General features: G+C 39.5%; 4 protein-coding genes and 1 long non-coding RNA gene across 11 annotated transcripts; 3 read left to right on the top strand and 2 right to left on the bottom strand.

The window, feature by feature from the left end:
- The first annotated feature begins 35,597 nt into the window (after positions 1 to 35,597).
- On the top strand, positions 35,598 to 49,400 carry TRHR (thyrotropin releasing hormone receptor). Its single transcript, XM_032674625.1, has 3 exons — positions 35,598 to 36,728; positions 43,375 to 43,761; positions 44,590 to 49,400. The coding sequence occupies exons 1-3, from the start codon at positions 35,934 to 35,936 to the stop codon at positions 44,593 to 44,595; spliced, it is 1,188 nt and encodes a 395-aa protein (XP_032530516.1). The 5' UTR covers positions 35,598 to 35,933; the 3' UTR covers positions 44,596 to 49,400.
- A 19,421-nt stretch (positions 49,401 to 68,821) lies between these two features.
- NUDCD1 (NudC domain containing 1) lies at positions 68,822 to 105,127 on the bottom strand. Of its 3 annotated transcripts, XM_032697731.1 has the most exons (11): positions 104,914 to 105,016; positions 99,201 to 99,291; positions 95,223 to 95,377; positions 86,918 to 87,103; positions 84,490 to 84,673; positions 80,093 to 80,278; positions 78,568 to 78,775; positions 76,394 to 76,538; positions 74,989 to 75,114; positions 72,679 to 72,838; positions 68,834 to 71,546 (listed from the first exon to the last, which is right to left on the bottom strand). In XM_032697731.1, exons 3-11 carry the CDS (start codon positions 95,328 to 95,330, stop codon positions 71,254 to 71,256), a joined length of 1,596 nt encoding a protein of 531 aa, XP_032553622.1. In that variant the 5' UTR covers positions 95,331 to 95,377; positions 99,201 to 99,291; positions 104,914 to 105,016; the 3' UTR covers positions 68,834 to 71,253. The 3 variants fall into 3 exon arrangements, with proteins under 3 accessions (XP_032553613.1, XP_032553622.1, XP_032553630.1); XM_032697722.1 differs by lacking the exon at positions 99,201 to 99,291 and having other exon boundaries at positions 68,822 to 71,546; positions 104,914 to 105,127; XM_032697739.1 differs by lacking the exons at positions 99,201 to 99,291; positions 104,914 to 105,016 and adding an exon at positions 91,241 to 91,458 and having other exon boundaries at positions 95,223 to 95,328.
- Positions 105,128 to 105,219: 92 nt separating this feature from the next.
- Positions 105,220 to 111,115, top strand: ENY2 (ENY2 transcription and export complex 2 subunit). Its single transcript, XM_032697874.1, has 5 exons — positions 105,220 to 105,325; positions 105,658 to 105,751; positions 107,422 to 107,492; positions 109,873 to 109,947; positions 110,850 to 111,115. The coding sequence occupies exons 2-5, from the start codon at positions 105,684 to 105,686 to the stop codon at positions 110,924 to 110,926; spliced, it is 291 nt and encodes a 96-aa protein (XP_032553765.1). The 5' UTR covers positions 105,220 to 105,325; positions 105,658 to 105,683; the 3' UTR covers positions 110,927 to 111,115.
- A 360-nt stretch (positions 111,116 to 111,475) lies between these two features.
- On the bottom strand, positions 111,476 to 121,138 carry LOC116791697. 2 transcript variants are annotated; one of them, XR_004358841.1, is made up of 4 exons: positions 120,671 to 121,138; positions 116,234 to 116,490; positions 114,356 to 114,445; positions 111,476 to 114,164 (listed from the first exon to the last, which is right to left on the bottom strand). It is a non-coding gene; the product is annotated as an uncharacterized LOC116791697 (long non-coding RNA). The 2 variants fall into 2 exon arrangements; XR_004358832.1 differs by lacking the exons at positions 111,476 to 114,164; positions 114,356 to 114,445 and having other exon boundaries at positions 116,193 to 116,490.
- Positions 120,959 to 140,662, top strand: EBAG9 (estrogen receptor binding site associated antigen 9). Of its 4 annotated transcripts, none has more exons than XM_032697757.1 (8): positions 120,987 to 121,122; positions 127,037 to 127,212; positions 128,134 to 128,231; positions 131,520 to 131,644; positions 131,851 to 132,009; positions 134,416 to 134,523; positions 135,537 to 135,628; positions 140,115 to 140,662. In XM_032697757.1, exons 4-8 carry the CDS (start codon positions 131,525 to 131,527, stop codon positions 140,233 to 140,235), a joined length of 600 nt encoding a protein of 199 aa, XP_032553648.1. In that variant the 5' UTR covers positions 120,987 to 121,122; positions 127,037 to 127,212; positions 128,134 to 128,231; positions 131,520 to 131,524; the 3' UTR covers positions 140,236 to 140,662. The 4 variants fall into 4 exon arrangements, with proteins under 4 accessions (XP_032553560.1, XP_032553648.1, XP_032553397.1 ...); XM_032697506.1 differs by having other exon boundaries at positions 121,018 to 121,122; positions 131,566 to 131,644; XM_032697586.1 differs by lacking the exon at positions 120,987 to 121,122 and adding an exon at positions 121,392 to 121,517 and having other exon boundaries at positions 131,566 to 131,644.
- The last annotated feature ends 3,517 nt before the right edge of the window (positions 140,663 to 144,179 follow it).

The raw sequence follows: 144,179 nt of genomic DNA, 5'->3' as shown, positions 1-144,179 counted from the left end.
GAATCAACATTTCTGTGGAGAGTGATGCTTTTATCCATTTTTTCAGTTCCCTTAGTGTTATTATCACTGTATTGATCCAAACATTGGATTTTGTATCAATTTACATCACCTGATATCATATGATCAGGATAAGAGCAAATGTAATCTTTCTCCAAGAAAGATGCAATTTTAATAAGCCTTCTGGAGAAAACAGCTGTGGCAATTTTCATGGAAAAATAGAGGTCAAACCATTGTTTACATACATATTTAGATCCCATAAAAGCATTATTCTGCATACACATTTCTGCTACATTACCTTTAAAAACATTTTGTTCCTTGCTGCTTATGAAGGTATCAGTGATCCATAATGCAGAACCTCCTGCTTTGAGCACCACTGTACTGAATAGTATTAAGCAGGCTGCTGCTAGCCCTGTTTTACAATTTTTCAAAAAGAAAGTATTTTAGGGTTTGGAGATTTTTTTCATCATCACAACGAGTTGTTCATATTTTTTTGAATCAGCAACTTCTAAGATACAAAATGTTCCAGCTGCGTTTTTGTGACCAAGTTTACTGCTCAGGTGAGTGTTAATCTCTACCCTTTCCTGCTTTGGTGCTCATGAGTAAAAAAGAACAAAAAGGGGGTTTTAATTTTCCTCCACATTGTGTATCTGGGCTCTGTGGCACTACAGACCACCTGTGTAAAACAGGAGTTATGGATGCATGTGGCAGATGGTGGCAGTACACCTGCATCAGTTGCTCCTCTTGGCCATGCCTAAAACAAGCATTGCTCTCAGCAAGACAGAGACATGGCTGTGATCTGTGAGATGGTCTGTGAAGGTGGCCAAGTTACAGCAAACTTTGATATTTATTCAGTGTGTTTAACTGCAATATTTACCTTATTATATCTCTCCACCACAGGCATGATGGTTCCCAGTGTGGGCTGGTCCGTGAGGCAGTCCAGGCAGGGAACTTCAGAGACTTTGGTTTTCTCCTACTTGCATTCTCTCTTCATATTTCCTTTTTTGCAAATTGTTTTTGATCAGAAAGGCGAAAAGGGGATGCCAGAGTACATCATGGTAATTGCAGTGAACTGCAATTCACCCCCGGAGCTTTCACCGGGATGTAAGGAGAGCAGGGCATACACATGCACTACTTTAGTTTTATGTCCACACCTTTGTGTGCTCAACTGCTTCCATTTGGTATAGTCTCATTTCATAAAACAAAATAAAAAAACCCAACAATTTTAAGAATAAGTAACTCTCCTTTACTCTGGCTTTTTAGTAGAATATTGAAGATAGTCTAGAATACAGGTCCTTTGCTTTCAAGGCATCCAACCACTTGAACTATTTAAAATATCAAAAGTTGCAGGAAAAGTAAGATATTCTTAAAGCATACTGGAAGTAGAGTTTTATGTGCAGTTCTTGCAACAGGCTGTTGCAGATGCTAAGAATTTATATGCATTAAGGGTTGATTTGACAAATTAATGGAAGAAAAATTCTCTGGGGTTTCCTAAAATGCACACAGATCATGGGACTTGTGAAGCTCATGAGCTGCAAATGATTGGAGAAGACCCCTAGGTTGTGTTCTTGTGCTTTTGCCTACATATCCAGTTCTGGCTTTAGATTGATTCAGTATATTTGCTCTTGTGTTCTGACACAAAAAACTTTCTGAAGAGCCACACCAAAACAGAGGAAGAACTTTTGACTGGAGCATGAAGCACAGTGTCATACAACATCCTGAGGGAGTGAGTGGTAGGAAACAGTTTTATAGACTCAGAATTTGTTTGTGCTGCAAAGGATTTTAGAGATCATCTAGTTCCAATCCCCCTGCCATGCAGGGAGAACTTCCATGAAACCAGGTTGATCAAAGCCCCATCCGGCCTGGCCTTGAATACTTCCAGAGATGGGGCATCTACAACTTCTCTGAGCAACCTGTTCCAGTCCCTCATCACCCTCACAGCAAAGAATTTCTTTCTTATACCTAAGCTAAACCAACCCTCTTCAAGTTTAAAACCATTACTTCTTGTCCTATCACTACACCCCGCAATGAAGAGTTCCTCCCAATCTTTCCCATAGGCTCCCTTTAAGTACTGAAAGGCTGCTTTAAGGTTTACCTGCAGCCTTTTCTTCTCCAGTCTGAATGACCCCAACTCTCTCACCTGTCTTCATAGGAGAGGTGTTCCAGCCCTCTGATCATCTTTGTGACCCTCCTCTGGACTTGCTCCAGCAGGTCCACATCTTCTTGTGCTGAGGACCCCATAACTGGACACAGCACTCCAGGTGGGGTTTCAAGAGGAACGTAGAGAGGAAGAATCACCTGCCTCGACCTACTTTTGACCACGTGCTTTTGATGCATCCAAGATTACCTATGGCTTTCTGGCTGCAGCACACATTTATAAGTCATGTTGAGCTTCCCATCAATCAACACTCCAAAGTCTGTCTCCTCAGAGCTGCTCCCAATCAATGAATCCCTCAGTTTGTATTGATATCGGGGACTATTCCCACCAAGGTGCAGGGCCTTGCACTCAGCCTTGTCAAACTTTATGAGCTTCACCCAGGCCCACCTCTCAAGCCTGTCAAGATCCCTCTGAATGGCATCCTCTCCCTCTAGAGTATCAACCACACCTCACAGGTTGGTGTCATCCACAAACTTGCTGAGTGTCTACTAAATCCCTGACAAAGAGGTTAAATAATACTGGTCCCAATACCAACCCCTGAGGTGCACCACTCATCACTGGTTTCCACCCAGATCATGAGCCATTGACTGCCACCCTATGAGTGTGACCTCCCACCAGTTCCTTATCTACCACCTGGTCCATCTGTCAAATCTAATTATCTACAGTTTAGAGACAAGGATACTGTGCAGGACAGCATCAAATGCTTTGCAGAAGTCCAAGTTTCCAGGCACTATGTGGTTTGGTTCGAATTAAGAAGTTGCTGTCACCTGTGTTGCTGGTGGTGGTGTTCAACACACACACTAAAAAGAAAAAAAATCCCAGGAAATTGTTGCTCAAATCCAAACCTAGCAGTGGTCTGCTAAAGAAGAGCAATTTTACACATTCCCAAATTAAGACATTTTCAGGTAAAACAAACATTTGTCTCTGTCCTACGCTTCAGAAAATATGGAGTGACAGATTTTGGTTGTGTCACTTAACAAGCTATTGAAAGCAAATCTCCTAAGTATATGAGTGATGAGATAGTGCTAGAACTGTTGTTTATACAACAGACCATGTCTCTGCTTTGACTAAAATTTCCTGAATTGAAACTCAAGAAAAACAATTAGGAGTTATTTAAAAGTGACTGTTCCTCTAGAAAGAGTTTCCTGAGAAATGATCCCAACTTCACACACAATCAAAATAATGGCAACGAAGATTCCCTCCTCCTTATCACTTTATCTTTACTTTTGCTTTTTAGCCTTGCAAATATAATGTTGAAAAATTACTGAATACAGCAATTACTATGTTTAATCAATAATGCTTCTCTCAATTGAAAAAGAAAATATCTCTCTCCTTTGTTTTGGGATGTAAGCATTAGAGTCACTAGGGGACTGAGAAAGGTCCTGCTTTCTCAGAAAGTGCTGCACTGGAGAAGCGGGATTAGTCATAAACTCAGTGAGATTTCTCAGTGGTCATGCCCTGTTAGGGCTGAGCAGCATTACTGCTGTTATTAAAACATGAAGTTCCAGTGGTATACAGCAAGATGAAGTGACACACTTGGGCACTGGGGTCATCCTCATCCACTACCCCAGTACAGGTAAGGCTCCCATTAACCTCCCACCCTCTCCAGGCTTTCCTATTAGTGCCACTGTCCTATAGCCCCTCTTTGTGGGTGATGGCAGTAGCTGCTGGCAGGGGGATGCAGAGGCACAACACATATTTGGAGCCCCTGAAACCCTCAGAGGTTACCTGAAGCAGATATCCCTTTCACCCTGCCCTTGCTGCAACTCTTAGTGTGCAGCTAGCAAAGTCTACATTTCAGGAGACGATATCCCAGGTTGCTGTGGATAGTGTTGTCTCCTGGCGGTGAATATGTACTGCAACCTAAATTTCATGTTAAGGTTGCTAGCAGAGGAATTCTGGATTTGAGTTGATCCAAGACAGGATTTTGAGTGAAAATATCCAGAGTAAAACTCTGCACCTCTAGCATCTGCTGAACGGGGGCTGGAACAGCTCAGTTCTGCCCCCAGCTGAGATTCATGTACTTTTACTATCAAGTATGTCTTTTTAATAGATCATGAGGATGTAAATCCTTGCACCAACAAGGTCAGATTTTGTACTGGTGATGTTTGATCACCAGTTCATTGTCCCTGTGGGAAGGGGTTTGGGTACTGGGAGAGTAGGACAGAAAGCAGCAGGCCGTGACAGGAAGTGCAGGAGCAAAAGCATAATTGTGTTTAAAAGTCTGAACAGTGGTTGATTCCTCTTGCAACTGCTTCTTCCTGAGGCAACCTTTACCTACCTGGACCTAAGTCTTTCACTCACAGGACAGAATCTGGACTCTTTTGTGTACAAGGAAAGAGCAGAGAATAATATGAGGGTGGCCCTTCAGCTAGTGATCAGTGCTGCCAACTGTAAAAAAATGACAGGCTAGGGACAGATCAGCACTACTTCAAGGGCAAAATGCTGCTCCTTTGAAAGCAAGGATAAAAATCTCTTTAACTCAGGTCTGGGACCTGCTGATTTGTAGGCAAAGCCACTTAACTATTGCACTTACGGCATAACGTATTTTAGCTACTTTTTCATTATATTTTCTTTCCTTTTCAGTTCTCCCAAATAATAGGTTGTTTTCCTTTTCTTTCCTCTCTAAAAGAAGAATTTATTTTCTACCTTCACTAATAACCATTATTAGCATTTAGATGATTTATTTTTCCTGGTAGTTTTTCTTTGCTTGTAATTTTTCATAGTAAACAGAAAATTTTCAAGATTCAGAAAGCATTTAGTTATCATGTTCTTCCTCTGGCCAATAGATGGGACTCTTACCTCTGATATCCCTTCTCTCTTTGATCTTATCGCATAGGTAATAGTGCAAAAGCCATTCTTGAAATCTGAAACGTGAGGGATACATGTTACCCCACATCTCTGAAAAACATATAAACAAGGGACCTCTGGAGCTGTTAACATCTCAAATAAGCCAGATATGCAGTAGGTTGGAGACAGGAGAACTTGGGTTTAGAACAGGTTTATCTTTCAGACAGTGTTTCACGAACAAATTAAAAATACTTGTCATCTGTTTTTTTTCCTCCCAGAAAGGATGCATATTATAAGAGTCAGTTAATATAATAAATAAAAATAAATTACCAAACAGGTCCAGTTGATTACGGAAATTAATCATGACTTTGTTCCTGTTGCCTTTTGCTCTCAGATACAAGACTGACACACACATTGCTAAAGCATATTAGGAGTTCACCTGCATTGGAATAGAAACAGTGAATTTTGTTGGGAAGTACTTGTTTTGGATGAGACATAGTTCCAAGGTGAAGTGGTTCGTGGATATATCTGTTTCCTAATATTTCTGGTGAAATGTTGGTGGGACATCAGTGGATTTCAGCCTAATTGAAAATGCACCAGCTCCTGGGGTAGACCTGAGAACTCCTGTTTTCCAGCTTTCCTGGCTGAGAAGTTGTTGGAAATACTTGCAGTCAGTGCCCTGAACTCAATGGTAGGAAGGCTGGGACCTCTCTGCTGGCTGTTGTGGCTTGGGGATAGCCCTTTTGCAGACAGTCAGGGAGCTGAATAACTGGAAGACCTACTACAGTTAATGTGGTGTTCAGAAGGTCACCCTCCAGGTTTAATTTCCATTGCTTTTCCTTTTCCCAGTGAAATGCTTTGATTACTTTAATTTGTCTTTCCAGGTTTCGGAATAGAAAGGAGAATAGGAAATCCTACAGCAGAACTGCAGCACCCCACAGTGCAATACATTTTATTTTCTAGCCTTTGAGATGGCTGCAAAATAGTGGGCAGTTTTGTCTTCAAAGGTGCATTGCTTTCTATATCTCTTGTTGCAGGGTTTTACTTGCACATTTCCTTTTACAATGTTCCCATGTTTTTGGTCCACCTGTGTATTGTGCCTTGTGCCTATTACCTGAGCGCCTTGGGGGATGCTCAGCAATGGTCTGGAAAACACCACGCATTAAGATACAAATGTGAGTGTGTATGTACAACAAATACACAATACTGCCTCAGAGGCATTTGTCCACATTGATCATTTCAAAGAGGATGATGCCATCAGGCCCCAGCTGATGGTGTTGAAGTGGTAGATGACCATCAGTCAGATTACGCAGCAACCATGCATGACTTCTGATATGAAGGAGTCGCACAGAAAAGAGATATATGAAAAGCACATGAAAAATTGTGACACGGCTGGGTTTGACACAATTAGAAGCTGCCCCACCAGCATCACCACCTCTGCCCAGGCCAGACAAAGCACCATTCCTGAGAGCATTGGGGGGTGCTGGGGAGTGCCCGTTGGCGAGGGAGAGGACAGTAGCACTCTGGGGGACCCATACCTGTAGCGTGCAGGACTGAAAACACAGGGTGCTGACATTTACATATGTATTAACATTTCATTAAGCGCCTAGCATTGATATATTACTGGCATCATCTTAATTTTACAGAAGACTGTCAGGAGGCTTTGCCTCTATGTGTGCCTAGCTGGACCTTGTGCCCTGAATGCCCATGGGCATTTGGAGAGCAGTAGCTGCACTCCTGGAGCGTGTCTCAGCTCTAAATTCATCCAGATGAAATAAGTTTCACACACATAGAACTCAGCACTCCAAAACCATTCCGAAAGCATGGAAAACAGGGGCAAATGGGAGTGTTGCTAAATCACCCAGCAGAGCAGCTAGTGCAGATGTGCCCTCAGCTGAGTTGGGGTATGTTCCCATCACATGGATGTCTCAGCCAGCAGGTAGGAGGCAAGAATGACCCACAGCAGAGGGGCACTGAAAACCTGAATGCTGAGCTGCCTGCAACCAGCACAGCTTTGCAGGTGGCATCTGCCTCTCCCACCCATGTTTCACTAGCAAAATGAACAGTGGTGGCATCATGGCCTCATGCCTTTCTGTAATAAAAATCCAAAATAAGCTAGATTAGTGTTCTAATTCTTTTTAAGTTAAAAGCAGTCCTATTTTTATTCCAGATAATTCAAATCCTAGATGACAAGGAGAAGAATGTGAAACAACACGTTGGCTACAAAACACAGCAATCTCTTACTGAGTCATTATCACCTGTGACTGACTACTGTAGACCCCTAAGATACCTTCTTTATGGTTTTTTTAATAACTAGTATTTCACCTTATCCCATCTTTGTGCAATAAATGAGCTAATGAAATTCCATACTACAGGCAAACCTGGCAGCTGGTAAAATGAAATATTAATATTTTTTTGTTTTACAGTCTCAAGAGACTTTCCTTACTTTGAAGCAAGCAAACTCCATCAGCTGCAAGCTAACTCTCAGGTGAGCTGGATGTACATTAGTCAAAGGGCTTTTGGCAAGTGTTCAAGCATCCCTCTCATGGCACATGAAAAGGGGTGGAGGCTTTGATCATCCATTGATTAAAAAAGGAAAATAGGAAAGGAAGAAGGGAATTTCTTGATCATGTTGAAGTTCTGCAGACAAAATGTATCATTCTCTTTAACAAGGCTTTCACTTGTCCCCAGGCCGTCAGCAGGCTGGCCAGACTGCTTAGTCAGATCAAACATCACGTCAAATGATCAAAAGTTCTGTTTGTTTGCCCTCTCTGCTCTCGGCTTCACTTTGCAATGCTCTCTAACTGTTGTTTGCATAAAGGCTTTGCTCAGGACTTGCTTTAGTGAGAAAATGTGAAAGTGTTATGTTCTTTACAGGGCAGCTCAATGTCCAGCATGTAAGTATAGCAGAGCATGTTTAGGCAGCATATGTGTCTCAGTTGTTCCCTGGAAAGAGCACGCTTTGGCCCACAGAAACAGCTCCTATTGCCACATTTTGTCTGAAGTTACTTCCTTTGTTTTCTGAACTAAGGCAGCAGGGTTACAGAATACTGGGTTTTCCTGACTCTAAGCTCTTAAATATTTTTCTCATGTCCTAAATGATGTATTTGTTTCCCTCCTCCTATTTGCCTACCCTGCACTCCCCAAAACATGATGAAATTGATGACCTGTGCATTTAGAGAGATGAGAGGAAATATCTCCTCCTGTTGGACATGATGAACCTCTAACTTCACCAGTGGAATAGAAAATTACTTCAACCCTGCAGGTGTACTTTGAAATGGGTAGAACAATTTAAATGCTTAGTAACTTTATGGACAAATTTAATTTATTAAGAGTAATCTGTCATTCTACTTTTAAATGCTGCATTGCTGTACTGGAAGACAAGAAGCAATATAGTTTTCCTCCAAAAACTGTCCAACATATTAACTGTTTTTCCATTATACTTTCTCCAAAGTATAATTGTCAGTGTTGATGGTCTGAAGCTGAATTTATTGAAAGAATAACCTGAAATGTAAAGGCAAACAATTCTGCTTTTCATTGCAACTCGAAACCATAATGAGATGCTGCTGACTTATGATGCACCTGTGTATAGTTTTCCTGGCCCTTATGCTTGAGAATGATGAGTAAGAGCCTCATTAAACCGCTTGGAGGCTGTGGCTGTTTGGGTGAGAGGTTAATTCTATATTGTATCTGTGATGGGGGCTGGAGTCTGGCAGCCCAGGATTCAGGCAGGCTGCAGTGCTCCTCTTGTCTCTGTGCCCTTTACTTTCCTCCAAGGGCTCCACACGTCATCCTCAGTGCACAGAATGTGAGGGCATTTTACAGTGTTTTGTGTTCCTGGGGAAATGTGAGTGCTGGGTCTAATGATACTTTCAGCTCCCTCTGGATAGATATATTGATTTAAGTGTAGTCCATTAATGTAATAATTATGAATTCATGACACAGTGTTTTGTTCTCCTGTACAGAACAGTTATGGTCTCATAATGGCTTTCCTTGTTTTCCAAGTATACTTGAAACCCTTGGCACTATCTACTAGAATGATTGACCTTCTTTGACTCCAAGTTCAGGTAAATTACATAACCAAACATTTCTACCCCAATTCTCAAAAAAAGATAAAAGCTGAGTCAAGCAAACAATGACAACAGAAGTGCCAAATAAACTAAGGACCCAGGATGGCCTCACACAAAACTGAAGCTGATCAGTTTAATCCAGGAAAGGGAGCAGTTCTCTCAACACTACCTGTATTTAAAAATGAGTGTATTAATGAAATATTATAATTTTTTTTCTTTTACTACTGGGAAACTGGGAGACAAGGAAACTAATGCATAACAATACTAGCAATTTGTAAAAGTATCTGTTTTGCAAGGATATCTGGCTCCTTACATCTTGCACGTTCATGTTTCCCTCCTCTTCTTCTTTGCTCCTTGCAGTGGAAGAAGAGCATCCATCACAGACATAAGCATTGCACAGCTCAGAGCACAGTTTCTCACTCTGAATTGACTTTTTAAGTAATGCACAAAGGCACAGACAAAAAAGTCAGTCTGCTTCCCTTCTGTGCAACTTTCAGACTCTTCACAGGGAAATCCCAAAAGGTCCCAGGATGTTTCACCTTTCATAAGAACCACTGCTGTAGAGACCTAGGACTTGGTTGACAGCCGTCACTTTTGGGCATTTGCTGTACTTTGCAGTTATTATTCCTTTCCTTTTGGTGGTTGGACTTACCAGTCATTTCTTTTTGCTTTTTACCCCCAGGAAAAAGGAGTTGTCCCATCTTCACTTCCAATCTCAGTTGTAGGAATACTGAGGGGCAATTTGGGAGCTGGTAGAGACTTCTGTTTCACCATGCTGTGGTGGTAAGGTATGCAAGAGAATGACCATATTCTCTAGGAAAAGAGGGCTGAATTGCCCATGTCTACTGGCCGCGACAGCTGGTGATAACTTGTCCAAGAAAATGGAAATTGGAAAATATGAACATTGCCCTTCTGAAGATTAAGACCCACTGGTCAGGTCAGACTGTTTGCAGGGATCTGGTCTTTGCCAAGACAAAGCAACCCACCCTCCCAGGTTCCCTTGTCTTTAGCAATCTAGTGCAAAGGAGGGGCAGGTGGACTTCTGCCTGCCCTGGCAGCCAGGAGGGAGGAGCACCCGTTGAGTGAAAGCCACCTGGTACAGCTGAGCCTCCTCTTCAGCTGGGAGATCTAGCACTGGGAAGCACTTGTGGAGCAGGATGGCACCTAAGCACCTTGCTTGCCACATTCTTGCAGCTCAAGAGGGAAAGGTATGATGAAGGGCACAGGGTGGGAATCAGAGTTGCCCATCTCCATGCAGAAGAACAGTAGAGAAAGCAGTTTCCAGAACCACCCAGTCAGCTTCCCTTCAGACAGTGGGAACAGCAGATTGCTTAACCTGCAGATTACTGTACCTGACATGTGCCTAGTGTGTACTATAACCTGCATGGTTTGCTGCACCCTAAGGGGCCACTGGAATGAAGGTGAGACTCAACAACACTAATAATTCTGCAGACAAATGAACAAACAAGCATTTGCTCCATCTGAAATGCACAAATGGGTTTTTCCTTCTCTCCCCCCCCAAACAAGCCAGCAGTATAAAATTATTGTGGCAGAATGTTTTGTTATCAGTTCCACAAAGCTGCACCTTAAAGGAGAGAAAACTCCCTGAAGCATTCAAAACTGGCAGTGCAATGACTGTGGTAGAGGTACCTGTCTGCAGAAGGTGTACATCCTTGTGTGTGTCTCTACCTTGACCTCATGAAAAATCCTTTCATTGCAAGTGAATCCATGAGCTGACAACAGTTTCACTGAGCTGGACTGGAAAGGACTGCCTGTTTCACAATAGCTGCTATGCAAATTACTTACATTAATAACAGTACTTACATTACAGGTCCTTGGGATAGAAAGAACTGACTTTTTTTCAAGAGAGGGGAACAAAATAGCTTTAGTCAACACTTTTGTATTTTTAAGATGGAGAAAAAGTTGTAGTCTTTTCCACTCCCAAAATAGAGTTAGTTTAATTAGAAAATGCAAAATGTGGTAACAGCTTGAATTTCTTGCACTTCTATTTTCCATTCATTGGATTAACTCTGAGAGCAACCCCTCTTAGTTCTTGGTGCTATACAAACATACAATAAGGGTCAATACCTGCCTGATGGTCATCTAAAGAGACAACAGAGACCAAAAGTAGGATATAATATCCTCAGTTACAGCTGTGTACCAAGGCACAGAACAGCTAAATCATTTTTCTTAGGTCACAGATGGTATGAGTAAACATTTCTTGATCTGATTTAAGTCCAGTGATTGATACATAAGCATTATGTACAAGTTGGCATAAATGCTCTTTTTAGATTAATCTAGTCTGATGAACAAGTGAGATTAAATTATAAGATTTTGGACTGGAAGGATCATTGTTACCAGATCATTTTTTTCTGTTGGCATGTCGTAATGGGACATAGTCCTGGGCAGTCATACATTTGTCAGACATTATCATAAATGCTAAAAAAGTATTTCGGCCACAGCTATTCTTTTCTGGGAAGCAGAACATTATAATGAATGTGTTGGTCTTATCCTTCTGAGAAAAAATCGGTGGTATATAGAACAGAGACATCTATAAAAAAAGTAGTACTTTATAGAAAAAAGAAACTATTACTTCGCTGTATTTTCAGAAGTATCTTACTAAGGCAAAAGAAAATTAGAATAGCCAAAGCTATTTAAAGGTTCAAAACCAGTGTTCACAGTCTCTTTTGATTCATATGAGAGCACAGTAAGAGAGAAAGGAAAGCACAATTTATTTGAGAAAATGGGGCGTTTTGGCCATTTTTTTTCTCCTACTTTTTCCTCCTTGCCAATGTCTTTTTCAGTGCTTCCTGTGATACTGACTTGAATGCTAATGAGTTAGTATTTTAATATATGCGACCAAGCTGAGGTACTTGACATTTGTCACCACAGGAGACGTCTGACTTTTCTGACTGGAATCTGAGAAGTTTAGCAAGCCCTGTGTTTTTTTGGTGAATTTTAAAAAATGAAGGACGAGTGAAGGAGTTGGTGAAATTTTTTTTAAAAATGAAATGAAAATGAAATATTTTTTCTTGAAATTACAATAAAGAAAGGAAACAACAAAAGTGAGAATGTGATAACTATCAACCAAGGTGGGGGAGACTTCATAAACTGAGCAGTGTTGACAAGTCAAATCAGTGACAGAGACTTGCACTGGAGTGCTGTATCTAAAAGGGAGTAAGTACACCACACCAAACCCCTGTGCCACTGTCCTGGTTCACATGCATGGAGGAAGGACCAGACAGAGTGACCCACCCGGGGATGAAGGACCCCTGGTCCATTGAGAAATCAGTTCACTGTCCTCATCAGCCAAGCTCCAAGGTAAGCAGGGACACATCTGTGTTAGATCCCCTCTTCAGGGACCCAGAAACATGTGCAGCTTTGATATACCTTTGTCTTCTTTTATGATTCCATTTTTCACTGGTGATTTTCTCCTCTCTGCATCGTTTTTGATTCCACTTGATTTTGCAGCACTCCTAGCAGACAGGGCTAGGGAAGGGTGCTGGGTTTTGTACAAACCTGTCACTCAGCTCAAGGTCTCTGAGGTGAAAGTGAACTATCTGAGAGCCCTGGGAACCACATATTAGTATTTTCTCACCAGAACATGCACATATTCTCTGTCAGTAAATCTGCTGAACCAGAGTTGCTACGATATCATCACTTTTAACAACAAAAGCAGAATAATTTAACCCTTTACAAAGAATTAAAGTAACCTCAAGGTACCTGGACTGAAGTTAAGCAAGAAAAACATGAAATATTGCTGGGGAAGAAAAAAGGGAAGTAAGATCAAACTTCTTGGTTTGGTTTGGTTTTGTTTGTGTGTTTGATTGGTTGTTTGTTTGTCCTCAGCCTGAGGACTACTTTATGTAAGGAGATGTGAACCAGCAGAGAGCAATTTTTAATTTCCTGTTAAACCAGCCAACATCTTGGGATCCTGCAGGTTTATTCTGTCAGAGGAAGAAACCAATTCTGGAGCCTAGTTCACCTTTGGTATGATGCCTCTTGTGCACCAAAAGTGTAAAGAAAGTCTTGTTTGCTTGAGCACAAAAGGATCAGGTAAAAGTAAGAATTTTCTCCTGGGTTTGGGTTTATTTTTTGTCCTCTTTTTAGTCACCACTTTACCAAAGTTTACATTTCCTTCAGGAGCAACTAACTACCATAGCTGAGCCCACAGCATTGCTCTGCCCCCAACCCTGCACTCCAACCTCTTCTACTGTGGTGCATCTGCCTTCCTTTGACTGCATAAGCCACTCTGACTCACCCAACAGGACACTAATTCAGATTAAATCAACAACAGAAAAAATACTTTAGGCAGTACAACTTATTTGGAGATGAGGCAAGTTTCCAAGTTGGCTGGGCTGGGCCAGGCTGCAGGGTAGGGGGAGAAGCAGCAGCACACAAGAGAGGCCCTTTGAGGGCCACAGAGGTGGTGAAAGGAAGGAGGCACTCCTTTTGCCATCACTATCTCCTGAGTAGCTACAATAATACAGTGTCATACTTCTTTTAGTGGTGCTAAAGTATTCTGTAGTAGCATCCCAAAAATAGCAAAAGACACATAGAAACAAAGACTCAGAAGATCAATGTTGAAACTTTATTAAGAAGAGCATCGGGGAGGTAACAGATGACAAAAGTCTTTTTCTTCATGATCATTTACTCCTCAGGTGAAATTCAGTCCCATGTCCCAGCCATGTCACAGATGCTGTGTGAAGCAGAGTGAAGGACAAAGTGGCTGAAGTGCAAGAAACCTGATTGCCAAAGGTCTATTTTGCACATTTTGCTGTGTCTTGTGCTTTGTGCTTCAGAAGAGATGAAGACCAGGAATAAGTCAAATGTCTTTTTGCTCTTTTTCTGCCTAACAGAATTCCCAGAATCACAGAATCATTAAGATTCAAAGAGACCTCTGGACATCATTCAGTCCAGCCCCTCTGACAAGGTAGGGTCACCTAGAGTAGGTTACAGAGGAATGCACCCGGGGGGGGGGGTTGAATGTCTGCAGAGAGGGAGACTCCATGACTTCCCTGGGCTACCTGTTCGAGTGCTCTGCCAGGTTCAATGTAAAGAAGTTCTTCCTCATGTTGAGGTGAAATTTCATGTGTTTTAACTTATGGCCTTTGCTGATTGTCCTGTCACTGGGCACTACCACAAAGAGATGCCAACCTCTTGACAGCCACCTTTGAGATATTTATATGCATTAATGAGAGAGATGCCAACCTCTTGACAGCCACCTTTGAGATATTTATATGCATTAATGAGATACTCCCTCAGTCTTTTCTCTTCTCTAGACTAAAAAGGCCCAGCTCCCACAGTTTCTCCTCATAAGAGAGATGCCCCTAATCATCTTTGTGGCCTTTGCTGGACCCTCTCCAGTAGCTCCTTGTCTTTCTTGTAATGAGGAATCCAGAACTGGACACAGCACTCCAGATGTGGCCTCACTACTCCCTACTGAGGGAGGATCACCTCCCTCAACCTGCCGACCACACTCTTCCCAATGAACCTCAGGATACCATTGGCCCTCTTGGCCACAAGGACACACTGCTGCCTCATGGTCAGCTTGTCATCCACCCAGGCTCCTGGGTCAGTCTCAACACAACTGCTCTCAAGTAGCTCAGCCTCCAACTTGTACTGGTACTTGGGGTTATTGACCCCTAGATGCAGGATCCTACACTTGCCCTTGTTGAACCTCATTAGGTTTCTCTCTGCCCAACTTACCAGTCTATCAAGGTCCCACTGAATGGGAGCACAACCCTCAGGTGTATCAGCCAGTACCCTCAGTTTCATATAATCAGCAAACTTGCTGAGGTACATTCTATCTGCTTGACTCTCTTGTATATTCATAAGTTAAAAATAAAAACACCAACTCAGAAAAAATATCTCTCTAAAATCATAACATTGACAGTGGAGCCAGAGGCAGGTGAAATACCTTAAATGAGTTCTAACTTAGTTAATGTCAAATTTTCTCTCTACTTCCATGGTAGACAACTAAATAAATTATGCATATGTAGATGCAGACATGAACTTTTTTTCATGCATGGGTCATTAAATAATTGAGGTCTGTCATAAGAAAGAAAAAAGTAATTATATGTTCTTTCAGCCTGTTCTCAAATAAGAACATTATCAAGTTAGCAGGAAGGGAATCCAAGTTTGAAGGCTCTGAACTGGCTACTCATAATTATGAGGCAGATTTGAGAATTATAGATAATTTTATGTTTAGTTTCAGTGGTCAGGAAGAGTTAATTGTCACTATGCCACTACTTAAATGGATATTTAAGCCTTCACACACTTTGAAGGCTGTGTACAATCATGATGTTTTGATTTCAAAAAAGACTAGGTAAAACAACAAAAAAAAAAAGTCTAGAGAACTGATGAAAGGAAGATGTAAAATACAAGGAGCCATTAAATAGAATAATATATTTCAAGAAGAGAAAAAGGAGTTGAAGTGGTGGAACAGTGGAACAGGGTACCCACAGAGGTGGTGGATGCCCCATCCTTGGAAACATTCAAGGTCAAGTGGAACAGGGCTCTGAGTAATCTGATCTAGTTGAAGATGTTCCTGCTCACTGCAGAGAGGTTGGACTAGATGACCTTTAAAGGTCTCTTTCAACCCAAACTATTCTGTTTGATGCTTGTTTTATAATTCTTGGAGAAAATTATGTACATAGAAAGGGAGGAAGAATCAAACAAATGATTGCATAAAAAACCAACCAACCAACAAACCAACCAACCATTCTCATTTTCATGAAATATATTGACTTCATGAAAAACATGAAGTTACAATGTAGCAATGTGTTTACAACCACAAAGGCTGTATCCCTTTGCCAACTTCAGGTCACACAAGAGGAGTGATTTCCCTTGTTATAGGAACTGTTGCTAGTGGGACCATTCTTTCCATTTCTTTCAAACCTGTCTTATATATGATTTTTTAATACTGTTCAGTTTAAAGAAGAAATCCTGGAGTTCGGTTTTCTAAAAAATAAAGAAAAACAACAGCAAAACACAACGAAAGAGATCTAGTTCACAGTATTTGAGTAAATTTCAAATCTTCCTCAAGACGTTGCAAAACCTACATGTAAAACTGTTTTGTTTCTGCAAATGGTTGAAAAGTCATTGCTTCAATTCTGGCATCAAACTGACACATCATGTGGGAAAATATCAACATTAGCTTAAAACCAGGTGTTATTTCTTATTCTCCTTTGAATATTTTGTGTCATTCACGTTTTCTTTGAGAAATATTTTATTTATCTGAGGTTTTTGGATGCATAAACTACAACTCTGGCGTTATTGCACTTTTAGCCCCAAAAAAATCTTTATTCTTTTTTAGGAAAATAACAAACTAAGAACTGTCAGCACTGACTGTGCTTAAAGGTCATGATCCTTATGAGATTGGGATCAATGTATTTCATCAATAGCTCATGACAGCTGAATACCATTGGGTTTGGATATAGAAATTACATCTTCCCCTAGAGCAAGAAGAAGCTGTTTTCCGTTGTTAAGAGGCAATATATGATAGGACTACACAAAAAATATTGTTTAAGTAGAGTAAAAAATTTAGAGATTCCTCTTCTTACTTCCTCTTTTTACTGGTTACTATTTCACCTCATAAGTAGACTTTTGACTGTGAAACCCACTTCTCAAAGTCAAGCAGAGGAGGGACTAAAATCTTTGGGTTTTGGGGAAATAGCAGGACCTAGTGTTATAGTTAGTGAGCTAGGAAGAGGCAGTAAGCAGAAAGCTGGTGGGTCAGTCTCCTTGGGGCTATTTTTTAAGTAAGAACTTCTGCAGCCCACCTGAATAGAAGGCACATGGAGAAGGCTGAGTCCAGCTCTCCAGCATGACCCTTGGCCACTACCTTCTGGTACATTTTTCACATTATTTTTTTGTTTAGAAGAAATAAGCCTTTTTTTGACTGATAGATGTGTCACTGAAGTGTTTCCAAACACCTTTAATACAAAGGAAAAAAAATCACAACAGTTACCAATGATATTTTCATAGGTTTCTTATTTTTCTGGCAGGCTGTGCTTCTCCCATAAAAGAAGAGGCATTTTAGAAGATCTCTTCATTTGTGACTCATTCTGCACAGTAACATCTTCATTGACTTGAGGTTGATAAAACATTTCTGTTTTCCTTTCCTATAAATGCATGGCTTTTGAACTTGACTCCAGGGCTTTCTTCCTTTTCAGAACTGTTTTTCTTCCATAATACCATGAAACTTTGGTTTTTTGTTTGGGGGGGGGGGTTTTCCTTGGTGTGGGAACTGTTGTCTGTTCAACAGCTCTGCCCCTTTCCTCTCCTGCATTTTTGACTGAAACCTTGAGTTCAAAGTCATGGAGGATGTCTGCCTTTACTTTTCCTTGACCCTGATTTTTGTCTTTTCTTTATTTGCTTTGAGTGAATCACAAGTACCCACATCTCCTAGGTATGAGATGCTGATAAAGACAGATTAGAGAACATATGCAAATTATATTCTGGAGACTTCTCTGGAGTTACTTTCAATTTATTCTAATACCTCAATTTTGTATCCAAACAAAGCACTATCCTAATCCACTTATTGCTGCATGATAAGAAGTGTGAAATAGACTTTGCTCAGGATTTTTAGTAGCCATTTAAATTCCTCTGAAATAATTTTATCACTTCTGTCTAAAATTACCCTTCTCAGATCATTTATTCTGTGAAATGAATGATGTGTGTACTGTAACTGGCTTTTTATAAATACCAAGTTTTGAGCACCCTATGATTAATGTGTTTATTCTTGTCGGCAAAATGAAGCTGCAGCCTATGCAAGTATCTCAGAATTGCCATGGAGCAATTTCTAGAACATTCTGGAAATGCCTTTGATGCAGCCATGACCCACTGAGAAATAAAGTGATGCAACAGTAACTGACAGAGAGGAGTGAGAATACCTGAGAGAAAGAGCCCTGTGGACACGTGGTTCAGGGAAGAAGAAGGTGGAGGGGGCGTTTCAGGTGCTGGAGCAGAGATTCCTCTGCAACTGCTGGTGAAGACCATGGTGAGACAGCTGTGCCCCTGCTGCCCATGGAGGTCCACGGTAGAGCCGATATCCACCTGCAGTCTGTGGAGGATTCCCATGCTGGAGCATGTGAAGAAGGCTAAAGATATCTGATGGAGGCTGTGACCCTGTGGGAAGCTTATGCTGGAGCAAACTCCTGCCAGGACCTCTAGGCGCATGGAGGCAGGAGCCCACGCTGGAGCAACTTTGCTGGCAGGACCTGTGACCCTGTGGGAGACCCACATTGTTTCTGAAGGACTGTACCCCATGGAAGGGACTCAGGCTGGAGCAGGTTGTGAAGAACTGCAGCCTATGGGAAGGACTCAGATTGGAAATGTTTGTGGTGGACACACTCCTGTGAGAGAAATCCCATGCTGGAGCAGGGTAAGAAAGTGAGGGGTCTTGTGCCGGGATCAATGGTCTCTTCAGGTCCCATGTCTCTACTGCCAAGATTGGTCTCAGGGTATTCACCATGGTTTTGGGACAAGGACTTCTAGAAGAGTGCAGTTGCTGAAAGGGACTTGCACAGGCTGCTAGAGCCTTCACAATGCCAGCCTGCCTGTTCACCACAAGATCACCATATTTTGGAACAACCCTGCATAGAGATGTGACAAGGAAAAAAAACCTGAGCCCTTTGCTGCTTCATCACTATGGACTCTCAGCAATGCTGAAGATTCACAGAAATTCAGATGTATGAGGGTTGCTGGCTTTGTTCCAGCTCCAAGCAGCTTTTCAAACAGTCATGTCATGGCAGCACCATGCCCACTGTACACATCCACACAGAGTTCATCTTTATTTTGAATCCTTTTGGTAGCTCCCATAGATTTTAGCTGCTGTTTTTCTGGTGTTCGAACAATGGTTAAATAGGAATGCTTCGAGTTTTTGTTATAACTTCAAACATTATAAAATCTTGATGTAAAGAAAAATGGCTGTTTCTTTTGACTGAGGACTCAGAAAACTGAATGACACTTCCTGAAAGAGACAATGCCTTTTCCAAACAGATTACTCATTGTAAGTCAGGGGATCTTCCCAGTTTTGCAGGGCCAAGTGGGATGTCCTTGATCTGTATCACCATCAGAAGGGAGAAAGGAGGTCTGACAGATAGCTGCTGCACTTTTATTTTTAAAAGATAAGAGATGTGATACCTAAAACTATTTTATCTCTGTTTACATTCAGTTCTGTCTCAGCCTTGAATATGCTGCCTCAAAGGCCCTGCATTTTGTGGGTCTGCTGTTATGAAGATATCTTGTGAACCAAGATTAAATCTTCTGGAACCTGCTGTCTTCATGCCCCTACAAATTGCAGAGGATGCATATTTCAATGTGCTACAGGTATTTAGAAAATCCACAGAGCCTCCATGAGCCTTAGGTGTATGTATTTCACTATTTCACATAATTTCATCTGTGATAAAATGATCTGACCACTAATGCTATGTTGTCAAGGAGATCATTTGACCCCTCTGAGAGTGAGTTCACTATGTGGAAAGCAAAAAACTCAGAATAAGCAATTCATTTTAAAAGACCATCCATGCATAATCATTGATACTGTACAAAAAGCAATATACAATAATTCCTTCTTTCTGTCTTCATGAAAATTGGATAACCTAGTCAGCATTCAAACTGGATGGGGTTTGACCTCTTAGAGAACATCTCTGACAAAGTGTTATAGGTTTTTTATGCCTGTCAGGGAGCAAAGATAGGGAAACAAGCTGTAACTGCTTATTATATAGTGGCAACATAAGAGAATTTATGAGAATGATGTGTTATAAGAGCAGTCAAACTAGAAAGAAAATACATCTGATGCCCAAGAATAACAGGATAAGAAGTCTTTCTTTGTTTCTTTGCACAGCCAGGATCTGATCTGCTGTCTGCTTGAATCAATGAGAAAAACTCCCTCATACTTTTCATTTTGGGTCCAGTCTGTGTAGAAACAGGATCATGACCAAAAATAACAACAAAGAAGAGCCAGTCATGAAGAAATGTCTTTAAAATCTGTAAAAACAACAGGTTGTGCATGCTCTCAGAACAACTTGTCCATTTTGAAGTTTTGTACCAACTTGTGGAAAGGACAGGTAGCGCGAGGTTTGGATTACCTCAGCTCTGCCCTGCAGCAGCCACTGTTTTGACATGATTAGCCACTGCGTGCTTCTTCTGATGCATAAAGAAATGCAAAACCAGCTTGAGATACCAGTTGCTCTTTCTACAGAAATTGTGGACTGACATATCCATATCGCATAGATTAAAAAAAAAAAGTATTTTTGTGTTCATGTTTTGTGTTGTCCGGTTTTGTGAGTGTGAAGTGACAATAAGGTTCACAAAAGCTGTCTGAAATTGGCTAAAGCAGCTCTGTTTCTTGCAGTGTTAAATGAAGATGTAAATGTACACAAACCACATTCCACCTCAACATTCTTGGTACCGCTTCATCTCAAGGTTGCCCATGCAAGGAATGGTTGTTGGGGCCTGGAGCCACAAATTCTCACCTTCTCATAGCAGTGCTTATTTTCAGACATATTTTGTTTAGTTTAAGTCCTGGGGTTTCTAAACTGTTTCTTTGTATGAACTATATTTCACATTTTGTGGTATGTATTAGGTAAAGGTAGCTTTTCTTTGTTGAATGTAATTTTCCATGGCCCTTGCATCTACAGTGTGTGTGGGAACAGGGGTGTCACTTAACCAACTTGCTAAGGTAGCATGTCACCAAGCCTTGTCACCAAGCTATAACTTAATTGTTTCTTGGCAATTACATGAAAAATAATAAGTGCTTGACAAAACCCCAGAATTTTATCCATCTGACAAAATATATAAGAAAAGCTAACCTTACTACTCTGCTTGTGCTGCTCTGCTATGTTTGGCTTCCCGCCGTACGTGTGCTGGTGTCAGATCCTTCACTGATCCAATCTGCTCTGCACCCAAACACAGGTCCTGGCACAGCCTCCTGGTCTGAGTCCCAGGAATACACTAGAGTCTTTTCCAACATCTCCCTTTAGAGTCATGGAAGCAAGCAGTTGGGAAGACATATCTGGAGATCATCTAGTCCAATTCCCTGTGCAAAGCATTCACAGGTGCATCAGACTGCTCAGGGTCTTGCCTAGACAAGTTCTGAAAACCTCCAAGTTTAAAGTCTCAAAATCAGTCATCCAAACAGTTTCCCATGGAACCTGCAGTGCAGTGTTACTGTGGCTACAAAGCCCAACCCCACCCAGCACCACTAACTCACTATTGATTTCCAGGAGGAAAAGCTGCGTCTTCCATCCCTTCATCCCAGGTGGCAGGCAGAGGACTGAGCACCATGTGGCAGCGGGCTGTGTTTCTCAAAGCTGAGCAGCCTTCCAGGTCTTCTCCATCGCCCTCTGTGGTGGGGCTGGGCCTGCAAATGTGGATGAGGTGAATGGGGGAGAAGGAAACCAACCCCAGACCCTGGGAGACACTTGGCTGGTTTTGCTGGCTTTGTTCTGCACAGATGCTCTCTCCTTCAGTTCACCCACAGCTCAGTCTTCTCCCTCCAGTGCTGCTGTCAAGACCCACTCGCAAGCCAAGTTAGCCTTTTGTCCTTTTGTTGGTGTTTGTTTGTATTGTGGTTTGGGGGAGGGAGTGGGGGTTTTTTGTTTGTTTGTTTGTTTGGGGTTTTTTGTGGTTTTGTTGTTGTTGTTTTTCTTTTCCCAGTTTCTTTATTTTCTGGCTTATGTGGCTTTCTTAACCCTCCTGTTTCTCTAAAAAATGGTCATCAACTGTATTTCCTTCCCTGCTGCTTGTCCCCAAATCTTTTCCTCTAAGGATTCCTAGGCAGTTATTTATCATCCCCTTCTGCTGCCAGTTTAAAGTCTTTTGCAGAAGCAGGGAAGATCCCTCTGAACAGCCAGGCTGTCTCTTAAAGCTGCCTTAGTGGCAGATATCAAATTGACAATGTCTGTGGGTGAGCCAGGTCACAGGGTGCTGCTGGTCTCACCCCTGGGACAGCTGCACTCTCACAGCATGCAGCCTGGAGCAGGCAGGCAGGAGCAGGGTATGGAGCAGAGCCTTTACTTCTGCAGTCCTTTCCCCTCTGTAAAACATTTCCAGATTTCCTCATGGGTCAGTAAGAGGAAGGGAAGGAGGAGCTGAAGTGCTGGATTATATATAAGCACAAGAGAACAGGACCCTGTCATGACGGGGAGTGCGGGATCCTTCACAGACCTTCTCCAAGGGTGCTACTGGGCTTCACATGGGGCTCACCACTAAAACTCTGTGCTGGTGCTCTGCCAGCAACTTATGGGAGGCTGATGCTCAGCCAGGCACAGGATTAACATTTCTTTCAGACTATTGTCTGAAAGGCATTGTCATGGTACATCCATTGTCAATGGTACCCATGTCCTCACTCACAATTTCTTGTCTCCTTCCTTGTTTTACTCCACTGCGATGGATGAAAAGACAGAATGGGAGAGATATGTTGCCTGGAGAAGCATAAATGGAATCTAAATGGACTTGTTACTGACTGGACAATCCACCCAGCAGACTGACAGTTTTTTCCCCAGTTTATTGTTGTGTACTTATGAATTCTTATGCACCCCAGTTTATTGTCAAAATTTTATGAATTCTGTTGTACCTCCATATTGTCCCCATTTCTCCCTCCTTAAACCCCGAACCAAATTTACCTAAGACCCTATGCCGGAGGTGTGGGAAAGGCGGTCATTGGTCCTCTAGTTGTAGGTCCATTACCAACCTCAATGGCCAGCCTCTTCCCCCCAGGAGATCCCCAGGGCCAAGGAAAAAAGTCACATTTCAATCCTTGCCTGACCTTCGCCCTTGCTCCTGTGAGCATCAGGGAAACGGGGAGCAGAGCGCCCGGGGGGGTGCGATGACACAAATCACCCCTGCTCTCCACTCAGTCCTGCGCCCCACACCTCACCCTGTTACCCTGTAAGCCCAAAGCCTCCGGCAGATCCTATTCCCCTGAATCAAGCAGACCCTATTCCTGTCCCGTGTGTTTCCCCTAATTTAGCAGACCCTGTTCCCGTTCAAAATCAATGTGTTCCCCTCAATTGGACCATTCTCTCTGTTGTTCACCCTTCAACACACCTAAGCTCCTATGAGCAGTTAGCCAGAGTCAGGCCATCTGCCCCAGTAGATCCTGACAAAACCTACCTAATGATATCACATCTCAACAGTGGCTAAGGGAATCGTTGTGCCCACCCTCCTGACAGGACTTACAAATACCAATATTGCTATATGCCTAACTGTGCATCTCCCTCCTGTGCAGCTAGATGAACGCTTCCCTGTGGCAAAGACGGTCTCCACAGACAACCTGCTCTGCGTGAAATCCTCAGATGAAGAGCAGAGGGAGGAAGCACCGAGGGAAGTCCTCTGGACGACCTCAGTGAAAACCTCCCGCCCACTTCTAACATGTCTGGTTTATTTTTCACAACCTAGGCACCCGCAGAAGGTCAAAGTGGAGGGCTTACTGGATACGGCGCGGATATAACTATCTTTGCCTCCAAGGACTGGCCGTACAGCTGGCCAGCCCAGACTGCTAACGTCAGAGTCAGTGGGGCAACAACGGACCAAAGTGGGTCCCCACAAGAAGAGTGAAGATACACCAGGACTGAGACGAAGGATGCACACTCTCCAGGCCTACGCTATCCTGATCTGTCTTCTCAGATTTGTCACCAACGTCACTGTGTCTCCTCTGAGGGATTGGATGAACCAGCCCTCCGAGAACCTCTGGGTAACCCTGGCCAAGGCCACAGGCACTGACACCTTGTGCCTGGCCTTGTCCAGTGCTAGTAATCCATTCAAGACCTGCCTTGTAGGGATTCCCGTGACTCCGGGCAAGGACTGGGACACATTCGTGGAACAAACCCGGAGTCTAAGTCTAACTTACAGCTAAGTTCAGTCACTGTGGCACAAATGGTGCCAGGCAGGCGTTTACCACCATCCCTCCACAAGAAATAGATTTGCTCGGTTCGTTACCCACTGGCAATTGTGTTATGTTCCATTGGTACACAGAACCCCACCTATTTACCCCCCACAATGTCACCGCCAATAAATTAATTTACAGAGGGACTACTTTGCCGTGGTGCAACAATTCAATTGCCACCACAGTGCCAACAGAGCATGTTCCTAGGAACATGAAGCTCCCCGAAGGGTTTTTCCTCCTGTGCAGGGATCGGGCATGGCAGGGTATTCCTGCCTACCCGGAAGGGGGTCCCTGCACGGTAGAAAGTTGGCACTGTATAACCTGGCGAAGTTTCAATTAGCAGATCAATCGATTGTTCCCAAAAATCAAGTTAAAAGGTCCCTCCGTATAAAAAGAGGATGGTTCCCCAACATTCAGAAAAATTTAGAAGATTGGAGACTCCCTAAATCTGAACCTGAAATCATTCCAAAAACACCCAAAATTGCCCCAAAGAACCCAATCATTCCTCCCCTTAGTGCAGCACCACGTGTGATGGATGCAATCATTACCTCGACCACCGCCCCTACCCTTCCCAGCAGACTGTGATTCCAACATTCACATTTGGTCCCGCACGAAAAACTTTTGGGCTTCCTTCCCTATCCCTGGGATAGGAACTGCCCATGCCCTTTCCTTGCTTTCCCACCTTGGTTGCTGGTTAACTAAGGAAGCGAATGCAACCACAAAAGCGATTGAGACAGACACTCAAAAGCTGAAAGAAATTAGTCTCCAAAATTGTGCAGCCATTGACTTCCTACTCCTGGCACATGGTCATGGGTGCCAGGAGTTCGAAGGAATGTGCTGTATGAATTTTTCAGATCATTCGCAATCAATTTATGAAAGTATACATAAATTAAAAAATCTTGTAAAAGATATCCACCAGTCCCATGATGAGGGACTGGATGGACTTTTTGACTGGATAAAACTCCCCTCTTTACCCAATTGGTTCCGCAAAATTATAATTATGCTAGTGATTTCCCTATTTGCCCTTGTGTTCTTGTGTACCTGTTTGCCGTGCTTTGTCATTTGTGTTCACCAGATGATCATCTGCAGTGTCACCGTGAATGTCACCACGATTAAAAACAGAGAAGGGGGAGATGTGATGGATGAAAAGACAGAATGGGAGAGATATGTTGCCTGGAGAAGCATAAATGGAATCTGAATGGACTTTTTACTTACTGGACAATCCGCCCAGCAGACTGACAGTTTTTCCCCAGTTTATTGTTGTGTACTTATGAATTCTTATGCACCCCAGTTTATTGTCAAAATTTTATGAATTCTGTTGTACCTCCATATTGTCCCCATTTCTCCCTCAGATTTTCCCTTCGAAAGTTTGGCTCTTTGTTCTCCCCTGTTTTCCTGCTCCTCTGCCACTGATTGGTTGTAAGTTACCACAGTGCAGGGAGAGCTACCACTGGCCAGTTCCCTCAGAGACCCGGGATTTCCACCCACCTTTCCCCTGTCCCCCTATCACATTTCTCCCTGAGCTGTCAATCTCTTGCGCCTCCCCGGTTTGGAATCCACCCCTCAAACCTTGTTTATTTCAACCCTTGTACCCCCTGAATAAACTGGCATTGCTGCAGACTCTCCAACTGGGCCAAGAACCCTTTTTGCAGTGCCCGGTCCCATCCCCCTTACCACGCGGACCGTGGTACTCCACTCTTATTTTTTTGTCCCTGTCCTCAGGAACAGCGTTAATCCCTTTAGATTCCATATGCGAAGTAGGAATCTGAAGTGTGAAACATTCCTTCTGTGATATGTCATACATTTTGAACTGTTCTTAATGGTTGCTTTTTCTCAGTAAAGCCATTTGTTCCCCCCTGATATTGGCAAATAACAGGAACTGCTGTTTACATGCTCTCATGACCTCATTCATCATACATGTACACTGTGTAAGTACAAAGCAACATCAGGGAGAGAGTCTATGGTTCCCTGTTATGGCTCTGTTGGTGTTTATGGAGAATTGATTTTAGCCTGTGGTGCTAACATAAATTTTTCTGGTAACAACTCATTACTAACACATGACAGCTGAGTCTGACAGTTCACCTTAAAGATACAACCAAAAGATAAAAACAGATGAATGAGGAGCAGCTCCACTGAACTCTTAAATCTTCATACATCATAAAATTACTGAAACAGCTGTTAGGGATTGCAGTGATGCTCATTCATTTCAGTGACTGAGCTCTGGATCATACAACCATACTTCAGTTTCTGTCCCATTTAAAGTGTTTTACTGTCTTTTACTTACCTTTTCTGTTGGCAGGTTAAGAGGAAGATACACCTGAGCCACCAACACCCCACTGTGCTACTGATCACTTTGGAAACAAAAGGTAGAGCACTGTAATCAGCTAAACCTCCACAGCATGTAATACCAGGCTGAAGTCAACTCAGCAGGTATTTTTACCCACTGTTTTCACTGTCTTTAGCTTTGCAACTGAATGGGCAAGAACCCCACGTGCCTGTAACAGTAACAGGGTTTATGGGGTTGGAGGGGCGGGGGTGGGAGCATGACAGACTTCTTTCCTGCTGCAACCTCCTGTGCTGAGAGCAGCCAGGGGAGAGGATAAAGGTCTCTAGCTGTGAATGCATCTCTGACAGTAGAGCCTCTGATCCTCCCTGCTAAAGTGGTTATGAAAAATATCCACAAAACATATGAGGAGCAGCTGAGGTCACTTGGTCTGTTCAGCCTGGAAAAGAGGAAACTGAGGGGAGACCTCCTTGCAGTCTACAGCTTCCTCACGAGAGGAAGAAGAGGGGCAGGCACTGATCTCTTCTCTGTGGTGAGCAGTGACAGGACCCAAGGGAATGCTCTGAAGTTGTGTCAGGGAAGGTTTAGGTTGGATATCAGAAAAAGGTTGAAAAAGATTCTTCATGCAGAGGGTGGTTGGGCACTGGAACAGGCTCCCCAGGGAAGTGGTCACAGCACCAAGCCTGACAGAGTTCAAGAAGCTTTTGGATGATACCCTCAGGCACATGATGTGACTCTTGGGGATGGTCCTGTGCAGGGCCAGGAGGTGGACTCAATGATCCTTGTGGGTCTCTTCCAACTCAGCACATTCTGTGATTCTGTGAGATTGTGTTTTAAACCATGCAATCCTTTAACAAGTCTGGTAAAAATAAAGCATCAACTCTTAATTATTAATTTCATTATAACATTTATAAATACATCTAACACGCTCAGAAAGTGTGATGTTGCCTATCTCGTAATGAAGATATTTACTTTGCCTAAAGGTTATTAATATAGCTGTGTGTTATACAACAAATTAAAGATATTTTCAGATGCTAGCTACGTACTCACAGCTCATTCCCAATACAATTGTAAGAGAAATGAAAGAAGCTCAAAAGGAACAAACTTACCACTTTTTGCACTGCTGCACTCTAAGCAATAAAAGATTATAAGAAAACAAAATCAACATTTGTTCAGCTTTATCTCACAGGATTACTGCTTGAGTAGATTTTATTTGATTCAGACCTATTTGCTCATCTCTAATTAATAACATAAGTCATTTATTTGTTCCTCTGATTGTCTGTTATCATAGTGGGGTTTTTAATTAGCAGTTTCACATGGATAAGTCACTGCATGGCCTTTAAGATTGCACGTCTCATTGTATTTATCAAATCTACACTTACAAAATCAAGGCAGCAGTTGTCAGAACAGCAGAAAAAAAGTAGCTGTTTTTTTGGTTAAATGCATATTTTACTTTAATTCTCTGGTGTCGAACAACTCACAAATTCTGGCCCAAGTTTCTCCCCTATGTTATGGTATGTGTATGACTCTCTCCTGCATTTGTTTTCTGATACCCGTGTTCCAAACTTGCTCCGTTTCAGATACTTCCATTCCTTTCTGTCCTTTATGTACCCAATTGTTCTGATATTTGTCAGCTTTAATGTATTTGAGACTGATAACCTGTCTGTGAAATGTATCTGAAGTTCATTAAAGCCTCTAAGAATTACTGAGGTTGAACAAATGGACAAATGAAGAGGCACATTCTCAGTCCTTTCTCATATCAGAATGAAAATCAGTGGGCTAGATTCTAATTTGGTATGGGCCCAAAAGAAGGCAAAAAAAAGCATCATGCTGTCATTTCTGCTTCTTTTGCTAAGGACTCATCCTAATTCAAAAAACAACCACTCTTTGACTCTACTGCATTTCCAAATCTACTGTTTGTTCTACTTTTAAATATAAATGAGTAAGTGATTTTGTGATTCACTGTTTGCATTAAAGAGCAAGCATGCTCAGAGAGATTAACTGAAGTGAAATCAAAAAAGTTATTTTCAAAACTTTTATGAAGCTCAGAAGATACAAACAAATAGGTTTATATTTTCAACCATGGAACATGATTCTTTTTTGAATTATTAAAAATACTTGAACATTTTGAAATGACAAAATGCAACTGCTATTTTTATTTCCCAACAAAAGTACTTTACTAGAATTGAAAATATTTGAAAGTTGTTTCGGTCATCCTGGCTGCATTTGTTTCTACACAAAACCTATTTTGAGATCCCTTTACTCATTTATACCAGTAGCTCTGTCCCCTTCCAGAAATGCTACCATCTAATGATGGGAGTGGTGTGAGAAGTCATGGTATAAACCAGTTTTCCACTGCCTTTGCATTGTAGAGCATATAACATGAAGGCAAGGATGTAGAACGAGATATTGTTTTCATATGCTTGTACTAACAGATTTCAGTGTTGTATTTGAACAACCAGCCACCCACAACCAACCATCTCAGACTGACAGAAGTCTTTTCCTAAGGTTTTTCACCATGCTTTGGTAAAGATACCACTGGGGTCACAAACTCCCATCTTCCACATGAATGTCTTATGCTGTGGCTACAGTGATAACAGGAAATAGCTGAGCACACCTGGTTAGTCAAACACCACATTTACCTGCCTTTTGGTATAATTCAGTTTTACACTGCTGGTTAGTAAGAAGTTACCAAGCTTTACATTAATTTGGGATCTGGACCCATAAGCCTCAAACAAGTCCGAAGTTCTCACTCCGTACTTGGGCAGCTGATGGACTGTCCTTCACCTGAACCCAGCCTGATGCTACACAAGCTGAGAGTTGCTCTCTCAGACACTTTTTCTATTACCTTTTTCTAAGATTTTATTGAGCTATATATTCATCAAGGAAAAAAGTGCTTAGCTGTCAATTGCTTTCCAAGACCAAATGACTCAATCTCCTTCCCAACTGCTGGGTTAGCATGTTGAACCCACTGAGCACCTCATTATGGATGTGCCAAACTGCCTGTTGGTAATCAAGGTACTCAGGTGAGATGAGTAATTTTCACAGCTAGAAAGAACTTGCATTAAACATTATCAAAAATATATTATCTTAATGACTGGTTTAGTATCCTTGTGTTGCATTTCTTTTGAACATAAAAAGCTGATATTGTGCTGCATTATGACAAGTCTTTCTACTATGAATTTAAATTAATGTCCTCAAATTCTGTCTGATCATTCATTACTTTACCATCTAGAATAATATACAGGCAACTATAGTCTTAATGACACAGCTCTATGCAGAGTCATGGTAGAATTAGTATTTATTCTCCTGACTTGAGGTTCTTTAGAGACACAAGACAAATGGTATAAAATTGGTTTAACACAAAAACTAGGAAATTGTGTCCTTGAAGTAAAACTATGGGATCTGTGAGATCTAAAACTCATAATCACCAAAGAGAAGATCTCTACTTTGATCTTTCAGGCAGTTATGTTTTCTGGTTGTTTCAAATATTGGATCTCTTATATAGGCAGTTGATTTTAATGCCTATAACATACATGTTTGCTCATAGAATCTAAACCTTATAGAATGAGATTCCAGCATAATTTCAAAATAATTTTATTTTTATTAAGATTTTGGGATTATAGTCTACATTTTGCCCATAATCACAGAAGACTTTCCATGGTGTTTTTTAAAATAGGGTCAGCAATTTTAATTTAAAGTACATATATGAAATAAAGCAGACTTTGAGAGTATATATTTTCTTCTTTGAAATTATGCATTATCAAATAGCATTAATAGATGTGTTTAAAGGATGAAAAGACATCATATAAACCAGAAAAATGCCCAGCTTCTGCAGCAATAATTTGCCAAGGTTGGCAGAGTTTAGGCATTTCTCCTTGCTCTGAACAACAAGGCACAAATGTTATGACTGGACTATTCATCAGATACCATGGACCTTTTCCCCATTTATTGGAGTCCAGGGGGTAGTTTAGTCTTTCCCAACGTTCACCTGAGGGTCTTCCAAAACCCATTAAAATATGAGTTCCTGTGTCCCACTTTTCTTCTTAGGAAGGCACAAGACAAATGAACACAGGCACGTACAGGGGTTACAATGACAGAATCAGAGGGCACTCAGCCCATCCTACTGTTCCCAGAAAGAATCAACCATGTCTATTACAAGTAGTTTTTTGCTCATTCCTAATACAGAAACCTCTAGCTTCCCCCCATAGTCTATTCCAAATCCTCTTTACTGGTAAATTCCTCAGTCTTTACAATGATTTTTCCAATGCAGGTCTTCCCTGTTGCTGTTTCAGATTATTATTTCCATCATGGATGTGGAAAGCAGATAAGTCATTTTTATTTTGCAGCCTTTTCTTGGGAAGGGTAGATGACATACATTTGTTCATTGTTTTCCTATGGGTCTTGCTGTCATAGATCATAGAATCATAGAATCATAGAATCATAGAATCATAGAATCATAGAATCATAGAATCAGATGGGTTGGAAAGGACCTCTGAGATCATGAGGTCCAACCCTTGATCCACTACCACCACAGTTGCTAGACCATGGCACTGAGTGCCACGTCCAGCCTCATCTTAAAAACCTCCAGGGACGGAGAATCCACCACTTCCCTGGGCAGCCCATTCCAGTGGCTGATTACCCTCTCTGTAAAGAATTTCTTCCTAATGTCTAACCTAAACCTCCCCTGGTGCAGCTTAAGGCCATGCCCTCTTGTCCTAGATAGATCTTTCCTCTCTCTCTTCTGAGTTGTATCCACATCTCAAAAGGTGCCACCCAAAACTGGACACAGGGATGAGCTCATACATCATGTTGGAGATGCTCCTGCTGATACACTCCAGATGAAAGTTTGATTTCACACCAGCTTTTTGTCAGCCCTTCATTCTGATGGATGCATGGTTTGGGATCAGATGAGCTGTTTCTATAGAATTGTTCCTCTTCCAGTTATTCCCCATCAGTTTTGTGTACCTGCTTGCCCCCACCAAAGTGTACCACTTTGTGTTTGTCCCTATTGAACTACACCCCTTCTTTCTTCAGATCACTTTTCCATGGTGATTTTGACTTAGCTGATCATGCTTTAAGAGGCAAATCCAAGTGAATGCAAATAATTCACCAAATAATAAAATCATAAAAGCAGTTTTCCTCTCTAAATGTTTTTTGAGTGATCTTTCTATATTTATTCCGGCAAAGTTCCTGCTCCTTCATCAGGCTCTTGTACAGTTTATCTCCACCTGAGTTGGTAGAAGAAAAGTATAGACCTCAAAGTCCTTCCAGCCACCTTTGCTACATGATCCCAGTTCTGTCTCAACAAATCAGTGGTTTGGTTCAGTGACCTTGCTGACAGGCAAGAGATGAACCAAATTTCCCATGTGAGCCAACTGATTGCTTAAATCCATTTTTTGTAATTTTCTTGTTTTTTCAGAACAATTAAGTTACAATTCCTTATTATTTGTCTTGAGCCAACACTAGTCCAAGATGAAGATTGAAAGAAAATAAATATAACACAGTAAAACTCACCTTTGGAACAGGATTTGCACTCTCGTGGAGATTAAAAGCCCCTAAATCAATAGAATTTGTTGAGTATACGTAAGAGTGCAAGTCTCCAACTCATAATAAGTCCTAAACCACTTATGCATTTTTGGAAAATCCACTCATGATTTTAGCAGCACTTCAGTGTTCTCCAGTGACAGGCAACAAAAAAATATTTAAAAAGAAAGATCACTGTCTTGGGTAATGAGATTTATCTTGCAGAAAAGGTGTCTGGTCTCCTCACAATCTTTACTCGTGAAAGGCTTTTCCAGGTCCTGATTTCTCCCACAAACCAAACACTTATCCACTGGCTCACTGCATCAGCACAGAAACACAGCCATGTGGTGCAGCAGATGTAGGAGGATAAATTCTAGTTCACCACAGTTGCTACGTTATTTAACCATCCAGTGTAAATCCAAAACACATTTGGAGCTGATCATGCCAGTAGCTCCATACAATCTCTAAAAGCCAGCCTTTGGATGATACTGAAACAATTACTGATGGTGGCTTTTGTTCTCTACAAACTGCAGCCGTGGAAACATTTGTACAGCACTAAGTGCTCAGCAATTCATCGGAGGTGGACGCAGAGTAAAGAATCCAACTTCACTGTGATTTTTCATGAACCCTGAGTACAGGCAGGTAACAGAGTATGAAATTGCAGAGTCGTTTTTTGAAACAGAAAATGCCAGCTGGGGAAGCGATCTGAGTTAGAGAAACAGAATTAAGAATAATTTGTAACTGTCGGGTAAACTGTTTACAGTGATTCAATGTTCCATCTCAGTTTGTGCTTAGGGTTATGAGACAGTTTGTTATGTGTTTGTTGTGAGTATGTCTGCTCAAGTGAGCAGAGATACATTTTAATTGAGACAAATGGGAAAAAAAATTGGGCACAAATATTGTTGGCTAAATGGTACACAGCACAGGTAGTGTCAACATGATGCCTTCCCCTCTCCCTCCTACCAAAGGAGCTGTACCAATAAAAATGCACTAGCAAAAGCCAGCACATTTCCAGGTCTTGTTTTTCTAGTTATTGTTGTTGACTTGCTGACTGCATCTGTCCTCATTAGTACATGCAATGTCAACTGATGCCTGGACCAACAGGTATGGGTATAAAATGGGGTAACAGATACGCAGTAAAAGCTTCACAGTGATCTACAGTCCATCTGCTGTCAAAATTTCCCTGGCAGAGCTGCTGGGCTTGCATGTATTCAGCATGTATTCAGCATGTATTCATGCTGAACTGCTTTTGAAACTAGCTGGTATATTTTGACTGTTGCATTAACACAGCGTTAATGGGGAGAAAAAGTTGATTCCAAGATTCAGTATCTGACCTCTGACTGATGATCACTTTATATAATTTGAATGTATCAGGCAACTTGCATCATAAAATGTTTCAGTGAAGTACACAGCACCAGATGTTTTTATTACACAGAACACATCTATCCAGTCTTGAAATTCCTTCTGCAATTACTGCAGGTTTTACAGAAACATTAAAGGTTGGGGAAGTACTGCATGGAAAGAAAAGGGAAATATTTCATATAGGATGTTAATACTGTCACAGTCCTCTGAATGCCTCCTATAGATTTACTCCCCTATAGCCATACAGTGACAACTCTATACTTTTTTCACTACCAGAGTGCAACACTTGATAAAAAGACATAAAAAGTGACTGAGACAAGATGGTCTATCCCATCTCTGACACAGACCAGTAGCAGGTGCAGAGGAATGAGGCAAGCATCAGATACTATGTTCTTGCACATCTTCCAGACCTCTGATATTCACTTCAGTCACATGGCCTGTTAAATATTCCACAGCTTCTCTGCATTCCATGCCCTCAGCCATGTCTTCGTGCACTGCAAATGCTTACATACTCCCAGATGTGTTAGTTTTTAGCCTCAACTTAGGTTATCCATATTGACTACAAAAGTTAGCAGAATATGCAGAAGCATGAGGAACAAGCATTCGTGATAAGACAGTGTGGCAAAAAGGTGTCAGTCACCCCTGAAAGGGAAATCAGTCTAAGGAGGTGTCAGAACTTTCCAATTCAGCTGAGGTCCCTGAGGATTAAGGGGTTTATTCAGGGTGCCATTTAACTCAGTTTCTTGTTTTGAACTTTGGTTCAGTGTCCTGATGGGTTTGATCCCTGCAGGGTCCCTGAATGCTGACACTAACTCTGTGATCTTTCACTACTGGGCTACCTTGTGGTGTATTTTATTCTATGGGGTTGAACATCTGTAGCTATTCCCACTGTAGTCACACAGCTTTAAAAGCATGGATTGCTAAGGGGTAATCTGTCCAGTTTGAAGGATAAAATGTTGTGCAGCTTGAAGGGGCTGGGAGGAATCCTTTTTATGACATCCAGGCATTACAGCAGTGCTGATCTTCTTTCTCTTTCAGCTGTGTGCAAAATAACAGGTTCTGAAGATCATATAGAGGAGAATCAAGATGAGACCCATGTCACATTTCTGCTGATATACTGTTGGTCAAGCAAGCAGCATCCTGTGTTTTCCCTTAGGCCACTGCAAGGCCAAAAAATCTGATTATTTTCACCCATGTTTCTTCATCTGTTAAACAGGAATAACGATATTTGCTTTACTTCGCTAAATACTCTTGGGTCTACAGATAAGCATATGATTATGACTGTAATGTGAAAAGGCAAATGGAAAAAAAAAGACTAGAAAACTTTACCGAGTGGCTTCAAACCTCTGGAATTGTTTGAGTCTGTTTTCCTTCTCTGTTTCGGGTGATACTGTCTTTTTGTCACCACCTGTCGTTTCAGTCTATTTAAAAATCCTAATTTTGCATCAGCTGCCTCTGCTAATCCTTCTCTCTTAACGCTAAAAACCGTTCTGAAATCCAAGTTGTCCTTCCTCAGTTGTGCAACACTGTATTTTGTTGAACCCTTCCCGAGCAAAGAGCAAAAGCACTTGCCCTAACTGGAAAAAAAAGGTGGATTTTAAGGCAAATTTACTCTTTAACCTTTTAATGCAATACCATAAGAAGAAACTACGAGTTGAGGGGCTACGGTGGGGAGTTGACAAGGGCACTTTCACAGAAAGTTTGCTATTGTTTCATTCACTGAGGCATTTAGGTTGCCAGCAAATGAGACAGTAAAGACCTGCATTCATCTCCAGGTGCAGCTGGGTTACTGCATCGGTAAAGCTTCATTTGCATGGCTCAAAGCAGTTATTTCCACCAGTCTTTGATTCTTGTGTGGTTTTTCACAACCTGACTTATCATGGAGGAGTTTATTCAACCAGGGGAGACTCTTCCTTAAGGAGATGGTGGGGAGCATGTGTGTGTGTGCACACGCACATGTGTGTGACTGATCCATTAAGAAGCAATTTGTGCTGTGATAGTTTTATTGTTGCTTTGCTACAATTCAGAAAAGAGCGGAAAGGGCTTGGGAGTGATGACAGCAATAGCAATAGAGGTTCTGAAGAGAACTGTCTATAAACCACATTTTTTTCCCTGTAATTTTCAAAAACTGGGATGTGTTTCTTTCTAAGCCCTGAAGTGACTCTTACAGACCCCTGCAAAGTAGGAGGCAAATGTAAATTACCATTACTTTCACAAAGACAGGGACACGGGGAAGTCAGAATTTTAGAAACTGGTGTAATTTTATTGCCTGTCATCTCTCCTTTGTCTGCCAGTGTGGATCAATATGATCAATATGTGAGATAGCCATCTGAGAACAGAGGGGAAAGCGGTGTGAAGCAGAAAACCTTTACAAATCCCTCTCTTTTCACGTCCTGCTGCTGTCTCCACCCTCGGCGCTTTATGACTCCTCCTGGCAAGCGGTGATGCTGGTCTGCCCGGGCTGGATCAGCTCAACCCCGTGCGGTGCTCAGCAGCTGGCGGTGCAGGAGGGCTCTGCTTTCCCTGCCGCTGCAGGGAGGAAACTCCCACCTCCACACGCTCGATTTCATGAATGCCTCAAATCGGCTATGAGAAGACATCCTTTTAACCTGTGCAAATGAGCTGGAGTCTTAGAGGGATTAACCTGCCTGGTAGTTGAATTTACAAAGACTGAAAGTCGGTGCTTTCGGGAGAGTGGAGGATGATACAGGAATGGGACTGTGACTACATGGAGAATGTGCTTTGGAGCTGCAGATCACCCACACTCTGCTCCACTCACCCTTTTGCATGACCATGGAGAACAGGTGCTGAGATCGAGTGCTGGGCAGAAGCAGCAGTGGGCTGGTGAAGATGGAGAATGGCACAGGGGACAAGCAGAACCAAACTGTGCTGCCACTATCAAGCCAGGAGATCATTACAGTTGAATACCAAGTGGTTACCATCCTCTTGGTCCTCCTCATCTGTGGACTGGGCATTGTGGGCAACATCATGGTGGTTTTGGTGGTCCTCAGAACCAAGCACATGAGAACTCCCACTAACTGCTACCTGGTGAGTCTGGCTGTGGCAGATCTCATGGTGCTTGTGGCTGCAGGACTACCCAACATCACAGAAAGCCTGTATAGATCCTGGGTGTATGGCTACGTGGGGTGTCTCTGCATCACTTATTTCCAGTATCTAGGCATCAATGCTTCTTCTTTTTCCATTGCTGCCTTCACCATTGAGAGATACATAGCCATCTGCCACCCAATCAAAGCCCAATTCCTGTGCACTTTTTCAAGAGCCAAAAAGATCATTATTTTTGTCTGGGCTTTCACCTCCATATACTGTATGCTCTGGTTTTTCTTGCTGGACATTAATACAGTAGCCTACAAAGAGACTACTGTTGTGTCCTGTGGCTACAAGGTGTCCAGGAGCTATTACTCTCCTATCTACATGATGGACTTTGGTATATTTTATGTTGTGCCAATGGTATTGGCAACTGTGCTCTATGGCCTGATTGCTAGAATACTGTTCCTGAACCCCATGCCTTCGGACCCAAAAGAAAACTCTAAGACATGGAGGAATGATGTGGCTCACCAAAGCAAGCCTGTGAATTCCAAGATGACTAACAGAAGTTTCAATAGCACTGTTGCCTCTCGAAGGCAGGTAGGAACAGCAGTTTGAAATGTCTTTCTGAAATGTAAAGCATACTTGTTTTAGAGTTCACTATTCTGAAGCTATGGAAAGAGGTAAAATGTATTCTCCCTTTTTGCTAACTAGTCAAGTTGAAACTCTGTGATATGTATACACATACATATAAATATGTATTTTTTTCTTGCCTGTTCATTATTACCTACAGCAAGGACCAAAAAAGAAATAGTATTTTATTTCCCATATTAAAAAGCATTTAGGAAACATCAATTATGAATGAAATATTTTTAAGTATAGTTTCTTTATTAACAGCCTGTTAGTAATCTTGCCAAATATAGAGTGACTTTTGAGTAATTTTTGGGATCTGAAGAGTAGGATCTAGCCTGGGAGTTTGGGAGACTTGAGGTTTGGTCCCAGCTAAGGTAGCATGTCACTCAGCAAAACACAATCATGTTGCCACTTTTCCTGTCTCTAACTCTCCTGCAAAAAGTCTATTTAAGGAAATCTGTATATAAAAGTGCTTTGTAAATGCTAAATATCTTTGTTACTCTGTCTCTCTTTTTATGTATTGATGGCTCAAAACTGGTGTATAGGTTTGACTAGTTTCTTTTTATATTGTTAAATATGTATGCTGAACTGTGTCATAATACCAGTAGAATATAGTTAGTAGATTGATGCTATTTGCAGTAAATCACACTGCCTCATACTCGCACAGCATGCAGCAAGAAGCACAGCTGCTGCAATGCTGAGAAACACAGGGTGCATCCTTCACAGCTGGTTCTTGGAAGCAGGCAGCCTGATGTGAGTGTTGGCAAGCAGTGCTCTGTGCTGAGTGGCTTGGCTCTTGCCCCTATATAGTACCCCAGTGGGTTGCTTCCCCAAGCTTCTGCTTCCCTACACTGTACAGCTCCCTCAGGAAGCAAAACTGAGCTGTGCACCTGCTCAGACAACCTGAATGCCCCCCTTGGGTGATGGATTGAATTATAAATTCTTCTTATTTTATGTAGATTGCTACTGTTTAATGAGAGGGTCCACATTTTCTTATTATAGAGATAGCAGGGACCTCAAAAGTTAACTGAGCTCCTGCTAGAGCACTGAGCACTTGCAGAGCACTAGAGCCTTATTTTGAAATGCACAGCAGAAACTTGTGGGCTAGGTTATATTTAATTATGTTGCCAATTATAGTTAATAGTCAGATAAGAACTGTTTAATGTTGTTTTTCTTTAATTAATTAGTAGAAGAAGATAATCTGATCTTGAAGTTCTCAACATCACTTGAGTACACATGCTTGATTACATGTGCTTAGCATCACTTGAAAAACAGACAAATCTTTTACGTTGAACACTGCCGAATATGGATGCTGCTTTATTATGAAACCAAAAGGTGAAGATTATAATGTGATATCTTTTATGTCTTGTAAAGACAGCAAGACTTTTTCTAAAAGCCTAAGTAACCTGATTGCTTAAAGTAGCCTCATTATGAGTAAAGCCTGCATTTACATTCAGTACAACATGGGAAGCAAAGCAAGGATAGTGTGGCATTATTAGTAATATTTTTTTATATAATAGCAGGATGAAAAAGACAGCTAGTGGTGTAAAATGAGAAAACACAAGTCCACATTGAAAAAAAATTAACACCTCAAGAGTTAGTAAGACACACAAGTAAAAATTTCCTGCTGCGCTGGCAAAGGCAGGTGTAGCTGACAGTATAGTTTGGCTTCGCAGTGAGTCCTGCTGTCATGTGAAACTATCTGTCTTTTCAGAACTATCCTTGCGTTACAGGGATTGAGTTGTATACAATGCCCAGCATATGATCTGGAGAAAATGTGACTGAAAATGTGGTGTACACTTTCTACTTCTGTGGCAGTTCTCATATTTATCCAAGAACATTTCTACAGGCATACAAACTATCAGTTATTGTCATAGGCAATGTAGAGTTGACTTGGGGAAAATGAATATTGCCAATTTATTGCCCACTGTTAGTCACAAGTTACACTCAGTCCCTTCCCTGAAGCAACCAGCAGTGTGGGACCAGGGAGTATTACAGTCAGGTTGCAGAGGTTGGTCTCTTGTCACTCTTACCTTCTCACTCTTTTACTGTTTCAGTGTGGTTCCTCCACTGGCTACAGTCCCTTCGGGTAGTACCAGCCTTGTCAAAGGGCACCTCCTCCTCTGACTTTGGTGTTCCCCTGCTGTTTCTCATTCCTTTGTTCTCTTATTCCCTCTTTCTCTCTTTCTAGCATTTTTGCCATTCCTTAAACATGTTTTTGCAGAGGCACCACCAGCTTTGCTGATGGGCTCAGCTGCATCCTGATGGATCTGTTGGAGCTGGATGGAACTGTTTGTGTCCAGCTCGGGGCAGTCTCCGTCTTCTTATCAGAGAGGCCACCCCTCCAACCTCCTACTGTAAAACTTGGACATGGAAATTCAGTGCAGTTCCATTGAATGCTTATAATTACTACTACTACTACTTATTATTATTAGTAGTATTGTTATAATTATAATTATAATTAACCTACTATGAACTTACACATATAATACAACAGAATTAAACAGTAAGTTAGATAGGTTTCTTCAATCCTCATGAAGGTTTAATTAAGGAGTTTCATAACCATTTTTCATGATGATTAATCCAACATGGCAGTATGTAAAGTCATTTCCCCCCTTAGTCTTACCTGGATTGCTTGACTAATCTGGATTAAGCATGACCCAACTGCCAAGTCATATAATTTTCTTTAATTTTCATGGCACTTTCCACTGTATCATCTATGTTTGGAAAGTGGTCCATTGTTAAAAAAGGTCAAAACTTTTTGACCAGGGTAGGAAAGCATTTTCTCCTTGTCATACAGTGTTTTAGTTGAAGAGCACTATCTGGAGCTCTTTCCAACTCATGACAGAGATAGACTCTATTGTCCAGTTGTTTTTTAGACCTTTTTCTTTTTAACCTTTTAACTTTTTATTGTGTTAGCATATAGCTAACATATATAGCATATAGCATATATATACATATATATAGCATATAGCATATTTGTGTTTCTATATCTGCTTCCAAGGATTAGACAGTCAGTACTTTCTGTTGTGAGTCATATTGTTGTGCAATTTCATTTGTTTTCTCCAAAAATGACAATACCTTACTTTTGTTGCTAGTATGAGAGTTAGTCCAGAATTAGGAGCTGATGGACTAAAAATGCAAACTCCAATTTGGAAAACATCCTGAATTCAATACCTAGGATGCTTCCTCACACAAAGCACCAATGTAAAGAGCAGGTCAACGGAGGAACAACCCTGATATGGCACCTAGAATAGCTCTATGCTCAAGGAAGAAGAAAACATAGAATAAAATAACCATTTCCTTACAACTGTGGAGGGCAGCTACCTAAGCTGAGGCAAGGAGAAGTGGGAAGCTCGGCATATGTATAAAATATTATATACACACACACACATATATATATATACATGAAAAGTGGGGAGTGAGGTTCTATTCCTGAAGGTGAATGGATGGACCATGTTCAATTTCATTAGAAAGGATATTTTCAGTCTCTGATGTAAACAGACATAATTCCAGCACTGAATAGGAGTCAAGAGGGAAAGCAAGGTGTCAGTTCATTAATAGAAAATGTGTTATTCAGAGCAAATTTTGCAATAAAAAGGTTCTCTAACAAGTAACAGCAACCAATATTAAATGGTTTTTTACAGCATAGAGTACGAGGGACAAAAGCTATGTTTTTAGGGGGGGTGCTTAAATTTGCTAACAGTGCTTCTTTTCTTCTAGCAGCACAAGTACTAGGATCTCTCAGCATTTCTAAAATTTTCGTGTTTTTTCTTCTGAAAATCTGAATAATTTTGTTCTGCTCAGAATCAAGAAAGTGTCCTGAAGACCCAGGTATTGTCACAAGGAAGACAAGAGAGAGAGAACATAAAACTGAAGGGTATAAAAAGGATTTTACTGACACACAAGAAAACTTTGAAAATGTGAGGAAAATTAAATCCTTTTTTTTCTAAGAGTATCTGTTCTTGAACTACCTTGGCAAGCAGCTCATTATCTTTTAAAAGAGAGCAAGAGGACATGGGAAGCCGGTGGGAAGACAAGGAAGGGACCTCTTTTTATAGCAGCTAAGAGTCCATACATTCTCTGGCTGATGTGCTCAAGGAATCACAATATGAGCTGTGTGCTTCCTTTTCCCTTTTGCACATGCTCCTCATCTGCCTGGTCCTCCAGATCGGATCTTGGTGCTGGCTGTGTTGAGCTCTCCCACACTTCCACTTTATCCCACATAGCTCAGCCCACAGATCCCAAATGTTTTTCTTGTGTGGTCATAATATGAACACTGAATTACATATTTGCAGGTAGATTTCATACTGTCCCCAAAAGAATTCCTAGTTTCCTCAGGTATCAAGGAGACTGTGAAAAATAAATACAGCCTTAGATAGCAAACATGTTGTTTATACTTAAGGTGGGATCCAGCTCACTTAACATTATGCGTGTCTTACAAAGTTAGTTGCTTAGTCCAATCAAATCATCTAAGGTCATCCTGGCCATCATGGTCAGTTATAACAGGCAGATTACTCTCTAGAGAAAGTCCTGTCTTAGACAGTGGTGCAGTCTGCAATGACTGCTCCCCTGAGAAATCTCTCTGTTCTGTCACAGCAGAGTAAGCACAGATTTCAGCTTGCAATGCAAGGTAAGTTTTGTAAGGCTTACATGAAATCCTCAGTCTTATAATTTGGTTTCACTTGTGGTGTTAGTCTATCAAGACCTTAATCCTTCTTTTTATTTAATCCTTCTCTTCGTTGCATAACTTCCTTTTTATTACAAAACCATGGACTGGGATATACAATCTCTGTGCATTGCAAGGAACACCACCAAGCACAAGAAAGATATTAGTACATGCCTTTAAAACACCAGAGTGATTATCACTTTTACCTATCAATGTAAGAAAGATTAGTGTTCAAAGCAGAAGGAAACAACTACCAAACTCTGAGTACCAGTAATGAAAATGTCTAATAAAAACACTTCCTTAGAATGACAAGGTTTTGGAGCAGGAAAGAAAAGGAAATACTAGTTCAGAATTAAAATATTGGGAATCTATTTAGTAAAATACATTTTAAATATTTTTAGAACATTCTCAGAAATAAAAAGATAGGGTTTGAAGAATGTATGCAACCAGCACCATATTCAGTCTCAAACACTTCGTTGCCATTCAAAATATACTTGAAATTTGCACTAAGCTAAATTTGCTCAAAGCCTTTTAATCATGTTTTCAATCTCCCTAACTAGGAATAATTTGTACTCTGCGTGTAGGATATGCAGCGCACATCCACAAGAAAAGAGCAATCAGTGTATCCTTGCCTTCATCTGAGCAATGAATGAGGATGCTAATACTGCTGCTTTCAGAGAGCTTTGGTGTATACACTTATGGGTAATAAAAAGTATGTTCTTTAAAAGTTTGTCCTCTTAGAACTCCACGATGTCAAACAATTAGCCCCCTCCCAAATGACATTTAGTTCTATTTCATATGAAGTGATTTGAAAAAAGATATGGCAGTTTACCTAAACAAAGTGGACCAAAATTTCCTCTAGTCTAGTTCTGTGTAGCCTCATCCATATCAATAAAGATTTTTGGTGTGGACAAGAAAGCAGCAATTTTTCCTTAAAGACATGCTCAGGAGAAATGTAAATTGTAACAAAGTGCCCTGCAGAGCTTCTGGTAGTAAAATACTCTGATGCTTGTGTAGACTATTATCTACTGAATGACCTACCTGCTGCAACACATCTGTTAGTTGGGTTCAGTCCAATTATTCATCCGAGCTCCACAAATAGTTACTTTCTTCCTTTAGATGTGAATTATTTTCCATGATGAATGATTATTCTCCATTGAATAGATTTGCTCAGTTTGGAGGCACAGGCTGAAGCTGAGCCGGGGTGAGGTGAGGAGTCCTGAGACTTCTTGAGCCAGAGCAAGTCAATACTGAGTCACCTCACTGCTTACTGCAATTTTCACAGGAATTGCTCTTTTAGAAGTGATTTGTAGGTAAGGAAAGATCATCCTTTGAGCTACCTAGGACATTCACATTTGCATTTTTTTCTATTACAATGTGCAATAGAAAATTAGAAAAAACAGTCTATAAGTCATGATTAAATGTATCAAGTGACAAGAAAAGGAGATAGTATTTCTGTCTCTTTTTTTACTTCTACTGAACACAGCTGTAATGAAATCAAAAGTGAGGGTGAAGGGAGTAGAATTATAAGATAAAATTGTAGCCTTTAAATATGTACATTTGAAGACAAATAGATAGATATGTCAATTTGTAGAGTAACTTTGCTCTTCATCACATTCTTTATCATAATACCTATAACAAAACCAACAAATTGACTTCTATACATATGTGTGAGAAGTTGAAAAATCTAAGGTCTACAGCAATTATCTGGCTCTGATATCACCTGGAAAGAGTAATTTAACAAAAACTAGGAAGAATTGGGAACCCAGTTTTTTGTCCTTCTTACTTTAGAAAAACTTTCTGAATCAAATATTCATCAGAAATTCCCACTGAAAGGCCTGTCCATAGTTTTGCTTTGGCTCTAGAGGTGTAGGAATGCACATGTTCATTTCAAGGTGAGTACTAACCCTCTGCCCTCTTCTGCCTACCTCTGTGTTCCCCCAGGTTACCAAGATGCTGGCTGTGGTTGTGATCCTATTTGCATTCCTATGGATGCCCTACCGCACACTAGTTGTGGTCAATTCCTTTCTCTCCAGGCCTTTCCAAGAAAACTGGTTCCTGCTATTTTGCAGAATCTGTATTTATTTAAATAGTGCCATCAATCCTGTAATTTACAATCTCATGTCCCAGAAATTCAGAGCAGCCTTCAGGAAACTCTGCAACTACCAGCAGAAACAGGAGAAGAAGCCTGCCAGTTACAGTGTTGCCCTAAATTATAACGTCATCAAAGATTCGGATCACTTCAGCACTGAGCTGGAAGATATTACTGTTACCAATACCTACCTGGCCTCTGCAAAATTGTCCCTTGGTGATACATGTTTGTCATCTGAGGTAACAGTTAATACATTTCAGTGTTTTGTGTGGAGTCCTCCTGAGCTGGAGCATGTTGCTGGGTGTGTGGGTGTGCTGGGATTGCTTTCAGCTGGGGCAGCACCACAGAGGGCTGGGAAAGGCTGAGGGTAGCAGGTGATGCACCAAACAGGGCATGGCAGGGAGGGAGTACTGCCCAGGTCTGGAAAGTAATGCTTTCAAAGGACTGTGTGCCAAGCATGATAGGAAGTGGAGGATCTGCAGCATGGGGAAGGATAAGGACAAACACACAAGTTAAGCCTTATTTTCTGAGGAGCAGAGGGCAATAGTGGAGAATCAGAAAGTGGTGCTCGGGCATGGTGCCTCACATATACCTCTGGTAGGAGGGTGATGTGGATGTCTGAGCTCAGTGATTCCTCTGGGCGTGCTCTGGTTGCCTGCAGGGAGGGAAACGGGGCATTTTCTGGGGTCTCACCCCCTGGCTCCAGCTGGGAGTTAACTAGCCCAGTGCCACCATGCAGCTGGTACTAAGAGAAGACAGGGTTCTCCTGCACACCAGCACTCTGGTCCTGAGAGTGCTGAAAGCGCCACCCACTTCCGTGCCAGCAGCAACATCCCCATGTGTAGCACTTCTCTCTAATCCAGCTCTTTTCTACATCATGATGCATGTTACTGATTTCATGATGCTTTTTTTACACAGTACTACTTAAATGCTGTTTGTAGACCTGTATACTTTAGGACTTATAAATATAGATGATCTATAGAGAGGATTAGTTTTTATTTGTTTTTGCAGATGGTATGAGAATGAAAATATTTTTTTCAGTTTACTTCTTCTCTCCTCATTTTCAGACCTGAGACACACCACCTTCTGTTGTACACAGCCGTATAAGACCTTTGGATGCTTTGTTCCTAATGAACTGTATGAAATGTAAAGACATTTCTGCTCACAGAATTGCAGGGTTACTATATATCTCTACACATCTGCCTGTGCCCTACAAGAAAAAACAGCCTCTTGGGGAATGAAAAAATATACAGCTGAGACTAACTGAACAAAGCACTTAATACAATATAACTTCAGGAAGGTGAGTTGGCTTCCATGGAATACCCAAATGCTTTGTCTCTTTAACTGGCCAAAGAGTGGTCTGCATTCTCAGGAAGAGCAAGACTTCCTCGGACACATCCATGGATGCAGAGTGGCGCAGTGGTTGATGCTCCCAGTGAATCTGGGAGTCAAGGAGAGGAGCTGCCCTTCTGTGTGGCTGCACTGGGCAGTACCAGCAGGGCCTGCCCAACAGCAGCCAGAACCACTGATAACAGTAATTACCTGCCAGTGACTCCCTCATCCCATATCAGAGCAAATCCAATTGTGGGCATCATAGCACACTTCAATAACAGCTATCTGATTGCAAGGAGTGAAAAATCTTTCTCTTCTTGAGTTTATTTTCACCTTGAGCAGCATGAAATAGGAAGATCATTGAATGAATTTGCAGCAGGGAATAAACAAAAAGTTATTAAGAAGCTTTTAAAATATCTTGGGTTTTTTTCAGCAATCTAGTTTACAGATGTACCACTTTAAATGTAAGTCTCAGCTACTATTGAATTCTGTCAGAACTTGACACATATTAAAGAGTATTGGACAGGCTTTCACCAGTTCCTCTTACCTTGGTTCAATAGCAATTTTGCCTAAGAGCGCTGCAGGGCAGTTATAGCTTCAATATAGGTAATGTCTAGGGAAAAGAGGAAAATGCAGTGAAAAATGACAACTTTAAATTTTTTGTCTCAAAGTTTATCTATTAGAATACTTTAGGACATAAAGTATTGTCAGAACAGAAGTCACCATGGCTTCTCACTTGCCAGCATAGTCGTTTCCATGCTCTTCCCACACAGAACCATGATAAGCAGCCTGAGGCCACAGTCTCTCTGTTGGAGCTGCAGACAAAACAGCATGTACTGCTTTGGCTTTGCTCCAGACCAGCTCTTGTTCTTGCCAGAATTATATTTTCCCATTTCTGTGCAGCAGAAACAGAAACTGAGAAAGGTGCCTCGTTTTTCATGAACATTTTGCGCAGCTCTTGTACACGACATTTAGAAACTTGAAAAAAACCTTTCTGTTCTAGTAAAAAACCTATCCAGAGTGGGATGAAAGAGCCCCTCCAGTATTGTAAGGCTTTCCTGTCCAGTATTACTTTGCACACCCTGCCAGTTCCCCATCACTTTCATTTACATTCAGCCATATTTGCAAACTTAGAGATCTAAAAATACCCTGATAGGCCTCCGATTTAAATGTTAAACTTGTGAATTGTGAACCTGTGTCTGCTGCATCCAAAAGATTCTATTCAACACTCTCTGTATGGGAAGAAGAAAGTGAATAGATTGCCCAGAGACGTTGTGGAGTCTCTCTCACTGGAAATATTCCAGAACCATCCAGACGCAATCCTGTGCTATGTGATCTAGGATGACCCTGCTTGAGCAGGGAGGTTGGACAAAATGATCCACTGTAGTCCCTTCCAACATCAACCATTCTGTGATTCTGTGATTCTGTGAACAGTCTGTATCCTGCTCTGTCTGCACCCTTGTTTTAACTCCTGTTTTAACTTTGCAGAGCTCCACAGGGACTTTCTAGCTTGGTAGAGTGATGGCAAGGACAAGGGAGGGACCAACAGTAGGAGGTTTTAACCAGCAGTATAGGTCTGACCAACTTCTAGAAGCTGGCAGAGATTTGGTTGGAGCAGACCTAGCTGCAGAACCCATGCAGGCTGTGTTGCAATCTTTCCTAAATCCTCTGCATTGTGACTCTTCCTTATTTATGGGGGCTGAGGCTTGCCAGCTTGTCTGCCTCAGCAGCATAGACCACCAGGCACATCCGGTGGGGTCTGTCTCTGTGCAGATGCTCCAGCACTGTGGCACCTGAACACCCACATGACTGGAAGGGGGCCATCCAGACTACTTTTGAAATAATAAGGAAAAACTAAAATGACAGAGTAAGGCACATGGCAGCCAAGCGAGCAAAGTTGGCTGGGGTTCAAGAATCAGAGAGAAGGATACCAATGTATTCTTGAGTTAGCACCTAGCAGTTGTCTCATAAACAGAATTCTATAGCTGTGACATACACTTTGAATAAACTTTTGCTTCGTAGAGCTTGATGTGGAATGACAGGGTTCTATGACACTTTACTGCTCACACGTGCTTAAAGCTACAGTTTGCCACCACAAGTGCAAGTCAAGGAGAGGTACCACCACCTGTGTAACATTTCCTCCAAAGCACCTGTCAGAGAGAAATTAAATTATCTGGGAACCTTACACAGGAATTTATGTCTGCTTAACCAAGAGACATATTCAAAGCAAGTTCCTGTATCTGACTGAGCAAAGGCTTTGTGTCAGTGAGCCAGTACCACTTGGAGCTGATGAGAGAAAATCCCTGGATCTGAACTGGAGGCAGAAGGTGTAGAAGTGGCCACAGCTGGCACCGGTGTTGGAAAATCCTTTTGCTCTTCACATGCTGTTTTCAGTCAGGCACCTTTCAGAGTAGGCTCTGCTTTCCAGACTTTTTAAAGAGGTAGTAGAACTAGTTCCCTTTCTTAAAAGGTGAGCAGATGGGCAGGACTCACATCAGGCAAAGCGTGCATTACACAGAATCCTGACTGTCCAGAAAGGAGCGAAACTGCCAGGATAAGGACTGAGCTCAGTATTCATGTAATGACAGTAATACAAACACTTTTATCTCAACACTTTTCAGAGCACAGACTGAGCTACAGCTTTTATAGACTGACAATATCAGAAGTCAATTCTGCTTTCTCGGCCTCTCTTCCATAATTGTTTTTTCTTGTTTCAGATGTTCAAGTGAGGTATTTAAGTCCATATTCTTAGTGAGGTTTCATCAAGGGCTAAAATCTATGTAGATGGTTTTGTATGCACCATCACTTGGAATAACAAATGAAATCGAATTTTTCTGGTATTTATTTGTGCAAACAGAAATAATGATGCTTGCAAAATTGTGTGCAAAAATGCAATATTTAAAATTGCAGATTTTAGTTAAGGTGTGATTTGAACTCATAACATGCTGTGACTGTGTCTTTATAGATGTTAATTATGAAATCCATGCTAATTATATACTGATTCCCACAGCTAACACTATGAAACTTTGTCAGGTACGCTAATGTGATTTTAGATCTATTTCTGTGTTTGCCCTTCTGTTTATAACAGCAATCAACCTTTTTTCTTGTATCTAGATGTTGTAAATTAGACATGTGGGCATGTGTCTATTTAAAAATTTGCGTGGTTTTAAATTTATTGATAATTATATCAAACTTGTTTTACTAGAAGTTAAAGTGACTCAATGTCAACTACTGACTGCAGTAATATAACCATTTATCTACTATTTATAAGTATATTTATATACTTATTTTGTGGATAGTAAATTCCTCTGCCACATTTAGTTTGAAAAAATTGTCTGATTGGTACCAGTATTGAAATCCATGCCTATATCCTTACTTAATGTCTTTGATGCGAGAGATTGCATTCTTATTGCACTTTTATTTGGAACTTTACCCAGAATGTAACAGAAGAGATAATGCTGTAGCATCTGGCTTCTGGAGCTATGCTGCTTCCTTTGTGAAATACTGAGATTTCAGAAGCTTCTGTGTTGGTAAATTGTCCAGATGAGAAAGGTCAGGTGTATTTAAAACACACTTTGGTTCGAATTATCATGTGACCTCTTCGAGGTCAAGGTTAAGGATATATCAAAGATATTGAAGCAGCTCCAATGTACTGTGAAGGTGTTTATGACACTCCTGTGGAAGTAAATGGCATAAATCAAATGATTCAGGTCTCATTAGCATCCCTTCAAAAACAACTATCTAAAAAAGTGTCCCAGAGGAATGATCCTACTTCAGGAGCTGCTGCTGTAACTCCCCAGCTACACAGTAAAGGCTCAGATTAGTCACTTAGCCTTTGGAAGTAGACAAATTTTTCTTCATTGTTTTTTATAAAGCTATTTAAAAAATATCAAAACAACCAACCAAAAAAACCCAGATCTGAACATTGTCACCATGGAAAAAAATATATATGATTTCAAGAATGTGTAAAGCTAAATTGTTCTTTCAACAATGCTGCATGTGCTTATTCATTTCTTAACTATGTGTTTGTACAGTTGTTTCATTTGGTACAAACTGCAGTGAAATTTAAAAATGACCTTTCAGTATTTTGTAGTCTCTTCGTCAGACAGAATTGTTTATTTGACGTTTTCTTCTTTTCAGTAAGAGTTTGTTTTCTCCTGAATCTTTTGTTACTACTGAGATAAAGTGATACTTCAAATAGCAGTGAATTGGCCCAACCAAAGTGATTTAAATTCCAGAATTCCTTAATTTGGGAGCTGAGTCCTGGAAATCTGAATTCCCACAAACCATGTAAGAGCAACTGGTTTAGAAGGAATTTCTTTTTCACCTAGGCAGAATAATTCTGGTTTCATTCTGACACTGCATGTGGTTTATATATTTGTTTATTAAAATGACTGTGAAATTGTGCAGAGAAATGTACTATTGATAAATGTAGAACAATTTTTGTTCAAAAGAAGCGTTTTGTAATTCTTTGGTGCATTCCACTGCTGAGATTAATCTGTGATGGATTTTTGTTGCTACCCTAATAAAATGTTGAACAAGATAATTATACTGTAAGTCTAATTTTTTGAACAACCACTTGAATACATACCTTTTGTCTTGCTGTCCTTGGCAATGGACAGATACTATAACAGCATCCTTTGTCATCTGTAGGGGAATGAGCATCCTGAAAAAAGCAAGCTTTGTTTCCTGAAGAAAGTGTAGTTTGCCAGTAGCATAGTAGTAGTTACAGTGCTTAAATGGGTGAATCCTTGGCCCTGCTACAAGGATTATTTGTGCATTTTGTTGGACAATATTAAACAAAATAAAACAAAAAAGACCCAAACAGACCAAAAAAACCCAAACCGCTAAGCCAAAAAAAAGCCAAAACACCAGATCATTGGAGTAGGGACAGAGATCAAAAGCCACTTTTTTCTTTGATGACCACTGTCAGTGTAGTTGATTCCTGTACTTGATGGGTATTGCCTTGCTTTTCTGGTGATGTCAGCCACTTGTGCTTGGACCCAGCCTCAAGAGAATGAGTAGAATTACGTGGTCTGCTCTGATTTTCCTCAATGTAATGCATAGGAAACTCAGTTTCCTGGGAATTGGGATATACACAAAGTCTGAGTTCCCTAGAGGCTAGACTAAAGCCTAATGCATGTCTCTCATTTTTTGGGTAAATGTTCTATGCCTAGTAAAATAAAGACAGAGGGCTCCATCTCCATCTTGCTGATTTTTGTGAATCCCAGCTAGCAGGTTTCTTAGTCTTTTCATTTGTACCCAACTCCAGCTATCTACATGGGACTGGATAACCCATACATTATTGCATGGTGGGGGTTGACCAGATGGAGAGCAGCTGTGCAGATAGGAGGCACTGTGGATCCTGGTGAACAGACTGAGCTTGAGGCAGGAAAAGGCCTCTGCCATGAACCTCCTGGGCTGCACTAGACAGAGCGTTGCCAGCAGGTCAGGGGAGATGATCCTTCCCCTCTGTTCAGCCCTGGTGAGATACATGTGGGGTGCTGTGCTGTGCCTCTCAGTACGCGAGAGACATGGACCTACTGGGATGAGTCCCGTGCAGGTCCACAGAGGTGATGAAGCAATTGGAGCATCTGACATATGAGGAGAGGCTAACAGAGCTGGGATTGTTCAACCTGCATAGGAGCAGGCTCAGGGGGATCTTGCCAGCAGGTATATTTATACCTGATGGGGAGAAACTCCAAGGCTCTTTTCAGCAATGTTAAGTGACAGGGCAGGAAGCAATAGCTTCAAATTAAAATACATCAAATTCCACTTAAAAATTGGGAAAAAGCTTTTATTGTGAATGTGGTCAAACACTGGAGCAGATGTCCCAGAAATGTTAAGTCAAGCTTAAGTTCTGCCCTATAAACTTCACTGTCTAGCTTTCCCTAACTGCTCTAGATTGTTTAAACTGAGTGTTTATTTGTTACCACTCAGACAAACTTTTTTGGTTTGGTGAAGATGCATAATTGCCCTATTCCTCTGCAGTACATTGCATTTCTCTCTCTTTTATTGCAAGCGTAAGAGGTGATTTTTCTAATTGTTTTGAGTCTTTTTACAATGTTTATAATACGTGAATTTTTATTTATGATTTGATGTATAGAGCTTAGCTCTGCTTAGCAGAGCACTGCAGTGGGCACATCCTGGTCTCAGCCAAGGGCACTGGGCTGCTGGTGGGGGGGAAATGCTCAGCAGGATGGGGCAGGGCACTGGTGTCTGGTAGAGCACTTGCCTCAGGTGGGATCCTGAGGGCCTCGGCATCCTTCAGCCACATAGAACTTCAAGTTTTAGCCCACACCTCACTGAATTTCCCTCCTGAAAACACGAGTTTACATTCACCACTGGAGGCAGTTTCCAAAAGCAATACTAATACAATACCCAACACTCTGCAGAGATGCATTATGGCAGCACTGACCTACACAGATTACAACTGCCGGATGGAGCGTTCCTCTTTCATCAGAACTCCTCAACCCTTCTCGGGCATTTGGAGTCTCTTTCAGCTCTTGATTTCAGCAGGGAAAAATTGAGGGAAAGCCAAACTGCATCTGTACTGGGAGAGCTATACCCTGGCTGCATGTCAGACAGTGAGGTATTCCTGCTCTGCACACGTTTAGGATCCAGGCAGAGGAGAAAAACTCTTGATTTGCCAAGGCTAAAGCTTGGGACAAACAGACAGAATGCATGAAACCATGGAAAATAATAACAATCTCACGTGATAAACTTCTATCTTGTGTAAAGTATATGAAAGCTCCTTCTCACTGTTAACAATTATTTATATCTTATAGCTTGTATATGTCTAAATAGGGAATAATGAAAATAAGATTGTAAGTAAAGACTTTCACCCAAAAGCTTCACTTAATTCACAACTTCCAATAAAATAAGTACAGAAAAAAAGTAGAGTCTAAATTAAGAAGCACCCATCCAACATTTGTGAGGTAAGAGATATCATGGGCATACCTTAATTTATATCAATTTCAGAATGTAATTGTGCGAGTCTGCTGCCAGCTCCACAGATGTAACAACGAAAACAATCCCTGTTGATCACAAACTGACTTTTTTTTCTACTTCTGGACAATAACTATATGAAAGAAAACAATAATATGAGGCAGCTCCCAGTGTCTGGGGAAACTACAGGCAGCAATTTGGGTTAACAGACTTGTCTCATTTGCCACTGATTTTTATCTGAAATACAGCAAAGCATATTTAGAAGGCAATTATGGAAAGATTTAGGGTATCTAGAAATGCAGATCTCACTGTGTTCAGGCAGGCATTGTCATTCAGGAGGAAAATTAGCAGAAATTACAAAGGATTGCTAAGTTATTTAGGGCACAGGACACACATTTAGAAGTTAAATGAGAAAAGACAGCTCTGATGGGAGGAAGCCCCTTCAAAAATTGACTCTTTATGATGCAAACATGAAATTTTAAAATATAATGATGGATCCTATCCTGTTTATGCAGAACAACACTTAAAAGAGTGAGCAACACTGTGAGAGGATAAAGTGGATGTGTGGGAGAGGCAGATGGCCACGTCTCTACTAAAGTGAGAACAGGTTAGTCTAATTTTTTAGAAATCACGTCTAGTAACAAGTTGCACATCAAAGAAACTTCAAAAGCTATTGCTGTTATGCTAAAATAGCATGCAATAAGATCTTGAAAGAGACTGCTTTGGCTGATGTACTAGAAAACATAAGGGGCTGTGGCGTGAGCTCAGACAGCAAGACTGCCTTTTTAAATTACAAACTCTCGTTTCTTTTCCCCAGTGCTATGCCATTCTGGAGTGTCAGACTGAAGTTCAATAGACCTCTTCTGTTTTGGCTTCTTAAAAAAATATTTTGGTGCTCAGGAATACTATTCTGCAGGTGATAATTGTATGTAGTGAATAGCAGTGAATTCAGTGGCAGCTCAGGATGGGCTCTGTTCTGCTGCTACCAACACTTAAGCTGTTGTACAGGCTCTGGAGCACATCTAGCCCCTGGCAAGTTACACTTTCACAGGGAAAGGATGGGAGTTAGCCTGGCCTGGCAATATTCCAAGTAAGAACTTTGTGTGTTGCCACCCCCTTGTTGAAGGTAAAAGAATTTATATGGTACAGGCAGAACCATGTGGTGCCTGTTGGGCCTGAAGCTGGTGAGCAGATGGTGGTCTAGTTCAAGCGTTAGCACAGGCACAGCCACTCTCCCTCATGGGAACTAAATGACTTACTATTTTTTATTTATGATTGCTCTTCTCCAAAACGAAGTTAAACTTAAAGTGGTTGTTTTGTTCTCTGCCAGCAGCTTCGTCCTTTACATCCAGATCTGAAACTGGATTTGTGTTCTAGAAAATTTGGAATTTTATTTTTCATAGAATAAGTGTTTTATACTATTTGCAGATTGTGCTGTTCACCAGAAGCTAGTAAAAGGACAAGAGAAATGAGCTGTATAGAGCAAAGAAAGAAGACCAACTAGACATGGTTAAAAAGCACTATAGAAGGGGTATATGGCATGTAATTACGGCACTAAATAACTTCAATTTTGTAAGTGCCTTTCTCAAAGATTCTAAGTTTGTGCTGAAGTGTTATTTAAGTTCTTTGTACCACCAAATTGAGTAAACACAAGCATATGCTTAGTGATCTCTTTGTGCTTAAAAGCTTTGAGGAATATCATTGGCTAATTAATTACAAATTTATTTTTAAAATCGTACTCCAGTGTCATTAATCCCCTTTGCTTTTCACTCTGTAGGTCAAGCTCACAACTCCAGTTGCTGCCCCTGGCACAAAAAGCCTACCACTAGTGCCCTGTTTTCTGCCACAGAAAGCACAGAACAGCTCCACCTTGATCAGCTCTTGAGATCATGACCCCTTCCTCAGATCTCTCACTGCACACAGGGAAGCATCACCACTGCCTACATGGAGACAGCACCTCTGCAGACAATGCCTCCCCCTTCCTCCCACTCTCCCATGCTGCTGTCATGAGCATGCTACAGTGTACCTGGATAAAACAGGAGTTGTGATGCTACCAGCAATGGCAGCACCATTTGTCACATGCCTATTGTGAGCAATAAATGAACTCTGTCTTTTGTTAAAATTGAAGACTAAATCTGGAAATGGGGGTTATTATCCCCCTTTGTCCCCGTAATAAGACGTGTCAAACTTTTCAAGCCTGATGGAATCTTAGTCCTAAACACTAATCTCATTCTGGGGACAACTGTCACAGAAAGAGAAGACACTGGAATGAATTTTCCCACTTAATGAGAGATGTCTGAAGTAAGATTTTTCTGATTATGGTTTCAGTAAAATAGTTGGACTTCTGTCAGTATTTCAGAAATCTAATCTCTATGACTGTGCCAGAAGCACCAAGTCTACATGAGTGTATTAGGTGCACAGTAGGGGAACAAAAGACTGCATCGAAAAATATCTCGAATGGGAAACAAATGCTTTTAATTCCTTCTATTTCAATACTCAAAAGACACTCTTTGAAGGGATATCTCTCAGTAAACCAAGTGAACACACTGGATATGTAGGACAGCTGCCATCAGTGAGGTAGATAAAAGTAAATTTATATTGTATATCTGGTAAGGCTAATCACTAAAATCTGTGTTTATTAATAGTGAGTGTAATCCACATTGGCATCAGTAAGAGAAATGAACAACACGTAATCTCTGAAGCACGGGTTCAATCTCCAGACTTTTGAGTGAAAATGTTTTTTTCTCTAGTCGGTTCAGAAGGATTTATTTTTTATTTTTCCCCCAAAGGAAGCTATCTCATTAATCCTTTCCTTTTTGCTCTAGGCCATTTATCATCCCTAACTGTGCTGTTCATGCTGCAAACCCCGTTTGATGGTTTGTGGCTGGGAGGGAGTTGAAGTTTGATTTCTGACTTAATTTTTTTCCCTTTGTTCACTAACACAAAATAGTGAAACTCTTGGAGCACATAAAAACTAGCACAAGTCCCCACAAGCCAAGTGTCCCTTTTGCTCTCCAGAACATCCTCTTTGTGGAGCTACTTACATTTGACAGGTACATGTAAATCATATGCCTCAGTTTCATGAATGATGCTACCCTCTTGATTTTGGCATCAGTAAGGACATTGCAAGGACATTGTCCTGTGATCTGTGCTCTCTATCACTGTGCTTGTAAGAATCAGTGAGTCTTTGCGGGAATACCCATGCAAAAATGTCTTTGAGCATTTATTTCCATGTGTGCTGCTCTGATGTTTTGTAATCTTGTCTCAGTCTCTGAGAAGCTCATGGTCTTGGCTGCACTTATTTCCACAGCCCAGGTAGAGAGAGGCCAAGATTGTGCCTATGATGAAGGCACAACACATTTATAACCAGACACACAGGCAGCTTGCAGCATCCATTCTCAGCCACAAATTGGTTCTGCCAGCACAAGGAGGGCTGTGGTGGCCAGGTTGCTCACATCCCTCGGTCCCATGCCACAGGGCAGAGTCTGCTGCTGAGGCATTGACACAGCTCCCCGTGTTGGGGTGCCCTGTCCGTGCAAAGATCCTGAAGAAATCAGCTTCTTGGAGAGTTTTCCTGATGCCAAATGAGGAGTTGTATTTGAATGCAAATTCTTCTTGCAGTTAAAATTTCCAATTATCTCAGTGTCTTTGGATTATTTCCAACACAAAATTTCTCCCAGTTTGTTCATTCATTTTCAGGACGGTTTCCATTACTTAGAGAGGCTGTATAGAGCATTTCTTTATGTCCTGTGTTCTATTTAACTTATTTTCTTCAGTTGTTTAATTGTTGTTTACCCAACAACATGTCTGGAACAGGCTAATATATTAATTGCAAAGTGTATAGCTAAATAACAGATGCTTTGCATTAACAGGGACTGTGTTTTCATGAGGTTTGAGTACTTAAAGTTTGCAAAGCTCCCATGGGAAAGGAGTAATAGAAAACTGATCATCAGTACAGCCACCCTGCTGCTTGTTTCCCCAGGTAACAAGTCTGTAAAAGAGAAATGAGGACTGAGGGGGAAAGAGGTAAATTTTCTTATTAATTAAATTATAAACTACTGTAGTGGTTGAAGTGCTGTGTTACTGTGGCATCTTTTGCAGAATGACTAAGGGGTTTGAAACCTAATTTTTGTGACATGAAGAGAGAATATCACATGAATCATTCCCTGCCAGCAGAAGCAGGAGCTGTACCAAACTAATCCATCATTGCTCCAATCTTTAGAATGTCATTTTCATAGTCCCTCTTTTGAGGAAACTATTTGAAAATTAATTAAAATTAATTGAAAATTAAAGTAATGTTTTACTGATCAGGAATGGAAGGGCTTCTGCTTCTACATCTGTTACCATGAATCCCACCAATAAACAGGAGTAGGTCAAAAATTGGTTTGAGATTTTTTTAAGTTTCAGAAGTTGGTTGAAACAGGCAGTATTAATTACTGTCTCTTGTAGAACAACATTTGTAGAACAGAACTTGCCTTTCAAATGAGTAGTTTCAGAAATGCAAAGTATTGGAGCAAGGGAAACAAGAAGATTGCAACACACTATATGTCCTTTAATAATACCACATGAAATTGAAGGATAAACTTTGGTAAGAAATATGTTTAATCTGAATTTTATATCAAGAACATGGTTCAGAATTTGCAAACTGAGGAGACGAGTGTCTGGACCTAACTCCCCAAGATCTTGAAGATGCCAGAAACCTTCACAACGTGTACCACTTCCAGCTCCCTTCAGCTTCCTCCTTTCAACTGCCACTGCTTCTTGAATAGCTCAGCATGAGGACTAGTCAAGGAGCATCCTTGATTATACATAGACTGTTTCTATTGCAGGTTTTTTCACATCAGAGAAACAGCAGATGCAATCTGAACAAAACATCTGTATAATTCAGAAATTGCTTTCTTCAAGTAACACATTTTAGCATCTCCATGATATAGCACCAAATGGGCCAGAGGATGTCAGGTCTCTTGAGAAGAAGAAATAAGCCTTCATTTCTGTTGTTTTCAGATCAAATATTTGCCTTAAGTTTGCTACAAATATAATCTTTCTGTATTAAAACTAGAAACTCTTCCTAACTGGGTGAGTAATCAAAGCTGCAAAATGCTTGTATTTGGGTGGCTAATCAGAGCTGCAGAGTGCCTGGTTGCTTAGAGCTAGACATGCTTTCATGTTCAACAAAATAATTAAAATGGAATGTTTTTCTGTGCAAAATGAGATACTCAGGGCCTAATTTGCAGAATATTTAAGTATTAGCAGCTTGAATCCTCTAACAAGATGAAGAGGAAGAACCAAAGAGCTTTGTAAGTATCTAGGCTTTGAATTAGGATTTGTTTTCTGCCAGTGGAAGTTTAACTTTTCAAAGTAATCAAAGCTGGGGGAAGATGTTTCTTAAAAAGTGCCTGTGTGTCTCAGAGATTCCATCTGTTTCAGCTAGGAAAGATTAAAAATAAATTCACACAATCAGGTGCACTGCTTCAGTCACAGTAAATATCAAAGTAATGGAGGACTTGGCAATTTTTGTCACCAATGCCTGATTCTTGTGGGGGTGCTTTTCAGTTTTGAGCCCTTTGCAAGACTCCTTTTTCATCATTGGGAGGTTATGCTATAGACTGGGCCATAAAAGTGTCTTCCTTCTGGAGTTTGAGAATATGTGACTCCAGAATGACTTCTCTCTGATTCTCCAGCTCAAAGTACAAGAAATTTGACTGATATGTTCAGATCCAAAAATAAAGTGAGATTTAAAGGCAGAAGTAGATACTCAAAATATTTGAATCCCAATTCTACATATGAAAATTTATACATCTACAATTTAAGATTTTCATAAAATCTCTACAACTTCATAGGCTGCATGGAGGCAAATTCTACTGGGGTACAGAGCTAAAATACCCAAACTGGTGGCAATTCCTATTCAGACAAAGGAATTTCAGGTCAGTTCTTTTGGCAGCATTGCATATAGCCTAACCAAGCATGGTCAAAGCCAAATTTATGGAGCTTGAGACACAAGAAGGGGGAGTAAATCACTCACATATGTGGCAGAATCCCTACAGACGTCAATGGAACAAGGATTTTCCTCATTTCAGTGTCACCTTACTTTCACCGGAGTGAGTGACAGGCTTTACAGATTTATGAATGAACACCAAGTAGTAGAATTTACAACTGTGAATGAAAATTTTAATCAAATGCATTTGTAAACATTCCTCTATAGAAAACTACTTTGCAACAGTTCAGCACTTTCAAAAGACAAAAATTTCCTATCACCTTTGGATATGTCAAGGCAACCCTCTGATTTGCAGTTGCCCTGTGACTCTTAGTCACTTCAGACACAAAACAGGGTCACAGGCAGGGTGGATGAGCATGGGGGAGGAGACCTTTAAAGCAGTTCGATGCATCATCCAAGTCCTGTAGGAGAAAGCAGACAACATCCAGAACTGAACTGACAAAAAACAGATATGAGCAGCAGGGGAGGAAAAAAACCCAAACAAAACCATCAACAGGCATCTGGGTCAGGACCTGAAAAGGCAGAAATTTAATTAATTTCAGACCTGGATAATTAGCTAGATTTTTAGCCATGATAATTTAGAGTGTAATTTGTGATGTCTTCCTGTCATCACTGCTGAAAGTGAGCCTGAACAAATCCACTCTCAGAAAATAAAGACAAGCCATCTGAATGAACAAAGAGCACTCAGGTGCTGCAGTGTTTCCTCTTCATTGTGTTTAGCCAAGCACTAATCAAAGCAGAGGTACTCTTGTTTTCTACTCCTTATCTCATATGAAAGTCCTCCTGCATTTCAGATGTGCCAGCACATAGAGAATTCCATCTGTATGATGGTGTTTCTGCCCATGTAAGTTATTCATCTGCCTCAGGGTATCCTATCAAATGTTGAGTTTCTAAGATTTCCACATACAGGCTGATCCAAGGCCAGTTAGAGCAGTTAGAGCTAATATGCACCAGCATCCTGTTTAAAAACTTTCCTCCAGTATAGGTCCATATTGTCCAGGAGCCCAGTATCCTTTTCATCTTCATGCACTTTCATGCTGTCTCTGCAATTCAGTCGGGCTTCACACTGACACAGACTGTGCCTGTTTGTTTTTAAGTATTTAGCTAATGATATACACATGCTTGGGAACAAATTGTTCCACAGGTATTAAGAACAGAGAAATAATTTCTGTTTCATAGAAATTTCTTTGAGTGACTTTCTGGAACTGGTATGAAAGAAAAGTAGCTATGACTGATGCCTTTGCCTAAGCTGTGGCATTTCTAGGATTTCTTTCCTCTTCCTAGCAGCTTACTTTATTAAAAGTTATAAAAATCTTATTTTGCAGAGTTCTTCATGTCTCTGCTGAACTGGGTAGAAATCAGTCAACATAGAAAACCAGGCAAAAAATAAACAATTTTTTCATTTAGTTAGAGTGTACATTTTTCAATTTAGCTGAGAGCATAATCAAGCTGAAAGCATCTTTACATTTGGTGAAAAGATTTTATCTCCCAAAAATTCAGTGAGTGACAATTGTAAATGGCACTTGAAAGCTATGACATATCAAAGGATTAAAGATTTATGTCATAGTGAACAAATGGCTTGTGTGCAACACACTAGATGTAGTCTTTGTGTCACTGAGAATACCACAGAAAACACACCAATTTCCTTCTGGGGATAAAAAGATGAAAAAAAGAGAGAGAGGATAAACTAGGCTGTTGATATCCACCTTTTTTGATGTAGCAAAAATGAAAAAACTGTCAACTTGAGTCTTTCCAAGAGTCACAGAAAAAAAGTAATAGGTTTTATCACTACAGAGGTGATAATTCTAGGACATGAAAGATCTCCTATCTTTTGTCCTCATTCTCAGGTTTGGATTGATCTTTTTTCCCTTCTCTCCTCCAGTCTTTCTAGTAGCCCACTGCAGGTGCCAACCTCCTCAGGCAGACAAAAAGTGAGCTCTCATGGGCTGGTTTGCTGCCAGTAAAGACATATGAAAAACACAAAAAATTATGTCTCAGTTTTGAGTGTCTTAAATATTTTGTTCTGTTGTGGCAGCAGAAAGGGAATATTCTCTACTAACAGAGAATTATCCCTTGGAATGAATCCACACCTGAAGATCTCTGAGTGAGGGTCTCAGAGTGCAGGATAGTGCTGGGAGGAACTTCCCTGACTCCACAGCAAATGGCAGCAGGGCCAGGTCAGATCCATGAATAGAACCCAACACACTGAAAAGGAGAGCTTTCTAGAATAAGTGCATTTTCAAATTTAAAAAAAAACCACACAGCAAAAAAAAAGGTCTAAGAGCACTGTTCAACCCATCTCAAAACAAATCTTTGCTGTGAGCTTCCAGGGCTTTCTAGAAGAACACAACAATCTCTTTTTTAGCTACTTAACTGAGGAGCTATTATAAAGAAACACCTAAACCCCAACTGGAGAACCAATTGGGGTTCTCCAGCCTCCATTCATGGCCTAAGTTTTAGCACATCTTCAGTTATGGTGGAGCTGAGTATTCACCAGAAGAACAACTGCTTCACTAAGAAATGTTTCATACTGTAAATCAAATGCCTTTTAAAATATAATTTATTGAGAAAGCAGACCACTAATTTATTTCTCAAACATTTTGCAAACAGCCCTTCCTCTTTCTTTCATACACAGCTGCAGTGATGAACTCCAGAACTCATTTGCTGACCTAATGATGCTGACCTATATTCAGTTCCTTAGTTCTCCTTTGGCCTCATCCTAGAAAGACTGACTGTAAATGAGTAAGTATGAATCCTTTCCAGGAAGGAGAAATCCTAGCAGCTGCAAAGTGCCATAATCTGGCATGAGACACTGTGCTAGGTGTGTCGGAGCCAGCACATGTCAGGGAACAGGCAACCCATGCATGCATTTCTCCATCTGACTCACAAGCACCTTCACATTGTTCATCTCAGTCAATGCCAGAGCAGACTGAAAAAAGCAAGTTTTAGCATTTCCCCTTGGGATAACTTTTTAATCCTGCATCAATAGCATTTGAGCCTAAGGGAAAATCCAGCCCAATACAATTTAGCATGAGAGCTATGGCCTAATAAAACTGGTGCCACCCCTGCCACCAGAGAAGACCTGTCGTGGTTTCACGTATCTATTTTTTAAACCTAAAAATGAGAAGAAAAATAACAAGCTCTGCCAAGTAAGACACCGATTTCATATTTATCAGAAGATACCATAAATAAATGCCTCTGCATAAATAAGAATCACTAGATCCTCTAGTTTAAACTGCCAATTGGAAAATAGTGTGAGGCTGTAGTTCATCCTACATATTAATCCTCAGTAAGTGGTAGCTAAGCATTTCTATTTGTATATACAGCTGAGTGTACAGAGTACCTTACAAATACATGGATTCCAAACAGCTCATGATGTTAAGGCCTGAACTTGCCAATATTTATTTTTTGGCATGCAAGTGAAAACTAGACAAACCCCCAGAAGCAAAAAGAAGTGACATCCATACAGAGAATATGCATTGAACCAAGTAGTTGATGATTTATGTCATATCCTTACCAGAAACATCTTTCTATCCATATTGGATCTTGACCTATGTTTTCACACTGTTACCCTGAAGACTTCTAGGGATTTTGAGTCTTTACAGTTTGTTGAGGAGACTACTGAGTTATTGAGTTCCTGGGCTTTGGCATCAACAAAGCAGTTCAAAAAATTAATCTGTCTAGTAATGTCACAGGCAGACAAAAAGTTGCAGCAGCGAAGAACCTGTTTCAGCATCCCTATGCTCATTTCAACTTTTATTAACTCACCAAAGCCCCTTGAATTTTGATGGCATCACATCAAACTGTGGGATTTTTTTCCCCTGACTTGCTGCCTTCCCTGTTTGATGATTTGCAAGAAGTGGCTGCCCTTTGGCTGAAGCTAGACACATCCTTCTCTCTTGATTACAGTGAAATTCAGAACTCCATGTAGATCCATGCTGTGACACTCAGTCTGACTAGGAACTCCTCAGTCTACTATTCATGTTTCTAAACAGCTGGAATGGTTATTAAAAAAGGAGAAAAAAAACCCAAACCAAAACCAACCAACCAATCAAAACACGAAAACCACAAATAAACACAAAAACCTCAGGAGCTGGCATCTGGACAGAATGACCACAGAGTGTGCTTTTGTAGACGAGACAACTAAGAACTTGATGTAAAAGAATACAGGCAGAGAAGGAAGTTATGATGCATATGCACAGCTATTTCATCTGCAGATAAATACATCCTGTATCCCCCTCCCCAAGAAAAATAAAATAAATTAAAATGCCAGATGAGGTACATATGTAAAAAAGTGCTCGTGAACAGAAGTTAATGACAGTCACGTCAGCAGCGGATTTGAGCAATGGTTTGAGACTAGAACACATTCTTCATATTCACCACTCAGACACACACAAGTCTATGGGGCCAAATGGGACCTGGCAGAAGTTCTCAGCAAGTCACTTTCCATCATTTACCAGCAGTCCTGGAAAACCAGGGAGGTCCCAGTTGACTGGAGGTTAGCAAACTGACACCCATAGACAAGAAGGGGCAGAAGGAGGACTCAGGGAACTACAGACCTGTCAGCCTGACCTCAGTGGTGGGAAAGGCCATGGAGCAGATCATCTTGAGTGCCACCACACGGCACATGCAGGACAACCAAGGGATCAGACCCAGCCAGAGTGGGTTTGTGAAAGGCAGGTCCTGCTTGGCTAATCTGATCTCCTTCTGTGGCAGGGTGATCTGCTTAGTAGATGAGGGAAAGGCTGTGGATGTTGTCTACCTGGAATTTAGCAGCTTTTGACACCACTTCCCATAGCATTCCCCTGGAGAAACAGGCTGCTCATGCCTTGGACTTGCTGGAGACACTGAATGCTGATGGTTGTCAGTCAATTAAGATCTGATTACATTTCCTTATAAGTTTAGTGATACCACTCTCCACTCTCACATGAACCTGATGTGATTTTTAACATTCCTTCAGAGTAGACCTAAACAGTGCGATGCACTACTGGTGTTTACCATGCCTGTTTGTTTTCTTTCCAGGAAAGCACAATATTAAGAAGTCCAGCTCAGGTGGGGTTAGGGCACAAGGGCCTTGCAAAGTCTTGGTTGAAGTGCAAAGACCTCACTATGGAGGAGCTTTGCTGGGCTGTTTGTGTTCTGCTGGGGGAATAGCTGAAATATTCTCCATACAGCTCCCACCCTCGTGCTGTAACAGTTTCAACATATTCCCCCAGGGAGAATATTATCCCCAACAGCAAAGTAAAACATGTCCCTCATAAGATGGATATGTGTCCTGAAGAAAGAACTCCAAATATCTTTCCTTTGAACTTACCTTTGTGCAGTTTCCAGTGCATTTTTTTCCTGATAAAAGTTGTGTTTTTGACAAAGACACAGGAGAAAGGAAGGAATCTTGTATGAAAACCTTTATAGTTTTTATGAAAGGGGAAAACATGTATTTTGAGTAAATGTGTCTAAAAGATTTTTTTAATTACTCTGATTCAGTACTTAAAGATGTTAATATTGATTTAATAAAATATTTTTACAGGTTAGACAAAAAACTGTAAGCATAGGAAACATACTTTGTAGCTACAGGGCAGCATAAATATATAAAGATAAACAAGCTCATTTTAATCTTACTTGTATTTCAGTCTTAGCTGAAGCCCAGACCTTTTTGGTAAGTCATTTTTAAGGACTTCTTCTCTGAATTTTTAAACTTGGTGCTGGCTTAGTGTTTTGGTTTTTAAATGTTTGTTTATTGATTCAGCTGGTTTCTTAAAGCACAAGCATGAGAACATCTGAACCCCAGCAGGCCCATATATGTCATTGCTTAGAGTATTAATTTCCCTAAGCAGTACAGCCATTTGTAACCCACTACCATATGGCTCTCTTCTCTCCTCATCTTCTGTGCACATTTTCATACATATAAACACATATGATACTTAATTTATTTAAAATATATGCTTATTTTTCTCTGAATAATTTCCTCAGTTGGCAGCAATCATATACCCTGTTTCCACTCAAGTATTTTAATGTGAAAAAATCAAAACATTTTAAAAAACAACACACCTTCCTTGGCCTGGCTTTTGAAAATTTCTCTGAATCTGGGCTCTGTGCTGCCATCACAGGAACTCTAACCCACACCACATCTGAAGGCACAAAAGTTTCCTCCATAAAAATGAAGACAGAATAACCAACTGAAAATTAAATACTAATGAGAACTGCTAATTATCTCCAGTTATGAATTCATGTTCACATATGTTAATCTACAAGTCTGTGAATAATTCCACTAGAAAATTAGAATTCTGGGAAGTCATTAATTATAAACATTAAGCAACCTGAAGTCAAAATCATGTAACTGATTTGTCATGGTATAAATCACATTTGATATAGAAATGTATCTCCAAGAATCTAATGTGTGCTCTTTCCTTCCAAAGTAGTTAGCAAATCAGTTAGCAAGTTAACTTACTTCTGCTATTATAGAAAATAGATTTGTGATGTCGGGTAACTGAGTAAGAGCACCAAAATCTGCACAGACACATCGGATGGGTTCACACAGTGAAACATTGTGCTAACTAGCCCACAGCTCCCTCTTTGGGTATCTGAGACCTTCCAGTATGTTGAATCACATGGACTTCAGAGACTGCAGCCATACAAACAGATACAGTGAATCTCGTAAAAATAAGCTGACTTCACTTTTCCCCCACTTCCCAATGGAACACCTAGCAGTTTAAGCAACTTGCACACTAATTTTTCTCTGAAACACAACTGAGTCAGTCACAGGTACACTGCTGTACCCATGGCATTAAGACACACCAGGATCAAACTTTGATGATATTGCATCTGTTTTTTATAGCACAGGACAAAGATTTCTAAAAACAGAAAGAAAAAGGTATTTGCCTACTTCCCAGAAAAAACAGTGAAACAACAATAAAGCAACCTGAGTTTTAGGTGTTTTGGGGTGGGTTTTATATGGTTTTTTGTTTCTTTGTTTGTTCAAGGTTTGTTTTTTTTTGTTCATTTGTTTTATGAGAAAACTGTGAAAAGGCAGATTTTATCAGACGTCACACTGGATTCAAAGAGGTTCAGAACTGTGCTGCTAACAGTAGCAAATACTTTTTGCTTAAATATCTTGTTAACTACTATCCTTGTGAATTTTTCAGACAGCAGCAACCATCTGGAGCTGCATCAGGCAAGAAACAGCACAAAAGGAGTGACTCCAATCATGCCAGCATCCTGGCAGTGTTGCCAATGACTTATCCTTGCCAAATGCATAAAAATGGCAAGAGAAGAAGACTTGATCACAAACGTTCTCTTTCTGATTGATCCAGCTGCTTTGAATGCAGTATAAGATTTTAAAAGGGAGCCTGTGTATATCATATCTTGCCTAAGCAGGCTTATTCTCCTGTGAAGGCAGGCAGAGAATTTTGGGGTTGTACAGCCTGGGCTCCTGGGAGACTTTACAGCATCTTCCAGTACCTAAAGGGGGCCTATAAGAAAGTTGGAGAGGGACTTTTACAAGGGCATGTACCTATAGGACAAGGGCTTTAAACTGAGAGTAGGTTTAGATTAGATAATAAGAAGACATTCTTTACTGTGAGGGTAGTGAAGCGCTAGGACAAGTTGACCAGAGAAGTTGTGGATGTTGGTCCAGTGAAGTTGGTCCAGTGAAAGGTGTCCCTGCCTGTGCCCTGGATGATTCTTAAGGTCCTTTCCAACCCAAATCATTCTATGAGTCTATGATGATTCTGGACAGATTCCCATATTTTTACTCTTTTTAGAATCTGACATTGCAACTCATCAAAAATGTCTTCAAAGCATCAGTTTTTATTATTTTTTAGATGGTCACCAGCCCTTGATCAAATCAAGAGGCTGAGTTCCTAGTCTCTTTTTGACTAGATGTATCCATTTTGTACCTCATGCCTGCATGTTATATAGTCCATATGCAAGTCTAATTCAGTTACTCAGAACATTCTCATAAATTGTAAAAACTAAAATTACCATAAGGTACTCTATATTTATTAGAGGGGAATACATGAAACAGGGAGAACTACAGCTTCAAAGAGAAAAAACATTAAAGGCCAATCAGCTCCAATTTTCGTGCCTGAAGTGACCGAATTAGTATTCAGTGGATCTTATTTCTTTTCCCGTTAAACATCACTTGTTTTGATAAAAATAAATGCTTATTATTCCTGCATCATTTCTGCCAACTTGAGGCCTCTACTCAATACTTGGCCTCTGAGCTGTTTAAGTTTGGGTATAATGAAATATTGAGATATATCATATTTAATTCTCAGCAGAAAGAAAACACCACAGGATTCATGACTGATGTTTTCACATAAAGCAGTTACTATGACATTGCAATATATTTATGTCAGACTTACAGTTGTTTGCATTTTGATGTGGGGCAACATGCACAGGAAAACCTAAACAGTAAAAAAGATAAACCAAAACCATTGCAATGCAGATTCCAAGGGCCTTTGAACTAATAATCAGCATTTATTCACATTCAAGAACTTATTCCCAAGTGTAAATCCATGTTTTAGAATACAGTAAAGTATTTATATTTAAGCTTCACAACAGAGTCATGAACAGGTTAATAAAGAATCTATGCTTTGCTGTCAGTAATGTTAAAAGATTCTCCTCTCTGGAAGCCACCCCCCCCCCCCAATAATTTAAGGCAGTATGGATACATACAAGTGTGTGCATATATAGATGTAGATGGAAATACCAATGTGCATACACACACAACTCTGGCACATTCAGAATGTAATTAATAGATTAAGAAATGTATTAGTGGAATACACTAGTAGTTAAGGCCTAATCATCATAGTATAATGATGAATTATGTGACAGTCTAAAATGATTAATTTTAAAAAAATTTATGTTCCCCTGTTGTTCTTGACAATTCTTTGCAACTGCCAGTTGAATTGCCAAATCATACTGAAATACAAGGGATAATTTGCCTAGAGCATTAGATTAGTAAAGATTACAACAAGTATTTTCCAAGTCTGCTTCTGAAATCGTTAATTATATCTATCATCATATTTTGATACTCAGCTACCACTTCATGATAAATATCTTTATGAAAAAAAGTAATTTTTTCAGGAGTAGCTTAAACCTTTTATAAAGCAAAAAAAAAATTACTCCAGCAAATACTTCTCCAAGCAAAAGGGACTAAACTTTGAGTTTGAAATGCTTGCAATAGTCTTTGAGGTAGAAGAGCCAAGCATCAGCTAAGCCTTTTGGTCAAGACCAGTTACCTTTTGACCTTGCTGATCTTTATCCATAGCACAGATAAAAATGGGGAGGAGAAACAAATCCCACCAGATTTCCAGAAATGTGTTACAAATGGCACATAGGACTGGCAGCACAAATTTTTAAACCAAAATTAATGTGTGATTGACTGCAGACTTCAAGTTCATCTAGGCTGCATAATGAGAAGTGAAAATTGACAGAAGGTAAGGAAATTACAAAGTGGTGCATTACTGAAACAAAGTACAGAAAACTGAAATAAAATATAAGCTTCAGCCTTATTTCTACTCTCACAGGGTCTACTGCTTCATTAATGAAGAGCCACTTTCTGACACAGGACATATACACAGATCAAATCCTTCTTCTCCTTCACTTTCCTGCAAAAAAGGAAGTGCTGAGGTGGGGGAGAGGAAGGAAGGGCAGATCTCCCTCTTCCACCTAGAAGGGTTTACCCAGATCATTTGGGTCTTGTACACAAAAAAAGACACAGGATAAGAGGTGCAATGTGCACTTTAACAAGAATATACCCGAATACTTATCAACCCCCTCCAGTAACTACCTCCGTAAATTTGTATGTTGGCAGAAACAGAACATTAACAAGATTTCACAGAGATAAGCAAGGAGTGCAATAGTGCCACAGTCCTGCAGCAGACACCCTTTAGAACTTTGCCCTAACAGAAAGCTCCTTAACCTAAGTCTTACTTTAAGGATTTATTTCTATTTTTCTATTTTATTTCAGTAGCATAGGAAGGATACAGATTTGAAATTAACATAAAGCCTTTAAAATAATTGAAAACCCCTTTATTAATAAATTTTACATTTTTCCATTTATTTAAAGTTGTAGAAGAATACATGATACATTCCAAACATGCAGCCAAGGAAAGCACTGAAAAAGAATACTAAAAGCAAATAATGCAAATCTGTAATAGCCAAATAATTTCTCAGAAATTCTGTAAACAGATTGTGATTGGGACCTCTCTGGAAGAACTGTCTCTTAAAATGTAAGATTTCAAGAAATAAAATCCTAGAAAAATTGAAGCACGATTCTCAATTCTCAGAAGACCATTTATTTTAAAAATCCACATTCTATACTTTGTATAAGCCTACTCATGATATGCTGAACAAATGAGCCTTAAATGTAAGTGAACACAGAAATGGAAATACTGATAGTGAGTGCATCCCAGTGGCTTGCAGCCATTTAGTTATTATTGAATGGTTGGGGTTGGAAGGGACCTTAAAGACCATCCAATTCCAACCCCCCTGCCATGGGCAGGGATACCTTCCACTAGACCAGGTTGCTCAAAGCCCCATCCAGCCTGGCCTTGAACACTTCAAGGGATGAGGCAGCCACAGCTGCTCTGGGCAACCTGTTCCAGTGTCTCATCATTCTCAAAGTAAAGCATTTCTTCCAATACCTAATCTAAACCTACCCTCTTTCAGCTTAAAGCCATTCCTCCTTGTCCTATTACTACATGTCCCTGTCCAAAGTCCCTCCTCAACTCTCTTGTAGGCCCTCTTTAGGTACTATAAGGTCTCTCCAGAGCTTTCTCTTCTCCAGGCTGAATAACTCCAACTCCCACAGGCTGTCTTCATAGCAGAGGTGCTCCAGCTCTCTGATCATCTTCGTGTCCCTCCTCTGGACTCATTCCGACAGGTCCACATCTTCCTTATGTTGGGGAGCCCAGAGCTGAACACAGCACTCCAGGTGGGGTTTCACCAGGGCAACTGGTTTCACATTTTCACCTGGTTTCACCAGGTGAGTCACCTGAATCGCCAGGTGATTCAGCTGTAATCACCTCCCTCAACCTGCTGGTCATGCTTCCTGTGATGCAGCCCAGGACATGTTTGGCTTTCTGGTCTGTAAGTGCACACTGCCAGCTCGTGTCCAGCCTCTCACCCACTAACACCCCCAAGTCCTTCTCTCCACGGCTGCTCTCAATCCATTTCCTGCCCACCCTGCTTTTGTGCTTGGGATTGCCCTGTAACAGCATGCCAGGTTCCTCAAGATAACAAATCTTTTAAATAATAAAATATCCTTAACTCTCATAGAAAGTAAAATAAGAGAGAGAGTATTTAATACATCCCTTTTGAGAACACCACGATTGCAAACAGATGAGTAACATGGAAAAAGGGATGAACCTTTTCCCTCTGTTATTTCCAGAAGTAAACAAGAACTCCCTTTAAATGGACACACATTTGGGCAGAATGTGAGTTTTAGTCATTACATATTGTAATATGGCCTCTGAAGAGGTAACCATTTTGTTTCCACTGTTGCCTGAGACAGCAGAGCATGTTTCCAGATATCTACCTCACAGCAAGATGAATTTGACAAAGCTAAACTTCTCATCTATATTGAAGCTTCCTGCAATAGACCCAAGGTGACAAAATCATGTTGCCTATGAATCCTTCACTCCTCCATTTCCCAAATATCACGTTCTTAACTCTGTGTTCACAATGATTAAATCTCAGGTTACTAAGTAATATTCATATACATGTAAAAGCACTTACTTTATGCTGCAAAGTAATAAGCTATATCAAATCTTTTCTACAGGACCTCTGCAGGAATTCTACCACGTTGTTTGACATTACTGCCCAACAATTAAAATGTAGATGCAAAACAGTCATGAAATGGTAATACATTGACTGAGCCTTTTAAAAAAGCATTTCCAAGATAGTTTTAAAAGAGCAAGGAAAACCTTTTCAATATTAGATATACGACATAACCCTGCTGTAAGGAGAAGGAAAATCAGGTTCCTTGGAAAGTTTCTGCCAGGGTTTTTGCAAGGTACAACTGCTTGCCTCCCTTTTAAATTCTCACTCATTATTTAATCAGTTCACCAATAAAAGTCTGGAGAGTTTACAGGAGAGTAAAAACAATCACAGCTAAAGAAACACTTATTTTTCTCTCAATACTCTTAGCAGAGTTCTGAAATGATATCAGAAGAGAGATGCAAACTAGAAGGCCACTCATATTTGTGACTCTCTCAGGACTTTGGTACCACAGATAACAGCAGCTTTCCTGCCAGTACACAATATATTAGGCATTCTTTGCTATGGAGTTTTAAGCAAACTATGGAAAAAACCCCAACCCAGGGTGGAGCTGTCACAACTGACCCTTTGGTTTAAATGTATTGACAATGCCAACTTAAAGAAAAAAAAAACGAAACCAAAAATCTTCAGACACAACTATTCAACTCAACCACAGCCATTTGTTAAACCAAAGCATCCTCACTGGCCTGAGTACTCTTACGTTGCAAATATACCACACCTGGACTTGAGCATCACAGACAGAATGGATAAGTAATAACACATCATTTACAGTGGGATCAGAGGCAGAAGTAGCACTTCTGAGTTTCCCATCCCAGGTTATAATACCAGTGCTTTTTACAATATTGGTGCTTTTTCTGTCAGCCATTTTCTCACTGTAAATGAGTCACTTGAGATGAAGTACAAAGTCAAATGAAAATGGCACAACTGAGAGTATAACCAGGCCTTAACTAATAGCATTCAATGTGTATTTGCCAGCTATACATTGACCCTTACTTTGCTTCTGAAAAAAGCTACTAGAAGGTATTCTAGTGTCTCTTAAAATATGAACAGATTGCACTGCAAGCATAAGTAAGTCCCAAACCAATAATCTAAAATGTGCATATGCCATGAAATTGCTCCACTTAAGTACCTGTATAAGATACATAACACTCCATTAATTTCATTCACATTTTACTCAGTACTACTGAATGTCAAAATATCAAAAGTTTTTGGTCAAGAGTATTTGAATTGGGGATTTTTTTTTTTAATGATACATTCTACTTTGCACATCATACGCTTGTAACTCTTTATCTGACTACTTTTTTCATAGGTAAACAGTGGCATTTAAAAACAGAAGTGAATTCTCAAAATTCAGAATAATGGCAAAGTCATTTGGAACAAACAATGCATAAACCTATTCACATGTGCAGTAGCAGCCTCTGACAACTGCTTTGACAAAGCTGTTGATGCAGAAGACACTTTCCCATAGCTCTGAAAAAGCTTATTTCAGGGGCAGCAAAGTCGAAAAACTTTGTCGCTATCTTACAGACATATTCTAATGAAAAAGTTTGATTCCCCTGTAAAACATCCCCTTTTTGAATTTCAGCAAATTGCACTGAACTTGTCAGATCATCTACCTATCCAGTTCTACAACAAATTGTTAACACAAACTACAGCAGAGCACACTGAATAATTAATTTCCAGAGTTCACCTTTATTAAAAACAAGGTTTTTGTTGTGAGAACAAATAATCTCTCATTTGTAGCTTGAAAGCCTAAGATAGGATCATTTGATTCCAGGGTTGCTACTAGCTGCTTAGCAACCTGTCCTACTTGTCTTCCTTCCTTCCTGTTGTAGAGAACTGTGGCCAGAGGAGTCGGCTGACGATAAATGAAAACTCGTCGCAAGCACTCGCAAAGAGCAGCGTAGGAGTAATCTGGAGCACAAGCCATGAACTTCTTGTCTTGCTTGGATGCTTGGACATAACCTGTGTAGCCCAAAACCAAGCAGAAGGGATAAGTAATATATTGGTTTCAAGAGCACTTTAACTGGCCGATACAAAACCAAGCTTAACTTAAAAAATAATAGGCAATTAGTAACAAAAAAAAAGATATATGTTCTTATTACATAAGGCAACAGTTTCTGGAGGGATGCATTAACCAGTTTAATGCCAATATGCAATTCTTCTGTACATCATCTTAACTGGTATTTTTTATACATATGTATGTACAGCTAGATAAAAGCCCCACAAGGTCTTTCATTTTCTCAGCAGGATCATAAGGCACAGATATGGCCCATAAGAGCAATCTTGACCCAATATTAGCAGAATAACTCTTTTCTTTCCCTTTATCTCCCAGTGTGTAATTACATTTAAAAATTAAGATTTCTGAGCCTCTCTAATCTCGAACAGACACTTAAAACCTGTTTTCTATTTAGAACTGACTGAAAAAAATGAGTTACTTTTCAACATACTGTAATTTCTGTTAATATTCACTCAGAAGGAAAAAAAATCTTCCTTTTTCTCTGTGTCATTACAGGACTCTATTAGCAATCAGACTTATTTCAGACTGATTTCTTTTCACACTTTTGTAAAGAGGCTTGAGACACAATCTTTGCCAAATGATCTACTATCTTTCTGAAAGGTTATTTGCTTCACTCCCATTGAACAATGCATGGCAATGGTTATGACATGGGACAATGAGACAGCAAAAATCTAGAGGTCTCTTATTAAAACATCTTACCTTAAGTTTACATATACCTAAACACATAATCAATTAACTACAGCTATTTCCTGGATGTTTTCTGTGTGGGTGTTAACGTGGTGATTGTGCTTTTCAAGTCTCTAATTCAAGTTCACTTATCCAAGGAACCCTCCTTTTAACTGTGCAGTACTGTGGTTGCATCCTGTACATGGTCTGAAAAGGCTTATTTTCCTTCCAGAGCATAAACATTTTATTTCTATGCTCTCTTATGTCTAAAACTAAGCTACCACACTGCTATCAACAAAATTACAGTAACTTCCAATTCAGATTTAAGTAAGAGAAATATCAACAGAAGCCATACCAAAAGCATTCAGATAGAAAAGTTTCAGGTGTGTGACACAGAAGTTAATTTCCTACCTAAAGCATTAAAAGTTGCAATGTGTTCCCACATGTTCTCTGGTTGGTCAGAGTGAGGTTGCCAAAGAAGAGCATCAACATCGTGTCTCAGGCAGAAGCATGGCATTTCTCTGGGATTCACAACAACTGAGAAAAGATACGGGTTGCTTCCAAGATTAATCTGAAAACAAAACAAATATTGATTCAAAGCATAAAAAGCAGATTCTGTTACACATATGCTAAAGTTAGATGATCAACGGTTTCATGTCTGTTGGTTGACAAAATGTTTGAATACATTATGCTGCATCCCCACTGGTCAATAGCTCAATACATCACAGATACCTAACACATTTCAAACAGATGTAATTAAGTTCCTTGGGATAATATTTAGAGAAACATTACGTCTAGTATACAAGCAAATGGGAATGTGTTTTGTGCAGAAATGGTTTTCTAGGATAGAGGATCCTAACCTGCAACTTCTAATGTTAGGAAAAGATTCTCTCTAAGTAATCACGTCTGGTTTTCTGCAATGTCAACAGGGAAGGAAATACTGTCCCTCTGAGGTAAAAGCTGGTAAGCACTGAAACAAGGATTAGTCAGAATACTAAAACCAGAAAATGTCAACATTTTTAATTTAGTTACAATCAAATAATTACTAAATATCAGATTGGCACACTTGTCAATAAATATGTTTGTAGGAGTTGTGGGTGAAAAGCTGTACCAGCCACATTTGTGAAGGAACAGGTCCCTGAAATGCTAACAAAAAAACCCCCAAACAACTTGAAAGAAGAACTAAATAAAAATGAAAATACATTTCTGTAAGCTGAAAAATATACTGAAATACTCATATTCCTACACACTCCAACAAGGATCAAAACCACAAGTTCACATAGATGAAGTTGAAACAAAAATTTCCTATCCACAGTAACTGTCCTTTGTCCATAATGCTTCACACACATTAACCTTTGAATTACTTTTATGGCACCCATTTTAAGAACTGTTTAGAAACATTTTGTGGAGTTCAAACTTGCTCCATAATATCTTGCTCCATGCTAGAAAGCAACCTTTCTTGATCCCATGATCTCATGTTCCTCCTGATCTGGGAAATGTCTCTGGGACACAAACTTCTTACCCTTCACAGTGAGAAGCAGTAGTTTAGGCTCAGTTATTCAGGACTGTATCCAGTTTGGGCTTGAAAACCTCAGGGATAAAAGCTGCACAACTTACTAGGCAACCAATCCATGCTACAACAATGGTTGTTTTTCCTTTTATTCAGTTTGAACCTCCTCTTTCTACTTATGCCTGATGTGTTTGGTGTATCACTGAATAGCTAAAATCCCTTTGAAATGAGTTTCTGTAAAATGTCCTCCTACCAATAACAGATGTTATCTACTGACAAATGTCTGTCTATCACACCGTATCCACAAAACAGACTATTTTCTTGGTGGAGCCATGTATCTGTACTGCCAGAGAAAAAAGACAAGAAATTAAAAAATAATCAAGGAAGAAAAAAAGCCCAAACAAAACACCAAGCTCTCTAAGATACAGACTTCAGACTTCTTCTCTAGCTTTTTCAGAGGAAACAGAAAATTATGAACTGAATCCAATCTTATCCTGTAACTATGACATGTTTGTACAAAACAGGTTATCATACACGTACTTTGTGTGACACAGGGTAGTGATGGAGTGCAAAACCAATGTTATTACAAGCTTTATAGAAACATCTTGAACAAAACTCCAAACAACCACAAGACAATGAGTTGATCTGTAATGTTTTTGTAAGATTTTGCTGTTTCCCACTCTAGCCAGATGACCAGATCAGGTTCTAATTTTACTGTTAGTCAAGGTTGCTTACAGCCCAGATCAAGCCTATTATTAAAGCATTTTGCCTACAATCTGTTATTTTCAGTGTGATTGACAAAGAAGTATCATAAAGTGATCTATGCTCCAGCTTCTTAGTAAAAAGGGTCCACTTTCTACCAGGCTATCTGAAAAATTACTAAGAAAAATGCAAACTAAGCCATCTAAAGAATATTATGCCACTGAAAAAGACCCTTTTCTTATAATTATTTTGACATAACTTTGCTTTTTCAAATGGTTGATTTGTGAAAGTATATATATTTTTAAATCAGAACAAAAGGAGCCTTGTTTTTATATTAAAATGACATCGAAGGACACATCTGGGTGGACAATTTCTGTTGCTACTGTGATACAATGTTATGGAAGAAATTTACGTGTTTTCAAGAGTTTGTAATTTTTGTACCGATAATAGAATTCAACTTGCATATAAAAATGTTTTAAAGTATTTCTGTAGTAATTTGCAGTACTTACTATATGAGTGACTTTCAAGGTATCGCCATCAAATCTGCACAAGCTTGCGCCATCTTCAAGAAAAGCATCACATTCTTCTAATTCCTGAGCATTACAAGGTGGTTTTTCCTTTTCAGGGTTTGGATTCTGAAATAAAGACAATGGACTACATTGAAAATCCAAACTATAGAAAAAAAAAATATATAAATCTCTTTACATAACAACAAAAAAAATCAATAGAACTGGAAGAATCATTTGCCTATCCATACATACTGAAAGATTAAGCTATTATGAAATTATTCAAAATTAATAGAACCGTTTCTGATGTGGAGGATAGCATGAGTGGTAGGTATAACAAAATCCATTTCAGTTTGAGGAAAGGTACATAAGCCACTAAAACATGGTCAATAAATTCCCTTCTCTAAGTAGCAAAAGTATACAACCCTGAAAACCTATGTACATTTAGTAAATGTACACCAGTGTAAGCTGTTATTGAAAATGCTATTAAAAAAAAAAAGTATTAATTAATCTTGTGAGGAGCTCTCAATACATGCTTCCTTTTAGCTTTGCTAATAATAATTTTAATTTATTTAAATACATTTAATGTTTTTTAAATTAATGAAAACTACGATTAAAAAAATCATCATTTTAACCTCAGTATGGGGTACAAAAGAAAAGATATTTGAAGTTCCCAAAGAATCTATAGTCAAAAGATATACTAAAATATTTTACTCACAAATAGTGAGGGAGAGAGGAGAGAAATCAATTTGAAGTACTAAACAGAATTTAGTAACACTTTTCAGCCTTATTTAAAAAAAGTAATAATCCATAACTGATACATCAAGAACCACAAGGAATCACACTTCAAAAATTTTAGATGAGATGCCATTTTCTAATTAAACCAAAAGGGGAAGTATCAAGCAAACAGCAGTTAAAAATTACATTTTATTTTGTTTTAAGTAGACTTCCTGCATAACAATAATGCCAGAAAGTTCATGAGTCATGTTTTTAAACATGTCATTTACACTCACAGTATGCAGGTCAAATACAGTATCCCTAAAGTATTGCTAACCTATTGATAAACAAGAAACAGACAGCCTCCAAAATCAAATTAACTGCTTTAAAACAAACGGCCACATCCTAAATGGTGGGAACAAAGTTTATTTTCAATGTTAAATCAGGCTTCTGTTTGGTGCACAGACACTATCATGTAAGCTAAACTGAGTCTTACAGGAAGATGATATTACTGTTCAAAATACATTTACAACTCTAGTCCCATTTGTTTAACAGTTTCAATTAAAAATGTAGTTAGGAGTCTGAATAGTAAATGAACTAGTGAACCAGGTCAATGAACTGCAAATTAGGATATCAAAAGACAACATGCAAATGTACAAGAACTCTGAATGCTTTATTTTCAACTCTTTACCATTACTTCAGAAGTCAGATGCATCAGGCTTTCAGCTATTTCAGAGCATTGGGAAGGGTCCATAATGAATTCCCCTCTTGTGTCACCAACTATTAGCTCTGGCCACCGGGATCCCTCATTTTTCTTAATTAGAGAAATTTCCAAACTAAAATGCCAAGAGAATACAAAGAGTAGCACATGAAAACACCATATCCATTTGTCAGATTAGTAAAAAAATCCTCTAGACTAGAGCACTTCTTTTCAAGCTGAATTAATAATGAAAATCACAGAAACCATTAGCATTCAAATTATAAAATAAACAATTCTAAGAAAAAATATTCTAAAGAAAAACAGATCAAGGATTGATTTCTAAAAGCCTAAGCACAAACCTCAGGGTTTTCAATGTAAATGCAGTTTCCCCTGAAGCAGACTCATTAAAATATTTCATATACAGCAGGAGATCACCTGTAAAGCATTTTTTTTCAAAGACTGCCAGACTTTTACTATAGCAGTTTATTTGAAACATAAGTAGTGGTTCCTAGGGCTACTTAAGTGTGGACATCTAGGACAAAAATATTTGTTTTAATAGACCTCAGAAATACTACAACAGTTAATTATATTTACTGTTATCTAAAATAATATCTCAGAAGAAGTAAGATTTCTGTAACATAAAAAAACCAAACAGAATAATAATTTCTCAACAGAGAATAATCATTAAATTATTAGGAATAACTACTTAACTAAATGCAAAATAAGACACTTAGGCCGATGCACCAACATAGCAATTCCATTTAAATACTCTCTTAGACAAACACATAGATACAACCATAAAATTAAAGCTAGTTTTATTACACTCAGGTTTTAGATACACTTACAGGGTCTCCAGCAAAACCAGCTATAGTGTTTCCGACAGAAAACCTTTTAAGTTACTAACTACTGTATCATAGCAACAACTATTTGGTGAACTCTCAATCAGTTTCTGAAGCAATTTCACTGGTATTAGAAATAGCACACTTTTACAGAAGACATTTGGAGCAAGTTTTAGACTTTTAATCAACAGATTTATAGCGGCACTTCAGTATAAACATTAAGAACCAAGTGTAACTAATTACACTGAAATATGGAATTACTATTTCTCATTAAAGTAAGCCTCAGATTCATGCGATATCACTCACTTGATTGAATAAAAAAAATGAGTTACTCAGCTGAGTTATTTTTCAGCATGATACCTAATAACCAACAAACATGAAGTCAAGAATTTTAATATACAGTATTAGTATAATCTATATACAGTTCTTCTGTGTGCATATATATATATATATATATATATATATTCTGTATATATATAGTTCTTCTGGAGAATTACTGGTTTTTACATTTAACCTTTTGAGGACCTGATCTTGACACAAATGGTGGCCTTTTCTGTAGATAAACAGCTATCAAATGTTAAGTGGATCAACTGGTGATGTACATGTTTCTCCTTGAGTTCATTATAAGAGTGTGAATATCTCCCTGAGTTAGCCCGACCAGCGTGCTGAGTGAATATATGGCTCAGTCCAGGCAGAGTGTGAAAACTAGACAACTCACAAAAGAAAAATCTGACTATGTTTTAAGGAGATCTGAATTATTTCCCCCCCCATTATTTCATATTTTTATTTCAGAAAGAAAACTAAAATTTACTTCTCAAATAAAAGCATGAATATTTCTATTTGTGGTCTACAGCACATTCGGTTCACACAGACTCATTTTCTATAATGTACATAATATATAATTGATTACGAAAGTATAATAAGGAAATTCTAAGTCAAACCTAAAGAATTTCTGTTACATTATTACTAAAAAAGCTTGTTTGTGGAAAGTTGAAGTAAAAAGAGAAATTATTAACACAAACAACAATATACATTCAAGTTGACTAGCTTACAAATCTATGTTTAACATTTTGGTGTTTGAGTGTTTTGTTTGTCTTTTTTTTCCTGGTAAGTTAACTGTAAAAGGAGGGGATTTACAATTAGATAAAAAACCAGTATTGTGAGACAGCATTACAAAAGACAGTGAACTGTTTTCAGCAGAGGAAACATAGATTCTTGCAAGAAGGGACATTGGGTGTAGCATTAAAAGAGCCCATTCCCAGAGAATACGGTATAAACTCTGAAATCAGTTCCTACCAACAGGAAAACTAAAATCATATACAATACCTTTTGTTCTCTCTAATTATCCAGGTACAGCTTTCATGGTCCACAGATGAATAGAGTTTTCCTTCCATTAAAGGAGGCTGGTCTCTCAGCGTAACACATATGTTATCAGGAGAAAAATGTACTTTTATGTCATCTTTAGTGATGTCTTGAGGCAGATGAACTGTTATGGTCACATCATCTTCTGTCTGCTGCCAGTAATAAAGGGGGTCTACAATTGGAAACATGCAGGAAAATACAAACTAGATTATAAGGATACAAGGATTACTGGATCCCACAGCATACAATGCTGGGACATATGACATTTTGTGAAAGAGTGGAAATTAACTTTTACTTTGAACAATTTACACAAAATATTCTGATCATAAAATGAAGGAACACTTCTTTAGCAATCAAGTTTGTCTGTGTCCTTCATTTGGAAAGTAATTTATATTCATGTCTATACTCAAATATGCTGGTAGAGTTATACAATGGACATTAACTATTACTCTTAAGTTTACTGTAGCATGACAAAATTGATAGCCAAAATGTACTTAAATACACTGAAACATTACTGATTAATAATCTGGTTGAAGAGACATCAGGTGCAGTGGTACTTATAAGCTACTGAATGTTCAGAAGTATATGCCATTCAGAGATGTGAATATGTTTTCTTACATATTTTGCCAGAGGTTATGCTGACTATTCAACAGAAATTATTTTGGAAGACCAAGTAGTCTTAATCTGCCTCAGCTAATGGAGATGAAATAAAACTGCCTGTCCAGAAGTAGTGATTGACTTTTTCTACTTGGTCTAAAATCTGTCTGATATCTTTCTTTACTATTAAGCTACTAGAAGAAGTGGACTTTTAAGGGAAATATTTATACAAAAGGAAGGCTATGGCAACATGACTGGGTAGTGCACAGTTGGTCACAGAAAATACAAATACAGATGAATACATTTTCTAAAGAGCAATCTTGTATGAGTGACCTTTCTATTTGGAGAAAAAGTACAGTACTGGCTCCCTTTGGGAGCTCTCAAGTTGTCGCAACACAACGCGAGGTTTTATTGATTTAAGCTTCATACCAGCAACTGTGACACTGGAAGGATTCTTGCTCTGTTGCCCACTGCCACGAGTTTCCTGTTTGCAATGGATCAGTCACAGGTGCTACAATTATACTTTGCAGAAGCTATTAGTATCTGAGACATGACAGCCTTCAGAATTAAGATTGGCTTCTTAATTTGAGTACTTCAGCCAGATGCATAAATTTAGGTGTTACCAATCCAACTACTATCAAATACTTAGTATAGTTCTGTTTCCAAAATAGCCTCTTTCTTAAGACAGAAAAATTGTGTCTCCTATCCAAAAAAGCACCTCATATAGGTTTAAGCAAAAAACAAACAAACAGAAGAAGTAGCCAATCTGTCTAGAAGACAGATACTAAAACAAACATTTATAGCTAGAGTTTCCAAACAAATGCTAAACTGACAAGATATTTTCTAAGCCAAAGAAGAGAGCAGCCTACATAACTTGCCAGATAAGTCTTACCTTTCTTTTCATTTAATATTTTTGTATCATCATTTTCTTCTAATTTGTCACTTTCACTTTCCATAAATTTGAATGGTTTGTGGGAAACAATCATTAGACCATCTCCACTTTGCTCTATTGCTGCATAATGGGGGACTGATTTTCCTTGTAAAACTCTTGTTTTAATGATTTCATATTTATGAACACCTATTAAAAAAAAAAAAGTGGTAATATTTTTCTGGAAGACAAATTATTATCTGAGAAACACATTACACTCAAAACCACTATGCAAATCTACTGCTTAAATCACAGTACCGTATTTTAAAAGGAAATTTCTATTTCCCAATGAGTTTGTTAAATATTGGATTATTCTAAGATTGCCTTTTTTATTTATGATGTCTTTGTTGATCACAGCTAGCCCAGCACAATCTCTGTACAAACAAGTTTTCCAAATAATTTTCAAGCTGCTGTAAAAACCTGAGAAACAATGAAATAGCTAGTGGTAATACTTTACTCATAATGGAAAATGCCCATATTCCTCAACTCTTTTAAGGCACTGCTCTCTAAAAGGGAGGTCCCAGATGTCAGCTACTGGCATCAAGGACTGTGTCACTCCCTACTGTGCTCTGAAACACATGGGTACTCCTGACTCCAAACACCAGTAAAGTCACAGGTTCTAGCACATTTGTTCTTTTTCTATCAGAATCTTACTGCCCACAGTCTTCACGAACAACTTGATAAAATTGTCACAGGTGATAAAATCATCCCCAGGAATTGTTTAGTTTTTCACATTTCTGCTTCATCTCTTCATTAAAAGAAATCACTGTACTTGTAGTTACGACTTTACTTGCAAGAAATTGGGAAATCATTAGCAGATATGAAGAGATTATAATGGTAAAAATCCTCTATGTCCCCCTAGCTCTCCAAAATGGGTTCCTGTTTGACCTCAATGTTAAACGTAGAGAAACATCAAAGTCATAGGAGAACACAGATAATAATCACAGAATTACAGAATATGCTGAGTTGGAGGGGACCCACAAGGATCATCAGATTCAACTCTTAGCCCTACACAGGACCATCCATCCCCAAGAATCACACCATATGCCTGTGAGTATCATCCAGTTGCTTCTTGAACTCTGTCAGGCTCGGTGCTGTGACCACTTCCCTGAGGAGCCTGTTCCAGGTCCCAGCCACCCTTTGGGTGAAGAATCTTTTTCTAATACTGAACCTTAACCTCCCCTGACACAACTTCAGGTCATTCCCTCAGGTACTGTCAATGGTCACCACAGAGAAGAGATCAGCGTCTGCCCCTCCTCCTCACAAAGAAGTTGTAGACTGAGGTCTCTTCTCAGTCTCCTCCAGGCTGAACAGAACAAGACACCTCAGCCCTTCCTCAGCCTGCTTCCCCTCAAGGCCTTTAACCATCTTCCTTGCTCTCCTTTGGATGCTGATGGATAACCCAGGTATAATTTAAATCCTCTCAATTGGTTACCTTCTTTGCTAAGCAAGAAGTGGATTAAAGGTTAGTAACTGGACTATAATGTAACTCCAATACTTAATGGTGTTAATTAAAGTACCACTCTTTCTTAGAAGCTTTGGTTGGACTGGAGGGAACGCAGCATTAATTGAAGAGATTCTACCCTTCTAATTAGAGACAGAGTAAGAGATCCATATAATCAGAAGACTCCAAGCAAGAGGGTAACATGCTTTATAACATTAACAAATTACTTTGGCTTAGATACATAACCAAAAGGAGCATGTTTTTGTTGCAGTGGGCAGTTAGCCACTCTGTGAATAAGCTGTTTTAACTGACAGAATCTAACCATGCACTGAAACATAACAAATTAGTTTGTATGTCTCTCCTACAGCATTTGCTCACTGGTTAAAAGGCATTACAATCTCACAACTTACCATTGTGTGACAAAACCTTTGTAGAGTATTTTTAATCAAACATCAGAACTTCAAAAAGTTTTAAGTAAGTCTTTATGATCTTTCTGGTAAGTTTTTACTGAATGATTTTTCTTGTAGAGAAGGTCAGAAGAAAGCTAATGCCACATTTTCTTAGCCTGATAAAGCAGCAAGGTGGTTCTTCATTTCAAGCTTTTATAGTGAGGATTCCTAAAACATTGGTTAGCTGAAGAAAATAACAAAGTTTGAAAGGGTATACCTTTGTTACAGTCCTCTGAGGTACTACATAAGATGTGAACAGACCTAACCGCTCCCTCCATTCTGATTTATTTTCATACTTCCGTTTTTTTTTGTTCTTAGGTAATACAATAGTGGTGGGTGTGACTACTTTGTCTGGCCAAGCAGACATGGCAGAGATTCTCCCAGTTTTTAGTGTCAAGAGACATAACTATGTTTTAAGGCTTTGCTTTGATGAATCACAGATTTTGGCAATTTGAGAAATGGCTTGCTGATTAACTACTTACTCTTACTACGATATGATTTGATAAACTGCACCCACAGGCAAAGTTTCAAGAAAAGTTAAGCATAGCAATTGACTATGGATGAAAGAGGATGAAAAGAATTGTAATTCCTCAAAACAGTTTTGTCTTTGAGACTGGTTCATACATCAGTCTGATTTTTGAGTTGTTTATTTAAATTAACTCAAAACTTACTTTTCTCTTCAGTTTGCTTTGAATCGTGTTATTTACATCTCTACTGACAATGATCTCAAAAATTTTGTCTGTTTCTTGGAAATGCTGGAAAACTAGCAAAACTTTTTGAATGATTTTTAAATCCACGTCTATGAATTCCATGACTATTTGTCATAAGTTATAAAACCCACATTGTTAAAAAGAATTTGTTCATGAAAATGTACATTATTAGACAACATAATAAAAATTTGTGTTACTGCTTTCACTAAACAACAGTCTTAGTTTAGACTGACTGTGTTACTGATTTAGTTTGTCTTCTAAGTTATAACCAGTAATGTTCAGAGGTTTCTTTTTCTTGTTGAGCTGGTCACAAAAGCATAAGGCAGTCAGCCTCATGTGGCTTTCTGTCTCTCTGAGATATATTGGCATCACCCAAGATTTCAATAGCAGAAAACATAGATGAAGTCACTGAGGGCAACACAGCTGATGAAAGGGCTGGAAGGAATATCCTATGAAGAGTGGGTGAGGACTTCAGGCTTGTCTAGTTCACAGAAAATGAGGCTGAGGGGCCACCTCAATGCTCTCTACAGCCTTCCTAAGGAGCGAGAGTGGAGAGCAAAAGGCTAAGCTCTTCTTCCTGGTATCCAGTGACAGGACATGTGGGAATGGTTCAAAGGTGCACCAGATGAAGTTCAGACTGGGCATTAGGAAGCATTTCTTTAATGAGAGGCTCCCTAGAGAGGTAGTTGAAGCCCCAAGACTGACTGTTGATGCTCCAAGAGGCATTTGGACAATGCCCTTGACAACATGCCTTAACTTTTGATCATCTGTGAATTGGTCAGGCAGTTGGACTAGATGATTGTTGTAGGTAACTTCCAATTGAAATATTCTATTCTATTCTATTCTATCCCTATGTAGGAGATTGAGTAACATTTGACTATTAACACCACAGGATGCAATCAACTGCTTTAGTTCAAGTATTTAAAGATCTTGTTTCTATCGGTATCAAAATTATACTTCTTGGAAGATAATGAGCAAGACCATAAATCACAGTCCTGCCAAGAAGGTATATTAATTTAATCCACGCACCTTTAAATCAGATAGTGAAGAATGGGGTCTTCCACCCTTTATGTAAATCATGATATTAATGTATGTATATATGGTCATATTGAACACATAAAGTACCATTTGCCAAACTTTATTAGGATAATATAGTAATAGGTATTAATACACTAATGAATATGTTTTTAATGTGTACCTCTAAAATTAACGTAATAACTTCATACTCTTCTTGCAGGAAAACCTAGAATATGCAGCAGTTATTTTTTTATGTTACAGCTGTTATATTTATCTCATACTAATTCCAATCCCACTATGTCCTTAATTGGAAGCTAGAAAAAAACACCAAGAAAATCCATAACCAAAGACACATATCCAGCTGTACAACATTTTGAAAAGTAAAACAGAGATTAGTTCGGAATAGTTTTGTATAACCTCGATTTTACAAGACCAAGCTAAAACAAAATTTCATTTCATAACACCAAAGTAAAGTTCTATCTTGTTTTCTAATTATCTTCACTACACATACATAAAACTTTACTTCTTCCTGCTTTCCAAATGTCTGTCAGAATTTAGGCCTACAACCAATAGCTTGATCCCAAAATGTAAGAAAAAATTACCTATGTAAAATCTAAATTGAAGTTTTGGGGAAAGGAAATATCAGCAGTTGTGGAAAAGCAACTTCTAAGACAAAAAATAAAAGCACGATTTTTATTTTTTAAACATTAATCACCAGTAATATAAATGTAAAACACTTACCCTCTTTGCTTATCTCTGCAATCGTAACCCATTCCAAGGTAACATGAAATCCACTTCCTTTTGTGTCCAATTCATCTTTTTCTACCCTAAGCAGCAGAACAGCTAGTGAATTTGTATCAGATTTTACAAACGAAACACTGTGTGCTATAATAAATGGACTCCCTAGTTCTTCATTAAACACAATCTAGAAGACAAAAATATAGAAAAAAGTCAGACAGTTAAACCTGGAAGCCCTGATCTTTCACAGGAAGCAGTGAAAGGTTTCAGTGAATATCAAATTAGTAGCAGTTTGCCTCCCACAAACTTCTCTGCCAATATGAATCCATGAATGTCACACATTTCTGGCTCCTCCTTCTGTGACTGCCAAAATACTATTTTCAAATGTTTTTAGTTATTATTGTTTATATCATACAATCATTATAAGGGTCTATTAAGCAAAGCACAAAGATCTCCAAACCCGTCTGCATCATGGTTGTTTACTACCACATATGTGGAGGTACAACTGATCCATATGGATCCTGAGCACAACAGGATCCATAAACACTGTCTATCAACTGAGGAAACAGTCTCATGCTCAAGATGAAAATAGAGGTATTTGCCCAAGGCCCTCACTGCTTCTCTAGACACCCCAACATTCTGAAAATCTTTGTAGACCTTGACATGTGCAAATATGAAGATAAAAAGGTCCAGTGCATCACTGGATCTGCTTAATTATCAAAAATAAGGGGAGGAGGAGTCTCTTTATTTGGCTACTACCTTTTGCAAAGAGATTCCATTCTCCTTATTTATGAAGTACTATGAAGGAGAGTAAAAAAGAAAAACCTACAATGAAATTAAGAAGCTGGGGTTAGAATTCTTTTAATTTTTATTTATATATACAGATAGGAAAAGGCCATCCAATATCTGATAGGCCAAGTAGATAAGTATTACTGCCATACTGAAAGGCTAATAAGCATCACTGTGAACATGAAATAATTAAATACAGAAGGACTCCACATTTTGTAGCACAAGATATTTAGCATTTGGTATAACAGGAAGTTTTAATTCTAGAAACTGTGTATTTCAGCTTTTCTCAAAAAAAGTTTCCATTCAGAAAAACCACTGGGTGCTCTACATACCCAGGAAATCAATTTAAACGATGACAGAACCTCAACATATAAAGTTCATGTTTTTGTTACACTGGCAACTCCAATGTAACTTGTAACTCCAGCGTATCAGCATTCTCATACAGAACAGAATAAAAACCAGTTGGTATTTATTACCAAGCATCCAAAGAACAAAAAAAAAAAGTGTAGGGAAAGGAGCTAATCCATCATCCTGAACTCTTCCACTTCACTATATACACCTATATTTCTGCCAATGGAAGAACATCCTTGATTACTTAGGAATCTTCCCCCTAGTTAAGAAAATAGATGCAAAGTGCAGGCACATCATAACAGATTCAACTTTCATGAAAAAAGAGGAGTGCACCACTGAACAGGAGACTCACAGTTTCAGGTAGGAATGTAACTTACTTATATTTGTTGTATCCAAGGAGAATAACTAATACCATTATTAATGTAGAGATTACTTTGATATGGATACAAAAAAAAAATGCTACTTATCAAGACTCCTTAAAAGAATTAATTATGTAAATAATTTAATCATAAGAAACATAAAATTCAGCATAAGAAACATACAATCAACAATTTTCAATAAAAATTTTAAGCACCAATTATTTTCCAGAGTTAAGTACACATTATGAAGAATGAGCCCTATGAGAGAGGTAGAAATAATATTGCTTAAACACTATACCTACTTTTAAAGTAACCCTCAGGGTTACTTATCAAAGCTTCTAATAGGCACTTTTGTTCAAGTTTTATTTTAGTCTTTGTGGATGTATTTTTAAAATGGGGCAAATTAAATGGTGAGTATTTCAAGCACAGTTACATCCACTGAGAAAAACATCATGCAGACCAGAAATCTTGTAACTTAAAAATTAACATAGTTTTTAGCTTGGTTGAGAATAATTTCAAACTTAAAAAAAAATATATTATTCCACAGGCCAATGGAAAGACTAAACAATAAGAGGTGAAAAGTGTGAGGAGAATCCCAGACAGACACATATGAATGGAGAAAGGAAAGGAGAAATGTTTTTCAGAAAAAGTTTAGCTAGATAAGCACCTAACCACCTTTCAGAAACACTCCTTTTTACTTAGATTCCTCTTCAGTCAAAAGGCTCTTCCCTTTCAAAAACTTGAATTTCAGGCATTTTGTTTATGAAGAAATCATTTAGTAATTTAGAACATATTTCTGTATCAGTGTTACAGAGTTATGATTTAAAGCTTAATTCTTCACACATTACATACATGCAATTCTCATAAGAAATGTGACAATAAGAATTACTTGGTAGACATACAACTCCTAAATATGTTATTGCAGGACTCACCTCCCACTTTTCAGATGCACTGTTTCCACGTTTGCCTGATTTAATTAAATACAGTCTTCCTGTACCATCAGAAAGGGTCACCTGTGTGGGGGATGAGAAGTGTATCGAGGCACAAAGGCGATTATCACACGCAGTCAAGTCTGAAGGCAGCCTGAAAACTTCTCTTGGTTTTTGTAGAGCAGTGTCCTATAAACAAACAGTCATGAACTAAGAGTCGGTGAGGTATTTATTAGTTTCAGTTAATATTACAGACAAACTAAGAATACCAAATCTCAGCAGCAATGTACCAGCTTCTTTGTGCCATTAAGCATTTTTGGAAAGAAGTAGCTAGCAAGGGCAATTCCCACATATGTGGAAAAGGTGGTGGAATTTCAATAAATTGGTTTCTGTGAGCGTTCCCTAATTGATAATTCAGCACTCTTTTTTTTTTTCTTTCTATTTTACAGCATTAATTATATTTTGCATTAAATCAAGGCTTTTCATTTCTTTTCCCCTAGCATTCCCATATAATTAATCACTTACCTCATATAATTCTAGTTGCAGTAAAAACATGGAGACTTAAAAATAAATTAACTTGGGGAAGAGAGGTTGGAAAGCAGCCCAGTGGAAAAAGACATGGGGGTGCTGGTCTACAGCTGCTGAACATAAGCCAGCAGCGTGCTCAGGTGGCCCAAAAGGCCGATGACATCCTGACCTGTATCAGAAATAGTGTGGCCAGTAGGACCAGGGCAGTGATTGTCTCCCTACACTGAGCACAGGCGAGGCTGCATCTCAAATCCTGTGTTCAGTTTTGGGCCCCTCACTACAAGAAATAAGCCTGAGGTGCTGGACCACATCCAGCAAAGAACAGAGCTGGTAAAGGTTCTGGAGCACAAGTCTTATGAGGAGCAGCTGAAGGAGGTGGGGGTGTTTAGTCTGGAGAAAAGGGGGCTTATTGGTCTCTACAACTACCTGAAAGGATGCTGTAGACAGGTGCGGGTCTGTCTTTTCTCCCAAGTAATAAGTGACAGGACAAGAGGTAGTGGCCTCAAGCTGCACCAGCAGAGGTTTAGATTGAGTATTAGGAAAAACTTCCCCACCAAAAGGGTTGTCAAGCATTGGAAAGGCTGCCGAGGGAAGTTCGTGGAGTCACCATCCCTGGAGGTATTTAAAAGACACGTGGACGTGGCATTTAGGAACATGCTTTAGTGGTGGAGTTGGCAGTGCTTGGTGATTCGTTGGACTCTATACTAAAGGTGTTTTTCAACCCAAACAATTTTATGATTCTACTGCCCATCAGGATAACTTTATTTAGCATTCTCTTGCAGTGGCACACTGCAATCTTTCTTAAGCAAAACTACAGATAGTTTTTGAGCATGAATAAACAGACACTACAGTGAACAAATTGCTCAGATGATATGATTCTCCAGTGAACAATAAAGACATGCAGATTTTTAAAAAATTATACATACCACTGTATTTAAAAAAAAAAAAACAACAAAACCCAGTATTTCCTTCTGTATTATCTTTACACAAAACCTGATTCAATAATAGTGCAAAATGAATGCTAGATAACCAACTTCATCTTTATTTCCAGTAATTGTTCTCAGAAGTCCTGCTTTAGTCTTGTGATGTGTTCTTAATTTCCTGCTAATTCTAACAGAAAAATGGCTTTCCTGCTGAAAATTGGATTTCCAACTATTTTCATTAAGTACAGCAGTATGTCTTACGGGGTATCTTTTAGGGATTATTCTTTATCTTGTGCCTTCACTCTCACATACAGCTCCTTCTCTGCTGAGTAAGGCTTTGTAACTCTGCTCCTTATTTGGTTCAAGGAATGCCAGCAATGCCTTCTTAGGACTAAGATTTACCTACTTTTTTCGTGTTGAAGTAATCTCTGAATACCCAAGAGGCTTGTTGAGGAAAAAAACCTGACAAAATCTTTATGATTTGAAAAGAACTTGGCATCACACTTTAAAAAAAACAGTCAGGACATCCTTAATCAGCAATACAGCTGGAGCTGCTACTCATGATGTTGATCAGGCTGCAGTATTAAGAGCACAAATAAAATATTCTCACAGAAAAATATAAGAAGCAAACTGAAGATTCAGTAAGATCACAGTCACATCTCTACAATCTTTCAAATAAATGAAATAGAACTTAATTGCTTGAAGTTTTTCAACTGAACTAATCAGCCGTTAAATAAAATGGGCTGGCAGTCTGTCACAAGTGGGGTCCCTCAAGGATTGATACCAGGTCCCACACTGTTGAACATCCTCATAAATTATCTGGATGATGGGATTGAAAGCATCCTCACCACATTTGCTGATGATGCAAAACCAGGTGGTGACACAGACATAAGGGAGAGCCATCTGGCACAGAGAGCCAGTCAGCCTGGAGGAGTGGGATAGCAAGAACATTGCAAAGATAAGCAAAGACAAGTGCAAGGTCCTGCACCTGGATTGGAACAACTAAAGAGCCCAGTACAGGCCAGGATCTGTGTGGGTACACCAGGAGAAGCTTCATCTAGACATAAGGGAATTTTTTTAGAACAAGAACAATCTGTGACTGGAATAACCTCATCAGGGACATGGTAGAATCTCTCTCACTGGAGGTTTTCAAGATGTACCTGGACAGGGTGCTAGATAATCTCATCTAGGTTCCTTTTGCCATGAAATCTATGATCTTTTGAGATCCCTTCCAATCTGGGTTGTTCTATAATTCTAAAATAAACTCCACACCATATTTAGCACCTTGTCCCTTTCACTGATTCATAGACTTCAGGATCTGATTTGAAGACGTCAAATAGGTCTTCCAGTGATAAGAAAACAAAGGAATTCTTGTTGTGTCTTTTCTATATCTTAGAAGAACATTTCTCACTAAGTTATAGTCCTTTCCCCTCATGTCATAGTCAGTTTTTTATATATATATATGCATATGTATCATAAATGAAACAAAATTAGATGCAATGGGTTTCATACATCTTCAACTCTGGAGAAAAAAACAACTGCCTGATTGGCCTTTAAAGATCAATATTTCCCTTTATAAATCCAATTTATCTTTTTAATCCAACAACAAATAGACTATGTTGAGAACATAACTAGTGGTCATAGAGCTAAACTATTTTCTGTTTTATTTCACTAGGCTCATTTCCAGTCAGCTAATCTACAACTATTTTTGAAGCTCCATAAATCAGAAACCTCTGTTTAAAAAGGAAATCCTTCCCTTGTTACTAAAATCTGCATTAGTGTCACAAAAAATGTATTTAAGTAGAAATATATTTGTAAAAACAAAAAAACAGAATTTGAAAAATATTACAGGGACAGTTTTGAAGACATTTACAAGTATGCAAAAGGAAGCACAAACAGAAGAATATTTTTGTATTGAAAACCTAGGAGGGAAATGAGTAATTACTTTTGCCACACAAAATATGTCTTAGTCTCAGGCTCATCCTTAATTTAATAAGGCATGAGACTAAGAAGTAGCAGTGAAAACATAACAAGCTAAATTCAGCTGCAAATTGGCTAATCATCTTCTGTCTCTCTATTTTCTCTCAAACTATCAGTAGCTTGGGGGGGGAATAATCTGTATTCATATCTACTTCTTGCAAAAGAAACTCACTTATTCTGCTCTGTGAAATAAGCAGTGAAAAATACACATACAAATCACCATCTCTAAAAGAGTACTTTGCACTTGGGCATGTGCATAGATACAGAAAGAGCACACTTGTGAATGCAAAGCACGCCATGGTCTCATTTGCTGAGAATCCAGCATTCGAGGGGATTTCAAATCCTTCATGCTTTCCAGATGTTAGTAACATCAGATGTGCATTTAACACATGTTCAAAGGTAAGCAGGAGATATTGGATTTGGGTAAGTACCATTTTAATAAGCAACAGGAAAAAAAGACCAGATAACAAGCAGATAGCCTGCTTGCCTTTTGGGCCTACTTGAATTCATATTAGAGATTACTGTGTGCTACATAAAGGTTATGAAACCTGAAATGGAAAATATGCAAATTTGATTTTTAATTATTGGAAGCATTCAGGGTCTGTTTGTAGATTCAGTTGTATCATTACACCCCTTGAACTATTCTAATGATTTTAACACATTCAGTAGGGGAGAATGAAAGAATTAAAATGAAAAAAAAAGCAAATAGACCAAACCTGCAACCCAAAAAAAAAAAATCACACAAACACTAGATATCAAGAATTTGGCTTACTCATATTTTACTTAATTTTTAGATTTCACTGAAAGGAGTCTTTTCTACAATGAAGTTGTTCCACGGTAACTAGCAATGACTACTGAGCCTAGGAAAAAAAAGTCAAAATCCCATGTATCTTATCATGAAAATAAGAAGCAGCATTCCTCTTAACAGTGATTTACAGGGCTATATTATATAACGTTACAGAAGACCACATGTTTGTTAGCCTTCAAGTGAATCTTAACAGTAAGCTTCAAAGAGTTTTGGATGCAATTAGAAAAAGAATTATCTACTACTTTGTCTTCAAAGCTCACATCAGATTTATCAGCACTGAGTGGGAATTTCAGAACTCAATAGATCTGAAAAAATGAAAAATTATCTTCATTACAAAGCCTTTCTCTCAATAGGCAAGAAAGGAAATGCTCTTATTCACAACCTTTTTGTACAATAATTTAAACCTAGGCATTTATTAGAACAGTTTTTAATCTCATTCTGATGATGAAAAGGATGGTCTTCCTTGAAGCTGAAACAAAACCTGCCCTCAAAACCCTTCTGTGTCAGATTTGCTTTGTAACTCACTGTTTCTTTGTTTACCAGCTTGTTAACTGGTGTTAATAATAATTCCCTGCTTCAGAAGTATGAGGGGATAGAGATGTTCTATGGTCATGTATTTTACCAGCAAGAACTGGCTAAAACAACTTCTGCAATTTTAGCAGAAGTCAGGTTTACTCACTGTAATTAGGTTTAAATGGTAGCAACACAGTTTCTTTGAGAAAAAATCTAGGTACAGCTTCTTGTCAGACTCAGTTTTTCATCTCTCTTCAATTCCTACAAAGATTCTTCCTTTGTTTAACTACTTTTCACTCCCCAGTCTCTCTCTTACATTTTGCACTGGTCTTTAATTGTCACTTTGCCCACCTCTATACTGCTTGACAGTGCACTCTGCTTCCTTTTGGCCTCTGTTGTTCCATTCATCTATTCCAGATTTCATCTGGGTGCCTTCGCTATTACAACTACCCCTTTGCTTTAAACAGTTCATTTGCCTCACCTGCCTATGACACTAATCCTGATTTTGAGCCTTTGAAGAAGCCCAGGTTTCAAGTTTGTGTAGAAATTCTGAGCAAATGGTTCCTCCACAGGCAAAGTCAGGCAGGCCAAGCCAGGCTATGCAGGTACAAGAGGTAAAACATAAGACACAGGCTTAAAAAGTCCCTCTACTGTTCCTGACTGCCCCATGTCAGGTCCCATTTAAGTAAGCATGTCTTACCTTCATAATTAAGTGGCGACATTTTACTTAGTTTCTTTGGCATGCCTGTAAGACTTAATTTTTTTAAGTTGCATTAAGAAATTGTATTGTTCCAAAGACACAAAAAGTTTGTCATGCTGTCCTGGTTTTGGCTGGGATAGAGGTAGTTTTCATACTAATGCTTTGTTCTGGATCTAGTATGAGAATAATGTTGATAACACACTCATGTTTCGGCTGTTGCTAAGCAGTGCTTTTCCCGAGTCAAAGACTTTTCAGTTTCCCATGCTCTGCCCATGAGGAGGTACACAAGAAACAGAGACAACATGGCCAAGACAGCTGACCCCAACTGACCAAAGGGATATTCCCTACCATATGGCATAATGCTCAGCATATAAACCCAGGGGGACTGTCCAGCAGGGACCAATTACTGCTCAGGGATGGGCTGGGCATTGGTCAGCAGGTGGGGAGCAACTGTACTGTTCATCACTTGTTTTTCCTTGAGGTTTATTTCTCTCATTTTGCTACCATCCTTTTCATTATTATTTTTGTTGTTATTATTATTATTAAATTTTACTTTATCTAAATTGCTAAACTGTTCTTATCTCAACCCACGGATTTCACCTTTCTTCTGGTTCTCCTTCCCATCCTACTGGGGATGGAAGAGGGGGAGTAAGCAAGCAGCTTCATGGTGCTTAGTTTTCAGCTGGGGTTAAAGCATGATACTTAGTGTACAAACACGTGATATTGCATAAAGGATTTAAAATGAAAATGAATTTTCCAAGGAAAAGACAGGGAATGAGAAAAGACAAAATATACCAAAAAAGAAAGGAAAAATAAAAAATATAAGTCATATGGCAATTCCCACAAAATAGCAATAACAAATACAAAACTTTATATGAAAAATCAAAATACCTAGGCATTTGACACATCTCTCTAACTGTGAAAAAATGTCCACACCCTGCACTCTGAATAACAAAGAGATAAGTATTTAAAACCCTGAAACAGAACACTAAAAGATTTTGTTATTCTTTACTTTATCTGCTTTCTTATTCTGACTTATTTTAAACAGAATTCCCACATTGTGTCTGGTGCCACTAACAGTTGTTCTGAATTGAAGCTAACTGAAAGTTATGGAAACAGTATTCCACAGCTAATTCTTCTTGGAATTCAAAAAGATGACAAAAAGATGATTCAAAAAATATAGACATCACTTAGGGTTTTAATTAAGCATGAAAAGAGTTCCTGGCACAATTATTTGAAAAAAAAAAGAAACAAAGTTGTCTTTGCAAGAGGAGCTTAAGGTCAAGAAACCAAATCCAAGTGTTTAACTGCTGGAGGAGAAAACTTTGAGTATTTTCCAGCTATATTCAAGTACTACAAACATCAAGCAAACAAAGTTGAGTCAGATGCAAAAAAATGTCCAGTCAAAAAAACCCAGCTCAGTAATCCTGTCACTACTCTACCCATTGGGTCTTTAAAGCAAAGTATCAATCAATGCTTCTTATTGAATGAAAGAAGTCCAACAGCTGTAACAGCAGAATGTTGAAGCTATTATACAGCATTTCCAGCCAACTTAGGGTAACAACTTCCTCAAGCTGGTATAAAAAAACCCCACCTGAATACTCATCAACCAACACTGAAAAACTGCTCATGTTGATCACTTTTTTCAATGATGTGTGATTTTGAGCAAGCGGCAAGGTATTATAAACACTTTTTGCCTTCACAGATGACATCTTTCTAAACACCTAAGTTGCAAGGATAATTCATGCTTTATGGATAACCAACACACTGTTATATTAGAATCAAAGTTGCAACAAAAATAAGAAATAAAACTGGAAATAATGTGTTATCCTATGTGTTCTTTCACTCTGGATTTAGGATGAACTTCTTAGTCTGTTCAATCTTCTGTTTTAACGAAGACTGAAATTAATTTTAATTGTAAGCTATACTTGGCCAAAACCAATCTTACTTGTAATATACATTTGACTAATATATGACCAGGTACATTTGTAATGCGACACCTTGTTGATGTTTCTGAACACATATTCCTTTTTATACATATGCAAACATGTTTCCTTTGCAAAACAGCACTGTACTGTGTATTAGGACACAAGATAGTGCCTATTTATTTCACAGTTTAATCAGTTTTATTTCCCAGTTCAGGTGGAACTGAAACTTGTGACAAGTGCCATTATCTTGAAATTGGTTCTGAGGAAGAATATTTCTTATGTCAATTTACTGCCTGTTGCAAAATCCTTTATCTGCTAAGAAATAAATTTACACACACAGCGCCCTCCTAATAAAAGAATGTAGAGGGTGTCTGTGTTGTGCAGGCAGGGGGGGCCTGCAGAGGTGACCTCAGTGGGGAGGGGCCAGGGCTGTCCCATGCCACATACAGGCACTTCCAACTGGCTCCACGGTAGTCACCATCAGGCACAGTTGAGCCTGTCAGCCAAGAGGGTGGGGGGGACCAGAGGTTTGCCTGCAGCTGTCCCCCTGCAGCCCACAGAAAACAAAAGTGAGGCAGATATTCACAAACCTTTGTGTCTTATTTTCTCCCCATCTTGTTGAACATGGGGAGTGAGAGATTGTCAGGGCGGATACCCAGCAGCAAGCCAAGGTTAACCAACCTCAAGGATAAAACACAAAAAATGAGATTGTGACAAGACACCGTTCACAGAAGGCTTTCCCTGGCAAGTTCCTTTCTTTTAGATGTTCCTGCTAGGAATCCAGATGAGTTCAAAAGATTTGGAAGAAGTCCTAGAAGATTATTTTGCCTCAGTAAGAGTCTGCCAAAGGCCCCAACTGCTTCTATATTCTATGAAAAGCAAAGGAACTTTTCAAATTCAATGATTTAAAAAAAAAGTTTATTCTTACCAGAGTCACTGACAGATTCATAATCCTTCCAAACTGATCAACATAGTAGACATTATCCTGGTACCAGGAATCAAGGTGAAGATAATTATACATGCCAAAAGCACGCATGTGGTCAAGGGTATATTGATCATCATGAAGTTGCACTTCTGCTACAGCTGGAGGGAAAAGAAAAAGACTATTTTAACAATTACTTATTTACAAATTAATAATTTAAAATTCAAACTAATAATTTAAAAATAATGATTCCATTTTCATTCCATAGGTCTGCTTTATTTAAAAAAAAAAACACATTACGTATACATAGTTTAAAATTTCACCATAAAGTTGGAAAGAAAGTCATCCACCCTGAAGGCCACTGCAGTCATTGGCTTTGATCGTGCAACAACTCCTCCCATTTACAGTGGTCTGTTGTGGTGGCTTCACCCTGGTTGGATGCCAGGTGCCCTCTGAAGCCATTCTGTCATTTCCCTCCTCAGCTGGACAGGGGAAAGGAAAATATAACATAAGGTTCATGGGTGAAGATGAACACAGGAAGGGATCACTCACCTATTACTGTCACAGGCAAAACATACTCAACCTGGGGAAATTAGTTTAATTTACTGCCAATCAGAGCAGGGTAATGAGAAATAAAACCAAATCTTAAAATATATTCCCCCCTCTCCTCTTCCCTGGCTCAATTTCACTCCCATTGGTCTCTCCCTCCTCTCCTCCAGTGGCACAGGGAGACAGGGAATGGAGGTTGTGGTCAGTTCATCACACTTCTCTGCTTCTCCTTCCTCCCCATTTTCTTCCCCTGCTCCAGCACAGAGCCCCTCCCACAGGAGACAGTCCTTCACAAGCTTCTCTAATGTGAGTCCTTCCCACAGGCTGCAGTTCTTCACAAACTGCTTCAGAGTGGGTCCCTTCCACAGGACCCTCAGGAACAGACTGCACCAGCGTGGGTGCCCCACAGGGTCACAGGTCCTGCCAGCAAACCTGTCCCAGCATGGGTTCTTCTCCCCCTGAGTTCACAGGTCCTGCCAGGAGCCTGCTCCAGCACGGACTTTCCATGGCATCGCAGCCTCCTTTGGGTGCATCCACCTGCTCCAGCATGGGGTTCTCCACAGGCTGCAGATGCATCTCTGTTCCACTATGGACCCTCATGGGCTGCAGGGACAGCCTCACCATGGTCTGCACCACAGGCTGCAAAGGGATCTCTGCTCTGGCACCTGGAGTGCCTCCTCCCCACTCCTTCCTCACTGACCTTGGGATGTGCAGAATTGTTTCTCTCACAGTCTCATTCCTCTCTCTGGTTGTGGTTGTTCTTGTACAGCAATTTTTACCCTTCTCAAATACATTATGCCAGAGGTGCTACCACCATGGCTGATGGGCTCATCCTTGGCCAGCAGTGGGTCCATCCTGGAGCTGGCATTGGCTGTGCTGGACATGTGGGAGCTTCCAGCAGTTTCTCACAGAAGCCACCCCTTGTAGCCCCCCTGTTACCAAAACCTTGCCACGCAAACCCAATACACCTATCCTGTCTCTTACCAGCATGTGTTGAATTACAGTTTATCAATAACCCTCACAAGATGAAACACATATGCAACAACAATGTAAAACCAACTTCTAAGTTTGTACATGGTTTGTACAGTAAGGGAAAAAAAATTCTGCTCTACAGTAACTCCAGAAAATAGCAAGCAAAAGAAATACAACTACATATAACTACCTGGCTTTCATAGTCTTAATTTCTGAACGAAGATATGAACATTTGCAAGGCAAAAGATTAAAACAGTACAAATCAGTATTAATTCACAGTAATTAAAAAAAATAACAACCAAAAAAAAATATCAAAGCCAAAAACCCCCTGTGTCCCTAGTACACCCACTGAGGCTGAAATCTTCAGGAATGTTCAACATAACATCAAAATTTCAGGCTAAGTTTTTCTAATTGAAAGAGGTTGCAAAGAATGGCTGTTCACTAGAACAGTACCTTCTTAAGGCAGGAAGTATGCCACCTACAGTCATCCACCTGAGCAAGATTTTTCCAAACAGAAAACCTCTACTCAACTAACAGTAATCAAAACTAGGTTATCTTTCAAAGACTAATCAGGTTTTTATTTAAATTATCTGCAGCTCTTTTTTTCCTATTTCCTATCTATGCAGAGATCAAGCAGCTGTAGTCCCAACATCTTAAAATACATTAGCAGAGGTCTAGTCCGTCCTTCTGCAAATAACAGATAGACCAGAACTCCATTTCACTCTCCACTAGTTATCCCAGGATCCTTAGCTTTCCTGCAGAAAACTTATCTTGAACTTCACACAACAAGCAAAACTTCACACAACAACAACAAGCAAAATCCTTTAGAAAGTTATAAGTAAACTCTCTCAGTCCATGATGATTAGCACTCAAGCCCAGAGAATGGGGAAAGCACCGCAAGGGTAATTCCTTTCATAGCAACAGTTCACAGTTATTTTAGTTCCTAATCATCCAACTTCTATTTTCTTCTCTTTTCTGCTGAAAAACAGAGCAAGGAAATATTTCCAGCATTTCACTTCCATTTCACCCCATAAGAGGGACCACTCACAACCCTGTGCAGCAGCGCTCAGATTTCTTAGACTCTTCTATAGCACCCACTTAAAACCTACTGAAGCAGAAGTAGTTTACTCTGCTCTGTCAGAACACCAATTACTGCAAAGAGCTGTTCATTTGGCAGTGCCACGGCACAGCTATCACAAACCCAACGATCAGACAGTCACTAGACGGCTCAGAACTGACACCATTAGAGAAACTGGCTATTAACATAAAAGTGGTTTTAGGAAACTATGCAAGATTATACTGCCTGATTAATAAAAAATCCAGTCATACTATACAAAATGCTTTCAAAATGACAGTATAATTAGTAATTAGTCTCCTAATCACTGTTGATATTTGCAAACCAGCAGTATTAATTCCACTCAGCTCAAATCATTATTCATATTCACCACACAGGAGGGATTTCCGTACTTTTGCAATTAATAAATTACTGTTCCACAAGCTATGGCCCTTCAAAACAAGCTAGGATATCAACAAAGGAGTGAGAAGAAAATACACCTGTCATAATGGCAAAGACTGCTTTCTATTTTAACTAATTAGAATATTTTACAGTAAATTACACTGTAAAAAAACTTAGAAGAATATATTGTGAAAGTGCATTTTAAAGCTGTTTATATAATCAAGCTTTATCATAAGATATTTTTCCCAACAGGACAAGAAATGACAAGATATGAATATTCTGTAAACAATTAAAGACCAAAAGAAATATAATGCAGGATAATTATTTTCAGTGAAATCAAGCACATCATCTACTTCATGCATAGCTACATTAACTGACCTTCTGAAATTAGAATACACATGCATAAACACAAAGATTTTTAGCATAAAAATCCTAAAATTGTAAGGCTTCCTTTCACCACTTCTCCCTCCCCACTTCCCTAGATATGTTGCTTCTGTCAGAACTGCAACTAAAACACATACAAATAGTAAAAACAGTCCAAATTAGATGAATGTATAACTTTTCACAAAAATTATGGGAACAATATACTAGTGATTAGCTGATTGTAATGTGATGAACTTTATAAAAGCTGGAAGAACCTGAATAAATTCTCTGTCCTTGAGTTTTCCAGCCTGTAGTCCTAATAAGCCCTGAATAATAAGGGGGGTCAGGAACAGGAGATCCAAATCCCCTGTATTATTGCAATATGTAATTAATTCCACATAAACAGAAGTCAGAGACTATACAATTTGTAGGCAATTTTAAACCAGGAAATCAATCAAAGGTATACCGTCCTGTCATGAAACATTTCAAATGAGGTTATCAACTGCTTTCAGAATGTATCACACATATATGTTCCATATATGTCAAGATGAAGCAATTAAAGAACCTATTCCATCCTCCATTAATTGAAACCCATATTGTGATCAAGTGAAATCTGTGCACAGCTGCCATCTGCTATCACATACCATGTGCTCAGATAGTTTATGGGAGATTCTACACTAGGATGAAGTTCATTCCTTCCTTTTTACAGCCTTCAAGGAAGGTTTCTTGATGGTCCTTGGAAAAAAGAAGAGAAAACCAACAGAGCTGAGTGAAAAAAAAGTAAAGGACAAAAGAAAGAAGAAATGAAGACTTTTACTGAAGTAAATTCAGAGAAAGATAAGTTAATATAAATGGAAAAGAAGAAATATTTCAATCAGATCATCACCTTATTCAGTCTCACAGTTACACAGTTTTGCAGGTTTTTATTTGGTTTTCAGTCAGGATTTTTTACTGTTTTGTTGTTGCTTCATTTGGGGGGACGGTTGTTTGTTTTGTTTTAGGGTTTTTGTTTGGGTTTTTGGGGTGGGAGTTTTTTGTTGTGTATTTGCTTTTTAAGAGTCAGACTAATTAATTCACTAGCTTCAGCTGTTTGGGTTCAATTAAGAAGCAGCAGTCAAAGGCAGCTATTCAACAGAATGACACATGGCCTCTTTCAAATTTCTGATAAATTTGTCAGAAATTTGTCAGAAATAACTAATAACTGCACTGCTAAAACCCAGAAACATTGATTCATACTGTGTCACACCAAATTAAATCTCAGCTTTCAATATTATTTCCTAACAACCCTAGTTTGGTGGGATATTTTGGACCAGTACAAAGAAAAACACAATTTGAGAAAAGTAGCATGGTTATCTCCAGTTCCATGCTTTAAAAAGTCATTTGACTCAAAATAGTTCAAAGATAATTAAGCAAAGATTTTCACTCAAAATGCCTTTACTTAAAAGCAAAAGCACTAAATGCAAAACAATTCAAAACAATCAACAGAAGCAGTAACATATCCCTAACCTAACTGCTATAATAAAGTCCCTAACTGGATATTATAATCATTATTGCTCTGCACTGCAAAAAAAAAAAAAAAAAAAAAATCTCTGAATGAAGAACGCTATCAACAAACTTATACTTTAAATGAATAGAGAAGTCTTACATTTGCCATCAGACACATCCCCACCACAGGCCCTCCATTTTTAGATGTTTTACTGAATACACCAAAGCAACTTTACAATACAGCCAAAGATGCAAAGTAATTATATCAGCATATTTTGTGGCATCAAATATATGCTTGCATGTCATGCCTTGTTTTGCAATGCCACCCAGTGGAAGCAATCTTGTATTTCATACACACTGATCTACTGGTAGAAAAGATATTTTCTAGTATCAGCATTCAAAGATCCTTCTAACCCTGCATTAATGCTTTCTTTTTTGTCCTGGTTAGAACAGCTGGGACCGATTCATCACTGAATGGGTATAGCCCAAACTGTGTATTCTATAGCCCTCCATGCCATTTCCCAGAAACTGTTGTCAGTAGAGGCCTGCGAGGGGGGGGGGGGGGGAATGTTCCTGAGCACCCTCATATCCTTTTATGGAATGAGCACCCTCATACCCTTTTATGGAACTCCCTGCTCTGAGGGAAGGACTAAACACCCTTTTATGGAATTCCCCGCTCGGAGGGGAGGACTGAACATTCCCACCTGAACTGGAGAGTATATAAACCTGGAGTTTCGGAACCTTTGGGACCACTCGTGGGATCCAGAGGAGGACTGCAGCTCATCGCTCTCAACTACAGCTCATCGCTCTCAACCAGACTGCAGTTCACCACCACCCTCGGCCGGACTACAATCACCACTTTTGGCTGGACTGCAGCAGCTCTCCCACCAGCAGGTTTTTCCCCTCTCCCTTTGCTTTGGACTCAAGGGGGGGCCCAGGTAGCACCGCTTTGTTTGTACCCCGGGGTGCTGGGTCGTACATTTGGGCTTTGTGGGTTAGTGCCTGTTGCTTGTCTGTGTGGTCATACTTATTGTATTATTTTATTAAATTGTTATTCTGACTTGTAATCTCTCTTTGAGTTGACTCGGTTTCCTCTGCTGGTTAACTTTCAAACCAGAACATTTTTTAATTTAAAAAAATTCTTTTCATTGTTAATGGCAGTGTCATCTCATTGCTGTTGTTGAATAAAAGTACAAGGCTTGTTTAATCTACTGCAATAAGTATGTTAATAGAAAAAAACAAAAAAACCCTGTTTAATGAACACGTAGCTTGCTGAAAACAAGCACGGGCTGATGGACACCATGTAACAAATTGGTTTTGCCTGATGAAGTTATTTACACAGGTATAAATTCAACAAGATCCAAAAACTAGCAAGGCATTTGTTAAAGTAGCACTATAGCAATGCCTCGATTTAAAAGCTGACTTGTGCCAGCTGCAAGAATCATTTTCTTTAACAGCAGTTCCAAGGCAGAACCTGCCTCTACATTATTTTTTTTCCCCTCAAGAAATGAAAGTACAACAAAACAGATACACACATGCCTGAGACACAAACCTTTATCAACTACAGCTGTAAATGTCTGCAAGAGCTCACAATTTCTTACTATTTCCCATACATTAAGACTTTTTTCTATATCTAATTTTTCAAATGAAAATGGAAAATGAAAATATCCAAGTGTTTGAAACATATCAGTGCCTTTTGCTCCATAAAACTTCATTACAAAGCTCAATGCAAATAAAATGTTTGAAAATAAGTTATAGAAATAAACCAAAAAAAAAGGAGAAAGATAGACAAAATTTAGGATGAGGAGTTAGGAATTAAAGGCACAATAGTGTGGGACTCATTACTAGTTGGAATATGCTACCAGGATGAGAGATGAGACAAGAAATGACTGTGAAAGTTTAGAATTAACTAGGGCAGAATGGGTAGGAGTAAGGAAGAAATAAAAGAACATGCAAATCATAGTATTTAAAGGGGAAGGAAAAGTATCAGAATTCCCTCATTCTTCTTCTCTGTGATCATATATTTTAAGAAATTCACTAGAAAATTCCCTTGTACCACAGATCAAATAAATAAATAATTTTTAAAAATTTATTTCGGTGTCAGTTGCACATCTGACAACAGCAAATTCCTGGCAACCACAGTTTGACAGCTGAAGGCAAACTAGAACTGAATACTAAGTTGAACACAATGGTCAGAAAACGAAGCTCACTGTTGTCCACATGAGCATGACAATCACCACAAGTTGTCACACAATACCACGTTCTGCTATCTACCTGCTCCAGTGGTAGAACCCTGCATCAATTCCATATGGCAATTTTTTTTTATTTTATTTTATACCTAGTAGTGAAATAGATAAACATAAAAACACAGATACAAATATTGACAAAAAAGATTGATACTCTAAAACTTAATATGTAAGTTTGTAATAACATTGCATAAATACTTCAACTACAGCTGAGATAAAACTCAGTTTTACTTAAGAAGGAGCACCTATTTCTATTTATTGTCATGTATTTCAATTACTCTAAACCTCACACCTCTTACTGCCATAAAATTTGGGATGCCACACAGGCAGAACTTCAAATCTCAGCTCATTTGAGACAAGCACTCACAAAGTATTTTCCTGGAAAACAAACAAAAAACTCAACAGCCTTTTTAGATTAATCTTCCAGCCTCTTAACATTAATCTTCCAGATTCTACTACCATATTTGTTCAAACAGTTCTGAGTAAAATCAGAAATAATCATGCTGATAGAGCTCCTAAACATTTGACATTTCTTTTAGCTTTTGTATTCAGTCTCACTTTGAGGAAATCAAATCAAACTTTTCACACAGTGACAATTATTAATTTAATAACCCACAAACTACCAAGTTCTTCATCATGTTTCAGAGGCTTTGAATCTACTCACAAATGTGCTGGAAAGCAGAAATTCTTGGCCTTCTCACACAGTATTAGTTTCTTCTCACATGCCATAATTTGAAAAAGCCACAGCCTCCACATCGTTCATGGTCTCTACAACTCAGCCCATTGCTCCTGTACAACATAAACCCCAAGTTTTGGAAGGATACCCTCAATTTAACACATGTGTAGACCACTGACACCGGGAAATAAAAAGTTCAGGTACAGAACACCTCTGCACTGTGAAGAAACTGCCTTGAAAAAAGTAGAAAAAAAACATCAAGGAGGAAGAGGCAGCTTGAAGGCCTAAGAGCAGACCAAAAACAAAACATCTAAAAGACAGCTATAAGGTCTGAAATACCTCCTGCTACTAATTTCCAAACACAACAACAGCAAAACCTTTCCACTGTCCAGAGGACCTACATCTGTACTTATATATACATACACACACAGAGAACAGAATAAGTCAGTTAATATTAATGAGTCCGTAGGACAGACAAGTAAGTTAGACTGAAATGAGTCAGGGTTTTTGTGCTGTGAGAAATGGGGAAAGAAAACACAGTCACACATACCAATTCTCTATCACACCAGTTACTGTAACTATTATTTAAAATGTCTGAATGAACAAGAACTGAGTAGATCCAACTGTCCATTAGCAACTCCATCGTTTGTGTATTATAATGAAAACCTGTAATCCTCACACTTTAGAACAGGTGCACAACTGACTATCCAAGAACCACAAAGCTTGTTTGACCATAGGCAGAACATCAAATAAGGGACAAACTAAAAGACTACACCTACGCTACACCATTGCCACCTTTGACACAACTGCAGCACGCCTCCACACAACTACATTTGGACTCTTTTGAAAGGTGACACCTAAATCAGTCTTACAGTAAAATTGTCAAAATATGTAATAAAAACGTTACTCATTAGATTTTCGACTCCCACCATAGACACTACCACCTCGGTTTGTTCCCTTGTCCTTCAATACACAATTTACCTACAACTTCCATCTTACTGCTGACAATTCAGGGTGGCAAACATACCTTTCCGGTCCACTACTGATACAATGTATTCAACACAGCTAAAGTAACATATAATGGGTAACTCTGTAGACAGGTATATTGTCCAGTAAATATATAGAGACAGCAATTAGCATATTACGGTCTCAGCATTATAAAAAAAAAAAAGAAAACTGATTCATCCACCTTACAAAAGACCTAAATTTCACGAATCAATAAACGCAGAGTGCTGAAAGATTTCAAGGGGCATGTTGTAGGCACATCTGCAACAGGACTTAGCACTAATGTACTCCTCAGTGAATTAGCCTATTAATGGAGCAGTATCTCAAATACTGATGATGCTTGGCAGAGAAAGCAGGGCATAAAATGTACAGCCTGAGGATCCATCTCTGAACTGTGGGCAGAGCAAGAAAGAAAAACAGCTAATTTGCTGAAGTTCGTATAAGATAATAATTTCACATGCACTTATCTAAATTCCACATTCTCCGTTCACACTCCACTCTGAACTACCTCAGGTAGTTATCAGCCTCAGCTCGTCTGCACAAACTAAGATCAGATTTAGCACAAGGCTTTCCTCACCCATTTAGAAACTAAGCCCAAACTTCCAGAGCCAGGGAGCTGCCAGGCAGAGATCTTACAGAGACCTCGGCCCACCACGAACCCAACTCGAGGCTGAGGGGGAGAACGGACACCAGTGTCAAACCGCAGCCACTTATACCGAGAGAAGCCGATCGGTCCCTTGAGCCCCCAAGGGGCTCCAGCGGGCCGGGCTGTCCCAGCTCGGGGCACCCGCACCCAGGGCCGCCGCCGGGCCGCGCCGCACCGCCGGGGGGACGAAGGGAAAGGCGGGCGGATCCGGCCTACTGCGCTGCCCAAGGGATGCCCGACGGGATCAGCCCCCGGCGGGATCAGCTCCGCGCCGCGCCCGCCCCGCACTCGCTGCTCACCCGCGTCCAGCCCCAGCTGGTAGCAGGCCAGTGGCTCCAGCGACAGCTTGTATCCCTCGAACTTGGGGTCCAGGAGCAGGCGCTTGGCCTGCAGAGAGCAGTGGGCAGCGCCCGCCATCCCGCGGCTCTGGGAAAACTTCGGGAAGCGCCGCCAACTCCGCGGCCCGCGGGGAACGCGCGGGAGCCGCCGCCGAGCTCCACGGGAAGAGGGTGCGCGGGAGCCGCGGAGCACACTGGGAGTCGTAGTTCGAGCACGGCGGCGGCCGCCAGCCCGTGGCGCGCCGGGAGCTGTAGTCGCCGAGACCGAACTACATTTCCCGGCGGTGCCCGCGCGGCAGGGGCGAGTGGCCCGTTGTGCGTGCGGCCCGGCCGCTCCGCCTCCTGCGGTCCCGGAGCGGCGGCGCTGCGGAGGGTGAGGGGGGAGCGCTCTGGAACCGGGCCCTGCCCCGCTCCGATCCGGGGCGCCGCGCTCTGCGGGGGCTCCGCCAGTCGGGAGATGCACCGGGAGGGCGGGCCGGACTGCGGGGAGGCCCGGTGAGGGGGGGCCGTGCGCGCGCGGGCGGCTCGGTGGGCTGGGGCAGCCGGGGGGGGCTCCACGCTATGAGCTGGCGCCGGCGCTCCGGTCATTGCCCGCGGGGGTGTGTCAGTGCCGACAGCGCGGCGTGTCATTCTGCCTCGGTGACTTCTTTGTGTTGTGGGAGTGACACCAGCGCTTGTCGAAACTCTCCCCTGCTCTCTGTGCAGGTTTGTGGAAAACCCAGATTTCCAAAATGAATAAAGATGCCCAGATGAGAGCAACCATTAACCAAAAGCTGATAGAAACCGGAGAGCGGGAGCGGTAAGTTGGCGTCCTACTCCGTGCCGGTGAGAGGCTTTAAATACATCAAACATGAGCCATACCTAGAAGTAGAGATTAAGTAAACTTAACTCTAAATTCTTCAAATACCTGCACGTGAAAGTTTTAGGTATTATATAAAGCCATTTAAAAAATGCCTTTTGAACAGTTTCATTTTAGTTTTACACTTGAAAAGAGATGCTGGGGAAGTAAAGGATGGGGTAGTTGGCTTATGAACACTTATTCTAATATTTTATGTTGAAATACCCTTGGTCCATATAAAAATCACCACTGTTATTTCCTGATTAAGAGAATGAGACAAAACTGTCCCTTTTGCTTTTAAATTTTTCTTATGTTTCTGTCTCTTCTGATGTTAGGGAAAGAAATACATGGTAGAACACATAAAACAGCACTTGTGCAAGTCATTGTAGAGATCTCGATAAAGACAAACAAGCAAATTGGGCAATGTAATGTGGCAGCCAGTTCTTGGTCTTTTGTTGTCTCTTCCCTCTGTTTTATTTGCATTTCATTTACATATCATTAGCATGCTTATGACATTTCCCTCATTGTTTCACTGTGCTTGTAACTCCATGCACCAAAAGCTCTGTTTCCTTCATTTTCAAAGGCTTGTATGAAGAGTTTTTTTCCTGGGTCATGGTGTAGCCCTGTACCTGGTGTAACCTTTTGCAGCCTGACGTGGTATCTGTGCTCCACTTCTTTCCTGTTTGTGACCATCCCCTTGTAGATTGCACAGAGCTTCAGCAGAGGAAGCAATTTCTTGAAATGATATTGGAACCTATTTTATCCTAATTTAAGAGTGAGAAGAGTTTTAACAGAATGTCAAAAGCTGTATTATAAACTGGCTTTGTCAGAGCTGTACTGTGATCAGAGGCAGAGCACTCGGAATTTCTTTAATTAAGAAATATCCAGAAGCAGTCAGTTTCACCTGTATTGTTACTCTGCTTTTTGTCATCTGCCCTCTACACAATTCACTGAATAAAAGGGATTACATCTGCACAGTTCAGCATCTTGCTGCAATCCTTTCATTCATAAAACTGGAGTTTTGCCAAGAGTTATTTAGGATGATACAAGATAAGCAGGATTGCTAACTTATGGAATAAAGGGTAAAGATATTAAAGCTTATTTTATCATAGTTTTTTTCATTTTCCCTTCTGATTTTTAATAGTAATTTACACTTTTTTAGCTTGCTTTCAATATTTTTTTTAGTATATGGAGGTAATGTGTAACTGGGAAGAGAAGCCTGCAGTTGGAGACAGTCATGCAGAATTTTCTTTTCAGAAGGCAGGGGGAAGGTTTTACTTATTTTGAAGACTTGGTTTCAAGTGAAATACTCCCAACTTTGAAAGTTTGCATACATCTGCCACTAGAGTAGACTCAGGTAGTTCAAGTGATGCAAGGGCTTCTACTCCTTTGCTGTGGCTGCCTGAAGAAATTCTGTGAATTAGCTCCTGAGCCACGAAGTCCTCATAGTCCAGTGTGGTAAACTGAAATTAGTACTCATTTGGTTTAGGATTCATGTGCTGTTCAGCCATTTCTGCTGCTGGTCTGGGAGTTCTTGGGTAGTAACTGTAGGCTTAACTTTCACGCTGAAGCATATTTAAGCTGTCAGGAATATTTGCTTTTCCTAACAAGTTTGGATATTGTCTTAACAGCCTTAAAGAGTTGCTGAGAGCCAAATTAATTGAATGCGGCTGGAAGGATCAGTTGAAGGCACATTGCAAAGGTAACTGTGGTCAAGTAATTAGTATCCTTTGTAGTCAGCTGAGATGAAGGCTGCACTGCTTAACAGTCAGTTTAAATGAGACCTGGGAAAGAAGAAAGTATCCCTGGCAGTTAGTTTTCCATGCAAGAAAGCATTTTACTATCTTGGCAAAAAAAATCTTGGAAGAACTCTGATCTGAACCTTATTAAGCTTCTGAGAAAAGGGTAGAAATTGATTCCCTAAATATTCATGATGATACAGCTTTTTGTTTTGAGAGAGATGACTTCATTACTACAGGAGAATTAAAAAAAAGATAAAGGAGAATTGAGCAAATACAGCGGTTTGCAGCTTGGAAACTCTGAACTTACAGAACTTGCAACTTACAGAACTTTGTCCACACATGGGATAGAAATAAGTGCATTTGGACTCTTTCTGAATACAATTCTTGAAAATAAGGGGATCTGCTTAGAGGAGGGAAAACAAGCAGATGAACTTCTAAATACCAAAATCTTTAGTTTTGAGTTAAGTGTTTAGCATTACTACAATTTACTGATTTGTAAATCATATGAAACTGTTATAAATACTATTTAAGCATCCAGGAATATTACCATGTGATGAAATTTCCTTAAAGCAAATAACAAATCCCTTGAGATTTCACTTTAATTCTGATTTGGTCTATTGTGCCTGGAAACTCAATATTCCATTACGAAGTTGTTTGTTTTTTTTCTGTAGGGGTGGATGTGTTAAATTGTTTTCATAGGTTCAGCAGAGAAGGCTGAAATTATTCATGCTTGCAGTCGTCTGGCTGATGCCACTGCCAGAGATTATCCATTTCAATAGTACAGATAATGAAAGGGATGTTTATTTGCCTTCTCAACTATATGCTTTACACTCTGCTATAGTAAAGAAATGTAAAATTATTTGGCTTACATTAGTACTTTGAACTGCAACTGCAGCTGCTGAGACTGGAAAAATATAAGTTAATTTGTCTGCTTTAAGAGCCTAATAACCTCCAAAAGAAAGGACAGAGAGACATGGAGCTCCTGGAGTGGGTCCAGCAGAGGGTGACAAAGATGATTAAGGGATTGGAGCATTTCTCTCATGAGGAAAGGCTGAGTGAGCTGGGACTGTTCAGCCTCGAGAAGAGATAACTCAGAGGGGACCTCATCAATATTTATAAGTATCTGAAGGGATGGTCTCAAGAGGATGGAGCCAGGTTTTTCTTGGTGATGCCAAGCAATAGGACAAGAGGCAATGGGCAGAAACTGAGGCACAGGAAGTTCCACCTGAACACGAGGAAGAACTTCTTTCCTGTGCAGGTGACTGTGTGCTGGAACAGATTGCCCAGAGAGGTTGTGGAGTCTCCCTTACTGGAGACACTCAAGAACCATCTGAACACAATCCTGTGCTGTGTGCTCTAGTATGGCCCTGCTTGAGCAGGGAGGCTGGACCAGATGACCCACTGTGGTCCCTTCCAACCTGAAACATTCTGTTATTGGGGAGGTTGTTTTGGGGTTTTTTTGTTTGTTTTTTTTAGCTTGTTCTAGAGCTTCTTGCCATTATGGATTATGACCAATAATTGAGCAATCCAGGATTAATTTCAGGGAATTCAGCCAAAAAAAGCAGTTTACAAATAGTTCATGTGATGTCAGTTCAGAAAACATTTAGTGTCTTGGGGACAAACAATCCTGTGTACTGACATACAGTTAAAAACATGTATGTTTAAATAATATTTTAGGTTCATGCTACTGAATTGAGATTCCTTCTCAGCTTTGACTTCTGCATTCTTCAGTAGAGTGTAAGGCACTATAAGTAGACAATTGTTTAAATACAGATGTGTATTAATCGTACACTATATCTTAATCATCACATTTATTTTGCTATAGTTGTAATCCTTTCTTCCAGAGATACTTTTTGACTTTGCCGAAATATAGAGACATGTTGTTTAAACAAGACAGGAAGAATAGTAAGGATTTACTGTCCGTGCTCTCCCTTTTTGTATGTTCCAAAGTCTTTTTCCAGTTGCATTTTTCTCGCTATTATGTAAATAATGTGTTCTAAGAGATAAGCAGCCAACTTGTGCTACAACACTCCAGTAACAGGCACATCTGGTAATGCTCAGATGAGATAAAACTTTGTAATGTTTGCTTTTAAAATATGAGCTGAACAAGATGCATCAGAAGAGACAAGTTCCCATCCTTAAACCTGTGGCATGAGTGAGAGACTAATCCACTGTAAAATGCAGTAGGTACTGAGTTAATAACCTACATTTAGGTAATTTGCTGCTTCATATTCTCTGATGACGTATGCATGCAGGTTTTGTATTCTAATCACTGGCACAGGTTTTGTCTTCTAATGAATGGATTAAAAGACTTAAAATATTGGTCTTGGTCTTCCCCAGATGTCATTAAAGAGAAAGGATTAGAGCATGTTACTGTTGATGATTTGGTGGCAGAAATCACTCCCAAAGGCAGAGGTAAGAAAATGCATACATGGATGTGGTAGTACATCGATAAACATACCTGCCTCTACTTCATTAATGTTTTGAAAGCAACATTATGAACTTGCCTGTGTTGGATTCAAGGAAAAATGTTAGTAGCCTAATTTTAACAACAAATAAAAGATGTGAATATGTATTGTGTAACAGTCATTCAAAATCTGTAATGAGCTGTGTGTGTAGACTACTTTGCAGGTTACATTATTTAGTCATGTCTGTATTCATCTTTATAATTGACTTAATGGTCCCAAGAATAGTTGGAGTGTTCAGCACAGATGTTTTAAAATTCATGATCCTTTGAGATGGAAAATCTGGACTAACAGCTATAGTGTAATGGGAATGGGAAGAGTAAAGGACACAGCATACAGATAGAGGAAAAAGTGGAATCACTTGTCTTCTTTATATTGTTCCTCTTGGGCTCCCTAATAAACTTTGACATTAGTGGGAGAAACATCATTCAGTTTTAAATAAAAATAGGCTTTCAAAATAACTTGCTGGAGACTTTTACTCTGAGGTCATGGCTGACATTTTTGGTCTTAAATTTGTGAAGAAAAAAGGTGGGATAATCACACTTGTTGTGGTGATTATATCCTGTTTACTATTCAATAATCCTTTCCCTCAAACTTTCCTATTTTCTGGACTATGACTAGGCAAAAAAACCTACCAGTAACAACAGTGTTCTCAATAGACCTCAATTTTAGCCTGTTTTTAATGGGAAAAATATAGATGTGCTATGTGAAAATCAAGTAATTTCAGTTACTCAATGTATTAACAGAACTGTGAGAACAAAAAAAGGATCGATGTCACTGTTATGAGAGTTTGGTATTGGCACATGTTTTGTTTTGTCTTTTTGACTTTTTGCCTTCTTATTTGTGTTTCAGCTTTGGTACCAGACAGTGTAAAGAAAGAACTCTTGCAAAGAATAAGAACCTTCCTTGCTCAGCATGCCAGTCTTTAACTTTGACCTTCATCTGCGTTACAATGTTTCTGTTTCTGTATTGCATCAGTCTCCAGGATTGGAATGCAGTTTACGTACTTAAGGATGGAAAACCATTAATTTTTTTTGTATGACAAATTGAAATTTCTTTGCACTGCATTGATTTCTTAAACTTGGTGTTATTTTAATAAAAAATTTTGTGGACTCATGGCTCTAAGGCTCTTCTCTCTATGAGTGCACTGTCATACGGTGTCACCTGTTCCAGTTTTTAACAATCTGTAATTTTATACATTTGTGAAACCTTGCTCAGATTTTCAAAAAAGAAGCGCAGTTAACAAGTATGGTGACCACGAATGTGAAAGGGGGTAAAAATTGTGGGAAATGGAATATGACATACTACTGAGCATATCCTTTCTGATGAAGAAGTTAAGACTACATGAAAGTGGTGGTGGTGTGCCTCTCGGTAACATTTTTCTAGAGAAGGAGTTGTTTGAAGGCTCTGACTTGTGTTACAAATATTTACTCAGAAATTCATAAGAGGTTGAATTCTTAAAAAAAAAAAGGCAATAATCCTCTTATTTTCATGTTTACTTTAATTAAAGAGTCAGTATTCTAATCCACAACAACTACAATTTTCTAGCTTTGCCCATATTACTGGTAATTTTTATTTATTAGATCTTTGGGGCCTTCTGAAATTGAAGTATAATTCAGTAATTTGCCAGCATAAGTCTCTTAACGTGATGGATTTTAAATTCTTTGAGGTGTTTGATTGACTATGAAGTGGAGGAGAAGTATAAGCAGAAACTGAATGAGGAATTGGATACTGTTGTGTCTCGGTGGCTACTGTGAAAAATTAATTGACCCAACATAAATATTCATGCTCCTAACTAGAATACTCTAAAACCTGCCATTTAGAAAGTCATTCCTGTGGCAGTGGGCTGTGCCCGTCCCGTCCTCGCTGTGAGTCCCAGCCGAGGAGCCGCTCGGGGGCACCCGCGCCCCACTCACGGGGAGGGCGGCGGCTGCTCCCCCTTCCCTCTCCAGTCCCTCCCAGTCCCGCGGCTTTCGGAAAGAACAAAAACTGCTGTGGTACAGAGCCAAGTGTGTGCTGCCCGCGCTGGAGGCGAGCAGTGCTAAGCCGAGAGCATCACCTGCACTGGGCTGGGGCGAAACAGCAGCGCCAGGATGTCCGTGCCAGGCTGAGTGCACTACAGTCTGCTCAAAATGGGGAATAGCTGGGAGAGAAGAGTCTGGCAACAGCCGAAGGTGAAATTTGGTACTAGACAGGAGTCTGTGTAACCAGGGCAATATCAACATCAAATAGGACAGGATGTAATTGGTCATGAATACCTTTTGTCTACTCAAAACTGTAATATCACAGGAGCCAGGATCAGCGATCTGCTGAAGATATTCCTCCTGACAACCTAGGCTGTATTGTTTTAAATCTGTCTTCATGTCCGTTTGAGCATACTTGCTGCATGTCACTGTCTCCATGCTGACAAATAATGGTGGGTGTTAGATATAAGAAAGTTCTTTCTTCCACTCAAAGGTCCACCTTGTTTTTGAAAAAGTTTTTTTGCATTCAATTATGTGTCATGGATTAACCCCAGCTAGCAACTCAGCCCCACACAACTGCTTGCTCACTCCCCCCTCGGTGGGATGGGGCAAAGAATCAGAATAGTAAGTGAGAACACCCATGGATTGAGATAAAGACAGTTAAACAGGTAAGGCAAAAGCCATGCACACAAACAAAGCAAAACAAGGAATTAATTCACCACTTCCCATTGGCAGTCGGGTATTCAGCCATCGCCAGGAATGTGGGGCTCCTAAGTTATTCTGGAAGACAAATGCCATCACTCCAAACATCTCCCCCTTCCTTCTTCCCCCAGCTTAACGTGTTGAGCTTGTCATCATATGATCTGGGATGTTCCTGTGGGCAGTTGGGTTCAGCTGTCTCAGCTGTGTCCCCTCCCAGCTCCTTGTGCACCCCCAGCCCCCTTGCTGGTGGGGTGGGGTGAGAAGGAGAAGAGGCCTTGGCTTTGTGTAAGCTCTGCTCAGGGATAACAAAAACACCTCTATATTAACACTGTTTTCAGCACAAATCCAAAACACACCCCCATAATAGCTACTATGAAGAAAATTAATTCTATCCCAACCAAAACCAGCACAGTATGTTAATTCAGTTTTTGACTGCAACTTCTTTTGCTACAAGTATGTTCTGTCTAAATTGCATATATGTAAATTTTTTCTGAGTTCTTCATTCTACACTTGATTTACCCAATACTAGTAATTGATGGAATACAGAAGGTTTCTTCACATGATCTAGCAAAATATATGCTAGTTGAGTGTGTTTTATATATGTCAAAGCTATAAAATACCATCTGTATTCTTGTTCTTAGAGGCCTTTGCTGATGTAATATATTGCATAGGATTTTAAAAGTCTTTGCTTGATGAATGGCTGCAGCATGTCATGGACACACAGCAACTTGCTTCAGAGTTTCCACTTGATTTCCTTCACTGTGGTGGGAGAGGCTGAGATTTAAGGTATTCATACAGTGAACTGTGGAAGGCTTGTTGTCTGATTAGTAAACATTTGAGATTCCACCTAGAACATGACAGTTCAAGTGCAATTGCTGTAAGTGCAGTGTAGTTCTCTGCAGGCAACTCATACTTGGCACAGAATGAAGACTGAATGCTGTATAAATTTTCAGAGAATTGTGCTGACCAATCTGAAGTTAAAGGTTTGACAAATAGCTCTTTCACTGGCTTCCAAAAATAAGCTGTAAAGTTCTGCCCAGAGTGGCTTTAAATGCAAAAGCTTTCAGAGACCCAGAAGGAAGGGGAGAGAGTGACTGCCTGGTGGCTCCTGTCTCAGGTAACACTGGCTGCTCTCTGATACAAGCAGCCCAACGCCGTGTGTTCCCCACATGAGTTCTGTCAATAACACCAGTGCAGCCTCAATTCAGTAGGTAGGCAAGAAATGTCAGACAACATGTGCAGACCCAAATTACACTGGACTGTGCTGGTCAGAGGTATTTTGATGGATCTTCTAAGAATGAAGTCAGATTGGGAGTGATATCAGCAATGGGAGATGGTTTCTTTTTACCTGCAGGTTTATTCTCAGATGCATAGGGTAGCTTGTTCTGCAAACTGTTCTCTGCAGAGTCTCAGTTTCTACTCATTTGGTTGAGTGTTGAAAACAGTAACGTTCAGAAGTCAGTCAGAACATTGTCCTGATGAGGGGTTTTTTTTCCACACACTGAAAAATAAGATGATCTATGTTGTTAAAGATTCCATACCTGTAGCATATAGATGATAGATGCATTAACTGATTTTTCTTCAAAATTTCAGCATTTTCAATGTCACTAAATACATCGGTTCCTTACAGAGGCAGACAGCACACAGAACTAGATAGCCAACAAGTGACAACTCAGAACTGATGTGAATTACCTTGGCTATGGGCATATACTTCTTTTAGCTGGCAGCCCAGTGTATATACATTTTAGTAGCTGATTTAGCCCAGTCTTTCTGTAGACAAGTCTGCAAAAAAAATAAAACCAGTTTGTAAATAGACAATGAAATAATGGGTTGGATAACAGCTAGAGTAAATTGGTATAGCTCTGGATGCACATTAATCCAAATTCTATGTGACAGTGAATTGAATAGTTCTACTGCTGTCAATGAAAGGCCAATAGAAAAAAGTGAGCTTAGCCTCTCCCTTGGTTAGGCCCTGAGGGGTATGAAGTGCACAATGAACTGAAATTGGTTAGATTCTAATTTGTTTGATAATTATTTTCCCATGAGTACTTCTCCATATTGACATAGTCCAGTCAAAAAATGTTACAAACCAGTGACATCACCAAGAAATTCTGCTGGCATTTCAAACTTACATTCACTTCTTAGACAGATCATTGTGATTTTGCCATCACAAGTTTTCCAGCTGGTTTTTTGGGGTTTATTTCTCTCCTTTTTTCCCCATTGTTCTTCATTCTTGTTTACTACTGTAATGTTTCAGTATGGACCTTTACCACTTGGAGAACAAGTACATCTGAAATCTGCTCAAATCCAGTAGGAGTCCATTAGTGCCATTACAAAATATTTGCTGCTTCTCATTTCTCTCTGGAGGGTCCTTTGGGGTGACAGCTCTGCAATACCTTGCCCATGTCCTCATCTTATGGAATATGTTTAATTGTAGTGGCACCTTGAGAGTTTGGCTTTAACTTACTTAGTGATTAAATTTTCATTGGAGCAATGAAAATATCCAGTCCTTCTATCTGCTGTATTTCTTTGGCTTTATTTAAATTTCTAAGTATTTGCAATTGAAATCAGAGTTGTGTTCTACTTGGCCTGTTTTTTCTCAGCTATTCAGTTTCTAAAAGAAACAGCTGTGGCTGCAGAGCCAAGTGCGTAATGGCTGGAGCTCAAGATGAGGAAAAATAAATTCCTTTCCTCATAAATAATTTATACTTCACCACTTTAGTGTAATAAATTGGTTAATCAGCATTCTGCTTGGAATGACAAAAGGCCTAATCTCACTCCAGTGTATTTCATATTTACCCTGGTGCTTTCCACCTGAACAGTACTATTCTTAAAAATGTTCTTTTTGCTTACCTTATGACTAGTGAAGTGACTTAGTAGCAGATCATAAAAAATTTCTAATAAATCCCTGCTGATTCCTGTTTGTTGAAGTCACTAGGAAAGGGGTATCCATCCTTTAAATCATTGATTCTGAGGTAAGGTATAAAGTTGCTGCTGATAAAATCTGCATCTGACAGCCTGTGGGTGAATACTGACAAGGGCAGAGCAACCTGGCCTCTTCTGCCGGCTGGCTCTGATCCACTGCCTGTGTACAAAGTCAGTGTAGTGTTGGGCTTTCTCATCTAGTGCACAGGGCAAAAGCAACACAATTCCCTGGAAAGCAATGACACTGGAAATCATAGTGAAAAAATCACCTGTTTCCGTGGGATCTTTGAATACAAATGAGCAGAGATAACACTGATCTTAGCTTTGCATGCTGCATTGGTGAGTCTGACACTCATAATGCACAGCTCACAGTTTTGAAAGGACGAAGGAAAAAAAGGAATACTGCAAGAGAAAAGGAAGTTATTGAGGGCTGACACTGCTAGTTAAGCTTTAAAAATCTCCCAATGTTACTCTACTGAAAAGAAAGCTGATACAAAATATGGTTGTGATGTGTCATAATCTCAGGGAGACAAAAAGAAACAAAGGGCACTTTAATCTAACAGAGAATGGCATAAAGAGTAGCTGGAAATAGAAGCCAGCCAGATTCAAATTTAAAAGTACAGCTGTTTAATTACTAGGACAAACCATGAAGAAATATGGTGGATCCTTCATTTTTCAGTGCTTTCCTGAGTACAACATGTCTTTATGGAAGAACTTTCTGGAAATACAGTACTCGCCAATGCATGTTCCCTGGAGCTGGCAGCAGTTGCTCAGTTTCTTCCAGCAGAGAAAGGAAAACCAAAATACTTTCCATAAGGAGAAATGTTACTTTAGTTGAACACAAGCAGAAGTTGTTGGCCTCAGTACCAGTGTAGCTGGGTGGAACGCAATGCCCTCGGAATCTACGATGAAAGAGACAGTAACAGTTAAGCATTACAAAATCTTGTTTTGTAACTTGGATTGGAAAACTACAGCTAATGTTTGTTAACTTTTTCATGCACATTTCATTCTGAGATAAGATTCTGCCCAAATCCTGGATCAATTTGCTAACACTTGAGTTGTTCAAATTACGTTTCAAAATGCCTGTTGACATATATTTTGCAGGAGGTGTTTCATCACATAGTCAATGGACAGAAGAGGATTGTTCTTCCTTTGTTGGATAAAGATCAGAAAGAGTGTGATCTAAGCCCCGTTTCTGCCTACTGACTGCTGTAATGATAAAGATAACTTAAAATGCTTCTTCACCATCATACAGTGAACAGAAAAACTTGATAATGAAGGAGAAAATGTATTTCTTTCCCTTCATCATACCTCGTCTTTGATTGCTGTCTTCCCTACGCTGTGTATACATGAGGTTACAGAGCTATAATCAAAACGAGTTTCTGGTTTTTTTCCCCCATCAAAACTGAGATCTAGATTTCCAAATCCAAATTTTACTGAGACAATAAAGTTTGTTTGAGTCTGGCATTGATTTCAGTCAGATTTTGGGAACTCAACACTTCCAATGGCCACTTAATCTTAATGCATAGGTGTATGTATAAAAAACCAAGTTTTAAAGTTTTGGGGCTATAACATAGGTCTTTTTTGCTGAATTGATTTGTTTTAAAATGGGAAAAGGGAGAATTTTTTTCTATTAAGTCTTTTCCTAACTTTAGAATAATTATTTTGAAATTAGACAATAAGATCTGGCAAAGAGCATGAATAAAAGAAACTCATGTTTTACCAATAAGTAGAAATTCTTCTAACTAATGTTGAGGTATGAAGAAACAAAGAACAGTTTCGTTATTCTCTCCCCTCAAAAAACAAACATACAAAACAACAACAACAAAAAAATTAAAAAGAAAATCTTTTGCCTTCCTAAACGCATTTGCCAACAAAACTTCACGACCTTACCTTTCCATACTATTCACTCTGTTTTCCCTAAATGCAAATCATATACATGCAGGCACGAACACACAAGCATATTCATGTAGATAACTATTTTTATAAAGCTATATGTTAGATACTCAAGTATTTAGAGGATTTGAATTCAAATGCTAACACAATGCCTAAGATGTAGCTTCTAATAACTTGAACTTATGTATTTTTTTCCATGCTAAGAAACACAAGAAAGGTGTGTGAGTCAAGCAAGATTACTTAATATCTACATACTACAGGATGGAAAGGAAGATTCCCTATTTAGTAATGAAGAGATAAATTAGCTGTATAAAAAAGAGGTCCCATTATCCTCTCCCTAATTTGTAGTTGAGAAATATGAGGAGTATTGCAGGGACAAGGAAAACTGGGTTCTGGCACATATTCACAGCATTCTGTATATTAACTCACTAACACTAAGTACAGAAACACCCTAGGAAGGAGAAGCCAATGCTGTCAACAGAGAGAAGGACCCAAATAATATCCCCGGGAAATTTTTCAGCATCAGGTTAAAATCACACATTCTTCATCACCTCTAAGTTCTTTACAGCACTGAACAAACCAACCAACCTGTTTCAACCTGAGGTGGGTATTCTTCTAGGCTGACTGGGAGTTCTGCACCACAAAAGGTCCTGTCAGCTGTCTGGGTTCCAGCATGAAGGTCAGTGTTTCACAGAGAGGTGCTTAAAGGAAGCAGGATGCTGAATCATTCTCAGGGGAGCAACAGAATTGCCTACTCCAGCAGAAGACGAAACCTGCATAGTCTCCTCTGAGCTCAGGGAGATCTAGGCAGTCACTGCTGCTCTTTGGGCTCTCTCGGCCACTGCTTCCAAAAAAAACTACTTGGGGTATGCTCCTTTTCAGTTTTGAACATGATTTTTTATATATTATATGCTTGATAAGAGTCAGTTGGTTGAATTTTCCTACAAAGGCCTCTCACCAAGATCATTGGCCTGGAAATTTCCCCTACAAGGCACATCAAGCCCTAGTGGGAATAAGGGAAGGAATTTAAGGTTCTCTGGCAGATGCAGTAGAGAGTAGAGCTTCAGCCAGGAAGACCTTTAGAGACAAAAGAGGCTTTCATGAATACTTGACTACTTACTTGGGAAAGGGGTCATATTTTCTACAGGCTAGGATACGTACTTGCCTAGACTTAGTCAAACTCTTTGGACAGTGCTTAGATATTACCCAAAATAGGTGCTTAGAAATACTACAAAGGAATGGAAAGCGTGTCTAACAGTGGAACTGCCTCTTCTCATCTAGAATTTCAACATGACAAAATTTCAAAGAGCAGAATACGAATTTGTATCAGCTGTATAGAAAATTACTTCTGAATTTTGTAGTAAGAACCTGTAATTTTTCTGTGGTTAGAACTATGAAAATCCTACTTTGACCAGAATCAAACACTTGTTAAAGGTAAAATTTCTTCTGGAAATGTGAAACTTGAGTTACTACACAATTCAACAGGACTGTAATTGAGGAAAGGTACCCTTAGTTAAAAAACTATTTGTAGCTTTAATAAAAGACTTAACAGCGAGAGAGCACACAAGTAAATGAAGTGCATATCCCGTAGGAGGGAGAATTCATATTGAAAGAGAATGTATCCCTTTTACAGACAGAATGAGGTTATTAAATAGAAACATGAATGTATCAGGATGATGGAACCATCAGCCTCTGAAATGATGAAAATTGCTTTAGGTATAAGAGAAGTGATGCTAACAAACTTGCAAATTGTCAGATAATGTGGTTTAATATGTTTATGCCTTAATATCTGTAAAACAAAAGCATTAATTTAAAAAGAATAGTTCCCTCAAAAGTTTGATTAGTTTACTGTAGCAGAACTGCATTTGATGTGGCAATGAAATATCTAAGATTTCAGAGGATCTCTTTAGGAAAATTAACTAATCCAAAGGAATCCAAGTTTAAAACTTCAGAGCTGAGGGTTAATGAAATTTTTAAACAAAGAAGTATTTATTCCTGTGAACATTTCTTTTATAAATTATGTTTATATTATTACTAATTTTGAAATTGCATAATTATGTTTTTAAGAAGGCAGTTATTTTTCATTAGTGGTCTGCCAATTTCCAGGATTTTTTCATTGATGCAACAGCCACACATAGGTCTGTTGTGCACTTGGGAGGATGGTGTGGGTGAACCACTCTGGCAGTTTTTATATTAAGTGTGGGTGTTTATGCGCATATGTTAAAATACTTTCTTCTCACTCTGTCATATTCCCTTTTGAGTATATAGACAGTAATGACACAACCTGAATGCATTCCCAAAAGAAATGGAACTGGCTATTGTCATAACCTAACCTTTCCCACTGTGTCATGCTAGCAGTTTTGCTTTTGTGTGACTGCAGATGAAGATTATTTTCCAGTTTCAGCTTTAGAAAGAAAGCTATGCTGAGAGGTATAACTCTGCTACACAAATGCTTTTGAAATGGTCTTAAAACCAGAGTTTCTCTTATTGAAGGCAGGTTCTGCAGGCGTAAGCGTTTCAATCCCACGAGTAACACTGACTCGCTAGGGACTGTATTGATCTTGGACCAGCACACTGACTCTTGGCTCGTCCTCAGATCTGCTCACCACCAGAATCCTGCCCTGCAGGCTGGACTCTGAGCCGCCTCCGGACTGCCCTGCCCCCATCCTGGCTGACGAGGTCTTTGCCCCACAGCCAGCCGTATCATGCTTGGCTTCCTTGTTCCTTTGGGGCCTGTTTCCTGATGAAGGGTTGGGGAAATGCAGTCACAGTGTCTGTCAGGACATGGGACTGTATGATACCAGTGCCTTCTCACAAGAGCCATCCCCCTATCACCCATCTCCTCACTGCCAGAAGCCACGGTACAGAGAACAGCAGCAGGCTGGCTGACTGTACTAGCAGAAGAAGAAGGGTTTAAGATGCTTAAACAGTGCAAAGAGAGCTGGGCATCATGGCTTGGAGTTGAAGGGAAATTATATTAGTGCTGCCCTAGAATTGACTAGGTTTCCCTGTGAGAAGGGGACAAAACCTCCCTTTACCTCACCTACCGAATGAAACAGAAGCGGAGGCTTACAGAGGTCTGGAAAATCTTAGGTTAGATCCCTTAACCAGCCCGTTAGATCACGTAACACGGACAAGCACTTCTCGAATCACCTCGGTGAACAAACTGGGACACTGAGGCCGCACCTGTCAGCGGCGTTTGTTTTTTAGTAGCAACCAGATTTACAGCTCAGCATCCCGACGACCACACGGGAACCTTTACTGCCACGTGTGCAGCACCTTGAGTCCGCTAAAGCACAATGTCTTTTGATCGCAGTTCCTCCAAGGGACAAAGACCCGGGTGGGACTCCCCCGTGGCCCGGCGGCCGCTGTGCCGAGCCGCGGGGCAGAGGCGGGCGCGGTGAGGCCGCCGAGGGCAGCGCGGCCCGGCCGCGCTCCGGGATCGAGACCGAGAGGAGCGGCGCGGCCGGAAGGGGCGGGAGCGTCTCCCGGGTGACGGGGCCGAGATGGCGGCGCGCGAGGCGGCGGCGGAGCGGCGCGCGCCCGGCTCTGGATGAGGGGCGGCCGGAGGCTGCGGGAGCGGCCGCCTCGGCCCCTGGAGCCCCGCGCTCTGCGGCGAGGCCTCCCCGCCGGGGCAGGTGAGCGGAGAGGGTCGGTCTCGGTCCTGCGCCGCCGGGCGCCGCTTCCGCCTTGCCGGGCAGGGGCCCGGCCTGCGCGCCTTCGCGCCGCGGGGCAGAGCCGCCCTCGCGCTTCTGCCGGGCAGCGCCCCGGCCCCGCAGCGCCGGGCCCGCCGCTCTGCCCGGCTGGTCCGGGCCCCGCCCGAGGCGGAGAGGGGGGAATCTCACGGACTGGGAAGAACGTGGAGCGACGGGCGAGCAGATAGGCAGCGTTTGGGGAACTGGGAGGCTTGGCACCCTGTGTCAAAGGGCGGGGGGCGCACGTCCTGTCAGAGCTGGCAGTGGGACGGCGCTACTTGGGGTTACCTGGTCTGAAACTCTTCATTGTTCACGCTGGCCGGCAGGTTTCATAAAAGGTAATGTGAAGGTTTCTTAGCACACTTATAAAGTCTTGACAATCTCTAACAGGTCACAGAAAAATTAAGTGCTACCATCTGGCTACAGTGATTTCTCCAATAACACTAGAGCCTGGCCTGGTCGGGAGAACAGTGGGGCACTGTTCCGTGGTCGTGAATTCGCAGCGTAAGTGCCTTAGTTGCACTAACTAGAAACGTTACTTTCATTTAATGAGAAATAGCATAGCTTGCTGCTTTATAGCTCTGGAAATACAGATGTGCACTGCAGAAATTTCTTGTAGGCCATCTTGTAGTGTGCATTCATTGTAAATAGCTGGTTCTTGCCGAGACAGCATGCATTGCTGTGGTAGTAACAATGAGAATGTGTTAATTTGTTGTCTCTGGCGTTCCATGTAGTTACAGAAAACTTAAGTCCAGGGTGACAGATAATGACTGGAACAGAACTAGGGTCTCTTGAACTCTGATTCTGTGTCTGAAGACTTTTTCAGTGTTGTGAAGTGAGTTACATGAGTTAGTGCATTATGTAAAAGACTTATTGCAGAAGTTGTAGTGTAGTACCTTGGGACTGTGTTACTTCAATCTCTGTTCTGCATGGTTTTCAGAAGACAGCAGCATATATAGGTAAGGAATTGTCAAAGAATGACTGTGATCAGTCACTGGACATAAACTTTCTATTTTAACTAATGTTACCTTGAAGAGTAGAACTTACTCCAATTCAGAACAGAAAGCTTCAAGAGTTCACATTAACAATATTCGAGCTATATTCAGTTTCTTGGAGAGGAAGGGGTGAGATGTGGTGGTATTACTATGGTAGTTTTATGGCTCTAGGAGTGACGTTTAAAAAAGAGCTGAAACTCTGTATGTTTTATATCAGAGTGTTGGGTGTCTGGGAATAACTTAGGAACTGCCTGCAGTCACCAGTTTTTGCTGCCTTTAGTTAGAGAGACAAAATATTGTCTTGAATTTTGGTATCTTCTCCAGCTCTTAATAGTCTTGAAATCTCTTCCTGGATTTGAGCACCTTGGATGACTTTACCTGTGATTTATAGGAGTGAGCTGTCTTTCATCCCAGCTACCTCAACTGCCTAGTTAGGATGCTTGCACTGAAAGTTGGAACTTTATTGCTGAAACAACAGTACCTATTACAGAGATATAATTAGATAGAGGAGATGCCTTCTAATCTTCCCTTTGGGTTCTGCTCCTTTGTTTAATGGCATGGTAGCATGGCTTAGAGGTTCAGTCATGCTGTTTATCTACCCATTTATCAAACTCAGTGGTCAAGACTGTGGGGTTTTTTCCACCACATTCAGCGTTCCTAATATTATGTTTCTATATAAAGAGATGAAAAAACAACCAACCAACCAAAGAAAAACCAAACACAGAAATGAACGAGGAAGAGGGAATTTGAACCTCTGATTAGGCTACAGAATCATGGTGGCTGTCTTTGAAATGCAGGAGATGCTGGTTGTGTCTTTTAGTAGCTGACTGACTGCTGCTCCTGAATCGTTATGTTGCTGTTTTCAAAATACAGAATGTCTTTGTAGCTCTTGTAACGTACATGATTTGCAGGAGGATTTGCGTGCTTGAAAACAGGGATTTTAGCTCTATCTACTAATTTTCATGAAATTCTATCTCCCTATAAACCTGCTTGCTCATCATCAGATTGACGTGGCCACTCTACTTTTGTAAAATTTCATACAAAATAAACTTTTAAGAAATCCAGTCCTTGCCACTGAAACCTTGCTAGGTTTCTATCAGCTGTTCTAGTGAAAACATAAAAGCACCACTTAACCAGTATGGAATTTTGGTGCTGACAAATGTAAACACTCAAGGCCATGTTAATCTTTTGTACTAGGAAATGAACTTCTCCTTTTACTTTAGAAGGGTGAGGCTTTTTTTGTGGCTCCTTATGTAAATGTGTAAGTGGAGGGGAACCTTTCAGTTTTAGACAAGTTATTTTTTGTCTTGATTTAGAAGCCATACTTTGGCTATTTATCTAGCTGTGTTTAATATGGGTTAAAGTCACTGATTCCAAAGTGTCTTCGTGTTTTCGTTCTAGAGTCACAGATAAGCTGATGTGAAAGAAAATGTAATCAATTCACAAGGCACTAGTAATTCAAGGCAGAAATTGTCTTTCAAAGATGATATCTAAAGTAAGCTGCACAAATCAGTTGGCATGGTAGAGGAACAAAGGAGAACAGGATAGGTGCTGTGTAATGAGTATTTTGGCATCTTTTTCACTGACAGTAGTAGACGAGTCCATTAGGAGAAAAAAAGTTTCTAAAGCAATTTTAGTGCCACAAAGTGACTTTATTTTAGAAGTAAATTTTGTCTGTTGAAATACAATTTACATGGTATTTGTGTGTACAGTTAAATATGAAAGAGGAAGTGCTTCTCCAGGTGACAGTGTGCTCATTGTGCAGTGATGGTGAGTGAGAGCCTTGCTCATTGAACCATAGTTGACTAACCAGTCCATCTGAGGATGTTCTGTGCTGGCCACTTCTAGTGAAATCAGAGGTGCCAGGAGTTCTAACGAGGTCACTGCTGCAAGCTGAAAGCACTGTAAAAATATTTCTGTTCAATAAACTTCTGAACTTTCCTTCCCTTCATTCTGTTTCCTTTATGGATCCATAAAATGTAAAAGTTGCCTCATTCCTCTGGCTTGACTCTAAAGTGTTTAACATCTTGCTGCTCCTATCCTTTAATCCTTTCTGTGTTCATCTTTATGTGAGCAGCTGCTGTGACTTTTTACCAGTGGAAGGCAGGATGAGCTGCACAAGTCAAACTCCATCGAAATTTGACATCTGTTACAAAATTGTTGAGTTGACCACTAGTATTAATTTAATTAGGATTCATGTCTTGATTTATTTGCTTATTTATGTCTGTTGTAAGGAAAGTTCATTTCACAGTAAGTCTGATAAATGTAACACATTAGAAGCAATTTCAATAGTGGGAGAAGGAAATCTCTATCCTATTTTATAAATTGGAAGCTGAGGCATGAGGTGTGATATGCAGAAGGTTGCATCAAGCTAACAGAAAACTCCTATCAGATTTTCCGAATTTTAGTCCAGTGTTTCACCTTTGCCTCTATCAGTTAAGAAATTCTTGCTGCAGCACTGCCACTTAGTACTATGTCTCTGTCATCCTGTGTCATAGTTGACTGCTGAGGCAGTTGTAGTTCCTTTTGGGATTGTTTATCAAGGAAAGGCTTAAAAGAAGAAAAGGAAGACAGAATGTTGTGGCCCTGCCATTCATGAGAAACGGAAGATACATGGCTGTGCTTCTTTCCAGTGTCTGAGAAGGATGGACAAGAAAAGAATGAAAAGCTTGTTTCACATAACAAGTTTAGTGTAACAGTATCAGGTGAATAAGACTTGCAGTGAACTGAGGAAAATTAGGGTTCTGTGTACATCTGTATTCATACAGCTACTTCAAAGTATTGCTTACCTTTGAGAAATTTAATTACCTTGAAAAAAAATCCCAAACACAAAAAACTCCAACCCCAAAAGCCACCAAACAAAACTCAAAACCTTTAACTTTTTGGGTAGTGCTGTCCTTAGAGCAACAATACACGTTTCAAGTGCAGTTTCAGACACAAGGGACAATGCTTGACCTGTCCTTATCTTGAGACAATAATTGGGTCAAGATTGTGTTTTAAACAGCTTTTAGCATATTGCTAAAATTAATGCAAATATACTGCTTCATATCTTAATTAGCAGTATAAAAACTAATGTAATATCACTGTGGTTACCTGATAGCATATTGTTGCCGAAACTCTGGTTGTGCATCTGACAATTTCTAGTTTACAGAGCTTAATTGGGAAGAATGTAGTCAACACTTGGAGAAGAGGTAGACAAAACAGTGCCTACTGTCTTGAATCATAGAATCATTAAGGCTGGAAAAGACCTCCAAGACCATCAGGTTCCACCCTTGAAGGGCCTAGTTCTGCCACAGTTGAAGTGAAATGCAGCTCTAACACAAATATAAGTGGCTGTGTGTGTCTTATCGTAACTCTGAAATCTTTGTGTGACACGTGGAAAGTGGAGAGGCACTAGTTATCTGGTTGTTGTGGGGAATGACAGTACCTATTGAACCCTGCCAAACAGGCATGCTGGTGATATTGGATGTAGTCACTCAACTACAGGAACGACCTGGGAAATGGATTAAAATGGATTAACTTCTGGTGGCTAATTTTTGTCAGCATTGGATTTCACAAGCCTGGAAGCCAGACTTCTTGTGGATTCTGTTGGGTTTTTTTCAGTTGTTTTAGCTTTATATTGAGAATAAATCTAAAATAGAGTATGCAGTTTAATAAAAGAAAAAATAGAGATGAATTGAAAAACTGGGCTTATAAATATGTATGCATATATATATATATATGTCATTGACACACCTGAAGGTTTTTTTGGTTTTAGTTTTGCAATTAGCAACCTTCCTAGTCCCTTGACTTGCACCATAAGTAATATTGAGTCTGCAGAGGTTTTTGAGTAATGGTTTCTTCCTAAAACAACCTTTTCAATCAATAGTTTGGGTGTTTGTTTTTTTTTTTTCATTAAGCATCTGTCTGTACTGTCCAGTGTGGCAGTTAGGTAGTCTGAACAGGGAAAGATGGCTTTACTCTTTCAATTATTGAGTACTGTTCTATGCCTTGTCTCCTGCCCTCCAAGCTGGTAGAAAAGTGAATTCTGCTAGAGTGGAGTGAGCTTTTAAACAAGCTTCCTTTCAGAAAAGGTCTTCCTTTATTTTCATTTCATCAGGTCACCTGCTCTTCGTGCTAGGTAGATAGCTTCTAGTTATCTCTTCTAAAAATAGTATTTTCTTTCACCAATTCAGTGTTAGTTTACAATAATTTCTACCCGTAGAATAGAAAAATTTCCATCTAATTACTATACACTTTGCTTTCACTAACTTCTTTTATTTCTGAATCCTTCAAATTCTTGACTGATGCATTCTTTGTCATCTAGATATTGTCAACATTGCTCATTGTGAAAGGTAAGGAAGTGCTTGAGCATGATATGAAATGATGGTCCAGTCTTTTAAACTAAAAGCTAAATGTCTTGGATGATATCTGTTCTTGCTTCTTTGTGGGAAGTCTGGCTGCTTCCTATTTCTGTCAGATGAAGAGCCAACCCACTACTGTATCAGGTTCTCTGCGTTTTTAAGTCTCCCATGAAATGAAATCAGACAACAATAATGTTGAAGTAGAGTTGACACGTGTCCTATGAAGCCTTTCTCCTGAGCTACAGCTCGGCAGTGTGGTCTGTAATTTGGTGGTTACTTACTGACTTAACCCTCCACTTCGCAGTAAAAGGACCTGTTTGTTTAAGAGCCACCTGGTATGGTTTTTCAGTAGCAGAAATTCCTATTCTGGACTATATGTGAAGCAATATTTCCAGTACTGTAATTACTGCAGTGTTTAATAGTAGTTACATTATGTAGCAAATGAGCACCAATAAAAATAAATCTATGCTCCGTGAAGCTCACAAATCCCATTATGTACCTTTTTAATAAAATCCTCAGGACAGTATTGGAGCAGCCTACCTAATGATCCACCTTCCTGACTCTTCCTAACTTAAAGCCTGGAGTATAAAAAGTGATTTAAATGCCATAGCATATTTGAAATCAAGCTGTCCTTCCATGGAATACTCATGGCCTGAGGAAAATGTCACAGGGCTGCCTTCTCTTCTCACCAGGAGGTATGTTAAATTTGCGACAGAAAATGTTGTTACAAGTGTAGATGTACATAATGAAAAGCTGTTTGTGAAGCCTAACCTCTTATTCTTTACTCTGTCATGTTCACCTGTAGAAGAGAGAAAAGGGATCCTTGAATTGCAGCAGATTATACTGAGTCAGTCTGTACCTATTGGAGGTGATCTGTTGGAATGATGTGGTATACTGAGTATAAATTCTCTAGATTATGAAATTGTCACTGAAAAATAGCTACCAACAAGAGTGGCTTCAGCCAAAGATTTTTTTTCTGGGCTGAATTTGCTATCATGATCCAGTCTGGCATATAAAAAACAATAAATCTGGCGTCAACTAGTGCTATAGTGCACACAAATGAACAGTCTTTCTTTGATGATGATTTTTCAGTGACACTGATTCTAAAATAAATATTGTTTATTCTCATCGTACATTTCCCTCAAAATTAAAAGTAAATTTAAACAGCCAATTTTGGGTTTTGACTTAATGGCTGAATTTATAATTTGTATATGCAAGACATGCTCAAGCAAGCATGAGGTTCTCTCTGATGCTTATTCTGTTCTCCTTTCATTGCCAGTGTTCACTGTGACTTGCAGTGTCTGAAACAGGTCAGCTGTGCCATCACTGCAACTGGTTGCCTGCATTCCCCTTTAAAAATGTCTTTAACTATGACTTTCTCTATGATTACATGCTGTCTCTTTAAAGGCCATATATATTAGATACCTTGTATTATTTACATCAGTGAAATGCTCTGATAGTAGGCAGGTAGCATCTTTGTTCCAGGTACCTCCTCTCTTTTCTTGCATTAATACAGTTTCACAGAATACTCCTTGCTTAGCAGCAGCTAAGGTAATTGGCTTTAAGAACTGTATAAAGATGTAAAATCCTCTGCATCTAACTTTTTTCTTTTGCAGGAAGGGTTTCTCACCATGGCCATAACACAGTTTCGACTCTTTAAAGTCTGTACTTGCCTGGCAGCAGTGCTTTCTTTCGTTAAAAAGTTAATATGCAGGTAAACATGTCTTATTTAATTTGGTTGCATTTTCTTTTTCAACTACAGGTTCTTACACTTCTTTCCTTCTCCCAGCACCCACCCACCAATTTTCCCAGTTCTGATTTTACTAACTGCAAAACAATCAAGACAGATGAAAACTAAGTCAAAGTAATTCTTTAACTTGCATATTCTTTCAGAGTTCCAAAAGTCTGTATAATGCATTTGTGAGTGTATTTTGTTGTATGATAGCTGAGTGAGGTTTTCTAAACAACTATGCTAGGATTTTAAAATTGCCTTTTAAAACTATTCCATGACAAACTAGAAGAAAAGCTGTTCAGTTAATGGCAGCATCCACCCTGTCATCGGGCAGTTGGCTTTCACTATAAATGTAAGCAATTCTTATCCTGCTTTGCCAAAAAACGGTTGCCTGAGACTTCAGATTCTTCTCCCTATTGAAGATTCTTTCAAAAGTTTGGAGGACAGTGATGGAAACTCAGGGAAACTGTTTTTTTGTTTTTTTTTTTTATGGTGAATAATGACTTATTTTTTTGTTACTCTTGTAAGTCATGTAGTGTTCTTTTGAGTTGTAGACCTGTGAATGCAGCATTGTAATACTTAGAAACATTGTCAAAACCCTCAAGAATTACAGTTGTGTGGTAGTAGAGTTCAGTAGTACAGTAGCAGAGCACCTGAGGCAGATCTTGGCACTGTGCTGTCATGAACTACTGTGCTTCTTGCCACTCTTGAAGCATGTTGTTTTACATGAACAAATAGCAATCTGGAGAAATGCATTCTCCTCTTGTGTTTGATGATGACAACTTGCCAGTGAGGTTAAAGCATATGCAGAGTGTATAGTAGACCGAAAATAACTGTTTATTTCCTCTTCGCCTTTACTTGTTCCAAAAATAAGGGGAAGCTCTCAACTTGTTGGTGACTTCACGACAGATCTAGTGAAGATTTAAAAAGATACATTTTAATGCTTTATACAACTATATAGATTTCAACATTAGTCTGTGATTTGAATCCCAAATTAAATTAAGAATTCTTCTGTTCAAGTTCTGAAAGAAGTCAAAACACTGAGTTGATAACTTCTATATTATATGGGCTGCTCATTTCTCTAACTGTTAAGATAGTTTTTGTAAGCCGATAATTGTTTTGTAGATGTAATGACAGTATTTTCATAGTTTTTTCAAATTCTGAATGAACTAAAACCTTGAAATGAACAGCTGAGAAATTGCTTGGGAGTAAAAAAAAGTAGAAAACCTTTTATTTTGTGAATAGCATTTAGTTGAAGGAATGAAAATTTAAAATCTTTCACATAAGCAAGTCAGTGGATCAGATTAATTCAGTTCATTAACTACAGATGTTTCTCCTGTTTACCTACAGCTGAAAAGTGTAGCTTGATAAATTTCGTGTTTCTGTAATGCATCCCTGCATATGAGTATGCCTGATAACCAGCAAATGTGATTTGATTAAATGTGCATCCTAATTCAGTGGATATGAGCTAGTACTTACTTAGATTATACAAGTACCTGTAGAGATTGTGCATCTTCCTAGTAAGCGTAGAGCCTACATAGAGCATTAGTCATCTCTTCAGTGAAATCTTCTTTTGATAAATGACAGCCTGCCTGAATCCAGTTTCCAGGAAATAAAAGGTATAAGTATAAAAAGAGATGAAACGTCCATCTGTTTAAACTCTCTAGTTACTTCCTCCAGCTGAGAAATGTGGATGTTGCTGATTAGTAAGGAGAAACAAAACCAAGAATTCTTGTGGCATTTGATATTCAGAGCAGTGATCAATATCTGTCTAATGATGGTTGTGAAGCAGCTGTTCCTATAAGCATCTTGTTCCCTATGTAGAAGTGGAGATACGTAGCCTTTCCTCAGTACTGCTCTGTGTAGTATATTCTTTCCCATGTTGTATGACAAAAGCTTTCCTCCTGCCTTCACCCTTGTTAGTGTAATGATTTTGACTAGATGAATGTTTGTTACAAGCCACTTGCTGGAATCTTCTAGTTCATATGAACAGAGAAATACACGTAAGTGCAAAGCGATGGCTTAGAATAGTATTAAAGATATGTATGTTGTACAGGTCTGAAGGAGGATGCTTCCAAGCTTGAGTTTCCTTTAGAGATGTCACCTAAGTCTAGTCAATCAGAAGTCTCTACCAGAAGTCTCTAATGTGTTTGAGGAAGCAGTGTTTTCACCTTCCTTTACCCTTAAACTCTGTTGCTTTGCAGCTTAAAGGAATAGTTTGTAAAGGGGCTAGAGTGAATTATATAAAGCTTGAAAATTTGATGATAGCACCTGATCTTTCCTAAGGAGGAATCTATTGGGCCTAAAGTAGAAAAAATACATCTAGTCACTTACCAGCATACAGAGAGGTGATATTACAAGCAATTCAGCTAGTCTGAGTAGATGGTAGTATGTTCTATAATTCTAAAACTAATGGATAGAAACTACAAATTGAAGTTTCCCAGTTTTATTCTCGTCAGTAGTAAGAAACAAAACTTAACTTTTCCAAGCTGAATAAGGTCAATTACATGTCTCTTTTGCTACAGGAGCTTAAACTCCTTGGGGAAAACATGAGTATAAGCCATAATTTCATTCTTTTGTGTTGTAAGGTTTTAAAATATAGTGAATGTCAGCTAAGAATATTTTAATTATTATTTTGATGTTTGAATACCATCATTAAGTAAATATCTAGGTGGTTTATCTGCAATGCATTAGTGTTTGTTTTCAATTAAAATTATTTTATATAGTTGCTGAAATGCATTGAAACAGTATTCTTTGAGTAGAAGCATGAATTGAACAAAAGCTATTGACTTGCATAATCTTGTATTACCTCTGTTTAGCTTTTGAAGGAGAAAGGACTTTAGAAGGGCTTTCAAATCAGGCAGCTCAGAAAGTGATTTGTTAGACACAGCTTAACATCCAAGACAAATAGAAAAATTTCTCAGTGTTCAGCAGAAATAGTTCTTTGACAAACGTGTATCGCTAGTGCTTGCTTTATAAACACTGACAATCTAAAAAATTGTAACTGACTTATGCAAATAATTGAGTTAGTTTGTCCATTTTCATATTTCTCAGAAGTATGTCTCCTCTATTTCCACTGCAGTTAGAAAAATAAATTGCACTTGGAAATTCATATGGACACCACTTTAAATTCATGATAAAATTCCTTTGCTTAGCGGACTTTTACAGGCAGTAGTTAATACTAAGGTAGTTGAAGCACTAAATGTTTTAGCCGTGACTATTTTCAGTAGTGCTGTTCTCAGACTTCCTTTTTGTTTTTTTTAAACTTAGTGCTCATGTTTTCAGAGCTTGGAGGAATCCTACATTTTTCTTTCAGGTCTGGAAGAGGGCGAAAGTTAAGCGGAGACCAAATAACTTTGCCAACCACAGTGGATTATTCATCTGTTCCTAAACAGGTAATTGTTAAAGTGGTAGGTGATTTAATAGATAATCTCTTAACAGAGTAATTATAGCAGTCCTACAACAGCATTGGTATATTTCCAAGAAAGATATAATACTATTATATATGCTATATAATATTAAGTATATATTTTAGCAAGATATAAAAAGACAAGTTTTTACTTGCAGATAGTATTAACTTGTACCATATACTTCTATTCAGCCTGAAGTAGAAGACTGGTCTTCATGGGATGAAGATGCACCTACCAGTGTGAAGATTGAAGGTGGAAATGGTAATGTGGCTGCTCAGCAAAATCCTTTGGAACAAATGGAACCTGATTATTTCAAAGATATGACACCAACTATAAGAAAAACTCAAAAAGTAAGTATTGCACTTTCAACTATACTTATGAAGGGTTTTCCTTACTTTAAAGTAGGCTGTAAGTAAATCAACATATAGAATGTGCTTGTTGGTAAAATTAAGCTGACCTGTTGAAAGGAGAACAGATGCTTGTGTGTAGTCTAACATGTCCAGTTAAAAATGCTGACTCTGAGATTTTAACAAAGTGATGCTATTTCATGTTTACATCTTTAGTCTTAATGTTATTGGAAACTTAGGAATAATTTCATAGTCTGAAGGTTCTGGGAAGTATAGTGTGAGAACTCTCTAATAGTGGAACACTGCACTAAGATGCTTATGCTCATACCCTTCCATTATTTGAACAGAGACATTCCATGTCCTGGTCTACTGAAGTCTGAGGGAGCAGCACTGCAGTTTCAGAAAACAATGGTTACTTCTTTAATGAACTTATATTGGGAGGCTGGAATTAGGGGACTGATATTTCAAAATAGCTTGCTCTTCAAATATCCGTTTCTGTTATGGAGACAAGACAGAAGGTCATATCTACAGGAGCATCAACACTGTAAATAGATGCTGATTAAACTTCTGGCAATTACAAGTTCTGTTTCTACGTGCAGATCTTTCAGCTGGTTACTTACAGGTCTTTGAGTCAGTTGGAAAACCTCACAACAAAGGCTGTCAAGTACTGGAACAGGTTTCTAGAGAGGTTGTGCAGGCTCAGTCTCTGAAAGTTTTCAAGCCCTAAGTGGATAAGCCCAGATGACTTTCATCAGCCTCTGAGCTGACAGTGCTTTGAGGAGGAGGTTGGATTACAGACCTCCTGAGGCACCTTCCAACCTGGATCTTCCTGTGGTCCTGTGAACGGGGGGTGATACTGGTGTCAGTTTTCTGTATGTTCAGGATCTGCAGTATTCTGCAAACTGAATTCTTCTAATGAATGATTTTGAGCTCCCAAAATCTGAGGGGCAGAGGAGAACTGAGGAAATTTCTCCTTTATATCTACAGACATTTTTTGCTTAATAGAATGACCTTCAGGTTCAGAACAAAACAGTTCTGAACAAAACAGTCCATGCTGTTTGAGTACTGTATATTGGGTTTATTTTAAGTGTATCTCGGGATGACTGCATGCACTGTAAAGAATATTAACTTGGCCTACTTACTTAGATATGAATTTATGTTTGTATTTCCATCAAATATTGCCTCAATATAAACCCCAAGATTTGAGGTAGAATCTACTCATGTTGCCACTCATCTACACTCACCTATTTGGAAATGGAACTTCAGTCAAATAACAGAGTCTGTCATTGCTAAATAAGACTGTCTAGTCCTGTTTCCTTTCTTGCATTGATACTAGCATTTGTACAGTCAGTGGAACTGTGAATCTGCCTCATTGGGAAAAAACAGAGACTTAAAGTGAGCAAAATGAGGTAACTTTATGACTTGAGGTCAAGACAAGGGAGGGAAACGTGATCTTAGCAACCATGTTAAATTTCATAGAATCAGCCAGGATGGAAAAGTCCTCTGAGATCATCAAGTCCAACCCTTGATCCAACACCATCATGGTTACTAGACTATGCCACTAAGTGCCATATCCAGTCTCATCTTAAAAACCTCCAGGGATGGAGAATCCACCACCTCCCTGGGCAGCCCATTCCAATGCCTGATTACCCTTTCTGTAAAGAATTTCTTCCTAATACCTAACCTAAACCTCCTCTGGCAGAGCTTAAGACCATGCCCTTTTGTCTTGCTGATAGCTGCCTGGGAGAAGAGACCAACCCCCACCTGGCTGCAACCTCCTTTTGGGTAGTTGTAGAGAGTGATGAGGTCTCCCCTGAGCCTCCTCTTCTCCAGGCTAAATTTGCTGATACACCTTTTGGGAGAAGCACTAGTGCATGTTTTTCAACCAAACCAGTCCAGTATGGGGCTTTACTCGATGGTATGATAATTACTTTGCAGCTATTGAAACTGTCTGCACAGATATGCTGTGAAAGTAGCTGAGAGAGCTCACACTGCAGTGCAGTGCAGCAGTGCAGACAGCACTACCCTCAAGGGTAGTATCTTACAGTGATCTATCACAGAAGCAGGATTTCTCCAAGGAATATGTCACGTAGTTGGCAGCTTTTATGAGTTCTAGGTGATATTTGATCTGTAATTCTTTGTGCCCGTTCTCTGTCTTGATACAGTCATAGGTTTCCATGTGACTAAAGAAGGAGGTAATGTAGGGAGGGGGAGTTCTTGTCTTTTGCATTTAGCATCTTTCACTTATCAGTTCATTTAGCTGTACAGCTTCCAGGACCTGACCAGGTTTGAGACACAGTGTGGTGGTGTGTAGCGGTACCTTCACAGGCACAGAGTTAAGTGATGACCAAGGAATCTGTGTCGTACTTTAATTTACTACTTTTTGCTCCTGTTTTTTAATATTTTCAGATAGTTATTAAAAAACGAGAGCCTTTGAATTTTGGGATTCCAGAGGGAAACACAGGATTCTCTAGCAGATTAGCAGCTACACAAGATATTCCTTTTATTCACCAGTCTGTAAGTATGCTCTAAGTATTGATCTTGTATTTGATGGTTAAATGACTGTTCTGTAGGGGAAGGAATAGTCTATCTAAGGTATGCTTTGTGGGGAATAAGAAGAATATTTGTGGAATAATGTAAATTGTTTTAAAATTGAGTCTTTGATTCAAAGAATGAAGTAGTCTAATTTTAACTAATATATTCTACTGAGAAACTCGACAGAGAAAAAGGTAAGAAACTTCCATACACTTCTCTGCTTGCAAATCTGCTAAAGCAATGACCTATAGGGCTTTTTTGGTTCTACCTAGTAAGTTACTAACAAAAGAGTGGATGGCTTTTTTGAAAGCCTCCTGTGTTGCCTTTATTTTGTCATCTTGGACCCAGTTTTAACTTTCTGCTTTTCCCTTTCTGTAGGGATTGTATTCTAACAGTCTCCTAATTTTTGCTTTTTAGCCTTTGAAAACATAGTCTAGTTACCTATCAGCATGATCGTTTAGCAGGAGATGCTTTCCCTCCCTTGCCCTTTGGTGTCTTTAACAGTGCTTCTGCTTTAATTAGCAAAGTGCAAAAAGAGTTGTACCACCTTCCTGCACTGTCCATAATGAAAATAGTTCAGGAAAGGACTTCTAGTGAGTAAAAGCATCACTCAGCTGATATTGGGCATACTAACATATGGATATACATGTTGGTTTGTCCATGCAGTTTCCAGAAGTCTTTTACACTATCTACTTATTTAATCTGCTCAATTTATCTTCCTCTTCCCAAAAATGCACTCCAGTACTTCCTTCCTACCTTTGTCCAAAAACCCCTTTGACAACTGGAAAAACTCACTATTAGAGCAGGAGAAAAGGCAATAATAGACAATTAATAGGCAATAAGTTGAGAAGCACTGCCATATCTTAAATACGTCTGTAAATCTTAAGCACTAAGGTTAAAAATAGATATTAAGGAAACTTTCCTGTCTCACCATCCAGGAACCACACCAATGTTTTTTCTTTTTCCATGTGCTTAGAGCTTCTCTTTTGTTTCAGCCTGAACTGGGAGACTTGGATACTTGGCAAGAAAATACTAATGCCTGGGAAGAAGAGGAAGATGCTGCCTGGCAGGCAGAAGAAGTTCTTAGGTAAGTGAAATTGATGTGACACATGTGAAAGAATCAAATTCATTTGCTTATTTAACACCTTTCTGATAAGTGCTAAGAATTGTTAAACACTTCTTAATACAAATTATTTTTGTGCATCTAATCTCTATGTAACTGGCGGTTGGCAGAGGACATTTTGGATTTAATTAGTTGAGTGGATGAGATAGTAGGAGAAGTCCAAGAATCACTGGAACAACACATTAACACATACACATGCACATGCGCACTAAAAACCAGCCCAATGATGCCTCACCAATCCCAGTGACTTATTATGTGCAAATAACAGGTTTCAACTTGGTTAAGTAAAATACCACTTGATGTCCTTATAAAAAGGATCATAACCATGTGCTTAAAGTAAAAGTAGTTCAGGATAAAAGACAAAGTACTAAGTATATTCTTGGAATCCCTGTAAGAGCTATGCTTTTCTAGCCAACTTAACTAAACTAACTGATAAGGCTGAATGTAAAATCAAAATCTTGCACAAAGTTAGAGTGAATACTTCATCTGTTCTATGTTCTTTTTTTCCCTTTTAAGAACACATAGAAGGAGTATGGAGGTTAAAGAGGTGCAAATTGAGTTTAAGTTAATCACACACAATGATTTCACTTTGCAGTGACTTAGGGTTTTATCAAACTTTTATTGGTTGCTTCATCATCAGGTAACCAACCTCAAGTAGCTGCAGCTTCCTAGACTGTTCTCATTTTACTCACAATATCACAAGTACATGGCTTCAGTGGTCCAGTAGTGGTAATATGAAATAAAGACGTGATATATTAAAAAAATCATTCTAGAACTGTGAATCTTTAAAGGAAAAAAGATAATTTCTGGAAAAAAAAATTCCAATCAACTATTTATTTTAGTGTTTTGAAAAACTTAACTTTTTTCAGTCTGTGGAATAAGATGAGGGAATTCACCAGCACACTTTCAATGCAATATTCGTAATTGTTTCTGTTTAATGTCTCTGTCAGCCTTGCTCTGCAGCAGCTTAACATGTGAGAAAAAGATTGTACTGCAAATATTTTTGTAAACTTAAGCATTTATGTGTACATTCTGGTCATATTGGGTTTTTTTTAACTTCAGTACTGTTTCAGTCTTGTCTTTCGGTAATGCATAACAGAAGTACAGGCTTTGTGATATGAATGATGTGTCTTTGGGCTGGTTTTGTTCCAAGGATAGTAGTTTTTCCCCATAAAAAATAACAATAGGCTCAGTAAGATCTTTAATCTCTGAAGTGCAGTCTACTGGGACTTAAATGAATGACAATGAAAAATGCTGCTCTTTTTGAACTGAGAAGTAAAACAACTACTTTTGCTAACTGCAGAGGCTGCATAGTACTTTACTTAACCCTTGCCACATTTCATTACAGATGTTTTTAGGACTGTCAAAAGTAGCATTCAAACTTTCAGAAGCAGGGGCTTGTCCTATGCAAATTAGCTACTAAAATGATCTGGTGTATGTATATGCCAGTTTGTCTCTGGTGTGTAAAATTTGTGCAGTGGATATTTCCAGGATGGTCAAAGGTATATGTCTGCCAACTGTCAGGTTTGTGCTCTAGAATACTTACGGAGAGAGATCTCTTATGTGGCAATAGCAGTGGGATTTTCCCTAAACCTTCATTTTTGAAAGTGTCATGTTATTTGGCTGAAGCTATTATAAAGATTTCAACCTATCTTTACTATTGAAAGGCTTCAGCTCAAGTTATTAATTTTGATGACATTCCTTCCTGGCCCCACTAAAAAGTATCAAACTTTACTTTTTATAGAAGGGATGTGTATGTGTCTAAATATTTCCAGTAGCTAGAACATGATTGGAACTGTAGCTGTCTCTGTGGCATACCACTTGGCTACCTCAGTACAACGGGTCATTGTGTAAGCTGTATCCCAGCTGTGTGAAGTAAAACCTTTGTTTTATTCATGACACGCAAATGGCAATATTTATCTGTAAATGAGCGAAGTGCTGGCTGATTTTTAGCAAGATTGATAGGAAATACCTGCTGGGTTTACACTTTCTCTTTCAGTAGACATCTGTGATATATTTAACAGCTGATATTAACGTAAAACTTTAGTGTAGTACTTGACAGGCCTGGCTCTGTTTTTGACGGACTGTAATAAGGAAGTGGTATGGAGTCTCCTCTTAATGCTGGTCTGCAAAATGATCTGAAGATCCCATGGCCTCTCTAGTGACTCAGTGCACAAGGATAACAGTTGAAAGAAGCGTGTGTAAGATGCTACTAAATGGAGGAGAGAGTCCTCCTAACATTCCAGAGTGTTAGTGCTGACTGTACTCCAGTGGTGCTTTTTGAGAATAAAATGAGCGTGCAGAAAAAGTAAAGGTCTCCCTCAGCTAGCTGTGTTGGTGCTCAGTTAGTGTTTAGAAATATCTTAAGACTAGAATAACTTTTGTGTAGTAATGGAGTGCTGATCAATCATGGAAAAATGGGCTGTGGCCTGCAAAACAGCAGAGAAGACTGTATCCTGTGGCCTCTCTGGTGACTCAGTGCATAAACATAACAGTTGAAATAAGCATGTACAGTCAGCCAAATGCTCTCTGCAAAGCATGCAGAAAGGCAGTGCTGAGGATTAGGCTATTAGTGCCTGAGAACTTCCTATAGTCTCTTTTTTTCCCCACTATCCAGCAGGTTCTGGGCTGGGATACATTAAAATTTTCCAGTGATGGATGAATCAGTGTAGCAGATGATAAACTGGATTTTCAGTTACTTGAGTTAGTTGGAATTTGTCTGCAAATTTTAGATACCTATCTACAACTTAAAACTTTCTATTACCAATGAAGACTTCTTCCCAGTGGGAACAGTTAAACTCGTGCATTTTTAGTTTATAGTAGCTACTCGTTTATATTTTTGGGTGACCCGTTGCTCTGTCCGAGGTGACATGAAAGGTCTCTCTCATTTGGGTGTAACCGAATACAATTTCTTGGCCCGTAGAGGGCGCGGAGGCGCCGCTGTGTCATCCCAGGGAAAGAAACCGGAGCTGCCGTGATCAGTGGCATTGCTTAATGCACATCTCATGTGGCTTTTTGAAACTACTGTCTCTACATATTGGCTGGTGCACAAAGCACTTCTTCCCCTCTGCATCAGTTCAGAGGTGTGGGGAATATAAGAAAATTTGCTACTGTAAAGTGACAAATATTATTACTCTGCGTATGCTCGACTGACAGCACTGTCAACTATCCAGCTTTCAGGTAGAAGGTAAATAGTGGGTGATGACCTCAAAAACCCCAAAACTTTTGAGCTACTGTTAACCTGGGAGGTAGATCCTGATGTGAATGACTATTTTCATTCTTCCATGACTGACAGCAGAGCAGCTTAGTAGAGTATAGGAAAACTTCTAGCCATTAATAATCAATCAAGGGAAACAAGGTATTAAATAAGTGCAGTCTGTCTCCTGTTCAATACAAAGATAATATGTAGACTTTGTACCTCAAATATTTCCAAGTTTTGTGTGCCCAGTTTGTCCGTAGTTGGAATCTACCAGAGAAGGTTGCTTCAGGTGATGATACTTTTTAACTCTGTATGTTTTACACACCTAAGTGGATGTGCTCAGGTAATGTAGATACATTTAAATTTAACTCTCTCATCAATTAGAATTCTTTATTCTCTTTTAATAAGCAGTTCTTTATTCGTACTAAAACTGTGTTAAATTTCACCTTTTCAAGTTAATGAAGCTTCATTTTTAAACTCCTCTTGCAAGCAATTTAGGAATTTTTTCCATATCTAATAAACTGAATCCAAAGCAGGAGTGACCTACTTAGATAATACAGGAGAGAGCTCCAATGTGTCACTTGGAGTATGGATCCAGTTTTTGGTCCTGCACCACTCAGTAATGTGTTCTTGCTGAAGCAGGGGAATTAAACGAGTGAATTTTTCTGGTGTTCCTTCTTTCTTTGCTGTAGTCAGCTGTGTATTTGTTGAAATTGCAAGACAGATTCTTTGAGCTAAGAGAGTGATGTCTGGAGACTGATGCACTTTGAGAATTTAGTGGCTTTTAGATTACTAAATAATTGAACAAATATTACTGCCTAAGACCAAATTGGATGAGGTTGGATATTAGGAAAAGGTTTTCACCCAGAGAGTGGTTGGGCACTGGAACAGGCTCCCCAGGAAAGTCGTCACAAGACCAAGCCTGACAGAGTTCAAGAAGCATTTGGACAATACTCTCAGGCAGAGGCTGTAACTCTTGGTGGTGTCCTGTGCAGGGCCAGGAGCTGGACTTTGGTGATCCTTATGGGTCCCTTCCAACTCAGGATATTTTATGATTTTAGATTAATTTGAAAAGAGGACTTCAGCACCATAAAAGAGTAATTGTTCTGAGCCTAACAACAGTAGACTGAAGCTCTGTTTTTATTAGTTATAATAAACTATGTATTGACAAGAACTTAAGGTATGAAGTCCTTATCCATGCTGAAAATTGGATTCCTGTTATTTAGCAATTCATGTTTTCTTTAATTGCAGACAACAGAAGATAGCAGAAAGGGAAAAAAGAGCAGCAGAACAACAGCGAAAGAAAATGGAGAAAGAGGCACAAAGGCTAATGAAAAAGGAACAAAACAAAATTGGTGTGAAACTGTCCTAACAGAAACCAAGCATCAATGGTAGTGCTGGTGAAAAGAAAATTTCAACTCTACAACATACATATGGGTATTGATTTAACTATTTATAGGACTTCAGCGCAGTGCTTGGTTTCAGTGCATTCTTCAGATCATCTTGGAAGCCAGGACCTTCCCAAAATATCTTGAACTACTAGTACATGGTTCTTAAAGGAGAAAAATCCCACAGAAAATCATGCCTTGATGGAATGTTTCCTGCAATAGTTCTATTCCAGCACCATTCCTTGGAACAAAAGTGATTGACAAGGATGTTGATTGAAAAACACTTAACGAACAGCTCAAACCTAGGGAAAAGAATGTAAATATTGAGTGGTGGGAAATCTACTGTATTGTCTGTGCTTACCTGAAACATGTAATTAAACAGTTTTAAAGAACCCTTTGCTTCCTACCTGATAAAAAATGTCTGCTTTTGCCTTTTTATCAATGTATTTATAAACATTTCAGAGTTTTTCATGGGAGATTATATTGACCTGTGCAGGAGAAAATAATTTGTTATGGATGGCCTGCAACTCAAAGTGTGCTCCTGGTAGGTTATGCAACAGTAGAGCACAAGTTACAGCTGAACACTAAAAGTGGATTTCTTGTCACTGTCACTTGCAGCTTCCTGTGCTCCCTTGTGCATTTACATGTGACAATGCAATGGCTACCAGCAGTGGCATCAGTACACAAGAGCGGTGCACCTTTTTTATAAAGGCTGATGTTGTGAATGTAAGGAAGTGTTTTAATCACTTACTTGTGTTGGTAAATTTGTATTTCTGGCAGAAATTCTTATACTTCCTACAGTTAAGGAAAAAAATCTTCTCCCCTTACACTCGTTGGATAGGTAGTGTAGTTGAGAAAAAAAATCATGTCCTGCTGTTAAAAATCCTAGTGTGAAAGTTCAAGTACAAGCACTTCAAATTCCATTTTTTTGTACACTTACTGTATGTATTTACAGTGGAATTCCCGGGTAAAGTATGCATGGTAAATATGCAGCAGAAGGCAACAGTGCTTTAGTGAAGAAGAGGAGTTTAATGTCTGCTGGAAAGAAGTGTGTGTGTGTGGGGGGGGGGTCTGTGTACTGTTTGTGTCCAGCCCAGTACTTTGGTGGATGCCTTTTCAACTGTTGTGCAGATACTATTATCCTGAATTCATGGGTTGTATGGATTACTTACCTTGTGATAGAGGGGTGAAGTTAGCACATTCTGTGCCTGAGAATTTTTTCCTGTGCCTACAGGGAACAGTGAAGTTCTAAGAGAATGGGAAGGGATAGGGGGCCATGTGACTAGATCTTGCCTGCCTAGACAAATAGAATTTTTAACTAAGTTGTAGTGGGTTCTGGCACAAGTTTTGCTTAAGAAATAAGTGATTGAGAAAACAAGATAGTAAGAATTACTTTTAATAGCCTCAGTCATGGAGAATGAGTTACTTCAATGCAGACTAAACAGCAGTATGGCAAGTAAATCTGCTCCCACTACACACCTCCAAAATATTTGACAGTGGATAGGAGATGAGGAAGTTTATGAATAAACTTCAGTAGCAATCTGTGTTTGTCCTTTTAAGACCACTGAAGAAGCAAGGAGGTACCAGTCATAATTCTTTCACTATTGCTGACGCAGGGCGAGAAAACTGACTTATCTGCTGCCTGTTTAAGGTGAAATGTGTTGGAAGCTGCATCTCATTTTTTAAAAAATGGCACTATTTTTGAGACAATGTAAAGTAGATGCAAATCAATACTATTTATTAAAAATAACAACAGATGGGCTAGTTAATAAGTTGCAAACAAACCCCCTGAATACATCATGTAAGCACATCTGATTTTTGAGCCTTCAGCTGTTTTAAAAACCTTTGGGTGCTGCTACCTTCCTGCGTGTCAGTCCTCCTGCATTGCTTTTCCCTTCTGCTGTTACTGCTTTGCTGTTCTTCTGTCTACTTTCCCATACTTAAGCATAGCTGCTCTAGAGATTCCTCCCATCTCTGCCCTGTGCTGACATGAGGGAGGACACTGCTCTCAGAGGAAGTCTCTTCCACGGTAACAACCCATGCATTGTTATCTGTTTCGTCTTTTTCCTGTGCTCTCTCTTCTTTCCTTCTTCCTATATCTTGATTTTTATCCTCAACAAACATGAGAATACTTTTGGTAAACTTATTGTGAGGCTGCTGTGCTGTCTTTTCCATTGGTTTGATTTCCTTGAGGGATCCTGTACACTCACTGTGTACACTTGTTTTCTTTCCCTCCTGCTGCCATAGGTTCTTCCTTTTCTCTCACTTTCCACCTTACTCATTCTATGATTCTGTGAAGGGTACAGGTGAATCTCTGGTGGCAAGGGGTTTACTGCCTGAGTCTCAGCTTTCAGCAGCTTAGGGGCATGTTGGGTACCTCTTGAGGTGCATATTAAAGAAAGGCTTTTTTTGTTCCTGGGTTAGAAAGAAAATGTTTATTGGGATTATAAATAGGCATCCCTTCAGCTCGGGAAGGAGCTGACTTGGTTCCTGTGTTATAAGCCTGAATTCAATAACACATCTGCTGTTTTACCCTTAACCTGTGTACTGCATGTCCTCCCCACCTGCACATTTTGAGACAAGACTTCTGGTGCGAACAGGTGTGGGTATGAGCATCTTCTAAACTCAGAAGAAAGGATGGGAGTTTTTATTGAACTGCTTGGAGGCTGATGTCCTCTCAGCTACTCTGTACAACGCCAGTGGGATGCAGGTGAGACATGAATAAGACTAAAGTGTAATATTAGAGGGGAAAAAAATTTAGGATGGTGTGTTTTTAACAATTGGCATATCCTCCAGCCCAGTTTTTCCCTGAAGTCTGGGACTGGAGCATTTATTATGGTACTTTAGGCCTCTTCTTACAAAGGGCTCCTTGAGCTGTCTACATCCCTGAAGCCGGAGGAGGAAAGGTGGAGGTTTGGATGCGAGCTGAATTTTGGATAGAGATCAGAGCAAGGACTTTTTTACCAGGAATGTTGGGACTTCTGTCACCTCTTGCTGAGTGTAGTTAAATGCCTTATGAAAGCTGAGCAGACTGAAAGATATTTAAAGACGGGAAGAAGCTTTGATGTTATGCTGCTATCAGTCTTATGTCTTAAACAGCGCATTTAAAAACACTTAAAAACATTACTGCTAAATGTAGCCTGCCCAAAACATGGTTTGAAATTAGTTTGGCCTATTGACATTTTTAAGTGTAGGTTTGTGCTGCTTTGTTGCCTCCTGCTGCAAAAGAAACCCACATAGTTGCAGGTGAATGCATCTCCTAGAACTGAAGATTACTTTTTCCTCTGAATTATGCTCCATTTCACGATCCCTCAAAGTGAAGATCACTTAAACAATAGTGGCAGTAAAAGAGAAATCCAGCATTGTAACATCACATATAAAATAATGCTCTCTTGGCCTTGCACAGACATACTTTGAAGTAGGAATAATAAGGCATTTTCTGTAATATGTTTCAGTCCCAAGAGGAGATATCTAGGAATTAAAAAATTCCATGGTTGTGTAAAATTTACATTAATCCCTCTAACTATTAATTTTGACTCTAAGTCCATATAATTTAAAAGCTTTTGAAAGTGACCTTTGAGCAGTATCCATTGCAGCAGTGTCACAAGGCAAGCCAGCTGGCTGCAGGCACCCAAGATGGGAGAGCATGGAAGAGGAAGTTACAGCAAAGCAAGTACGATGGTCTCATGTCCATCTCTGTGAACTCTTGGGGACTGACTATTTACACCAAATTATCTGTTAGATTTCTCTTCCTTAATTAATGTAATGCTTAATTAAACCTCTGGAATCTCTGCTGCAAACACATAATAATTCACAACCCAGGCATGACAGGGACATGAAAGGTGCCCAAGTTGCCTGTGTAAGTGTCAGTGCATATCACCCTCTTGAGTGTTGCAAATGCTCCCTGTACACTGGCCAATTAATTATA

Source organism: Chiroxiphia lanceolata, chromosome 1 (assembly GCF_009829145.1).
Source record: "Chiroxiphia lanceolata isolate bChiLan1 chromosome 1, bChiLan1.pri, whole genome shotgun sequence".
NCBI classification, from domain to species: Eukaryota; Metazoa; Chordata; class Aves; order Passeriformes; family Pipridae; genus Chiroxiphia; species Chiroxiphia lanceolata.
This window is presented reverse-complemented; position numbering and strand designations above follow the sequence as displayed.

Bases quoted from the DNA above. Each gene is read 5' to 3' on its own strand.
- TRHR (XM_032674625.1), top strand. From the start codon at position 35,934: ATGGAGAATGGCACAGGGGACAAGCAGAACCAAACTGTGCTGCCACTA. The intron at 36,729-43,374 runs GTAGGAACAGCA...GTGTTCCCCCAG, and splicing joins CTGTTGCCTCTCGAAGGCAG to GTTACCAAGATGCTGGCTGT.
- ENY2 (XM_032697874.1), top strand. From the start codon at position 105,684: ATGAATAAAGATGCCCAGATGAGAGCAACCATTAACCAAAAGCTGATA. The intron at 107,493-109,872 runs GTAACTGTGGTC...GGTCTTCCCCAG, and splicing joins GTTGAAGGCACATTGCAAAG to ATGTCATTAAAGAGAAAGGA. The intron at 109,948-110,849 runs GTAAGAAAATGC...TTTGTGTTTCAG, and splicing joins AATCACTCCCAAAGGCAGAG to CTTTGGTACCAGACAGTGTA.
- EBAG9 (XM_032697669.1), top strand. From the start codon at position 128,149: ATGGCCATAACACAGTTTCGACTCTTTAAAGTCTGTACTTGCCTGGCA. The intron at 128,232-131,565 runs GTAAACATGTCT...TTTTTCTTTCAG, and splicing joins GTTAAAAAGTTAATATGCAG to GTCTGGAAGAGGGCGAAAGT. The intron at 135,629-140,114 runs GTAAGTGAAATT...CTTTAATTGCAG, and splicing joins CAGGCAGAAGAAGTTCTTAG to ACAACAGAAGATAGCAGAAA.
- NUDCD1 (XM_032697722.1), bottom strand. From the start codon at position 105,031: ATGGCGGGCGCTGCCCACTGCTCTCTGCAGGCCAAGCGCCTGCTCCTG. The intron at 80,279-84,489 runs GTAAGTGTTTTA...TTTTTTTAATAG, and splicing joins TGCAGAGATAAGCAAAGAGG to GTGTTCATAAATATGAAATC. The intron at 75,115-76,393 runs GTAAAGAGTTGA...TCTTTATTTCAG, and splicing joins ATCTGACTTCTGAAGTAATG to AATCCAAACCCTGAAAAGGA.